We start from the raw sequence: 144179 nt of genomic DNA on the forward strand, positions 1-144179 counted from the left end.
TCAAGCAGGGCTAGAACCTGGAGGCAGGAAGTGCTGCAGAGGCCATGGAGGGGATCTGCTTACTGACTTGCTTCACATGGCTTGCTCAGCCTGTTTTGTTATAAAACTCAGGACTACCAGTCTAAGAGTGACCACACCTACAGTGGGCTGAGTCCTTCCGCATTGATCACTAGCTTAGAAAATATCTTACAGCTGGATCTCATGGAGGCTTTTCCTCAACTGAGGCTCCTTTCTCTCTAATAACTCCAGCTTGTGTCAAGTTGACACACAAAACCTGCCAGCAGAGTGAAAGTACGTTCTCAAGAGTAATGCCAATAGAATCTCACTGTACTGTCTTTTGTGTTTTATATAAAAGGAAAACTAATTTTCTATCTGAATAGAAAGAAATTTAGTGATTTATTAAGTGAGATATATATATGCATATATATATATATATATGCACATACCTAGGTATACACCTATAATTTCATAACAATCCACCTTCCATGGCAGCTTTCTCTGACCTTGCCTTCCCTCCCAGTATATATTTTTAAATTTCTGTATATGCACAGTATTCAGAGTGGGTGTGTTCTGAAGGAGTTTACTCATGGTTATTGCCATGGTTAGAATCAGAATTATAGCCAGATAAAGAAGTGCTCATGACAACCTAACCCCAGAAAAGATCAGGAAGGGTGAGCAGCATTGATTTGCCCTAGCAATCTTTCCAAATTCCTTGCAAGTCTTTGTGAAAAACATTGACCTGAACAGTTTCCATCATTTCAGGGGGAATTGAAAGGTACAATGAATAAATTCACCTGTGTAGCTAGAGAAGCATTGTTGTGTCACAAGAAAATATTTATTTATTTATTTTGTCTTCAAGTTGACCCTAGACCATTATTCCAGACAAACTACTCTCTTTGCTGGTTAGTTATGATCAGTACTAATTCTGGCAATCGTCTGATAGTTCACTGGGATTATGACCACTGTACATGGTCACTTAATTCTAGGTGTCAATTGCTGATGATTTTTCCATTCTTTTATTCAATAAATTCAAAGGAGGTGAAGATTTCTAGATGCATTAATTATTTGTCAACAATATAGGTATTATTTACCCTAGAAGCATCTTCAGGTATAAGTATATTTTATACACTAATATAGTCTCCTGAAAAATGTTTTACTATTTCTTCAATCACAGATAATCAGCCTGAAGACAGCTCTTCATTAGGGTAGGACTTTGAAGTGTTTAAGAATGAATGTTGTTATAATTTGAACCATGGATAAGAAGCTATTATTATTGAATGTTCTATTCTTGACTATATTCCATGTGATTCACTTAATGCACTTTGTGTCTTAGTATATCATGTCATAAGCATTTATAGTGTTGTAAATAAGTATCTTACTATTTTAGTAACTTTCACCCAAAGAGTTGGTAAATTCCATGATCCCATAGTGTACAAGTGACCAGCTCATGAACTGTGTATTTTCTTGCTCTTTTAACTACATTGAGATAATCCCATATAGAAAGTCAGTTTTTCTTATGTGCCTACTCTAGGTTAGAGTTTTCCTGAGAAAACTATCTATAGCTCAATAGCTTTTCTTAACCTTTTGGAAGTTGCTGCTAGTCAGTACATTGAAAACTGGAGGGAAAAACCTCACTTAACTGTGAGCATAGTGTCAAGAGCAGTCTTGAAATTATTTTATTGGAATTATTGTACTGTATGTGTACATGCAATATGTTATATTTATCATATTCAGCATCTATTTGAAGAGCATTATTAATTTGTTGTCAGTTTTCTTCTCTCTTTAAACTTCCCAAGTAAAGGAAGGTTTTCCTTTTTATCAAGTTGTTGATTCCCCATGACACCAGACTTCATAAAATTTTTATGTACATTTTACTTCATTTCAAGTTTCTTTACATTTTTTAGCCACATATTGCTTCTTGTTTTTATTAGAGAATCTCAGATTCTAAAAATTTAGAGTTTTCAAGGAACCTTGAAAACTAATGAAAATACCCTGAGCACAGCAACCTAGATTCAGTAAATGGTTGTTCTGATGGAGTGCCTGAAGCTAAAAGGCTCTGTGGAGGCGGAAATGTTAATGGCCCAATTTGGATGCACATGTTCCTTAACTAGAAGACCAGGTGTCTTCCTTACTGACCAGTATTTCATTGAGTGCTTCCATGGGAGAATAGGGGAGTTAGTGCAAGTGGAAGAGAACAGGAATGACATTAAAAAGTGAGCTCAATGGCAGAAGATTAGAATGGCTTTAACAGGGGAAGGGCAATATTGAAAGGAACAACATGATGGCCAGTTGGACTAAGAGTTTGGCCTTACAATTCAAAACAATGAAGTTATTTATAAGTACACTGGATATTGAAAATCATCTATAACTGGATGTTAAAATATGGCTGAAAGTAATTTGTCAAACATGTTGCCTTTTGTGCTCTATTGTAAGGAATGACAAATTCCAGGTTTCTATTGAGATTTACTTGAATCACAGTGAAGTCTGTATAGAAAACAGAAATGTATCATGGAGGGTAGGCTAAAAGGAACAGCATGAAATATATCTGTGACTCGGGGCAGTTGCTTCATTTTCTGTGTATCGTTTCCCAAGTCATATAATGTCCTTTTCAAATGCAAGTGTGTAACATCTTCATAGAAAGCAGTAACATGCATTGGCTTGGGGTGGGTACTGCTGATTCTCCTTTTACCTTATTTGCCTGAAGCAGGGAACTAGCTGCTACTCAGTTTCTTTGAGCCCATGTTTTCAGGAATCTGCAACTTCCTGGGATGAATATGTAAAGGCTGGATATCATGACTGAAGACTGCAGAAGAGGGAACAAGGAGTTGTATCCTATAGAAGGAAGACATCTAGAGAATGTAGAGGGAAACAGAGGCAAAAGTACAAGGGATCTGCTTTTCCAGAAATCTCTGACATCAACTGGGCACATGTGAAAGAAGGTTTTTAAGTGAATGATGGTGGATGAATAAGCCTGAGCCAATTAGGAAGAATAACTGAGTTATTTACTTTGTAATGACTAAACCTCCCTAAGAAAAGCATTCCTAAAAGTAATGTACACATTTATAAGTTTACTTATAAATTTAATATTCAAGCATTTAAAACTTTTCATGACTTCATTAGCTGTTTTGAATGAATGTATGTGATGGTTTCCTTTCATTTTTTTTTCCATTCTGAAGAATTAAGGCTACCATTTGGTGTTTTGTAAATACAGAGTTAGGATAGAGACACTGTACCCTTTTGCCTTGTCTGCCTTTATGTTGAAAGTTTATGTGAGCAAGTGATTTGGGTAATGTGAGTGCAATCATCAGGAAAGACAATTTCCAAAAGAAAAGATTTTCAGCTTCCACCAATTTGTTGATTGACACTATTTGATGTGGAACTATGTGTCAGTCCTTATTAGCAAGTGCAGCAAGTGCAGAGATTGGCAGAACTGGGAGCAGAAAGTTAACAACTGGAAGAATTGTGTAAACCAAATGTTTAATAACAATATAAAGAAACACCATTCGCTATCCAACTAAACTTTCAGAATGTTTTATAGACCACTACTCACCTGTTGTGTTGTGTGTTTTTGCTTGAAAGAAATCACTTCAAATCTGAGTCGCTGATCTCTGTGTGTTCAAGAATTGAGAACAAAGCTAATTTTAAAACTCAGGTAATCAGAGCCTTTCTTGTATTACCAAGGATAAGTAAATGCCTGAAACATTCCAGACATAGAATGAATGTTCTGGTGCTTACTGTGCTCTAATGACAACCTCTCCACACTGTTCTTAATACTTATTGAATTTTACATACTTTATGTAAACATAAAAGATTAACTTACTGCTTTTAACTATTTTCTCTACCTCTAAAATGTTCACAAAAGCATTTATGTTTGCACATCCTTTTTTTCCTAAACACAATATTTTACATTTTCTCCACATGACATAGTCTGTGTTCCCTTGCCAAACCAAGCATCTTATTTTAATACTAAATTGATTTCCTCAATAGAATTCTTTTTAGAAAATCAAGTATGAACAATTATCACGTAAATATGTACTTTTTAAACCTATTTCAGTCTTGCTGAGGAATGTAAGTTTCATATCATGAGCTTAGTTACTTGTTGAATTCTGCAGGTAAGAATTTTTCTAATTATGCTTTCAAGGTTGATTTTTTAACATATGTGACCATATGAGGAGAACAGATAAGTTGATCTCAAGAGCATGCAAAAGATTTTCTATGAAAATATATTAATTTGGGGGGTGGGAATATTTGAGATAGGTTTTATCTGTGTAACAGTCCTAGCTGTTCAGGAATTCACTATGTAAACCAGGTTAGTTTCAAATTCACAAAGCTCTGCCTGCTTCTGTTTTGGCACGGCTGAGATTAAAGGCATGTGATACCACGCCCAACTGAAAATATAGTGATTTTTAATTACTGTATTATTTTTAAATTTAGCTAAATTCGAAATAGGAAATTCTGTTGTGTTCTCATTAAGAGGTCTCATTATTCTTATTAATTTTAGCAAGACATTCCTGAAGATACTCTGAAAAATGGTGCAGATGACTTACCAATAGCTTCCAGACAATACAAAAGTATAAAAGCACAAGAAGGTAATGCACACATTTAACTCTTAAGATCATGGTAGCAACATCTAAGTCATGCATAGAAGATGTCATGTAGCAGCAAAAGTGCTGGACTTATGATTTGACAACCTATCTGCATCTACTTTTGCTATTTTCCCTGAGCCTTAGATTTAGTGTTTTATAAGTGGGGGGCTGGGCATCTTATGGTCACTTCTTGCAGTTTTACTAATTAGAGATATTTGTGATACCTCTGTCTGCTGCATAAAGCAACTTCTTTGATGAGAAATAAGAGCTTTATTTACTTTTGGATATAACTGTGGCTATAAAAATCATATTTCAAACACAGTAACTATACTGATACAAGGAAATGATAGCAGTGGATTACCCCTAAGATCTATGATTTCTCCAGTCGTGGGTAGTTGACTAGATTTACAATATCAGGCACTAATTGCTCATTGAGTGGGCCTTAAGACCAATGATACAGCTGTTAGTTACTCCAAAAATAAAAGTACCACTAACACACCATTGGGGATCTCTTGGGTACCTTTTTCTGCTGGTGGAACTATTGATTGCTTATCACTTTGCATAGCACTATGAGAGCAGGTTTTCAAGGCAGTTCCAGCTAAATTCCTGCAAATCCTGTGTCTGTAAGGTGTGGCATCTTAAGCAACAGATTTTTTTTCTTAATTTATATATTGATTTCAGTTCCCTCTCCTCTCTCCCTCCCATGCCCCCCAACCACCCTCCTATCCTATTTGTCCCCCCACTCCACAGAGAGGGTGGTGCCTTTCAGAAGGGGTCAACAAAATCTGTCAAGTCATTTGGAGTAGGGACTAGGCCCTCCCTCCTGCCTATAGGTCAAGGGAGTATCCCTTCATGGGGAATGTGTTCCCAAAGTCCTTTTGAACACCAGGAATACATCCTGGTTCCACTGTCAGAGGTCCCTTAGACTGCCCAGGCCTTCTAACCGAGACCCATGTTCATGGGGTCTAAGTTGGCAACAGGTTCTTACAACTAAAAACATTTTGCTAATTTCAATGAAGAAAATCAATTATTTCCAAATTCTTGTCCAGTGTCCTGTGTGTGTGTGTGTGTGTGTGTGTGTGTGTGTGTGTGTGTGTGTGTGTGTGTGTGTGTATGTGTGCACGCGCGCGCATGCTTGCAAGCACAAAATAGATGTGTTCTATCCTATGACACCTTAAACTGTGGATTTTAGAAAGCTTGGTCATTTATATGAGGTTTATTAATTTATAGATTAATTTGTCAGATAGGAATATTTCTTGAACCTGGCAACATGTAGTGTCTAAACAAGTGATGTACTGGTATTTCTATAATTAGGACATTTATATAAGGATCTATAAGTATTCATCTACAGTGTATATTTAATTGAAATATTTAAATAAGATTTTTTTCTAAATTCAAATTCTAATTTATTTCAATCTATTGTCATAGAATATTATTTAGCTAACTATTGTTATTTTTTTAATAAACTACATGGATTTATCAGAAGAAATAGAATTAGAATCAATACCGGATTTAATGCTGGAAAATGAAAATGTTTATAAAAAGAATGAAGGCTGTCAAAAATTGGTATGTAACCATTCAAATTAAAATTTCTTACATAATATTGTTTGGCTTAATATTACTACAGACCAAAATAAACTACATTCCATGCTATATATAGTCAGTACACAATAGTTTAACATTAAAATGGAATCCTTTTACCTATTATTAAACACACTGTGTTCTTAGAATCCAGTGACACAGCCAATTTTCCTTTGTTCAGTAAATTGTGTGATTATTATCTGTGCTTTATGTTAACCTCTTTTTTATAGCTGGAGAGGCTTGAGGATCTCCATTTGGAATAGTAGGTGATATAAAATTAATGATTTCAGAGTTGGAGTCATTTCATAAAGGTGATTCTTCCTTCAGAAACTAAATTTGTGATGTAATGATTACACTCAGTTATACCAAGTAGCAATTTTTTTTCTTAATGGTCATTTCAAGGTCTTCGTTTGAGGAGATATGGTCATATAATCAACTGCCCCTTAAAAGAATGTTTGCTCCCACAATGGATATCTAATTGTAAAAGAACAACTGAAAATACTTTGCTCATTACAGTGAAGAAAATCACTTATTTTCCAACACTGGTCCAGTCTCTTTAATGAATATCTATATTAGGAATTGAGTTAATGTAGAGAATTCACATAGATTCAAGACACTACAGATTTCCCTTTTCCATGACCTTTTCAGAGATACAACATACAATAACATACTGCAGTATGAGGATGTTAATTTTGAATTTACATAAATCTTTACAGTGAATATCTACTATAGGATGAAAAATTAAGCCCTGAATCTTCCAGATGGAATCCTATGCTATAGTGATAGGACAGAAAACAAGTAAAAAGCAACTCTTTTGGATCAGATAAGTGCATTTTGGTGTAAAGAAACCATGGTATTGGGGAGCATGATTTAGGGAAGATTGTAGTTAGTACAAGATAAGCGTGAGAATGGCATTTTGTCATCTGGGATCTAAGAGTAAAGGCCAAGATGTCTTAGAAAAATGAGTGTGTGTTCACTCAGTGAATGTCAATTAGGATGGCATTACTGAACATACAGAATAATGGACAATATCTTCTCTTAACTTTTAAAGTTCTTGAATAATGAGAAAACAAGATTTGGTTATTCTTATTAACATGTAGAATAATATGTTGAAATGGTGTATTTGGGGAAGATTTCAGAGAAACATTGCTTAATACACCTATTGAGTATTCCAATATTATTGTTTAAGGATGATATAGAAGGACATTTTGGTCTTTATCATTTTGTTCCAACTTTTTTTCTATCTATAAGAATTAAAATAATGTCAGTTCTGTTGGCTCATTTTTACTGAAATTAAGCAGCATCTGCCTTGTTCCCTTCACACTCAAGATGACATAATATAAATACATTTAACATGATGCATATCTTCAATTATGCATAACCACACAGTGTCGTTGTTACAAAACTTCATGTTTAAACTCATAGTAAAGGAATGGCCCTACTAAGAATGTGAATATTGATTTAATAAACATCTTCCAACTTTACTTGGAAGTACAAATTTGTTTTATGTTTTATGGATTGTAATACAGAAATAATTGCCTTTATTGATATATACACATCAGGTATTACTCAGTCTATAAATGTGTTTCCTCTGTTCTATATTTCTTATACATAATGGCTGACATGAGATATGAAAGAAGAACTTAAACTTGAATGTATATATAATATCTCCCATTCAAATATCATGGTCTTCAATATATACTGCATATATTCTCAAGTACAATTTTCTTAAAGTCAGAAATCAAGGTATATTCCTAGAAAGAAAATAAGAGCTTTCTGATACACATTACTAATACCCCTTGACAGAGTGTCTTTGACCCTAATCCACTGCAGGAAACCACCAGAAAAGCTGCCCATTCATCCAATATAAGAAATGATACAGACAAAAATCAAGGTAAGAGTCATCATGAAGAGATCTTATGTAAGACAAATGCTGGTATATTATACTATCCAAAGAAATCATTGAATAATTTTATAGTAAGATAAAAGACAACCAAAACTGTGATAAGACCCATATATATGTTACTAAACTTGAATAATGTGTAAAATTTAGATAGTCACAGAAGGATCAATGGGTTCTCTTATATCTGAGGTATTTAGGAGTTTCCTTGGGGCCTCTTTGGCCATTCACTCAGATAGGTGTAACTGAATGTTTTGCATGCTGGCAAAAGATGTCTAGTTGGAGCATATCTTCCCTGTTATTTGAAGACTTCATTTGTATTTATTTCATATGCATATATATTTTAGGAAGCTTCTACACTAGTAGGTTTCTATAAGGTTTTTCAAATGGCCTTCATTGAATTCCCCCCCCCGCATATTCCCATTCTAACTCCCCCTTCCATTGCTCTTCTCATTTAATATTTCTACTGTCTCTCTATAACTATATATTCTATTTCCCTTTACTTGAATGATCCCCTCCAGCACTCCCTAAATGCAGAACCTCTGTGGTTACATGGATTTTAGCATCCATGTTGAAGGTTTAAAAGCTAACATCCACATATAAGGAAAGCCATATAATGTCTAATGGGTCTGGATTGCCTCACTCAGGATGATTTATTCTAGCTCCATACACTTACTTGTAAATTTCATAATTTTTTTTAACAGAAGCAAAATACTCCATTGTGAAATGTACTACATTTTCATTATCTATTCATTAAAGGACATCTAGTCTGTTTCCAATTTATGGCTATTGTAACCAGAGCAACAATGAACATGAATGGACAGATATATCTGTAACAAGACATAGATCCCTTTAGGTATATGCCAGAGATATGTATGGACTGAGTTGAGGTAGATCAATTCCCAGATTCCTGTGAAGACACCACACTGATTTCCACAGTGGCTGTACACATTTGCATTCTCATCAGTAATGAGTAAGTGTTTCATTTTTACAACATCATCACAACCAAGAACTGTCATTCATTTTGTTTATCTTAGCCATTCTGACTGGAATAATATGACATCTCAAGCTAGCTTTTATTTGCATTTCCCTGATGAATGAGAATATTGAACATTTTTAAGTGTTTCTCAGCCATTTGTGTTTCATCATTTGAAAATTCTCCCTTTATTTCTGAACACAATTTTTAGTTAGATTATTTGTTTTCTGGGAGTCCAGTTTTTTTTAACTTCTTTATATATTTTAAATACTAACTGTATGTTAGCTGTTTAAATGCTAAAGTTCCCTTTCCATTCTGTATTCTGATGCTTTGCCCAACTGATGGTGCTTTTTGCCATACAGAGCTTTCAGTTTCATGAGGTTCCCGTTTATTAAATGTGGATCTTAGTGCCTGTGCTACCAGTGTCCTCTTCAGGAAGTCTTTTCCTGTACCAGTCAAGCCTATTTCTCACATTCTTTTCTTCACATTCAGGGAATCTGGTCTTATGTTTAGGTTCTTGACCCCTTTGGAGTTTAGTTTTGTTAAGTGTAATAAATACAGGTGTTCTTCTTCTTGCAGCATCAAGTTTGGTCAGCACCATTTATGGAATGTATTGTCCTTTATCCAGTGTGTATTTCTGGCTTCTTTATTAAAAATCAAGTGACAATAGGTGTGTGGTCTTAACGTTTAGGTCTTCAATTTGGCTTCATTGATCAACATGTCTATTCTTATACTAATACTATGCTGTTTTTATTCCTAAAGCTCTGTAATAAAACATGAAATCTGGGATGGTGGTGCCTCCAGCCTTTTTTGTCATTTAAGATTGTGTTAGCTATTCTGTTTTTTTTTTTTTTTTTGTGTTTCTATATGAAGCTGAAAGTTTCAATTTCCATGACAAATTATGTTGGAATTTTGATGGAGATTACATTGACTCTGTACACTGCTTTGGTATATCTCAGTATATTTCTTCCAGCTGCTTTCCTAACCAGAAAAATAACAGCCGTTAATTTTGAAAGAAGGGAATAAGAACTCATTGTCATCCACAGCCTTCATAAAGGTGGTTTTGGAGATGTCATTGTGCATGGGATTGATTGTTATATATCCTTTCCCTTTTAGTGTGGGCCTACAAATGTCCACACCCAGAGGTAATTTCAATTTAATATTTATATTTAATAATTACATATTAGTGGAAGTCCAAAATACTGATTAATTACCTCATTTAAAATTCCATTCAGCTGAGAGATGATCCTCATTCAACCTCCAAACCCGAGTCTGAACTACAGCAATCTCAATCAGGTAAATTTCCTAAGTCGCTTTCTTCTGATCAAAACATTTTAATACATTTCAAATGTTCATAGTCTTCTTAAGGCCAATTACTTCTTGTTGATAGTGATGGTAGGGTTTTAAGTAAGCAATATCGTTTCAGTAATGGCATACATGCTTCAAATATATTCACAAAAAATGCAAAGTAATTATAAATGAAAACTGGGCTTCACTGTTTAATACTCAGGTTTCATTGCCTTAACTTTTCCATTGTGCAATCCTTTTGTAACTAGTAGTTACTTACAGAAGACAATTATGAGACTAATGAGACTTCCCCAAAGTTTGAACATGATTTCTGAATACCTGAATGTCTGAATGTACACCTATATTCACAGCTGCCTGAAAGGCCAAGGCAAAGACATAGTTGAGCCCAGAGATTCTGTTCTAGCCTAGACAAATAGCAATATACCACATCTTCAAAAAATAAAACAATGTTTGTGTTATTCTAGGACTTCATGTGTAGTGCATTGTATGTTATTTACAAGAAAAATGAATGGTATTTATAAAGCATGTATATAATCTGTTTTAACATAATAGTTTATACTATAAGGCAAATCAGTGATTTGAAAATATCATTACTCACTTACACACTTATCTCATTAGCCTTTATAGTTTTTCATTTCCCTGTACTCTATTGTCTGAAACTCAATCTATCTATGGACTGTGACTCTTTCATAGGGGTAACCAAAGACCATTGGAAAATACAGGTATTTACATTATGATTCATAACATTAGCAAAATTACAGTTATGAAGTAGCAACAAAAATAATTTTATAGTGGAGGTAGGGTCACCAAACATGAGGAATTTAAGCATCACAGCATTAGGAAGGTTGAGAACCACTAGTTTGGAGCATAAATATGTTATCCTGTTCACAGATTAATATGTAGTAAACTAATAATAATTTTGGTGAAGTAATCAATGAGTTATTTAAAAGTTACTATGGCAAGGCAGAGACTAGCTCACAGGATGAATGTGTTCTCCTGAAGTATTTCCAAACATGGACACTGTAAGCATATATGTCTTTTATGAATTTCCAAACAAATCTTATGAAGGCATGCTTGTCTTAAAACAGGACAATATGTAGTATCTGTACATGTAAAGTATTAATTTTTCTACAATTACAAGTTTTTCTAAGGATATGAATATACAGCTATACAATGTGGTTAATTGAAATAATGTTTTTTAAAAATAACATCTAACTTTAAATTATTCTTTTTATAGAGCATTGTTTTATCTAATTGTTGTTCATATTTTTTACATAAAAGATACATATTTTTCAGAAGAGCTAGAAGAAAAAATATCCAAATCCAAACTGGAAAATGAGAGAAGTTTTGATAAGAGTGCGGAAAATCAAGAATTTGTATGTAAAAATTTTAATTTAAACTTCTCATTTAATATTGTTTGCTTTAATGATATTGTCATAGAGCAACATGCTACATTTTAAACTACCTGATACAGTCAATAGATTAATAATTTAATATTAAAATGAAGATATTTAATTTATTATTAACAGAATATCCTTAGAATCCTGTTACATAGCTAAATTTTTTCCTGTAATATATCTTAAGTAAATATCTGCTTCATTTTTAATATATTCACTCACACGGCTAAAGATAAGGTCAAATGTGAGTATCATGATTGATCATTTAAAGTAAGGAATGGGTTCTTTGTATATTCTAGCTGCACTCTGTTGTATGTACAACAGGCAAGGACATTTTACCATCTGTAAAGCTGCCTCATCAATCAAATGATGATGTCCTTTGCTGCACAGACTTTTAGTTTTATATGGTCCCATTTATTACATGTTGGCCTTGGTGTTTGTGCTACCAATGTCCTATTTAGAAAGTCTTTTGCTGTGCCAATGAGTTAAAGATTATTCTGACTTTCTCCTCCATCAGATTTGAGGCGTCAAGGCTGTATGTTGAGATAGATACCTGGTCCATTTAAGGTTGAATTTTGTGTAAGGTGAGAGACAGGGATCTAGTGTCAGTCATTTACCTATTTTTGTCCAGTGTGACTAGCACCATTTGTTTTTTACAGTGTGAATTGTGGGCCTCTTTTACAAAAATCAAGTGGCTGTAAGACTGTGGGCTTATATGTAGGTCTTCAATTTTCTTCCACAGATCAACGTGTTAGTTGGGGAACACTGCCATGCTGTTTTCATTACTATAGCTGTGCAGTATAGCTTGAAACCTGGAATGCTGGTGGCTCCAGCAGTTTTTCTTTTTTGTTCTTTTTGTTTTTATGGTTCAATATTGTTTTGACTATACTTGGTCTTTAGTGTTTTCATGTAGTTTCATTTGAAAAGTTGTAATTCTCACTGAATTACACTGAAAAAAAAAAAGTAAGGTTAAAAGTTCATATTTTAACTCAGGTCACAGAATGGTTTCAAGATCTTAATTTGAGGACAGAATGGGATCATATACTCCAATTAATTGCCTATTTAGAGAATGTTCACTTCTGGAATGGAGGATTTATCATTAATGTATAACCAAAATATGCTCATTTCCATGAGGATTATTGCCTAGCATTATCCACTGTCCTTAATGAATTCAGTTTTTTAGGAATCAAGTAATGAAAAGAGTTCACGTAGATGCAGAACACATTATGTTTCCATTTTACACAATCTTCTGAGAAATAACATACAGTAATATACTCACTGCAGTCTCAGGACATTGAAAAGACATTTTAAAATGTTTGAGACTATATAAATTTCCTTTAGTGAATATCTACTATATGCTGAAATATCAAGACTTGATTATTACATGTGAGGGCATATTGCTACAGTGATAATACATAAATCAAGGAAGAAGAAAAGGTTTCAAGTTGGATGATGCATTTCCATGAAAAGAAACTGTAAGGTGTTAGTATGGAGAAATTTAAGGAGGATTGTAGCTCACACTGGGTAGGAGTGAGAATGATATTTTATGATCAGTGATCTTCCTGAGTGTGAGGCTTAAGATACTGACCTGAGCATTTTCTGATTCAGTGAATGTCAGGTAAGGTGTCACTACTGAACAGAGGTAACAATGGTAACAATGAAAAGCAAACATTTTATAATTGTACTTTCCATAAAAATTTAATTTTTGGAAACTTATTTTATTCGTGAGAACTCTATCTGCTTCATTCTCCATAACTTGCCTTTAAAACTTTAAGATTATAATGTCATGGAGATTATAATTTGAACATTTCTCCCTTCCTTTCCTTCATCCATAACCTCCCATATACTCCTGCCTGCTCTCCTTAAAAATTCACAGGCTCTTTCATTAATTGCTACTGCATGAGAGAGAACACATTTATCCTTCTGGGTCTTGGATATCTCATTCAATATTATCTTTTCTGGTTCCATCCACTTACATGAACTTGGAAGCAGGATGGGGGAAGCTTCTTCTTAGGCACCAGTCTAACTATTCATGCTAGAAAATGAAAGTGTTGTCTTCTGCAATAAGTGTTTACCACAAGGTTATGGAGGGCAACCAATAGCCTTCATGTTAGCCTGTGGACAGGGATTCAAAACCACTCAGTAAAAAAACTTGCAAACTGAAAACAGACACACATCAAAATAACAATCCACGATGATCAATTTGTTTTTATCGTAGAGATGCAGAGATGGTTCAAAATACACAAGTCAATAAATCACATAAACCACATAAATGGACTTAGAGACAAAAATTACAGGATCTTCTCAATAAATGCAAATAAGGCCTTTGCCAACATCCAACATACCTTCATGATAACAGTCCCAGAAAGAGTAGGACAGGAAGGAACATACCTCAACACAATAAAAACTATATATGAGAAATTCACCACCCACATCATTCTAAATAGAGGAATACCGAAGCAATCCCACTGAAGTCGTGAGTGAAACAGGGCTCACTCCTTTTCAATGTTCTGTTCAAAGTATTAGCTGCAGCAATTAAAAAAAAAAAGATAAGAGAACTAACTGGCTTTGGAGTCTAGAGACCTGGGTTCTCCTCTGCTCCATTACAGAATAATAGGATCAAGAGCGAACCCATTGACTTGTCAGCAGTCTACTTTCAGGGAAAAACTGTGAAATAGCTTCCTTACATACTTCCATTACTGATACTATTGCTGAAGGGCAATTACAGTGAATGCTGTGGATTGGTGTGCTTATATTTCCCCCATTTCCCTGCCAAAGTGTACTCTGTGGTTATGGCACTGGTACCAACTGAGAATCTGTTAGGAGAAGCCAAGTGTGTGAGACCTTACTTCAGATTAGCTGCATCAAAATCCTTGTGACTCTCCAGGGCACCTTCAGCCTAGGCTAACTGTTAACCACTGTCGTGGAATAATAAGGATCAGGGGAAACAGATAGGCTGGATAGATGTTTATTCAGGGGGAAATAACTTACAACAGAGACAGATGAATGCCAGCAGGTCCTAGTCCCAAGGATATTTTCTTTAAATCTTACTAAATGTTAATGGACTAAATATTGTTAACTATAATTCTTATTTGATAACTGTTTTGTTATATATTTTACTATGTTATAGTTAAAACCCTTTTTATTTTAGACAGAAAAGAGGGGATGATGGGAGATGTCATTCTGTAAATATGTTTCTCTTATTGGTTAACGAATAATGCACTGTTAGTAAATAGGAAGGCAAGGTAGGCAGGACTAGGAGACAAGGAGGATTCTGAGAGATATGGTAGGAGATTCAAGATGTAGATACTAGAGAGAAGAAGGTCCAGACTCTCTCTTCAGTAAGATAAGACCACATGGAAACACTTAGATTAGTAGAAATGGGTTAATGTTTAAGACAGAGCTAGCCAATAAGAAACACTAGTAACAGGTCAACAGCTTTACATCTAAAAAGAAAAAAAAAAGAAGAGAAAAAGAAGAAAATTAGAGGGAGACAAATAGGAAAATAGGGATCAATATTGTTTAAAGAAATTTTCCTGATTATATGGTAGGCATTTATTTGTTTTATAAAGGTCCTCCAAAGACAGACTTTGATGGTCCCTCATGGAAGGCCTCATCCCCTGGGGGGCAGAAGGAGGATGGAATGGAGGTTTGATGGGAGGGAGAGGTAATTGGGTTTGGTATGTAAAATAAGATTGGTTCTAATTTAAATTAAAAAATGGGAAACACTATTTTTAAAAAGTCCTCCAAATTCATTTGTGAATAAAAATTAGTATTAAGCATTCTTAATCTAAAAGCAATTACCTTTGTTTATATTGCACATAAGGTCCTACTCTATAAACATTTTACCTTTCTTCTGTATTCCTCTTACATAATGAGGTGCTATGAGAAATGAGAGATTTAAACTTCAGCGTATATATTAGATATTTCATTTGACTATTTCTACAATATATACTTCATAGACTTTAAAGTACAATTTTTGCAAAATTAGGAATGAATTCAGGCATATTCTTAGAACTCACATAAGACCTTTCTAAAACATGTTACCAATACTTATTTGACAGAGTGTGTGTGACGCTAACAGACTGCAGAAAGTTCACATTGAAGCCTCCCATTCATCCAATACCAAAAATGATGCAAAAAAAAATGTAATACAGCACCTGGAGAAAAGTAAGTCCCACATTTTTTAAGATATCCGTTAAATAGAGTGGTTGTGTAGAACAGAACCCTATCTGTTATAAGTAGAGAAAACATTACCAACTAAATATATAGTAAACAAAAGGACACATAGAATGGTAATAATGCACATGTGTTATCAAATCTGAGCAACAGTAAAATTTAAAAAGTCAAGGAAGAAATCCTACCTCCCCTACTTCTCAGGTGTCCATATACAGTTTGCATTATCTTCAGGAATATATGAGATAAATATGAATATTTTAAGGTCAGGATTGGTTTTTGTTTTTACATTTATTCTTTGTGGATTTAACATCATGCATTCTGATCCCACCATTTATCTTCCTGTCCCTTACATCTGCCCTTATAACCTCCCCCTAAACAAAAAAAAAAAAAAATTTAACAGAAAAAAAAACAAAACCAAAAGCCAAACAACAAAAAAAAAAGAAAAAAAGAAAGAAAGAAAGAAAGGAAGGAAGAAAGAAAGAAAGAAAGAAAGAAAGAAAGAAAGAAAAAAGAAAGAAAAGAATCTTGTGGAAACTGTAGTGTGGCCTATTGAGACATACACTTTACACTTTAGTTCATTCATCTTTACTTGCAAGTGTTCTTAGCTTATGGCCTCTTGCCACACCAGTGATAATGGGCTTTCACTGGGGTTTCTCCCTCTGATACATCCTGTTGTGCCTTATGGAGGTCCTGCTGTTTTGAATCTGTAGGTGTGTCCCCATCACAAGTCCCAACAGTTCATAAATGGGTTGGATGTTGAGTTGTCTAACTCATAGCTCTGATTCTGGGCCTGGGTGGTAGCTGGGTTGATCAGCCCCAACTTTCCCTCATCAGTAGTAACCAGATGAGTTCTCTAGCACTGCCCTGACTAGCACACCCAATGTAGCCTACAGCAAGGAGCAGGGTCAGCTCTCCTGCTCTCGGGTCCAGAGCTCCAGGTCCCACTCATACCGCCAGTGCCAACTCTACAGTTTTGCCCAGACAAGGTGCAAGGCCCTCTCTCCTGATTGCTGTTGGGAGCATATGAGGTAGTGGTGGGGGTCTATCAGCTCTCCTGCTCTCACGCACTCAGTGCTAACTCACCTGAGACCCTGAAAACAGGGTCAATTCTAGTATGCTATCCTGGTGGGATATAGGACCAGCACTTCTGTGTGCTGTAGCTGGTATTGGGCATGTTAGTTCTCTCACTCCCTATAACCCGGAACAAGCTCTTGACTGCAACAGATAACAAGGGGCGAGAGGGCGAAGAGCATCTTTCACCTAACCTATTACCACATAGGAGATGAGGGGGTTGCTCTCACACCATCAGGGGTAGCTCATTTGTATCCCCAACAACAGGGTCAAAGGCCACTTTCTTATGCACTGCAGTCACTGAGGGTCAGGGCTAGCTGTCCCACTTTTGTGACCTCAGAGCCAGCTCTCTCACCTGCTATGGTGGTAATGGGGGCAACTTTCCCTCACCCATGCCACCACATGGCAGATAATACAAGGCAGGGTAGGACAGGGTCAGCTCTCCAGAATAGGATCAATTTGAATTAGCTTATTTTTTGTTTTATCACAAAAGTGGTATCAGAGTAAATTAGCATGTAGTTTTTGTAAATGAGAATCTTTAGGCTGTTGCTTGTCTGACCTGTGTGCTGTAATGTACTTAACAGTTCAGTGCTATTGGGCAGTCATGGATTCAGGTCTGTAGCTATAAATGCTACAATGTAACATTCATAAGTGTTTTCTTTTGTCCTTATCTTTTGCAATTATCATGTTTTAAGGACCTTTCCTAAACTCCTCTAAAGCAACTCTTGCAGGCTCTAAACACAAAGTTCTCAGAGCCATCCAACTTACATACTTGGATTTCTTTATTTGTAAATGCTCACAGTTTTGTTTTAATTTTGTTACTCTTTCTTATTGTTGATAGTGTTTTTGTCTAGGGAATTTTTTTTTAGTTACATGACACATCACCAAGGACCTAATGAGCTCTTTCACCATAGGAAAATATGCCATAGAAAAAAGACACTGTAATTCAAACAACATAAAGGAGTGTATATGGGTCATTCACATCTAACATCAAAGGAGAATGAGAGTCCAGTTCACCACAGCTTCAGATTTGTACATCTACTAATTGTTTTATTCACATTCTATATTGGATACTGGGCTGTGATCATTTTACATATTCAGTATTTCAGAAAATTCCCGTAATTCAGACAAGGAACACCTTCACACTCTATTCTTCCCCTTCTGTAAACCATTCCCCTAACTTAATCATTGTGCCACATTCAGGCTTCAACCACGCAGAGAAAGATCCCCTTTCACTGCAATTGTAAACATGAAGGTCCAAGTATGTAGAAATTACACATTAGACTTACATAACCTGAGACCTTCCCAACAGTGCTATCCTAAACCAACCACAGGGGAAACAATACCACATTTACCATTCACATGCTGATATATACAGAACACTCTGCCATATAGTATGTGACACAGTGTCATAGTTTACATGTGTATAGTTTACAAGATATTTCAGAAAATGAGAATAGATGTTTTCTCATCCCAATTTTTATTCATTATAATAATGAAAAGCTTTTGTCTAAAGACTCATTGAAGTTAATTTAGTGAACTATGTGTGCTTGTCAACAGTAACTGTCATGGAAGACCAAAGGCAGACATCAGAAGAGCAGAAACAGCACAGTGGTAGAAAAATTAAGGGGTCATTTGTAAGTAAATATTTAAATTTAAACTACACATTTTGTCCTGTTTCCACAATAATGTTCCATAGGCAAAATAAGGTTAAATTTAATATAAATTTTAGAATTAATACAACAAAAGTAAATGCTCTTAAAATATTTGTATTTATTCTTTGAAAACTTCATACACCACTGACTCCCTCCAAATCATCCTGGTACCCATCAACCTTCTTCTTCTTCTGAGCTTAATGTCATTTTAAAAATTATTATTAATAGCCACTGAGTCCAATTACGACTGAGCATCTGTGAATGCATGTGAAGACACCTACTAGGACTCAAGCAACCTGCCAGCAGTCACAAGCCCACAGACTAGTCTCCTCCTTCCACAACCATCAGTTGTCAACTGCTCTCAGCTCCTGCTGGGGCCTTGGGAGATGCCTTCCTTGTTCCTACTGGAATCTTGACTGTCTTAATCTTGTGCAAGTCTAGTTTAAGACACACAGCTGCTTTGAGTTGATGTGTGCATCAGTTATGTTCTGCCCCCCCCAAAAAAAAGAGTATTGCAATGTACTTCTCTCCAGATTTGGACTCTTATATTTTTTTTCTGACCATTCTTCCTCATTGTTTCATGAGCTTTCAGTGCTAGGAGGTTAATACAAATGACCCATCCACAGAAGAACCCTCACAGTAGCTTATTACTATCATGTTAGTTAGGTGTCTCTGCGTTAAATATGACCCTTTGTGAAAAGAATCCACTGACTAACACTGAGAGCATAACAAACCTATGGATATAAACCTAATAATACCACCAATAGAGTCTTCTCTGGCTTTCCCACACATAAGCTTTTGACAAGGTTTATAGCACTCTGAGGAGCAGGTTTCACATCCAATCACATTAACCACCATGCAACCATTGTGGACAGTTTGCCTAGCCAGTCATTGTTGTTATATGAAAGGCCCAGGTCTGAATAAATCCATTGGTATAGTTCACCACCCATGGCCTGAACCACACCTTCTATTGCCATGAAAGCCAGAGTTTTCTTGTCACTTAGGAACTGATTTCTGAATGTTCTGTAATGGTGTCAAGCAAGGAGGTCTTTCCATTTAGTTATGAAAAACAACAAGAATCTGTAGCAATAGCCTATGTTCTTTTGGGTGGCACAGAGGCCTCCTTAACCAATAACTCATAAGGAAGATTTTTCTCTCTGGTTCTTGGAGGTTCACCAAAAACCTCATGACAACTGAGGGAAGTCAATACATTCCAGGTACCTCTAAACAAACTCTTTTTAGTACATATTTTAAAGTAGTTTGCAAACTAGTATCTTCTACAAGGCTTCATACAGCCTCGGTTTATGTCCAGTTATACCTTGCTCCCTGCTCTCACTAATTCTCTTACCTTGCCACTTAAACCTTTAGCCTAGTGTACCCATCCAGCGCTCTTCTTGTCACCTGTGTTCTACTACCTGCTCTAATTATATTTTTACTTAATTTTCATGATCATAGGTTTATGTATACCTTTCTCTTAACCCTTTGTTTTTATTAAGCATCTCTCCCTCGTCTGCCCACCAACCCTCCATGATTTGAAATCAACACCCACAATTTCCCTCCTCTGATTTGATTTTATCTATATTTTGTTATCTTCCTGTCAATGGATCTATCCACAATAGACCATACCTAATTATGTGGCTTCTTCATGCCATCCAAGTTTAACATACAAGAGTCTAGATGCACACATGAGGACAACTTATGAAATTTGGTTTTCTGATCCCGGCTGGCCTCAGTGAGTAAAACTTTTTCCAGTTCCATTCATTTACTTGGAATTTCTATTATTTCATTTTTTTGTAGCTGAGTAATATTCTGTTTCATGGATTCACCATATTTTCTCATCCATTCATCTGCAGATGAATATCTAGGTTGATTCTATATCCTGCAGCTTGTGAACGGGATTATTTCCTTGATATCTTTTTATTCAGATATTCACTATTAATTTTGGTGTTAGTTTTGTAGGCTGATAATCTGCTAAAGTAGTTATCAGTTGTAAGATATTTGTGTGTATAGAGTCTTCACAACTTTTGCAGATGATAAAAATCCTACCATCTGTAAGTTGAGAACTTTTGAGTTCTTTTACTGTTTGTCTTATATTGCCCTAGCTAGGACTTTAGCTCGTTATTAAATATATATGGAGAGAATGAACAATCTTTATCTCGTTTCTCATTTTAGTGGGGATATTTTGATTCTTTTCCCTTCTATTTACCAAAATGTAGGTGGTAGACTTGTTCTATATAACTTGTATAATTTTGATGTATTCTCTATCCATACCTAGCTCTCCACAACTTTCATCATTAAGGTCCAGATGTTCAAATTTTGCTAGTGGTCTTTCCTGCACATATTAAGATGATCATGTAATTTCTTTCAATCTACTTATATGATAGGTTTACATACATTGATCTCTCCCTGCATTCTGGGATGAAGCAGATTTGGTCACCATGAGTAATTGTTTTGATGTGATCTTAAATTCACTTTGCCAGTATCTTTTTTATAAGTTTTGTGTATATGGATTTTTTTTTTGTCTTCATGTATTTTTGTGTACCTCATGTGTGCCTCGTATACTCAAGAGACCAAAAGACAGCATCAGATTCCCTGGAAATGGAGTTACAGACAGTTGTGAGCTGTTATGTAGATACTGGGAATTGAACCTGAGTCCGCTGAAAGAGTATTCATAGCTCAGAAATGCTGAGCCATCTCTCCAGCCTGTAACATGATAAATAAAAGACCCAGAGATAGATATTGGGGTTCTAGGTTCAAGCTGAATGTCAGAGAAGCAAAGCAGCCAAGCCAGTAGATCTTACCTCTACCCATCTGAAATGGCAATCCTGTTCCCACGAATCCTCAAAGTCAAAAACCTATCAGATCCTGTCTTCTTCTCCTCACATTCCTTTCTCTGTCCAGACATATCACTCCTGTCTCCACCTCCCAAGTGCTGGGATTAAAGGTATGTGATCCCAAGTGTTGAGATCACCTTTGTGTGAGCTGTTTCTTTTAGAACTGGATCAATTTTGTGTCCTCAGTGTGGCCTTGAACTAACTCTGTCTACTTCTTAATCATTGAGTCCTGGAATTAAAGGTTTGTACCACCAGCTCCTAGCTCTATGGCTACTGGGATTAAAAGTGTATGCCTGATTTGTATGGCTTACTAGTATGACTGCTTTGTTATTTTGATCTCCAGTGGCTTTAATAAACCATTAACAATGTATCACCACACTAGCCCATTGGTCAGTATCTCATTTAGAAGTTTACATCTATGTTAATCACGGAAATTGGTCTGAGGTCTTCTCTTTGTATGGTATCTTTATCTAGTTTGGCTATCAAGGTACATTGGCTTCATAAAAGGAATTTAGGAGATGTCTGTTCTTTTTCTATTTCATGAAATAATCTTAGTAACAAAGGTGTTAATTCCTCTTTAAGGTTCTGTAGAATTCTGCATCTAATCCATCTGGTCCTGGGCATTTTTAGTTGGAAAATATTTTGTTACTTCTTCAGTCTTGGTAGTGTTTATATATATATACTTATATCATCTCTTGACTTAATTTTGTTATATACTACAAATCTAGAAATGCATCCATTTCTTTTAGATTTTTCAATTACATGGAATGGAATTTTTAAAGAATATGTTTGTAATTTTTGAATTTCATTGTAATTCATTTTAATGCCTCCTTTTTCATTTCTCATTTGACCAATTTGTGTCTTTCATGTGGATAAGGACTTTTTAAAATTGTATTTATCTTTACAAAAAATCAATTTTTGTATTATTTTTTAAGAATTTTTGAATTTCTGTTTATTAGTTTTAGTCCTGATTTTGATTATCTTAGTTGGAATTTCTTGAATATAGTTACAGTCAGTCATTCTTTTGAATTCTTTGTCCTGAAGTTCATACATGTCATTCGCTATAGAGGTCTCTATTACATGATCAGTAATTTTTGGAGAAAATATTTTAACTTGTTAGTCAGATTTTTTCTTCCTCCTTTTCTTTTCTTCAAGTCACCTTTTATGTTCCAATAGAGACATTTAAAATATCAGGAAGAACTAAATCTTGGTAGGGCTGAGATATGATATTTCCTCTTTGTCACAGATCCTAAGGGCCACAAACTTTCTCCCTGTCCTTCTTCTGAGAGTCAGCCTCTGTCTAAGCCTAGAGCAGGGTCCCTGTGTCAATACAGGTGGTGCCTGGCAGATGAAACCTAGCCACCTGGAGGAATGGTCCCAAGCAGTATAAACAGGTCTATACTGACCAGGTGGAGGTTGCCAAGTGTCATTGGTGGCACTAATCTCCAGAAAGCAGGTACCTTACTTTGTGCAAGAGATCTTGCTGCCTAGGATCCTGGAGGAAAATCCCTGAGCCCCGTGTTGGTGTAGGAGGCCATCCAGGCCAGGCCCCAAGACAAGGTTCACAGAGTTCCTATGTGGCCACAAGAAGAAGTCAGGATCATTCATGTGGTCCTAGAGTTTCTGGGACAAGAGCAGCAGGCCTAGGCCTAGAAGCTAACATCCCTCAGTGAAGGAGTCCTAGTGGGCTGGGCTCTAGAGGTTTAAATACTTAATTCTGGTATTATTGTAATTTATTCTAAATTTGAAATTATACTTAAAATATGCAATAACTCCTACTTTTCAGTGAGATGGAATGGTTCAAATCTTTCATAATATTGAATTTTTATTTTATAAACTCCTTATTTTACCCAATGTCTTTCAGATTGATGCTGTAAGAGCATGTTTTTGTTCATGTTGTACCAAAAAAGCATAGCTCTTCCCCCGACACAAGAAATAGAAGAGAAAACATAGAGAAAAGAAGGTAAGAATTGTATTTTATTTTAAAAGGCATTAGAAATGATGCCTATCTAAAACTTATACTCAGGATTTTAGCTCAGGAATATTAGTATTTTAATATGCCATGAGAGATAAAGAGAGTTAACTATCAATGTAATATTTATCTCACTAATAAACAACGGGCTAAAGCAAGACTAACAGATGGATGGATAGATAGATAGATAGATAGATAGATAGATAGATAGATAGATAGATAGATAGATATAGATGTGTGTATGTATGTTTTGGATCACAACACAACAATTCAGTAATATAGGAAACTAAGCAGGAGAAAAACATGGGATGAAAAATATGAGATGTTTCAAACACAGGAAATATATGGAGGAAAATGGGATGGTGTATATTTTGAAAGGTCAGAGAATAGATTCTGCAGAAAAGGAATAGGAGGGTGTTGTAAATTTAATGAGAATATAAACGAGTTTCTAGTACAAAACTTTCATAAGGAGAAAGCTATTCCTAAACTCCCTCCATGTTTTTCTCACTGTTGTTAAGTATTAGAGTTAGGATCTAGTTTAGATTTTAAGGCTAGGTTCACCATTATGATTAGGCTTCAGAATCTATACTTAGATTGGGTTCAGGGTTAGAGTTGGGTATTAGGATTAAGGTTCACAGCTATTTCCATGGTGCATATAGGCCTGTCCTGAGCACTATGGGAATATATAATAAACAGAATGTTCATGATGGATGCGAGATGGACCTCACAAAAGCATCTTTATTAAACTTACTGCATTTTATCTATAACTGCAATTTATATATTCTCTAAGTAGCCCTTTAAACCATAATGCATATTGTTTTATAAAGCATAAGAGAGCACTGTGAATTTTAAACGGATTATTCTCATCCTAGAACTAGGACAAACCAGCCACGATTGCCTTACAGTTCCATCCACAACAGGACACCTAAAGAAGAAATCTGTCTCCTCCCCACTAATTGGTTCAAGAAAAACCATGTGTTTCTTTTGTGTTTTATTATATTATAATATATAATATCTTCAATGTTAATTCCACATGCTTGTGTTTTGTTGTTATATTATTAGTTATCTTCAGTGATTATTTTATATTTATCTTCCGTCCCTTGATGTGAACATTGTTTATATATATATATATATATATATATATATATGTTTATTTGATTTATAATATATACTGTTTTAGAAGGCATCATTTTGGGTGTCTGAAGTTAATAAATATATTTAAATTATCCATTCAAAGTTGTGTTTTCTTGAATTCTGTAGTTCCCTTTTGCTCTTCTAGTTACTAATGCAGTCATACAGTACTTAATGAGGATTACTGGTGGTTCAGTCAGACCTTTTTTTTTTCTCTTATTTTACATATCAATCCCAGTTCTCTCTCCCCCCTCCCTTCCTCACTCACTCCCACCCTATCATGTCCCCCTACCCTCCTCTCTTATTGCCCCCCTCCCCGCCACTCCACATGTACTGAGATGCCTTCTAGGAGGGGTCACCTAAATCTGTCAAGTCATTTGGAGTAGGGAATAGACCCTCCCTCCTGCCTCTAGGTTAAGGGAATATCCCTCCATGGGGAATGTGCTCCCAAAGTCCTTTTGTGCACCAGGGATACATCCTGGTTCCACTGTCTGAGGTCCCTTAGACTGCCCAGGCCTTCTGAGACCCATGTTCAGGGAGTCACAGTCAGACCTTTTTTATGTAAATAAACACTGCTTTAGTTAAACCACTGCATCTGAACATGTTTCTACATGATCATTTACAATTTTGTATAAATATATACACAGTAATTTTATTTCAAGAACACTGCAGTAAATGAAAAATTGTATGTGATATGTCAATATTTTATTTAAAAACTGTTTAAGCCTCAGAATTAAACCCAATGATAATTTCTTTTGAACAATATTTGAACAGTAGAATTCTTTCTCCTTGATGGCAAGGATAAGAGAAAATGAGGAAATTTACTATGAAATTTGTTCTTTTTTCTGATACTGTATTAATTAAGTCATATGACAAACACCATTTGACCAAGAATGGTTTGAGCACATCATTTTAGGGAGTTTAAATCCATCTGAATGAGGAAGGCATGGTGTAGTGTAAAACTGTAGATGATGGCCAGACTGTGAGATGGTAGGTGTTCATATTACCACAAACCTGTAAGCTATGAAGTTCTGAAACTGAGGATTGGGAATAATTGTCAAATGGGGGTCTCTAGTGATCAACCATCTAGGGTGTTTTGCCACTAGTTGGGGAACAAGCAGTTACTGTGTGCTCCTGTGAAAAAACACTTCACAAATAAATGAGAGCATTCCATACATAAGGTGCAGGGATCTCCCGTAAAGGAAACTACATTTAGTCCAACTTGGAGTATCCCCATGTGATTAACAATTTCCACACTGTCCAAAAGTCCAAAGTTGCAAATCTCTTCAGAGAGTCAAGACTTTATCCTTTGCAAAATCAAAATGAATGTCCCGTCATTTTTTTTTCTTTTTTTTTAATCTTATTTTTTATTTTACATGTCGATCCCAGTTCCCTCTCCCTCCATATTACCCTCTCTGCCCCCTCACATGCACCATGAACACACTCCCCTCCTATCCCCCCACCCCAATTCCACATGTAGAGCAATGCCAACCAGTTGGGGTCATGTAGGTCTGACAGGTCATGTGAAGTAGGGACTAGGGTTTCTCTCCTGTCTCTAGATTAAGGCAGTTATCCCTTCATGGGGGGGGGAGGGGTGTTCGCAAAGTCCTTTTGTGCTCAGGGGATACATCCTGGCTCCTCTGTCTGAGGTCCCTTAGACTGCTCAGTCCTTCTGGCTGAGACCCATATTCAGGGGGGCCTGAGTCAGTCCCATGCTGGCTTCCCAACTATTAGTCTGGGGGGCCTGTTAGCTCCTCCTTGTTCAGGTAAGCTGTCTCTATGTGTTTCTGTAGCCTGGTCTTGTCCTCTCCATCTGCATCTGGATTCTAATTCGACTCAGTGTTTATGTATGGGTGTTTGCTCCTGTTTCCAACAGGCATTAGTTGAGAGCTCCATGGATAAGTTAGTTGTTGATCTCATTCTCCGGGAAGGGCATTTATGGTAGCCTTTCCACAGATGCTCAAATTGTTAGTTGGCAGCAGTCTTGTAGTTCTCTAGACCTTTCCTTGTGTTCAATTTTATTGTCAAACCAATATTGGCTCCCTCTTTTATGTTCTCTCTCTCTCTCCCTCTCTCTCTTTCCTGTCTTGTATTCCTAACCAGGCTAAATCTTCCTGGTCGAACATGTTTTCCTTTCCTCCCCCTTGTTTTCTCCTACTTCTCTCTCCATTCGCTGCCCCCGCCCACTACACCTGAGCTTTGGGGGACATGTCCCTTCCCAGTTCTGTGAGGGACTTTATATGAATCTCTTAGAATACACCTTGTATCCTAGTTCCTCTGGTGGTGTGAATTATAGGCTGGTGATCCTTTGCTCTAGGTCTAAAATCCATATATGAGTGAGTACATACTATGTTCCTCTTTTTGTGACTGGGTTACCTCATTCAGGATGGTTTCTTCAAGTGCCATCCACTTGCCTACGAATTTCAAGATACCATTATTTTTTTTCTGCAGAGTAGTATTCCATTGTGTAGATGTGCCACATCTTCATTAACCATTCTTCAATTGAGGGGCATCTAGGTTGCTTCCAGGTTCTTGCTATTACAAATAGTGCTGCTTTGAACATAGTTGAACAGATGTCTTTGTTGCATGGATGTGAATCCTTTGGGTATATGCCTAAGAGGGGGATTGCCAGGTCCTGTGAAAAACTAATTCCCATTTTCCTGAGAAACCGCCATACTGATCTCCAAAATGGCTATATGAGTTTGCACTCCTACCAGCAGTGGAGGAGTGTTCCCTTTTCTCCACATCCTCTCCAACATGAGTCATCATTGGTGTTTCTAATTTTAGCCATTCTGGCAGGAGTAAGATGGTATCTCAAAGTTGTGTTGATTTGCATTTCCCTGATAGCTAGGGATGTGGCGCATTTTCTTAAGTGTCGTTCAGCCTTTTTGATTTCTTCTATTGAGATTTCTTTCTTCAGTTCTCTACCCCATTTTTTAATAGGGTTATTTGGTGTTGTGTTGACTAGTTTATTAAGTTCTTTGTATATTTTGGAGATCAGCCCTTTGTCGGATATAGGATTGGTAAAAATCTTTTCCCAGTCTGTTGGCTGCCGTTTGGTCTTTTGTATCCTTTGCCTTACAGAAGCTTCTCAGTTTCAGGAGGTACTATTTATTAATTGTTTCTCTCAGTGTCTGTGCCCCTGGAGCTATGTTCAGGAAGCAGTCTCCTATACCAATATGTTCAAGGGTACCTCCTACTTTCTCTTCTAAGAGGTTCAATGACTTTTATGCATGGTGACAGACATGGGGCAATCTACAGTCTTCTACACACCCTCATCCAATTATGCCAGCACCATTTGTTAAAGATGCTGTCCTTACCCCAATGTATAATTTTAGCTGTTTTGTCAAAAATCAGGTGTTCATAGGTATGCGGGTTTATATCAGGATTTTCAATTTGATTCCATTGTTCTACCTGTCTATTTTTATGCCAATACCAGGCTGTTTTCAGAACTATAGCTTTGTAGTAGAGCTTAAGGTCAGGAATGGTGATGCCTCCAGAAGTTCTTTTATTGTATAGGGTTGTTTTGGCTATCCTGGGTCTTTTGTTTTCCATATAAAGTTGATTATTATCCTTTCAAGGTCAGTGAAGAATTGTGGTGGGATTTTAATGGGGATTGCATTGAATTTGTAGATTGCTTTTGGAAAGATTGCCATTTTTACTATGTTTATCCTACCTATCCAAGAGTATGGGAGAGCTTTCCATTTTCTTGTATCTTCTTTAATTTCTTTCTTTAAAGCCACAAAGTTCTTATTATATAGATCTTTTACGTGTTTGGTAAGCTTTACACCAAGATACGTTATGTTGCTTGTGGCTATTGTAAAGGGTAATTTTTCTCTGGTTTCTTTCTTTGTCTCTTTGTCATCTGAAAAAAGTCAGGCTACTGATTTTTTTTAGTTTATCTTGTATCCTGCTAGTTTGCTGAAGGTGTTTATCAGATGTAGGAGTTCCCTGGTAGAGATTATTGGGTCACTTATGTAAACTATCATATCATCTGCAAATACAGACAGTTTGACTTCTTCCTTTCCAATTTGGATCCCCTTGATCTCCTATTGTTGTCTTAGAGCATTAGCTAGAACTTCTAGGATGATATTGAAGAGATATGGAGAGAGAGGGCAGCCTTGTCTTGTTCCTGATTTTAGAGGAATTGGCTTAAGTTTCTCTCCATTCAGTTTGATGTTGGCAGTTGGTTTCCTGTATATTGCTCTTATTATGTTTAGGTATGTTCCTGTTATCCCTGACCTCTTCAAGACCTTTATCATGAAAGGGTGTTGAATTTTGTCGAAGGCTTTTTTTTGCATGTAGGCAGATAATCACATGGTTTTTCTTTTTCTGTTTGTTTACATGGTGGATCACATTGATAGATTTTCCTATGTTAAACCATCCCTGTATTACAGGGATGAAGCCTACTTCGTCATGGTAGATGATTTCTCTGATGTATTCTTGAATTCGGTTGGCCAGTATTTTAGCATTGATGTTCATCAGGGATATTGGTCTGTAGTTTTCTTTCTTAGTTGTGTCTTTGTGAGGCTTGGGTACCAAGGTTATTGTGGCCTCATATAGATTTGCAATGAACCTTCTGTTTCTATCTTGTGGAACAGTTTGAGGAGTAGTGGTATTAGTTCTTCCTTGAATGTCTGGTAGAATTCTGCATTGAATCCATCTGGCCCTGGACTTTTTTTGGTTGGAAGGCTTTCGATGACTGCTTCTATTTCATTGTGGGTTATAAGTCGATTTAAGTTGTTTGTTCTTGATTTAATTTTGTTAAGTGATAGTTATCCAGAAACTTGTCCATTTCCTTTGAATTTTCAATTTTTGTGGAATACAGATTTTAAAAGTATGACCTGAAAATTGTCTGGATTTCCTCTGTGTCCATTGTTATGTTCCCCTTTTCATTTCTGATTTTGTTAATTTGCATGTTCTCTCTCTGCTTTTTCATTAATTTAGGTAAAGGTTTGTCTATCGTGTTGATTTTCTCAAAAAACCAACTCTTCGTTACATTGATTTTTTTGTATTGTTTTCCTGGTTTCTATTTTGTTGATTTCAGCCCTCAAGTTCATTATTTCCTGGCGTCTACCTCTACAGGGTGAGTTCCCTTCTCTCTGTTCTAAGGCTTTCAGTTGCACTGTTCTCTTATGTGACTATCCTCTGTTTTCTTCATATGGGCACTTAGTGCAATGAACTTCTCTCGTAGCACTGCTTTCAAGGTGTCCCATAAGTTCGGGTATGTTGTGTCCTCATTCTCGTTGAATATTAGAAAGTCTTTAATTTCTTTCTTTATTTCTTCTTTGACCCAGGAGTGGTGCAATTGCACATTGTTCAGTGTCCATGAGTTTGCAGGTTTTCTGCTATTTGTGTTGTTGTTGAATTCCAATTTTGAAGCATGGTGGTCTGATATACAGGGGACTATTCCTATTCTCTTGTATCTGTTGAGGTTTGTTATGTCACCTAGTATGTGGTCGATTTTAGAGAAGGTTCCATGTGGAGCAGAGAAGAAGGTATATTCTTTTGTCTTTGGATGGAATGTTCTATAGATGTCTGTTAACCCCAGTTGAGATATAACTTCTTTTAATTCTTTTGTTTCTTTGTTGAGTTTCTGATTTGTGGTCCTGTCTAGTGTTGAGAGTGGTGTATTGAAGTCTCCCACTATAAGGGTGTGAGGTTTTATATTGGCTTTGAGTTTTAGTAGTGTTTCCTTTACGAATGTGGGTGACTTTGTATTAGGGACATAGATGTTCAGAACTGAGACTTTGTGTTGATGGATTTCTCCTGCGATTAATATGAAATGACCATCTTCATTTCTTTTGATTAATTTTGGTTTGAAGTCTAAATTGTTAGATATTAGGATAGCTATGCCTGCTTGCTTATTTCCATTTGATTGGAAAATCTTTTCCCAACCCTTTACCCTGAGGTAATGTCTATCTTTGAAGCTTAGATGTGTTTCTCGTATGCAGCAGAAGGATGGATTCTGTCTTCGTATCCATTCTGTTAGCCTGTGTCTTTTTATAGGTGAGTTAAGTCCATTAATGTTGAGGGTGAGTAAGGACCCAAATTGATTCTTGATGATTGTTTGATTTAGGTTTGTTGTTGGCAGTGGTATTGTGAATATACTAGTTCTTTACCTTGGTTTCTGGTGTAGTTGGATTATCTGTTGCCTACATTTTTGTGGGCATAGTTACCTTCCTTGGGTTGGAGTTTTCCTTCCAATACTTTCTGTAGTGCTGGATTTGTAGATACGTATTGGAAAAATCTGGTTTTGTCATTAAATATCTTGTTTTCTCCATCTATAGTGATACAGAGTTTTGCTGGATATAGTAGCCTAGGCTGGCATCCGTGTTCTCTTAATACTTTTAGAACATCTAACAAGAACCTCTGTTTCCATGGAGAAGTCAGGTATAATTTTGATTGCCTTTATATGTTACCTGTCCTTTTCCCTTCGCTGCTCTTAATATTCTTTCTTTATTCTGTATGCTAAGTGTTTTGAATATTATATGTTGAGGGGCCTTTTTTCTTTGGTCCAGCCTATTTGGGGTTCGGTATGCTTCTTGTACTTTCATGGACATGTCCTTCTTCAGATTTGTAAAGTTTTCCTCGATGATTTTATTGAATATGTTTTCGGCACCTTTTGAGCTGGGCTTCCTCACCTTCCTCTATGCCTATTAATCTTAGGTTTGGCCTTTTCATGGTGTCCCACATTTCCTGGATGTTTTGTGTTAAGGATTTGTTGGATTTATGATTTTCTTTGGTCGATGAATCTATTTCCTCTAGTTTATCTTCTGTGCCTGAGATTCTCTCTTCCATCTCTTGAATTCTGTTGGTTATGCTTGTGTCTGTAGTTGCCGATTTTTTGCCCAGTTTTTCTATTTCCAGCATTTCTTCGGTTTGTGTTGCCTTTATTTTCTCTATTTCAGTTTTCAAGTCTTGAACCGTTTCCTTCACCTGCTTAATTGTTTTTTCTTGGCTTTCTGTACTTTCCTTAAGGAATTTGTTCATTTCTTCCACTTTTTTGTTTGTTTTTTCCTCCATTTCTTTAAGGGATTTTCTCACATCTTCTTTGAGGGCCTCTATCATTTTTATGACGGTAATTTTTAAGTCGTTCCCTTCTGCTTCCTCTGCTTTGTTGTTGTGTTCCATTCTAGTTGGTGTAGATTCCCTAGATTCTGGTGGTGTCATGTTTGTCTTTCTGTTGTTAGGTGTTCTCTTGTATTGCCGTCTTCCCATAGCTTCTTCCAGTAGCTGTTGGTGGGGTCTCCCCCCTCTCTATGGTACTTCCCCGGTGTGCTTATGTGGGTCTGAGATTCAATATCTGTAGCTCTGTGTGGTCCAAGCTCTCTAGGAGGTTTCTCTGCAGACAGGGACCCAGGGATGGGGTCAAGGATGAGGATCCAGTAGAAGATGCCAGCAGCTACTCACAGTGGTCCTGCAGAGATAGGCGGATCTCTGGGAGGGGTCCGGGACTCCAGCAGAGGACTGGAGGTGTGGTCAGAGACCAAGTAGGTGGAAATTATGGGTGGTCCCGAGTGGATAGTTAGGTCTGCTTTGTTCAGAGTTGCTCCGAGAAGTCTCTGAAGTAGGGTGGACTGTTGGCTCCACCCTCTGTCCCAGTGATCAACCAAAGCGACAGGACTGTGGGTAGGGTATGGCACAGGGTAGGGAGGGCAGGCTCGCGGTGGGGATGGGTGGGGGTATATCAGAGCTCCAAGGGTGCTCTCGATGAGGACAGGAGACAGGAGCAGCAGCACATTCTTTTTTTTTTTTTTTTTTAATTTATTATTTTACATGTCGATCCCAGTTCCCTCTTCCTCTTTCCCTCCCTCTCTCCTTTCCTCCCTCCCTCCCACTCTTCCTCCTTCCCTCCCTCCCTCACTTTTACCCTCTCTGCCCTCTCACATGCACCCTAACCACCCTCCCCTCCCATCCCCTCACCCGAATTCCATATGTAGGGGAATGACATCCAGTTGGGGTCATAGCAGGTATAACACAGATACGTGTGAAAGAGAAAGAACAAGAAGCTCTATGGGCCTCCCGCAATAAATCCAATTGTTCCTATGATTTATAGATTTAGTTTATAGATTTAGTTTATAGATTTAGTTTTAAAACGCCAATTTGTACTAGATAATCGAGTGTGTTTTGGGTGGCTAAGGCTTCAGCCACTTTACCTGATAGTTTATCCACAGTGCTTGCAGTATTTACAGATTAGGGGAAGGTTATCCTTGATACTGTTGCTGCAATGGCAGAGGCAGCAATGGTAATAACCATCTCAGCCATGAACCTGAAATCTCCTTTCCTCTATGCTGCACAAGTTGGTCATCATAGAAGAGGGCTCTGGCATAGGTACCACTCTGGGTATGAGGACCACGACAGCTGCTGTTTCATATGTCCAGCAGCTAACCAGTTGGCAGACCTGCTGAGAACAATTGAGACTTCCTCCAAAATTAGTAGAATTAGTTACAACGAAAAAGAAGGGAGCCAGAACACAAATGCCTGAAATGAAGGTGAAATTCTTATCCTCCTGTAACTTCAGCTCCATAGGATCCATTGCCCACTTCTCACCTTGTTGTGCCTACCAGGAATCCTCTCAACCTCCAAGGAAGAGATTCCCAACTGCAAAAGCAAAAGGTTTTTTTTTTATTGCTAAGAACCAAACCAGCTGAGACCTCACTCTATCGGAAGAGTAAGGTACCTACATATAATTGTGAAGAGTTTTTAAAAGGGAAAAGGGAAAGGGAGGCTTGAGACCATTAGTCTCAGCTCACAAGGTTTCCAAAATTACAGAGATTTTACAGAGTACAGGGTTTCTTTACAAGGTCAGCAGGTTCAGTGGCCTTGCTCTCAAGATAATGGAGCAGAGAGGATGCTGGTGGTGGGCTCTGGCTTTCTTCTTTATCTTCTAAGAACAGCATGTGGGCTCTGGACTCTGCAAGCAGGGCTCTTTCTTGATCTCTCTAGTTTTCCCTTCTTGCCATAAGCCCTAATTTTATACCTTCTAGTTATTAACTTTTCCATCACAACCTCTGTGAGCACCCTCATGCATGTGCAAATAAGAACACATGGACATACACATGTACATATAATTGAAAATGAAGATAGATCTTTAAAAAGGGTAATCTTGTTTGTTGGGCTTGTATTTATCCTTGGGTGTTGATGCTTTTAGAACTACTTTGAATGTCTATTCCCTGTGAGGATGCACCCCACTGTGAATGTCCACTCTGGGTGAGTGAGGATGTACCCTGTTCTAAGAGCTGTCCCTCTTTTTAAATCATAAAAAAAAAACCACTTCAGTAAATTTATTTTAAAAATATAGTTTATTGAGATCTGTGCACATGCCATGTGTTTTAGCCATATTCACCCCTCCACTTACTCCAAATCCTCCCCCATCTACCAGCTACCTCCCCACACAACTTCAGTACTCTTTTTTAAATAACTCATTGAATTCAATCTGTGCTACCAATATTTATGGGTGTGAGGCCATTCACTGCCTACCAGTGGCCACACCCTTAAGGAAAACTGACTCTTCCTCTCCTAGCAGGCACCAACTGTCAATACCAGTGGTTGCTCTCTAGGTTAAGGTTTAAATACCTAGTAAAGATTTCTTTGTGTAAATTTAATGCCTGAATAAAATTATGATGTGGATGAGCAGCTGTCACCAGAGTAGTGAAGCATTCCTGTAGATCTATGTGCTACTTGGATGGAGTCATCCTAAAATTTTTTGGAGGTGGCACATCTGGTGATATATAGATTAGTTTTTAGGCTAAATTTGTTCTGTTTAATATATTATTCAAAAAGTAGATTTAATATTTGCTGTTTGTTTTTTATTTTTTGAGACAGGGTTTCCTCTGTGTAGCTTTGGATCCTGTCCTAGAACTTGCTGTGTAGACCTGGCTTACCTCAGACTCACAGAGATCTTCCTGCCTCTGCTTCCTGAGTGCTGTAACATTTGTTTTATATCACAGTTTCCTTTACATGTATGTGTCTAGAGGCAGGTGGATCTCACTGGGTTCCAGGCCAGCCTCATCTACAAATCAAGTTCCATGACAGCCAGTAAAGTCCCACAGAGAAACCCTGGTTAAAAACAAAAACAAAGACAAACAAACAAAACAGGAGGACCCACTCCACTGTGAGCAGCAGCACCACATGTGGTCCTGGGTTGTATAAACAAAGTAGATGAGCAAGCCTGGGGGACTGGGTTGGGGGGGGGCTGGGGACTGGGGCAAGGGGGCATCTTCAGTTTCTGCCTCCAGGTTCCTGCCTTCAGCTCCTGCCTTGGCTTCCTTCCTTTCGATGATGAGCCAAATAAACCAACCTTTTCCTCCCCAAATAGTTTTTGATCACTGTGTTTATGTTCTTCACTACAAGAGACATGAAATAGAACTTGGAATTTGGTAACTAAATAACTGGCTTTGTAGAGGAAGCTAGTACGATTGGTATATTGATGGCAATGTAATTAGTTCCAAGTGTTCATTAATGTGAAATCTGGGGATAATCCATGTGCTTTAGTTCTGAAGCACCTTCCCTAAGCTTGTCTTGCCATAATCTGACTCACTTCATATAGTGACATCTGAGGATGGTGCTGGGCAATATGCTGTGTGCCATGTAGTTAAGCTACATTCCTGAGTTACTACTAAATGCTTGGGCTTGCTGATTTCACCATGGCTGCCATTTATTATTGTATAGAAATGGAAACCTATTATTTTTCCCTTCATTGGCTGCACCTTGACCTACAAGGTTTATTTTACACTTGTGCTTACTCTTCTGCCTTGTTATATTTGCTAAAAACAATGGTATATAAGCTGAATTAACAAGTAATAGTGAGTTATACAGGGCTTGCCAATTACAGAGTAAATTCAGAACAAATAATGTCATCAATAACATCACTGACAGTTTTAAAAACTGGCTTGGTCTTTTGAGATTAGGTTATACTCTATACCCAATGCTAGCATTGAACTTATGTAGTCTAGGCTTGCCTCAAACTCATGGAAATTTTCCTGCTTCAGCCTCCTGAATACTGAGTTATCAAGTATGATTCACCATACCCAGCATAATATAACAAATACCTACAAGTCAGAGTAGAAGGAAAAATGATGCTATTTTCATTATTCAGTAGATGGAAATATGCCAGCAAGTCTTATTTCAACAAAATCAAGGATTCTGGGGGGGGGGGGAAATTGAGAATACTGCTGGAGTCCTAACAGGGCAAAGGCTTCTTTAGTGAGGACAGGCAGGAGCCCACTTTCTTGTAACCTGCTATGCAGTTGTGACACACTATTCTAGCACACAGATTCAACTCTTTCCATCCTTTCTCACAGCCAGCATCTTCAGAACAAGGCACAGAAAAGCGAAGTTTACTCCCTCGCCACTATCCTTTAATCCCAGAAACTCTAGGTTCTTTTCGTGTGTTTCATAATATGGTTTGCAGATAACGTTTATTGTCAAGTGTTTTAAGCTTTATAAGAATAGATAAACCTGCTGTATTGTTACATTTGTGGTCATAAGTGATCACTACTTGTCTATGAATCTTCCAAAGGTCCTTGAAAAGTAAGACTTTCTACACAGAAAACTTCAACTATTTCTTTACTTTAGCAGCCATAAATAGCTGTTATTTATGCATCAACAAATACGTATTAGCACAATCCAAGTCAGTGACCCTTTTGATACCTCAGATTTCATATTCCAAAACAATCCCTGGGCTGCTCATTTTCTATTGCACATGAACAAAATCTCTCCATTTCTAGAATATCAGCAATATTAAAGGTACATATCTACAGTTCCATAATGACATTGCAGTATCAGGGCTATTCAGGATGTCAGTCATTAGCACAAGAAACTGCTTAATTACTCACCTCTCCTTTAATATGTTCCAATGTATTTTATTCGTATTTTATTTACTTTGGGTCTTTTGTTGTTGTTATTGTTTGTTTTTGTTTTTGTTTTTTCGAGACAGGGTTCTCTGTGGCTTTGAAACCTGTCCTGGAACTTGCTTTGTAGACCAGGCTGGCATCGAACTCACAGAGATCTGCCTGCCTCTGCCTCCAGAGCATTGAGATTAAAAGTGTGTGCCACCACTGCCCCCACTCATTTGGTTTTTATGTTTTATTTTCTGTGAAAATCTATACTGTCACCCCCTCTCCTCTTCCACTCTGGAAAGACCACTGCTCCTTGTTTGCTAGCAGGGAGAACCACAAGCTCTCTGTTGCCTTTTTTTTTTTTTTTTTTTTTTTTTTTTTGGACATGTGGCATAAGTGTGCTAGGCTTCCATGATCTCAGCAACCTATACGACTCCTCTTCGTTGCTTAGGGTACTAAGTAGCAAAGCTCGAGGCAGTGCCTTGTGTCCTGAGGTCTTTGTTGCAATTTTGTGAGCATGAGAGATCCTGATCAGTCAAGTGTCACGCGCCGTGCCCTGTGGTCGTTTTTTGCTTCCCTGGGCGCAAAGGATCAGGGTGGGTCAGGCGCGCGCCCTGTGGTCGGTTGTTACCACCTTTCCCTTTCAGCACAAATGTCTGTTTGTACTGGAGCAGTGCTGTTGTCTGGAGAGTTTGCTGGCTTCTTCCAAAGAGGTCTAGGAGACTCGGAATTTACAACTTTCCCAGGCAAATAGATTCTCACCTTACAGCCTGCCTCCCCAAAGCCAAGCCACCCAGTAAGCCAACTTCCAACAACCTCAGCAGGTATAGCTAGCTCTAAGAGGGGAGCAGGTGGGAGGTGCTGTCTTCCTGAAATATAAAGTTGCCCATTAAGCACTTTGGCTAGAGCAACCTTGCTGATTAGTCCTGATGCACAACTGCCACCAGAGTTGGTTTCTCCGGCTGCCAATCAAATGCAATTCATTGTTTCACAAAATGGCCCCTGCTGACCCCTCCACACTTTTGTGCCGGTTTAAAATGAGTAAATCAATCTGTAGAGGTAAAATCACTAACTGTCTGTTATAATGGTGGGAAGTAACGAGCTGTATTTCTTGGGACTTCATGGATGCATTTGTTAGGGCCTGTTTCTGATCACCAAGTAAGTGTCATGACCTCTTTCTTACACACTCACATTTGCCCCATGGGCTATTGCCATGAAAGAAGTTTTTGTATCTGTCTGAAGCATGTTTCATCTTTAGGACCCTTTCTTGTTTCTCAAAGGTGTTCAGCAGTTGGATCTGCCAGCCAGACACTGTTTTCTCTTGGTTCATTTCCATCACATTGTATGTGTTTCCTGAGGCTGGTGTAACAAGGTAGGCTTGACTTTGTGGCTTGAAATGGAAGTTTGTCACCCCCAGTTCTGGGGCTAGACATTCAAAATCTCAATATCAAAGTGATTTCAGGGCAGGGTCTTCCTGGAGACTCTTCGGGAGCCTGAACATGCCCTGCCCTGTGGCACTTGTTTGCAATCATCACTGTCCTCTGTAGGTCTTACTCTCTGCATGCTGTCCAGATGAAGCCCATTACTAATTTTTTTTATTATTCTGTGTTCTAGTTGCTAAGATAGTTCATTATGTTCACTGATGTTGATATTTCACATGCATTTGTAAACAAGATACAATGAACTTTTACTGTAGTTTCTGGTGAATTAAAGAAATATTATCAAACTCTTAAAAATATGTTGAATAACCCTCTTACTACTAGACAGTGGGTCTCCAAACCTGAGTCGCGTTGTGCCTACCAGGTTTCCTCAACCTCTAAAGAAGTGACTCCCAACTGCAAAAGCAAAAGTTTTTCATTGCAAAGAACCAAACCTGTTTTTATAATTGCAAGAGTTTTTAAAAGGGAAAAGAGAAATGGAGGATTGAGACTGCTAGTCTCAGCTTACAAGGTTTCCAAAGTTACAAAGATTTTACAGAGTACAAAGTTTCTTTACTGTGGCTGTGTGCTTCTGTTTCAATCAGCTACTAGATGAGGGCTCTATGATGGTGGATAAGTTAGTCATCAATCAAATTATCAGAGAAGGACATTTATGGTAGCCTTTCCACGGTTGCTCAAATTGTTAGTTGGGGTCAGTCTTGCAGGTCTCTGGACATTTCTCTAGGTTAAGTTTTCTCTTCAAACCTATAATGGCTCTCTCTTTTATTGTCTCTCTCTCTCTCTCTCATCTATTCCTCCCTTGACTCAATCTTCCTAGTCCCACGTGCTTTCCTCTTTTTCCCTTCTCTTTCTCCTAACCCCCTCTCCACTCGCTGTCCCCCAACTCCCAATATGCTAAGGATATCTTGTTCCTTTCCCCTTCTGTGAGGGACCTTGTATGAATCTCTCAGAATCCTCCAGGTATCCTAGTTTCTCTGGCGGTATGAATTATAGGCTGGTGATCCCTTTGCTCTAGGTCTAAATTCCATATATGAGTAAGTACATACCATGTTCCTCTTTTTGTAACTGGGTTACCTCATTCAGGATAGTTTCTTCAAGTCCATCCATTTGCCTGCGAATTTTAAGATTGCATTGTTTTTTTTGTTTTTTTTGTTTTTTTTTTTCCACAGAGTAGTATTCCGTTGTGTAAATGTGCCACATCTTCAGTTGAGGGGCATCTAGGTTGCTTCCAGGTTCTTTCTATTACAAATAATTCTACTACAAACATCGTTGAACAGATGTCTTTGTTGCATGGATGTGGATAATTTGGGTAGATGCCTTAGATTGGGATTGCCGTGTCCCGTGGTAGATTGATTCCCATTTTCCTGAGGAACTGCCATACTGATCTCCAAAATGGCTGTACAAGTTTGCACTCCCACCAGGAGTGGAGGAGTGTTCCTCTTTTTCCACATCCTCTCCAGCATAGTTTGTCATTGGTGCTTCTAATTTTAGCCATTCTGGTAGGAGTAAGATGGTATCTCAAAGTTATTTTGATATGCATTTCCCTGATAGCTAAGGATGTTGAGCACTTTCTTAAGTGTCTTTCAGCCTTTTTGATTTCCTTTATTGAGAGTTCTCTATTCAGTTCTGTACCCCATTTTTAATAGGGTTATTTGGTGTTTTGTTGACTAGTTTCTTGAGTTCTTTGTATATTTTGGAGATCAGCCCTCTGTCAGATGTAGGATTGGTGAAGATCTTTTCCCAGTCTGTGGGCTGCCATTTGATCTTGTCCACTGTATCCTTTGCCTTACAGAAGCTTCTCAGTTTCAGGAGGTCCCATTTATTAATTGTTGATCTCAGTGTCTGTGCTCCTGGTGTTATGTTCAGGAAGTAGTCTCCTGTACCAATTTGTTCAAGGCAGACACCCACAGCTAAACACTGAGACAAACTGAAATCAAAATGAGGAGAGGGAGGACAAGACCAGGCTACAGGAACCCACAGAGACAGCTGACTGAACAAGGGGGAGCTCATGGACCCTCCCCAAACTGATAGCTGGGAATCCAGCATTGGATCAACTCAGACCCCCTGAACATGGGTCTCAGTTAGAAGGCATGGGAAGTCTAAGGGACCTCTGACAGTGGAACCAGGTTGTGTCCCTGGTGCACAAAAGGACTTTGGGAGCACGTTCCCCATGACCTTAACCTAGAGGCAGGAGGGAAGGCCTAGTCCTTACTCCAAATGACTTGACAGATTTAGATGACCCCTCCTGGAAGGCATCACCCTACATGTGGAATGTGGGTGGGGGGAATGGGATGGGTGGGTGTTCAGGAGGGTATGGAAGGGTGGAAGAGACAGAGGAAGGAAGGAATGGAGGGAGAGAGAGAGGGAGGCAAGAAAGGGAACTGGGATTGATATGTAAAATAAGAAAAATAAATAAATAAATTTTTATTTTAAAGTTTCTTTACAAGGCAGGGAGGATGCTGGTGGTGGGCTTCAGCTTTCTCCTTTATCTCCTAGGCTCTGGTCCCATACTCTGCAGTCAGAGAGTTAGCTTCTCTCTAGTTTTCCCTTCTTGCCATAAGCCCTAATTTGTACCTCTTAGTTATTAATTTTCCAACACAGTTGTATTTATTATGTTCTAGCCAGTGTACCCTTCTCTCTCTTTACTTAATACATATACATATAATTTGTACATATATACATATTTTACCTCTATTTTTTTATTTTTAATTAGTATTAGTTCTTTGAGTATTTTATGCAATGCATTCTGATCATACTCAACCCTTAATTTCTCCCAGATACATCATCTCCCCTTCCCTAACCCCCTAACTTGTATCCTCTTTTTAAACATCCATCAAATCCAGTTTGTGCTGCCCTTATACCAGGTATTTTTACTTTCAAAACAGGTGTTAATGTTTTTATCCTTAATAATATTGATGGGCATTTTACATATCCCAGAGTATTGTAAATGTTAGGAGCCTTGTGTTGGCTTTGGTGTTGGGGCTGTTGCTGCTGCTGCTCTTCCTCCCCTTCTTCCTCTCTTCCTCCTTCTCTTTTTCTTTACTGTTTCACCTACAAAACCCAGTGTGGCCTCCAACTCATGGTCCTCCCCCTGCAGCCTCCCAAATACAAGAATCACATGTATTTGCCATTACAAATACGTTACTATTAAACTGGTTCTCATTCTCAGTCAATTGTTAGAACTTTATTTGATCGTTACATCTGAAATGGTGACTATATATTAAGGGTTGGCGTGTGGTATAGAAAGCAGCCAGAAGAGCAAAAATATCTGATGTTTTTAAACTATACTTTTACCTTCAATATAAAGTGAAATAGCACATATAGACAAGGACAACATCAAGGCCAAAAAATTTAAGGAGAAATGAAGGCACTCTCATGGGAAAACATTACATTTTAATATTTCTACAAAAAATGAATAATTAGACAACACCAAATTGAATGTCTTTCAAAGAAACACAGCTGCTATTAAAGGCTTAAAGTTACTAGACAGCATCCATATCTGTCAGGATAAACTGGACTAAACATTTGTGTCATGGCCACTTGTCAAGGTTTTTCCATGCAGGTAGAGTAGGAAAACAGTCTAGCGCAATGGTTCTCAACAAGTGGGTCACATCCCTCTTAGGGGTTGAATCACCTTTTCACAGGGGTCACATGTGAGATATCCTGTATATCAGATATTTACATTATTATTCATACCAGTAGCAGAGTTACAGCTATGAAGTGGCAACGAAAATAATTTATAGTTGTGGGCTCACCACAACATGAGAAACTGTATCAAAGGGTCACAGCATTAGGAAAATTGAGGACCATTAGAGCACACTCTAAGGGAAAATGAAGTTCAACACTGAATACTATATGCTTATAAATCTTGAAAGAAATTTGAGAGAAATCCCAACAAGACTTGTGAGGTTCCCAGATTGGTGTTAAATGACTAGGAAAAAAAGAACCAGAAGCCAACAATTCTAATTGTAGAGCTGGCACTGTCCACCCAGCATTCTTTACAGCTCCCAGGCAAAACTTACCTTGTCACCTGGGATTTTATTGCCAAAGCTGGGTGTGCCTGAAGGTGATGGGATAATCTGATTACTTACATACATTACTTTCCATATCACTCTGCCATAATTCTATTTGTACATTTAGCAGTTGAACACAGCTTAGGATATTGCCGACAGGAACTTCACTCTTCTGAAGTCCCTCTACAGTTGTAGGCAATCAGAGTATACATCTAAGGTAGCATTGGCTTTGAGGTGTTTACTTCAGAAGTCAACTCTGCCATATAGATGCTGACTGTAATAGAGCCCAGCTTCCCATTTACCTTCTCTATCTGTTTTTTATTTGCTCCAGTCCTTCCTTTATTTTGTTTGGGCATTTCCTGCAGTGGGCCTTTCTGATTAGATTTTGTTGCTCTAATTCTTCTCTTGAGGGCATCCAGATCCTCCTTGAGAGCCAAATACATCCACATCAAACCAACAAGGCACACAATACAGGCCTTGCCTCCAGGATGATGAAAGCTCGAAGGGGATAACAGATCTGGCAGCAGCATCGTAAGTAGTCTTCCCTGATAAAGGAATGGTTTCTAATTGCAAGAAATCACCTTGCTCCTTGGAGTTGTACTGGAGCCTAAATCCAGAGGCTCAATATTAAATAAGGACTTCTGCTTGAGCCTTTCTTGGGCTTCTCCAGCAGTTCTTCAGGCAAGCTGGCTTCAGGTAGCTCTTTAGAGTTTCCTTTGTTCCTGTTCGTGGTGAGTAGAGATGCCAGGTTCATACCTCGAACCCAATTAGTTTGCGAACTTGAAGTTGCCTTCCAGCAGGGAAAATCCTGAACTGCATCCCTCTGATCACTCCCGTTCAGGAGTGAGACTGGCTAGATCTCTGAGAGCTGGTAAATAGAGCCAGGGAAAAAAGACTTCAGTGAGTGGGGAAGTCACATAGAAATGGTCAAGGAGCTGGTAATCCAAATGTATAAGGAGGAGAAGATCAACTGTTATCCACTAAGGACAAAGAGCTAAGGCAAGAATGAACGTTTCAGCCTTGTCTTTTTGAGAGTGCTGAAAGGACTGAGAAAAGACACAGTTTGGACTGTAGACACAGTACTTCCGGTGGAGGGCTGAGTGAGAAAGAAACTTCCTTTTGAAGGGGAGAAGAGGAGGAGCAGAACAGGCAGTGGGAACTTCCCATTCCCTGGTTTTAGAGGTGGCAGGAAAGGGCTCCAGCTACTACAACCTCACACAGCATGAGTGCCCAGAAAATGCCGAGGCAGGGAAGCAGGTTGGGACTGGAGCTGTTGGCATTTATACAGTTCAAGGTATCTCTTTAGTTCTTCATTTTTCTGCTTTTTCTCTGTATCGCTCCACTTTCTTGTTTTCTGCTTCTCTCTATAATAGCATCTCAGTCTGATTACCCGCCAGACTAAACTGTTCTGCAGATGTGTGGTCAATCACACTGTCCGTTTTTGTCCATGCATTGTCTTTTGGATCTTTTAAAACACTGCTTACCTCTGTTTGTAGTCTTCCTGTGTTTTATACATTTTTTTTTTTTTTTAGTCTCTCTAACATGATCTTCATACATGATGTACTTTTCTGACTGTGGTCAGATGATTGTGTTTTTCTTGTGTCAGAATGTCTTGTCTTATTCGCTGATAATGCATTCAGAGGGAAATAGCTATTTTTTCTAATAGCTACTAAGAAAGTGTCAAAAGTCTTAACATCCAGTCTGTGTATCTCTCAGGAAATTTAAGGGGAAAAATTTCATGTGGATCCATGTATCTACATATGTGCTTCTCACTCAATGCTAAATTTTTCTCATGGTCTATTTTCTCCCGGAATTCTTATGTTGAGATCCTGATCCTCTGAGGTGATAGTTTCAGGAGTTAGTAGCTTTGGAAGGTGATGAGGTCATCATGGCAATGTCTTCATAGATGGTACTAGGGACCATGTAAATGAGGCCTGGGAAAGCACCTGCCTGGTCAACTATAAGAGAAGACAGAAGTATTAATGGTTTGTTGTTCAGGGTTTGTCTGACACCAAATCTGCTGATGACATGATGCTTTATTTCCCAGCCTTCATAACTGTGACAAACACTTTGTAGTTTCCAAGTCAGTTAGTTTATGGTATTTTATTATAGCAATTCAGACAAAGACTTGGGACAGCTATAACCACAAACTAAGCTACAGTTGAAATCAACTTGTTTTTAAGAGAAGATTCTCATGGCTTATTAAGCTGCTGGTACCAATCCTTCATATGCCTCAACTTGTAGGGACATCCTTGTAACCCTTCTGATATATGCCTCTCTTGCTACATGGCTTTCTTACTCTGAGACCAGTCACTGGGTTTAGTGACCTCAGCCAGTTCGCATCATCTAAACTTCATATCTGAAAAGACCCTATTTTCAAATGATGCCACATTTATAATTTGCAGGGGTTAAAACTTCAGGGTATCTTCTGGATGACAGGTCAACCCACACTAGCCTATATGAGATAAGTGTCAGACCATAAAGCCAAGTTATTACATCTTAATTTTGCCACTGTATCCAGAGTTGCCACAATCTGGCACATTTCCACATTCTTGGGTAGAAGCTGTTGTTCTGAGTCATAAACAGGTTTCAGAGAAGAAAGAGATACAGGAATGAAAGTGTGGTCAGTCTAATCAGTATTTCCTTACAGGTATAGCTTTGGGAATAGTGATCAATACTAAGACATTAATTATAGGGAAAATAAGAACAGAATTGTAGTTCCTCTGATAACATTGTCTCATGGTTGCCTCTGCTGCCTTCTCTCTTCCTAAGGCCTCCCATATACAAATCAGACATGGGGTCACTTCAAAACTTTTCAAGACTTGTGGTCAGGATAGTTTGTAATCACAAGTTAATCTTTACATTGACCATCTGTGGGGAAATTGATAATCCTTTTGCAGTTTCAAATCTGAAATATTTTCACTTATTTCATCCTTTACTCATACAAAATGCTGTAATTTTAAAGACAAATAAATGATAGTACTTGGAACAAATAATATAGAAAAGAAACAAGATATGCAGAAAAAATTCCAACTATAAATTATAACACTTCCTAGCTGAGTTGTCCTGTGCCCAGCTTCTCTGAGATCAGTTTAATCACATGCACAATGGGAGTGATGGTGTGTGTAAAGGGTGCATTTTAGCTTAATAATGGGTCTTTCACTGTTAGGTTGCCATACTTGAGTTTAAAAATGTTCATTGTTTTATTTAACTTGTCATTAAAGATAGCCAAATATATAATGCTCCTCCCTGAAGAGATTTGATATATGTTTCAGTTATTTTTGCATTTATATGACAAATTACCTGCCATGAGTACTCACTAAATGGAAGGACCTACTTAGCTCACAGATTGAGAAGATTCAGCTCATAGTCACTTGGCTATATGCTTCTGAGTCTGTGAAAAACAAATCTTTATGATGAGAAACACGTGGAGGATGAAACTAGTCACACAGGTGACAGGAAGCAGAAAACCGGAAATTGGGGACTAGGTGTAAACCTTCAAAGTCAGCATCACTTATCAATATCCTTCAGCTAGGCCACACCTCCTAAAGTTTCAGCCACCTCAGAAAATAGTAACATCATTCGGGAAACAAATACCCAATACCTGAGCCTGTACAGAGCTGTTCATACTCACACCATAACAATGTTATCTTAGCAACCTGCTATAGTACCCTAATGATAAGACATGAGTTTCATTAGGATAATTTAATTTTCTTGGTTAATTAAATGAAAGGTGTGGGATTTTTTTTTAATCTCTTAATTTTTTTCCCCCCACAGGAAGGTACTGAATTTTTCACATGTAATTTGAAAGCTAAGTCAGCCACAAAAATGAAGCGGGCAAAGCCTCTATCAACTGTTAGTAAGAAATTGACAAGTGTTCCAGAATTACCTTATAAAAAGGGACTACTTAATTCATCACCTAAGCCGAAAGAAAAACGTAATGCCAAACCACAGAATGATAAAATCGAACCAATGGTCCTAAGGTCCCCACCCACAGGTGAATCAATTGTGCGATATGCCTTGCCAATACCATCGAGTAAGACAAAGGAGTTGATATCAGAAGGTGAAATGGTCAAGAAGATTGCTAAACACCTCAAAATGGTAAGATATATGTTGTGTCTCCTATTGTGTTAATACCCAAGGTAGTCATTAGCTGGGAGATTTGTTGTTATGCTGCAAGAAAATCAGCTGTAGATATATTATGGACTCCATATATCCTTCTAACTTGTACCATTGATAAGATTTATTACATCCAGCCAGTGGAGGGAGATTAGAAGGAAAACAGGCCCAGGGCTATGAGTGTCCTCTGACTGAAGTCATATGAGGTATGCTTCATTCATATGAACATGATGACTCAAATAGAATAGGTATCAGAAGATTTCATTAAAAACTCAATGCCCAGATGGGTAAGAACCTAAAATGTTCTCTGTCAAGCATGTATTAGAATTCCAGAATACAAAAGAAAGCAGTTGAGCATAAAGCACAGTCTGGAATAAGACCATTCTTTTAACTTCTTGAAAGCAAAATTCCTAACTGCCAGGCTAAGACTATCTTTGCAAGCAGAGCTTTGTGGGTATATGCACCTGCAGCTGCAATAACTCTTGTCTGCACTTGTCTGCATTTAGTGTTTCTCCAAGTTTCTTTTTACATAATGATTGACAGTAAGATGCTAAATAGGATTTTAAGTGAGAATAAGGAAGGAGGACACCAATATAAAAATTATAGATCATCATACTTCTAAGATACCTGGTCAGTTTGTTATCTTTTAGAGTTTACTGCTTTCTGCTCTTTATATTTCTTTTTTTTTCCTTTATGCAATATTCAGAGGGAAATCAGACTTTAAGGAAAATTCTGCTTTCTTAAGTTATTCAGGGGCACATCGTTTATCTTTTAGCTACTTGTCCACATAGAAAAGACAGAGTTTTGGGGTGTCCCCATGGCAAGAAAGCAGGATTCTGTACCATTGAGAAGGTGTCTTCTAAATGACACGTGATGAGCCAAAGGGTAGAAAGTTGACCTTCCTGCTACTGACAATAAAGTGATATCTAAAGGATCATGGTGTGATTGTGTTAGCATTTTGACTATGACAGTTCAACTTGACTACTTGACTTGCATTTCTCTAAGGTTGTTACTGCTTTGGAAGATACATATGGCACTGTGGATGAAGATGGAGAAAGAAGAGCAAAGGAACCTAGAGAGGAAGGCTTAACTTTGTCTGTATGTGTACATAATGCTAATGAAATAAAATAAATACTGGAAGGGGTTAGCCCTTGCCTTTGTAATCCACACACCAAATTGACTCCTATACATACAAATTCCTCTTGTGACACTTGACAGAAGTATACTAATAATTTATTCATTATTACTAAGTGTAATAATAATTTCCAGGCTATGCCAAGTCATGTCTTTAACTTATCTGTAGGCTACTTCTTGCCTCTGTGGTGAATTTTAAATATGAGCTTTGCTAGACTTGGCTGTAAGAAAGCATTCTTGCACCAGCAGAATGGGTCATTGGGTAAAGGTGCCTGCCACCAAGGTGACAAACTTGAGTTCAATCCTTGAAATCTGCATGGTGGAGGGAGAGGGCCAACCCTTTCGAGTCATACTCTGGTCTCCATGGGTGTACTTTTGCAGGCAGTCCTGAGCACCCCATCAACCTTCGTGCACACATAGATAAACAATAAAATGTAATTTTAAAATACTCTCTTTTCTAACCTTTAAAGTTAAAAAAACAAAACAAAAAAAACATAGAAGGTTTTTGAGATCTAGTACATATCTTTGTTGTACATACTGTTGTAATGCAGCTATTAACATAGCAGCATGGTTCTCATTCAGTGGGTTTTTTTTTTTTACTTTATTTTGGTTTCATTTCTTGCTTGTTTTAACTTTTTAAGGCATCTTTTAATTTTACGTAAGTGTATGTGTGCCTGTCTATGTAGGCAGAGTCTTTCTGCCTCTGTGTTTCTGCAGTCACTCCCAAATAACCACAGGGAAACTTATTAACTGTAAATGCTTGACCAATAGCTCAGGCTTGTTACTAGCTAACTCTTACATCTTAAGTTAACCCATTTATATTAACCTACATTTTGCCACATGGCTTCACTCTCTTTCATCTTGTACCTCTTGTTTCCTCTCCATGCCCAGCTGGCAACTCCTTTGACTCCGCCCTTCTTCTCCCCAGTGTCCTTAGTCTGGCCCTCTTGCCTAACTTTATCCTGTCCAGCTTCTTTATTAAACCAATGCACAGTGACATATATTCACACAGTATAAAGGAATATTCCACATGTCTGTATGTGTAAATGTCTGGTGGTGCCTGCAGAGTCCAGAAAAGGGATATTGGAGCTAAAGTTACGGGAGGTTGTGAGCTACCCATTGTGGTTTCTGGAAACTGAATTCTACTAGTCTTTTGCAAAAGTACCAGGCACTCTGAACAGCTGAGCCATCTTGCCAGCCCTGTTTTACATATGATTGCACTTGAATTTTTAAACTTTTATATATTTGCTGTTGTTTTGTATTGGTTGTGTTGTAGATGTATCGATTGCGAATGAGCACCCCATGGTCAGTTGTTCTTTTCATTCTGGACAATTGTGGGTTTCTGTGATGTTCTCCCATCAGCTACAAAAAGAAGCATCTTTGATGGGGGCAGGGTGAGAGCTTTACCTCTGTGTATGTAAGGATATGTACTAGAATGCAGTTAAAAATTATGGTGGTTTAGGTAATTCTCCTCTGGGGCCAATGGCATCACCAGCCATAGGTAGTTGTCTGGGTTTATAGTGCTTGGCATAAATTCTGTTCAACTTATAAAGCCTTAAGTCCAAGTATATGGCTTTGGGTCACCCCAGGGTATAAGTGCCACTCTTGCACCTTTCAGGGTATCTGATCCTTATGGTCATTGTTGTAAGACTAGAAATTTTAACTACCATCATCTCCAGCAGTAGTAGTAGCCATATGTTGTTATTTCAAGCACAAATGAAGTTCTGTTGGTATAAAAGAATCAATGTGCAATATTCAGCAAGAAATAATATACATGTAGTAGTCAGTTTCTCCTACATCCATTGTCATATTCTTGATAATTTCCTTATCTGTGTAGAACTGCCCATGTAATACAGCATTTCACTTCACTGAATTTGATTACTCCACTAATAGTCTTCTATTTCACATCAAATGTTGATAACAAGGTGTCAATTCTTTAGTTTATTTCACTGACCATGACCTCTGGCTACCACCTTCTTTGTTTCCCTGTAGTCTGTTTAATATTATTAGAGAAGTTCTTCAGTTTCCCTGGGACCTGAAGGTCATTGGTCCTGCCAATTTTGTGTCCCAAGTTATCCTTTCTCAACTAGCTTAAGTTACATAATATACAAGTTGTTATTGTCACTCCTCAGCATATCTGCTAGACTATTTTCTTCTTCTGTCTGGTATACTGATCTTATTTGGGCAAACTTTGTCAAATTGGTCTCTATTTTGTGGCAATTGAGTATAGTGATGTGGTGGAATAAACTGTCTTTACATTTGTAACTGTTAACTTTTTTCTATTTTCCTACTCTCCTGGATGACTCTCTCAGTGTTTTCTTTATTTGGTTTTGTTTGCAGGGTTGCTTTTTTTTTTTTTTTTTTTTTTTTTTCTGCTTTGTTTTGCTGGTGATGTTTGGTATTAGGATTGACCTCATGGCCTAAAGTATGACTGAAAAGCACTCTACCTCTTCTTTAAGTTTTTGAGGGCTGGCAAGATGGTCAGTGAGTAAAAGTGCTTGCCACCAAACCTGCTGACCTGAGATCAATCCTCGGAACTCACTGAAGAAACAATTCGTTCTCAGATCTCTACGTGTGTAATATGACCTGTGTGCATACAGGCACATACTCACATACACAGATGTACCTTAAAATTTTGAAATAAGGCTTCATTAAATTCCTTTGAATACTCTCTATATTCCAAGTTAACCTGAAACTTGTAATCTACTACCTCAGCTTTGCAAGTGCTGGAATAATATGACTGTCTTATCAATTTTGTTCCTATGAAGTGTGGTAGAAGTGTATTGTTCAGTGGATATCTTCTGCAAGACTCTCTACTGGAAATAAGTGTTCAAGATTGATTTAACATGGGTTGGTTTTCTGACATACAAATATCTATCAAAAGATATTTAATTATTACATTGTAATGATGATTGGCTACTAACAGATTACACTAAAAGACTACAGATTTTGGCACAGATATTTACAGTCAATAGTTGTAGTTTACATTCTATTCTATTTTTGTGGTGCTGGGGCTAGAACCCATGCCTTGGGTTTGTGGGACAAGTGCCCTACAACTGATCCGCATCCACAGTCCTACATTAACTGTCTAACATGTATAATTATATATACAGTAGCTTTTTTCTTTACACTCTCTAAAAACAGGAGTATAAAGTTGGGCTGCCTGAGGGCCCACTATGCTCAGATGTTAAAATATCAGTAGATTCTGGTGCAACCACTACGCCAACAGAAAACAACATACTGTGTGTCATCATTTCCTAGGATGTGCTTTCTTCCATATTACATTTCTAGGAGGGGTTTCTTGGATAACATTTGAAACATACTTTCTTGCCACCTATGTTTGAAGGGACAGAAGTTGCACAAAATTAAAATACTTTCAAAACACAGTTAAATATATTTAGAAGTGGATACACAGTGGATTCTAAAGTTGAAAGTAACTGTCTTGTGTTTCTTTTTGCAAGGATGGCGATGATATGAATTCATTTTTGCTGTGCTGCTCACAATTTGCTGCTCAGCTGGAGGAAGCAGTTAAGGAAGAACGCAACGTATGTATTCCGAGTCAGGTGCTCGGTGTAAACTATGAGAGCTTGATTGGTTGTAGAATTGTGATGTGATAGGCACTCAACAGTATTGGTCTAGAATCAGCCCTTTGGGGAATTCAAAGGTCTTTTATATTTTTTGATTCTCAATGTAGGCATTTAATATCTGTGGATTTTGCTTTTAATATGGTATCAATACAGTCATATATAATTACAAATGTGATCTCTGTGTTTTGTTTCCATTTTAAACACAAGCTTATTATCAAGATCATGTACTAATATTCCAATTAATGTTAATTTAAAATCAAAGACAGGTTAAGAGAGAGAGAGAGAGACAGAGACCATTGTATTTCCCCAGGATGAAAATAATACTATGAAAAAAATATTATTAGCACAGCTTTGCTTGATTTTCCTTATATATTGTTATTATTTCTTATAATTATTATACTTCAAATATGAAAAAATGTGTGGCTAGAAAGACATCTCAGTGGTTAAGAGCACTTACTCTTACAAATGAACCATATTTGGTTCTCAGTACTATATAGTGGCTCACAACCATGAGTAACTCTAGTTCCAGGAGACTCAAAACCCCTTTCGGGCCCCTGAATGTAATTTATATGTACAAACATGCAGACAAAACATCCACAGAAAATAAAAATATTTTTTAAATTTTGAATGAAATCACGTTTTTCTCATTTGCCAATATACTTTGAGTTTAAAAATACACTATTGTCATTATTATATTTTTGGGCAGGTTAAAGCTGATTATTTTATAAAGTTTTCTTTTGTTGCCAGAAAAACAGACAGTATATTTATAGGTGAGGATCAACATTTATTTTCTTTTCTATATACACTATATAGGTAATAAAATAAAATATCATTTATTTTCTATTCCTTAACATATTATATGTAAATATGTTCAACTTGATTTGTGATCTTTAACTAACATTATTTGTCTTTACCCTATCCCTGTCACCTCTTTCCTCCTCTCTCAGTCTGTTTCATAATTCCTTATGACTATTTTATCTGGGTGGCTAATTCTTCTATTTTGTGCTTCTGCTGTGCATGTTACTTTATCTGATACAAATGTTCTACTACTTTTTGATTATAATATTTTCTAATTAAATATTTCCCCTTTTAAATGTTTCTAGAATTTTTTTAAATTGTGAAACTGTTGGCTAGTTACTAGTATTTGTTGCCTAGCTTTGTCTTAAATATTAACCAATTTCTATCAATCTAAGTGTTTCCATGTAGTCTTATCTTGCCGGAGAGAGGCTCCGAACCTCTTATTCCTCTTGGTCCTAAATTGCAACTCCTCTCTATTACTTCTCCCAGAATTCTCCTTGTCTCCTAGTCCCTCCATCTTTCCTTCCTATTTGCCAACAGTGCTTTATTCATTAACCAATAAGAGAAGCATATTTACAGAGTGACATCTCCCATCATCTCCTCTTTTCTGTCTAAAATAAAAAGGTTTTTAACTTTAATACAGTAAAATATATAGCAAAACAGTTATCAAATGAGAACTATAGTTAACAATATTTAGTCCATTAACATTTGGCAAGATTTAAAGAAACTATTCCATCATCTATCCTATCTTTGTGAGTCTAAAGTCTTATATGTAACTTATCTTTAATCCTAAATAAGGAAAACTGTAACCATAACTGTCTTCAACTCCATCAAAGACCACAGAAGGATAGTATATAAACTCTAGAAATGACAGAGTCAACTTGCCTGCTCAGTCACCTGAAGTTCTTCTGTAATGTTCCATCTTCAGCCTGTAGGCAATAATGTGTCTGGCAGACAACTCAGCAAAGCAGGAAACTTTAAACTGTCCACCTATTATCGGTAGTTTGTCAGTCACTTTTCTTTGTGTCCTATAGACTGTCTGGCAGACTCTTCCATGAAGCAGGAACCCTGTAGCACTCTCCATCTTGTTTTAGCAGTTACTTTCCTGTGGATCCTGCATGTCTACTTTATAAAGCATATAGTTAAACAGTCTAGACAAGAGAAGTATCTTGCCAAAATGGCTAGTTTTTCCATACTAGAAGCAAACTCCATAACGAGTTTCTTCAATGTCCATCTTCCTTTCTAACACAGGTAGTGTTGCCAAGAGCAGTTATGTCTCACTGTCAAGAAAAAAACTAAACCATTTTAAATGGCATATTCTGTAGGTCTGTATATCTAGAAAACCTTATTAACTTAACTATAAGTTTTGACTATTATAGGTAAGTATCTATAATCTGTACTAAATTATACATTACATTTTTAAATGAGCTATATAAACAATATCTAAACAAGAGGAGAAATATACATATCACAAAATTAACCTTAAATTTGTATCAATAAATGAAAATCCAATCCAAAACAAAGTATTTATTTCTATACCATAAACCCAATTTACCTTTAAAAAGAGATGGTTGTGATCATTAACCAACCCCATTTAAATGAAAACAAACATCTATAGACAATATTTGGGAATTTGGGCATCCTGCTTTCCAAACTGTTTCCTTCTGGTTGGGGATGTTGTAATATCATGGGAATCCTAAGAAGACACAGAAATCTTGACTGTAGTTTGCAGGGCTGCCTTGTCCCAGCTGTTTTGAATGTTGGATCACCTGGGACCCTGTTTCAGGGAGTCTTGCTTAATCAAACCATGTTAGTCTGGAAGGAATCCACAGCTTTTCATTTTCTGCGGAGACAAAAATAGAAATTCTTTTCCCCAGTAACCTGTCCTTAGACTTAAATTTTGAAGTCAAAGCATTTTGAAAATATACAAATTGTATTAACTCAGAAGCATTGATAATCAAGTGTGATTTAGCAGTTGTTCCTTCCTTAGCAATTAAGCAATTCAAAGACATCAAAATAGCATACAATATCCAGACTCTCTGTGCTTTCCATCTTCACCTTCACATGGCTTTTTTGTTAGTGTATTTTTTCTTTTTTTTTTTTTTTTTTTTTTTTTTGGTTTTTTTTTTTTTAATCTTAGTCTGTCTTTACTGTAAATCTTTATCTATTTCTGGCCACAAGTCTTTTATCAACTAAACAAAACATTGCTTTCCAATATGGCAGTACATTTACTGCCAGCAGTGAGAGCTGTGCTCACTGCCTTGGTCTATGCTGCCAGTTTGGGGATGTGCCACTGCCAGCTGTCATACACACCATTTAGTAGGAAGCAGGACCTCTTAAAAGAGCCACCCAGTTTTTTGCCATTCATGCCAAGACAGGGAACCTCCCTTAAAGGAACCGTTCAACGGCAGCCTACAGACTGGGAAAAGATTTTCAACAATCCTATATCTAACAAAGGGCTGATCTCCAAAATATACAAAGAACTCAAGAAACTAGTCAACAAAACACCAAATAACCCTATTAAAAAATGGGGTACAGAACTGAAGAAAGAATTCTCAATAGAGGAATCCAAAAAGGCTGAAAGACACTTAAGAAAGTGCTCAACATCCTTAGCTATCAGGGAAATGCAAATCAAAACAACTTTGAGATACCATCTTACTCCTGCCAGAATGGCTAAAATTAGAAACACCAATGACAACTTATGCTGGAGAGGATGTGGAGAAAAGGGAACACTCCTCCACTGCTGGTGGGAGTGCAAACTCATACAGCCATTTTGGAGATGCATGGTGGTTCCTCAGGAAAATGGGAATTAGTTTACCACAGGACCTGGCTGGCAATCTCCCTCTTAGGCATATACCCAAATGATCCACATCCATGCAACAAAGACATGTACTCAACTATGTTCCCAGTAGCATTATTTGTAATTGCAAGAACCTGGAAGCAACCTAGATGCCCCTCAACTGAAGAATGGAATACTACTCTACAGAAAAAAAATAATGGAATCTTGAAATTCACAAGCAAGCGGATGGCACGTGAAGTAACCATCCTATATGAGGTAACCCAGTCACAAAAAGAGGAACATGGTATGTACTCGCTCCTATATGGATTTTAGACCTAGAGCAAAGGATCACCAATCTATAATTCACACCACCAGAGGGACTAGGATACAAGGTGTATTCTAAGAGATTCATATAAAGTCCCTCACAGAAGGAGGAAGGGACAAGTCCCCCAGAGCACATGGGAAGTGGGGGGGCAGTTAGTGGAGAGAGAAGTAGGAGAAAGAGAAGGGGAGGAGAGGAAAGCACCTGCAACTAGGAAGATTGAGTCAGGGTAGGAAGAGAAGACAGAAGAGAGGGAGATAGAGAGAGAAAGAGAGAGAGACGGAGAGAGAGAGAGAATGAACATAAAAGAGGGGGAGCCATTATTGGTTTGAAGAGAAAACTGAACCTAAAGAAAGGTCTGGAGACCTACAAGACTAGAATCCAGATGCAGAGGGAGAGGACAAGACCAGGTTGCAGAAACACGTAGAGACAGCTGACCTGAGCAAGGAGGAGCTAACGTGCCCTCAGACTGATAGCTGAGAATCCAGCATGGGACTGACTCAGGCCCCCCTGAATATGGGTCTCAGCTAGAAGGACTGAGCAGTCTAAGGGACCTCAGACAGTGTAACCAGGATGTATTCCTTGTGCATAAAAGGACCTTGCAGACACATCCCCCATGGAGGGATAACTGCCTTAACCTAGAGGCAGAAGGGAAGGCCTAGTCCCTACTTCAAATGACTTGACATATTTACATGACCCCACCTGGATGGCATTGCCCTACATGTGGAATTGGGGTGGGGGGATAGGAGGAGAGGGTGGTCAGGATGCATGTGAGGGGGCAAAGAGGGTAAAAGGGAGGGAGGGGAACTGGGATTGACATGTAAAATAAATAATAAATAAAATTAAATTTAAAAAGGAGCCGTTCAAGTCTGTTTGTCTCTAGCAAAATAGAGCCTGCCCGAGAAAAATGCTGCTACCAAGAGGCCTTGATTGTCTCTGTTATTTTGTTTGTAAAATTCCTTTTTAAGCTTTTGTCAGATTTTAAGTGGAAGTTCTTAGTACCCACTTTGTAGGTGCCATTTTGTTATGAGCAGTTTCCTGCCTGCCTGGTCCCACAGCCATGTCTGCCCCAAAATTATACACAGAGACTCTATTAGTTATAAAGCTGTAGGCCAATGGCTGGAGCTTCTTATTGGCTAGCTCTGTCTTAAATATTAACCCATAATCACTAGTATAAATATTTCTACATGGTCTTATCTTGCCAAAGAAAGGGTCCAGACATCTTCTTTCATGTCCTACATCTTGACTCCTTCTAGCATTATTGTTGTATTCATTTACAATTTAACAGAAAAATACCTCAGGACTTTTTTCAATGTTTTCAGTAATCCTAGCAATATTTATTTTACTAGATGAAGATGGACCTAGACATGTAGAATGGCAGAGAACGCAGAGGGTAAAGAGGTGGCTCCCTTGGTACAGTGCCTGCCTGATGCACAGGCATGAGGATCTGAGATAGAACCCCAACATCCACATAAAAGCTGGTTGATGCACATCTGTAACCCTTTTACTTGGATGAGGGATAGAGATGGGTGGATCCATGGACATGAGAAAAGGACAAGAAAAAGACTTATTAGCAAAGCATTTGGATCATGTATAGCTGATAAGAGACTATCATGATTGTTATAACTCTGGATCAATAAGTGAATTATAGGTCACTATGACATAAAAAGGTATTTCAAAGAAGAAAAAAAAACACAAATAGCTCAAAATACATTGTACCCCTTTAGTAGTTTGTAGAAGCCAATGAATGTATAAATGACACCACATTACTAGACAAAAATGAAATGTTGATTGGCTTAGAGTCAACGTTTTTATAAAATCTTTCCATTGGTTGCACATTTTCTTCTGGTGGTGCCCTGTATCTCTATAGTGCTGCAGGCATTCTTGTTGAAAAACCCCAGTGTTTACATACACCGGGCTTATCAAGATCATGACTTTCAGAAGGTCATATCTGAAAAGCTGCTCTAGATGAAAATTGCCCCTATAGACTATGTTTGAATACTTGGTTCCCAGTTAGTGGAACCCTTTGGGGAAGATTATGATGTGTGACCGTGTTGGAGAAAGTGTGTCATGGGGTAAGCTTTGCTCCTGGCTTTCTTGCTGCCATGCCTTTGTTCTACCCTAACAGATTCTAACCCTAGGAAACCGTAAGCCCAATTAAAGGCTGTCTTTTATAAATTGTCATGGCATTTTGTCACAGCAACTTATTTACTGTCTTTTTTCATTTTTTTTTTTCCTTTTTTATTTAAGTTTGAAACAAGGATGATTTGCATGTCAATCCCAGTTCCCTCACCCTCCCATCCTCCCCTATCACTGCAACCAAACCCCAGACCATCCCCTTTCTGCTCCCCAGGGAGGATGAGACCTTCCATAGGGCGTCTTCAAAGTCTGTCATATCATTTAGGCAAGGTCCTAGGCCCTCCCCCATGTGTCTAGGCTAAGAGAGTATCCCTCTATGTGGGATAGGCTCCCAAAGTCCATTTGTATACTAGGGATAAATGCTGATCCATTACTAGAGTCCCCATAGACTGCCCAGTCCTCCCAACTAACAATCACATTCAGAGGGTCTGGGTCGGTCCTATGCTGGTTTCCTAGCTATCAGACTGGGGTACATGAACTCCCCATTGTTCAGGTCAGCTGTTTCCGTGAGTTTCTCCAGACTGGTCTTGACTCCTTTGCTCATCACTCCTCCCTCTCTGTAACTGGACTCCAGAAGTTCAGGTCAGTGATTAGCTGTGAATCTCTCCTTTTGCTTCCATCAGCTACTGGATTTAAAGTAGTCATCAATCTCATTATAGGGTAAGGGCATTTAAGGTAGATTTCCACTATTGCTTAGACTGTTAGTTGGGTTCATTCTTGTAGATCTCTGGGCATTTCCCTTGTGCCAGATTTTTCCTTAAATCTATAATGGCTCCCTCTATTATGGCATCTCTTTTCTTGTTTTCATCTTTTCTTTCCCTGTCTCAATCTTCCTGTTCCCTCATGCCCATTTCTCTTCTCCCCTTCTCTTTCTACTAACTCCACCTCCCCTCCCTCTATGCTCTTTCCCCTTCCCCTTCTCCAGGGACCATGTATGTCTCACTTTGGGTACTCCCTGTTTCCTACCTTTTCTGGTGCTGTGAATTGTAGGTTGGTCATCCTTTGCTCTGTGTCTAAAATCCATATATGAGTACATACCATGTTTGTCTTTTTGTGACTAGGTTACCTCAGTCAGATTGGTTTCTTCTAGTTCCATCCATTTTCCTGCAAATTTCAGGATTCCACTGTGTTTTTCTGCTGAATAGTACTCCATTGTGTTAATGTACTACATTTTTCTTTAGTTGAGGGGCAGCTAGGTTGCTTGCAGGTTCTGGCTATTACAAATAATGCTACTATAAACATAGTTGAACAGATGTCCTTGTTGTACAAATGTGCATATTTTGTTTATATTCCTGAGAGTGGAATTAGTGAATCTTGAAGTAGACTGATTCCCATTTTTCTGAGGAATTGCATACTGATTTCCAAAGTGGCTGTACCGAATTTGCACTCCCAGCAGCAATGGAGGAGTGTGCCCCTTTCTCCACATCCTCCCCAGCATAAACTGTCTGCTTGTGTTTTTGATTTTAGCCATTCTGACAGGAGTAAGATGATATCTCAGAGTTGTTTCAGTTTGCATTTCCCTGATGGCTAACGATGTTGAGCGCTTTCTTAAGTGTCTTTCAGCACTTTTAGATTCCTCCATTGAAAATTCTCTATTTACTTCTGTACCCCACTTTTTAATTAGATTATTTGGTGTTTTGGTAACTAGCTTCTTGAGTTCTTTGTCTTTGTATATTTTTGGAAATCAGCCCTCTGTCAGATGTGGGGTTGGTAAATAATCTTTTTCCCATTCTGTGGGTGGCTGTTTTGTCTTGTTGACTATGTCCTTTGCCTTACAGAAGCTTCCCAGTTTCAGGGGGTCCCATTTATTAATTATGGATCTCAGTGTGTGTGCCACTGGTGTTATGTTCAGGAAGCAGTTCATTCAAGGGTACTTCCCACTTTCTCTTCCAAGGGGTTCAGTGTGACTGGGTTTATGTTGAGGTCTTTGATCCATTTGGGCTTAAGTTTTGTGCATGGTAATAGATATGGATTTATCTGCAGTCTTCTACACACATGCATCCAGTTATGCCAGCACCATTTGTTAAAGATGCATCCATTTTTCCATTGTATAAATTTAGCTTCTTTATCAAAAATCAGTTGTTCATAGGTGTGTGGCTTAATATCAGAGTCTTCAATTCAGTTCCATTGGTCTGTCTATTTTTGTGCCAATACCAAGCTGTTTTCAGAACTAAAGCACTATAATAGAGTTTGAAGTCAGGGATGGTGATGTCCTTGGAAGTTCCTTTATTGTACAGTGTTGTTTTGGCTATGCTAGGTCTTTTGTTTTTCCATATAAAGTTGAGGATTGTTCTTTCAAGGTCTGGAAGAATTGTGCTGGCATTTTGATGGGGATTGCATTGAATCTGTAGATTGCTTTTGGCATGATTGCCATTTTTACTATGTTGATCCTACCTATCCAAGAGCTTGGGAGTTCTTTCCGTTTTCTGGTATCTTCTTTAATTTCTTTCTTTAAAGACTCAAAGTTCTTGTTATATAGGTCTTTCACTTATTTAGTAATCCTGGAGCCAGCTAAGCTGAGATCAAACACTAGTTCAGCTACAGGATTTGGGACTTGGCCCAGTATGACTGGATTCCTTCCTTTTGGAATAGTAATGTATATTCTGAACTACTGTATGTAAAAAGTATGTAATTTGCATCTTGAATTTTACGGTTCAGTGATTACCTCAAGTCTGACAACAGATTCTGAATGTTGGGACTTCTAAACATTGTTGAGACTGAAAAATGAGAGAGACTTTTGAAATTTGATTAAGTGCATTTTGCCATGGAGTAGAATGTTTGAATGAGAGTAGCCCATATAGGTCGTACTTGAAAAATGGATTCCCAGTTGGTGGAACTGCTTGGAAGTTATGGCCTTGTTGGAGGGAGTGGGTCAAAGAGAGGTTTGAAACTTCAAAAGCTCAGGCCATTCCAAGTGTGTTCTCTCTGCCTTCTGCTTTTAGATCAAGAAGGGAGCTCCAGACTATCGCCGATGCAGTGCCTCTGTTCCACTGTGATGGACTCTAACCCTAAATTCTACCAAACAGTTTCTTTTCTAACTTGTCTTCACGATTATCTTTTGTCACAGCAGTTCAAAATTAAGACAAACATGCAACCCTCTGTTCAGGAAGCATTTTATACAGTTTCTGTACACTCCCTCTCCATTAACCACAAGTTAGACCTAAAAAAAAAAAAAAAAAAAAAAAAAAAACAGTCACCTAAAGTCACCAGTTGGCTTCTGGCCCCACCAAATATCTGATTCAGTAGCCTAGGGTAGACAGGAAGAAGTCAAAGTAGCCTTATTGCAGATGATACGATTCTATATTTTAAAGATCCTAAAAACTCCACCTTTAAAAAAAAGAAATCTCTACTCACTAATATATTCAGTAAAATGAGAGAACACAAAATTGAGACACAAAAACAAGAAGTCTTCCAGTATATTAATGACAAGCATATGTAGAAAGAAAGCAGGAAGGCAATACTCACAATCAGCTCCAAAAATAAACTGTCTTGGAACAAATCATAAAGTTTTATACCAACAGAACAAAAACAAAAGTTATTAATCAAGCATTTTTTCGAATACTTTCCTAGGAACATCAGGTAGGCAGGTTTTGTCACAGTGGGGAAATCTCTGCCGTGGGCCTCAGATGCTAGCTCATACATTATTAGTCATTCAGTTGATGAAACTTGTAGAAATTATCTGTACATTGGAAACTGATTGGTCCAATAGTCACAAGAATATCAGGTCATACGTAAAGGTCAACAATAAATGGTTATTTGGAGGCTAAGCTAGCCCAATGTAATTTCCCTCTGAAATTGAACATCTCCACCATCATTTGGGTTAAAATAAGTTAATCACCCCTTGTAAAACATATAACACAGGTGTGGCTCTCTTCTGGAACCTTCATTTCAAACTCACAAAAATATTAGATGTGAATAATTGACTCCAAAATGCTATGGAGGAAAAAAAAAGGCTATTTTTAATTCTAGAGGTTGTTGTGTATACAAAATGAACTAAACACCTTAACTAAAAAATAATTCTAGCATTGGAACTACAGATTTGTAGTTATTTTAGCAATATAAATCATAGTAATTTTAGCAGATATATGATCCAAAATTTTAAGAGTTGCATGATATTTGTTTTATCTTTAAATACACTAACAAAAACTTTGTTTTCCAGATTTTGGAGTCTCTTTTCAAGGTATGTGTTTCAATTCATAACAGCTTAGACTAGAGAGAAAAGTGAACATTAAGCAAAAATGATGTAGATTTTGAAGGTGCATCATTCCACAGCTGCTGCTAGATATTTTTAAGTTTCTATTTGTAATTGTATGTTGCACTAGCCCTATTCTGAACCACGCGTGCTGTGTGTGAGTCAGGAATGGTGCTGGGCAGATTCATAGACATGTGTACTAACACTCTTTTTTTATTCCTTTCTTATGAAGTGGTTTCAGCAACAAGTCAACCAAATGGAGGAGGTAAAAATCTAAAACTTCTTAACTGTTGGGTACATTAGTAAGTATTGGGCCATCTGAAAATCTGCTTGAAGTAGGGATAAGTCAAATGATTCAATAACCATTGATTGTCAAGTAATATTTTGAATTAGGTTGAAAGATAATTAATGGGTAGTAAAAATGTTTATCAGTAATTTGCATATGAGTTTCCTGCATGAGTCCAGAGGAGAACAGGACTTAACTAGATTATTGTTTCTCCTAAAGAACAATGAAAATTTCACTCACTTTCTTTTTTTGATTTATATAAAAGTAATGGTAATTTATCAACTTAAATTTCTCCTCTGCTTAAAAAAATTATGCATAGCAGGAACAGACATAAAACTATATTGACTTTTAGAAAATGTATTCTGTTCTTTGATGGCATCCTTTTCATTTTAGGTTTTTAAATATTTTCAATACCCCAGTGAGAACAACTGGCCTGTGACTTCAAGGACTTTGGGGAGAGATTTTGTGTCTTCCTCTAGCATGAAGGAATTCTTTCCTAGGTGGCTTCAGGGATTGTTCAGAAGTACTTTGCACTCATTTGGCTATGCCTATCACTCTCTCTAGTTAAACATGCTTTAAGGCAAAAGAGGCTTGCTACTTGGGATGAAAATTAAAGGGTAAAGCAGAAACTGTAATCATCAATTAGAAACTTCTCTTCATTTTTCTTCCCTCTGGCTTGAGACTTCCAAAGGCATCTAAATGTTTCCCCACACAAAATGAAAGCACATTAATATCTGGGAATTTAGTAATAGAGGGCCATGACTTTATCATTGTCTTTCTATAATGTATTACAGTAGAGTATTCTTAGGGAAAAAAATAAGGTTAAACAATTGATTTAGAATTGTTCTCGTCAATATTTTTGAGTTGCATTTGTTGTTTTGGGGCTTTCTTTAATTTTTTATATAGCAAAATAGTAAATATCAGCTTTGGCATGTAACTATCCTGGCTGAACTATTGCACTACAAACAGTGAGGTGCCCTTCATTGCATTTGTAACTATTATACCAGTGTTTGGATATGACTATCTATGAGGTTAAATTAAAGTTATTTAGATTGATAAAGGAACTAGTGAAATTAAATGAGATCAAATGACTCTTTAATAACTGGTAAATTTTGTTATTTTAGATAAGTAAAGACCAAAGCATTTTTGAAAAAGATCTTCTATCAGATGGTAAATCAGTCAATTTAAACATTACACAAATAACAAATCTGGTACATAAATTTGAAGAACTGAAAACCCGCCTGAGAGAACAAAGGGGATCCCTGCTGTTGAAACCCATGTAAGTGAAATATAAGGGTTAATTTAATTAAAATTAGTAATGTAAGCTAACTCAGTGTTTCTGCTTCACAAAGAATTTCTAAATGATATATGAATGTTTAGTTACTTTTTCTGATTTGAAGTTTTAATAATCTGAGATGGTGTAATTCAGCATAGTGGACATTAGCCACATATGGCTTTTCAAATTCAATTTAGTAAAATAAATTGGCTTCTGGGGCATATAAAAAAAATTTTAAGTACTCAATAGTCGTATATAGCTAGTATTTCAAACTTCTGTTGGATAGTACTCTCTTTAAAACATCTTGATTGTAAACATGTTTCTTAATTTAAATATATTTTAGTTGAAATAGAATTATATCATATTCCCCCCCCCCTTTCCTCCCTCCAGCCCTTCCCAGGTACCCTCCCATTCCCCCTCAAATTAATAGCCCCTTTTTCTTTATTATTATTACACAATACATACATATATGTACTATATTTATGCACAAATGCATAATAACAACTTACTGAGTTTGTTTTTATTGTTTGTGTATTTTGGTTTCAAGACTGACCATTTTGCACTGGATAGCCAATAAAGAAAGCTCATCTCTGAGGCAGGCTAATTCTTTTCCTAGCAGTCAATAATTGCCTGTAATTCTTTGTCTAGGGGTGGGACCTTCCACTTTAGCCATTGTCTCATTTAAGCAGCCGTTTCTAGGAGAGACTGTTTCGCAGCAGACTTCCTGGCTCTTACAATCTTTCTATTCCCTTTTCTGAGATGTTCTCTGAAAAATAGATGCAGGTGCCATGATGTAGATATATCCATGATCTGTTGACCTATATGCATTCTGTCCACTCATGGACTTCAGTGACAGCCTCCACTTGCTCTAAAGAAAGGCTTCTTTGATGAGAAGTGCAGGTACACTTATCTGTGAATGAGAGGATAAGGTTTAGAATGTAGTCAGATATTACACAGGTTTAGCAAATTGGTGTTGGTAGATTCTTTCTTAAGGTCCATTGCCTCACTGGCAGTGTTCCCAGTACTAGACATGATGTCCTTCCTGTTGAGTGGGCCTCAGGTCAGGTTAGACAGCTGCTGGTTGCCAACAATGTGTGAATACCACTATTGTACCTTTATGGATATCTTGTCATAGTAGGATTGTTTAATTGCTTCCCATGCTTGGAAGCTTTCAGAGTATCTTCTGGTACTATGAAAGCCAGGCTGCAGGAAGGAAGCTTCCAGGTCAGATACAGCTCAAATCATCTGAGTCCTGTGTCCAAACTATGTGATGTCTTCAGAAATAGGGTTCTACCCTCAACTCCAGAAGCAGCCAAGGTCTGTAGATAGTCTACATTGTTTTAGGAGACACTCAATATACCCTGACCAACCATTCAGTAGGTGGTTGCTTACTCCTGACACTGGAATCTCTGTTAGTTTTGGATTTTGTAGGGATCATTGTCACCCAACTGGCATAACTTCCTGCTTAGGTAGATTGGTAGATAAGAAGATGGATGAGTGGATGGATGGATGGATGGATGGATGGATAGACACACAGACAGATGACAGGTAGACAGATGATACATGGATAAATAGATGATAGATAGGTAGATGACTGATAGAAGATGGACAGATAGATGATAGGTAGATGATATATAGATATATTGATAGATGATAGATATAAACTTATATATGTATTTGTGTATAATATTAGGTAAATATAAAGCAATAGGATTTCTTGAGGCTTTATCCAGACTTATTTGTCCCTCCTCCTCTGTCTTTCACCTTCTGTATTGACACTCCTCCCTTCCTCTCTAGTTGAACTCCCTCCATTTCTTTTCACTTCCCATTTCATACCACCTATATCCTGCTATTCCTTCTCACGGCCCTTCCCCATGCCTATCATCTCTTTATACTTTCTTAGTTTTAGTCATTACTCCATGTTGTATGCTCACATCTGAGGATTTGGAGCTGGAAACCACAGGTGAGAGAGAACATTGTGTTTCTGGGTCTTTCATGTCTGAATATGTTCAAGTGAGTCCTAGTAGCAAATTCGGTGTTTATTTTAAAAAATTATAAAAACTTCCTTAGAATTGGACTTTCAACCACCAGTTTCCATCAAGTATGTATAAAGCACTTTTATATTGTTAAAAGAAAAACTACTCATAGTTGTAAGAAAGTAAAAGTCAGTTTGTGATCTCTGCATATGCTTGCCATGAATTGTTATTACGTCAGCACTGTAAAAAGGTTTCTGTGCATTTTTGAGCTATTTGTTGTCAGGAATATTTTTGAATATATATTAGAATTTATGAATGTCTTCTACACACTAGGGATTTTCTTTTTACTATTTCCTGGGAGCCTCATAACCACTTTATGAGAAAGGTGTTGGTGTATATAAGTTTTAACAGATAAAGCACCGAGACAGAGAGATTGAGAAGCACAGCAGCTGGCTCCAGGCCACATAGTTACAGGTTTGCAGAGGGGTATCTCACTCCCAGGTATGTGCCCTTAGCACTACACCAAGTTGAAAATGTATTAGCAAAAGGAGATCTCTAGTTTCTACAGATTGTTTTTTTATTATTACTATTGTGGGTTTTTTTTTTTTTTTTTGGTTCTAAATGTTACTGGTGTATTTAATTATATCCTGAAGTACACAATTCACAGAATTTGGTCTTTGTAATATACAATGGCTTTACTATTCATTTATCTTAGTAACTATGAATGAAGGATAAATGACTAACTCTGATATCACCAACTTCATATTTGTAGTCTATAAAATATAGTTCCTTGGGCATGTAACTTAACTCTTAATGTGTATGACGATATGTTTTATCTATTGGCACACTTAACAGGGATAGAGATACTCTGTCAGAATCAATGAAAAGTTATGAAGCTATAGAGAAGCAAATTGAAGGTAATATTTTATAAATGCTTAAGCTTTATATAGTTTCCTAACTATATTAGCACTTTGAGACTTAAATTTAATTTTTATAATTAAAAAATTATGCAATGGCAAACAAGACACTATGGAGTTTTGATATTTTAATCCAAGTTTTATTATAGTATGGATTTTGAAAGCATAAAAGCTTAATGCCAAGTTGAAGAGATGGCTCAGCAATTTAGAGCCCTGGCTGCTCTTGCAGAGGACCCAAGTGTGATTCCCACACCCATATGGCAGCTTACACCTCTCTGTAGTGCTGGTTCCAGGGGATCTGATTCCCTCTTATGGTATCTGCTGCCATTGCACACATATGGTGCAGATACATATATGCAGGCAAAACACTCAAACATATAAAGTAAAAATAAATACTCTTAAAAGAGGAATGCTATTATGATTTGTCTGTTGTTCCCATGAAGTTGTTTTGTCTCCCTCTTGGGCAAATCATTGAAATTAAAAATGTAGACTATGAACCTGATTAGTGTATAGGATTGCTATATAAAATGTATAATGGCAGATACTTGTGTCTATTTCAGAATTCATAAAATCCCACTCAGAGTATGAATCTCAAGTTGTGTCTGAAACTGAACCAGGTAAGTTGCCATTCATTTAAACACCTTCACATTAATGCCTCTTAAAGGTTCTACAACTTCCCAAATTACCACCACCCACTGGGGACCAAGTATTCATGTACATGGGCCTGTGGGGGACATTCTCCTTCACACCACCACAGTAAGAACTTCTCTGTTCTTGCTGCTTTTGAGATTTTGTCTGGTTTTTGTTGTGGTTGTTATTGTTCACTTGTTTTTAAGACAGGGTCTCATGTATCCCAGGTTGGCCTCAAACAACAGCTTAGTATCCTTGAAGCTCTTTCTGTTGTCTGTGTACTAGTTTGCAGGAGTGTGCTCAGATCTCCACACTCAGTCCTGTCACACTCACCCCACATACACATCATGCACAACCACACAGCGGTAACACAAATGTTAAATTATATGTGATTTGGTATCTTATCAATTTTAGAATATTTGTAGTCTTTATCAATTCACATGTTTCTTTCATTTCCTCCTTTGTCACTGCTTATCCCTATAAGGCATATATCACACTTTAAAAAAAAAAAAAGAACTTGTCTCATGGATTTTGAATACAAAATTGCATTTTTAAACTCATTTGCTTCTCTAGGGAGTTTCCAATGACAGTTGCATGCTCACTGACTTTTTTTAAGCAAGGTGCTTTAATGGTTTGCAAAATACCTGTAAGAATTATCTAACAGAGGCAGGTGGATCACTGTGAGTTTGACTGCCAACCTGGTCTACAAGAGCTAGTTCCAGGACAGCCTCCAAAGCCACAGAGAAATTCTGTCTCACAAAATATATATATATATATATATATATGTGTGTGTGTGTGTGTGTGTGTGTAGGTTGTTTCCAAAGGATTCCAAGTGCGTAATCCTATTTTTTTTGTCCTGAAAGTAGCCATAGGGAAGGCATATTTATTAGTCAACAATAGAATATTACCTGGTTATTATGAAGATCAAAACAGCACACACAGATTAGAATACATGGTGACTGGCACAATGCAAATTCTCCTAAAAGAATAAAGTGATTATTCTACTTATTTATTTTTATTGACTGCCTTGTCAGTCACAAGGCATGCTTTATTACAGTGTTGTAGAACATTAGCATTTCTTTTTACTTACTTGTTAAAGTTTATGCTCATATTGTTTAAAATTCCTGCCTGATAATGTAAAAATGCTTGCTGTGTCTGAATCCTGTGCTCACAATTACTTATCTCTTCAGACTGTGTTTTTGCCTCTGAGTATGCCTTGTATTATAACTATTTCCTGTTGGAAGCCAGAGATGACGTATAGGATAAAATAAAATAAGGTAGTTGTGGTTGAAAGTATCATGTCACCTCCTTATGCTCATTTAGTTTCCCCTTCTCCGTCACTGAGTTGTATGATCATATAACTTCAGCCATTATAATACCTTTATGTTTTTTGTAATAGAAACTCCTTATTCAGTGACTGATCGGATGAATGTGATGATTAAAATATTTGAAAATCAGACAAATATGTTAGAAAGGTAAGCTTTGAAAGTAATTATTTCTTATTTTCTACTTATAAAACTGAGTTCATAGAATAGAAACATTGGGACCATAGATAAGAAATAAAGCCCTCATCAAAAACTGACCTTTTCAGGAGGGAGGGCCTAGTCCCTACTCCAAATGACTTGACAGATTTTGTTGACCCCTCCTGGAAGGTATCACCCTCCCTGTGGAGTTGTGGGGGAGAGGAATGGGAGGGTGGTCGGGGGCATGGGTTAGGGAGGGAGGGAGGCAAAGAGGAAGGAGGGAAGGAGAGGAAACTGGGATCAATATGTAAAATAAGAAAAGTAAATAAGTAAATAAAAGCTTACCTCTTAATGGATGTATGTATCTATGTATACATGTATGTATGTGTGTGCATTTATGTATGTATATGCCACTGCATCATGCTGGTCATTGATGTGGTTATTGGACATCATAGCTGGGTGGGACTGTTGGTTGATTCTCTCCTTAGGAAGCACATGATGCCTTTGGTACCATGAAAACCAGTCTTCAGGGAGAGGCCATCCAAGTCAGTTCCATCTCAGAGGTCTCTGAGTCTTGTCTCTGAAGTGCACGGTATCCTCAGCATTAGGAGCTTAACTTTACCTCTGAGGTACAACCAAAGGCAGCAGCAATAGGAAATAGGCTTGGGAAGTCATTTAACCATGACCAACAACTCAAAAGAAGAATTCTCACATCTGCTATTGGGGTTTTGTTAGGTGGTCTTAGGCTCTTGGAGGGAGCACCATAAGCCCAGATGAGAAAACTTTATGGAAACTATATATGTAAACGTGCACTATAGGTTTTTAAGGTAGATAGTTAATGGTATGTTTCCTTGTGGCTTTTTCAGCCATTGGCGCTATTTTATATGTCTGCCTTTATTTGCTATATTCACCTCCCTCCCCCTTCCATAAGGAACCTGATCTTACTACTTTTCCCTTATCAAGTCAATTTGCCCTTTACCATCCTCCCACATTCTTCCTTCCCTCTTCCTCCCTAAGGAGCTATGTCTTCCCATTTCTGTTATCAGATCTCTTGTATCCTACCATTCCCCTTTTCCCTCCTCCCACCTTCTCCTCTAAAAACCATTTGTCAGTTGTAGGACATGTAGTTTTTTTCCCTATTTCCTAGCAATTGTAAATAGAGAAGCAATGAATATGGCTGAGCAAGTGTCTGTGAAGTATGATATAGAGTCAGTCCTTTGCGTGTATGTCAAGGAGTGGGCCATATGGTACATCTTTGTTTAGCGTTTGGAGAATTTCTTAGATTTCTCCACACTGGATTCCATAGGGGCTGCACTAGTTTGCAATGCTACCCCACAGTGGATGAGGGTCACCCCGCCAACCCCCTGGCATCCCCTCCAGCATTTGTTGTCTGTTGTTGTATTGATGTTTGCCATTCTGATTCAGGTAAAATGAAATATCAAAGTTCTTTTTTATTTGCATTTCCTTAATAGCTAGGGATTATGGGCATTTTTTTGAGAACTTTCTGGCCATTTTAATAATTATGGCTTTGTATTTTTTGTCATATGCTGTATTCTTTCCTCTCTTCGGCCCAAACTAATGCTTCCTGTATTTTCCCTCATCAATGACTATATTTTGAAGGCAGTTCTTTTCTTTTTTATAGTGTCCAACATTTCCTGTGTGTTGTTTGTTTAATTTTTCATGTACTTTTGTTTGGCCTAGATCCTCTATTTTATCTTTGAGACCTGACATTCTGTCTTCTACCTGATTCATTCTATTTATCCAACTTTCCTTTAAGTTTTCTAGTTGGGCTGTTGGGTTTTTCAGTTTTGTCTCCATGTCAGCTGGTGTCCTCTTGGGTGTTCCTATATTCTATTCTGTTCTGAAGCCTTAGACTGTCGCCATCATGTCCATCAGAATGTTTGTGTTTCCGTGGGCATCATTTGGGAATTTATTCTCCATAACATGTTTCTCTTTGCTTTCACTGAACTGTTTCCTTGTGTCTTCTTGAACACCTTTAATTCTTTGAAGAGGTTTATGATTATTCTTTTAATGTCTGTGTCCTTGGATTCATCTAGTGCAGTGGCTCTCAACCTTCCTAATGCTTTGACTCTAATACAGTTCTTTATGTTGTGGTGACCCCAACCATAAATTATTTTCCTTGCTATTTCATAACAGTAATTTTGCTTCTGCTATGAATCATAATGTAAGTATCTGTGTTTTCCCATGGTCTCGGGCAACCCCTGTGAAAGGGTCATTTGATCCTTAAAGGGGTTGTGACTTACATATTAAGAACCACTGGTCTAGGGTATTTGTTGTGAAGGCCACCCAAAGGGTCCTGGGTGTGGATGCAGGTAGGGAGGGTACTGGCAGGATTCCAGATGTTGGAGGTTGTGAACCTAGACAGGGGAGGCTGTTAGAAATCTTTAAGAAGAAAAAGTAAATGTGTTCTATAACTAAAAATATGTGTGTATTTATTATACTATGGTTACTTTTGGTCTGTTTTTTCAGAGCTTTAAATGATCAGAGTATAATTGAGACTGTAAGTATAATGCTCTTAATTTGATATTCTACTTTGTCCTTGATTTTTTTTAAACCTTCAATTGTATTGAGTTTTATTTTATGTACATTTGCATATGCCTGAGGACAGGTATGCCCCCACTTGTATGCAAATGCCACAGAAGAGGGCATTGGATCCCCTGGACCTGGAGTTAGAAGCAGTCATGAGCTGGCAAATGTGGGTCCTAGAAACCAAACCCTGGTCCTCTGTAAGAGCAGCAAGTGCTTAAGTGTTAAACCATCTCTCCAGCTCCTCAAATAAGGTTTTTGACATTGACAGTTTTACTCAGAATGTGAAAAAGCAAGAACAATGCCAAGTCTTGTCACAATGTGATCTCAATAACAAAAGGAAAATACATATAACAAAGAAAAGCATCTGAAGGAGAGACAGATCCTGGTGGAAGGAAGCTATTCCTGACAGGGCCATAACACTGTAGAATGAAGGGGCCCGAGAGGCTAAAACCCTCATGCTTCTCCACATATAGGTATAGAAAGAAAGCAAAAGACTCAATCTATAGAGCTTCTAATTGTGGGTACCACTTACTGTAGGCAAAACTCCAAAAGAATCTTATATCTGTAATACAGGAAATCATAGATTAATCAACCTCTCTCAGTCTCCCAGGTCTGTCCCTGCAGTATTTAACTGCCCATGTGGTAGAGAACTCTGTCTGCTTATCTTCCCAAGCAATGGCAGTCTGTAAAAGGCCAACTGGCTTCATACCTATGTCAAAAAAGATTGCCAAACCTTGCAGGATTCTCTCTCTCTCTCTCTCTCTCTCTCTGTCTCTCTCTCTCTCTCTGTCTCTCTCTCTCTCTCTCTCTCTCTCTCTCTCTCTCTCTCTCTCTCTCTCTCTCTCTCTCTCTCTCTCTCTGGTCTATTTGAAATCCTGTTTGGTGAGAGAAAGAAAAGCCTTAACTAAGTAATAGAAGTCCTAGAGTTGTTGTAGAGGAATTTGATAAATTTCCTGTTCCTCGGGGCTCCATCACTGTTCTCTGTACACTGGGCATCCATGATAAGTAATCTTGATTGTCTACTTACCAGATCTAGAGTCACTTAGGTGAAAAACCTCTCGGCATATCTGTGAGAGAGTTTCTAGATTGGGCAAATTGACATAGGAAGGCTCATGCTGAGTATGGGTACCAGCTTCCCATACGCTGGGGTCCCCGACCAAATGAAAATGAAGAAGTGAGCTGAGCACTAGCATTCGCATCTCTGCTCCTGATGTGAACATGTGACCAATCTCCCCATGCTCCTGAAGCCATAACTCTCTTAGTAAAGGCAAAGTTCTATTATAAAGCTTTTTCAGATAATTATTGAAGAAGTGGCCTTTACACATAGTACATTCGTTAAAATTTTAGCAGTACAAATATACTTAAATCCCTAAATGCAAGCTCCATAAGCCAAGCTTTCACTCATTAATATTTACTGTTCATATCAAAAGGGTGTGTCTGGACTTTTCCTCTACATGTTCATACTCAGAGGGCTGTAAAATGAACTGAGTAACCTGATATATTTCAAAAGATTTTTTTCATCAAGCAAAATAACAAAACTCTGTGTGTGTGTGTGTGTGTGTGTGTGTGTGTGTGTGTGTGAAGCAAAAGAACAAAACTGTGTGTGTATGTGAGTATGTGTGTGTGTGTGTATGTGTGTTATGTTCATGGGCAGGTTTGCACGTGTGTGTATAAGCCTGTGGAGGTCTACATTAAGTGTCCCCCTCTGTTACTTTCTGCCTTGTTTGTTGTCCTTGATTTTTAAAGAGACTCCACAAATTACCCTTTTCTATTGTTGTAATTAGAGGTTAGCACTCACTCAGCTCATCCAGCTTATCTGGGCTCATGAACTAGAAAGTGTTGCATGTTCCTTTCACTTTCTAGACATTATGGTCACTCATACTAAACTGGAAGTTCCTGCGAATCTAGCTGTATCAGTCTCAATGGCGGCTTAGCATTAATGCTAGTGACTCATTCTTTTCCTGCTTTAGTGAAGTTAGCCTTACATTAGTAACTAAGCATTGAAACAAACCTTATCAAGATTCCTCGTTTTAATTAGAATTACTTCATTTGTCTTTAGAAATATAAACAGATGGAAACTGATTTTCAACTATTATTATTGGAGAAAACCCTACTAGAAAATGAAATACAGAAGATGAAAAGTCCAGAGGTTAGTACATACAAGTGATAAAAATGCCTTCTAGTACCTGATAAGGTCTGGTATCATACAGATAGGAATCAAAGTGACATTTACTTGTTTTATGACATGTTTTAATTATTGTCAAAGACTTATTTTCAATTTAAGGTCCCAAGAGCAGGCAAAATGTGTCAGAGACAAGCCCCAATCCCACAAAAACTCCAAGCTAAACAATGTGTGTGTGTGTGTGTGTGTGTGTGTGTGTGTGTGTGTGTGTGTGTGTGTGTGTATGCATGCAGAGGACCTAATGCAGACTCATAGACTCATGAAGACAGGCTCCAAGATTGTCACTACAGTCTCTGTGATCCCCTATAAGCCATGGTTAGTTCCTGTGGGCTGTGTTCTCATAGTGTCCTTGACCCCTCCGGCTCCTACAGTCCTTCCTCCCTGAGTTCTGCATAATGCTTGACTGTGAGTCTCTGCATCTTCTCCTGTCAACTGCTGGATGAAGCCTCTGTGATGACAGTTTGGCCAGGCACTGATCTGGGAGTATAGCAGAATATCATTAGGATTTTTTTTTTTTTTTTGCTTCTACTCTAGGAATCTGGGCCATCCTTCCTGCTTCTCGTTCCCAACCATCCAGGCAGTGTCTGGCATGGACTCCCAAATTAGACCAGTCACTGGTTGGCCATACGCACTAGCTCTTAGCCACCATGTCCCCCAGCACATCTTACAGGCAGGACAGGTTGTGGTTCAAAGGTTTTGCGACTGCATTGATATCCCAGTCCCACCACTGGAAGCCTTGCTCGTTACAGAAGATGGCTGGTTCAGGCTCCATATCCTCCATTACTAGGAACCCTCACTAGCGTCGCCTTACAGGATCCAGGAAATTTCCTCTGTACTAGGCTTTCACATTGGTCCTTAAGTGTCCCCCTTCCTATTCTAGTCTCTCACCATACTCTCTCCCTCAGTCCCTCCCTTCCCCATTTGATCCCTCCTTTTCCAATCCCCGCTCACCCCCAGTCTACCCACAAAATCTATTCTATATCCACTTCCCAGGAAGATATATGTGTTGCCACTAGAGCCTTCCTCCTTACTTAGCCTCGCGTATGTAAATTATAGAATGATTATCCTTTATTTAGCAGCTAAATTCACTTATGAGTGTGAGTATAAAAGGGAATTTTTATTAACCAGTTAAATCATTGCTTGTATAGCTGAAAGCAAACACTCTCCTTTTGGATTTTTAGAAATCTTTTTCTTACACTGTATAGCAGGCTAGCCAAGAGTTCACATTAATCCATCTGCCTTAGTCTCCCAAGTGCTAGGAAATCAGGCATGGACCATTGTACCATGGAGTACTCTTGAACCCACTTTTGTTGGTAACTTTATATTTTTTAATACTGGAGGAGAAAGTAGAAATTATTTTCCATCAGTTCCCTCTCATTACTTAATATTTATTGATCTACAATATGTATGAGTTTTCATAGGAAACATCTCCAAATGCACACTAGGTTGCTTGGGAATATAATAGTTCTCATTAAAATTCATTACCATCCTTCCATATGTCTGTGTTTTTTATTGTTGATGTTCTCGTTGAAAAAGACCTTAAATCTCTGATCCTACTACCTTCACCTCCCAAGTGTTGGGCTTACAGATCAGCACCACTGTATCTAACCCACCCCACCCCAGTCCAGCCCCCCTCCCTTAAGATTAAAGTTTCACGGTGTAGCCCTGGCTGGCCTCGAACTCACAGAGATCTGCTTTCCTCTGACCCTTGAGTACTGGGATTAAAGGTGTGCACCACCACCTGGCTGTAACTTTTTATTTCTGAGGAATTATTTCACCTATGTTTATCTTATGTTTACCACGATAGTACATTTGTATACACTGGAATTTTTTTAATATAAAATAATCATATACTGACTTTGTTTTCACTACTTTCTATAATTTTAATAATTATCAAAAATTCTTTCTCTACATTCATATGTAAAATTATCTGGTCCTTCAGAAAAAATCAAGAATATTTTGCCTAGGCTTGCAGATGTATACCTGCAGTTCTACCATTTGAGTAGCTGAGGCAGGAGGATCATGAGCTCATGTATAATCTAGAATGCTTAAATCCTCTTTAAGAAATGCTTTAATGCTTGTGTTCAGATATGTTATAATGATGGTTTTAAGACACAATTTTTTACCAAGCGCATTACACAATTTAGTGTAATTTGAATTTCACTTCGGTGTGTGTACCATTTTACTGGAATAAACAGTAGGAATAGGTGAAGGCAACTCAATGATTCTCAACCTACAAAGTCACACATAAGCCATGTCTGGTGTTCCAATTTCCTTTGCAGTCTCAGGTAAACCTGTTTCACTTCAGATTCAACCTCTAAACATGGGCTTTCAGGTCTCCTTCAGGACAAGGGGCTGTATCTTCTCAATAAACGTGTGTATTCTGAGTTATTCACCTTGGTTTTTAAATGTATCATTGGTGGTATATTTGCATGATGTCATCCTAACACATTTCTCCACGACCCGCTAGCTCTGCTGCAAGTAGCACATAATGAGGAGTCTTCTTAGGCCACACCATAGCATAACTGGAAAACTGTGAGAGGAAATTAATTACTTCAGTATACGAAATTACACAAAGGATAGCAAGATCAGTAGTGAGTATAGTGATTACTGCACAAGCATGAGAAGCTGAATATGACCCAGCACCCACGTTAGAAAAAAAAAACAGAAAGAAAGAAAGAAAGAAAGAAAGAAAGAAAGAAAGAAAGAAAGAAAGGAAAAAAAACTGAGCTCAGTGGTGCACCTGTAACCCCAACATTGGGGCATATAGTTGGCCAGATTCCAGGAGCTTGCTGGCCAGCCAGTCTAGCTGAAATGGTGAACTCAATGTTAAATGAAAGACTGTGTCTCAAAAACTAAGATAGAGAGCAATAGAGGAAGACCTCTGACTTCTACAGAGACATGTATGTGCAACTTCAGCCACTCCATCTCTTTTTAAGTATAAATAGAGACAGCATAGGTATATCACTAGTTCTGCTTTTTCAGATAATTTCCCCTGAAGTAGTGGAGTGACTTTCAGAGTGAAAAGGAATTCCCCATAGCGTATACTGCCATGCATCTCTTATAACTTACGTTGTTCTTACTTTGATGTGTTCAAAACTATACAGAAAGCAAAGCCTACAAGCAAAGAAGATCGAACCAAGAAGCCCACAAAACCAGAAAAGAAAAAAGATAAAGACTCAGAAAGGTAAGGCATGAAGTTATGTGATCTTTTCCTTCCTTGGTAACTCATACTTTAATTTTCACAATTTAAGATTGAAAAATAAAAAAGTACCTTATTCATAGATTTTTTTTTAAATAATAAAATTGGCAAGAACATAGTTTTATAATCAGACCAGGATATGGCTGGGAAAAGCCAAGAAAGAAAGAACAAGAAACTGCTAGAAGCTTAGAGGTTGTGTGTGTGAACCTGAAGAGTTAAGCATGGGGACAACAGATTGAGATTTTTAAACAAATGTCACAAGGAAAGCTTTGCACTGAGTCTGCCTCGTGCTCCAGGCTCTCAGACTCCTTAAATCAGTTGTCCAGAATTTGTTCTCTTTAACTGCAGGTTTTAGGTTATGCTCAGTTTTATTTAAAAAAAAAAAAAAAGCAAACAAATAATTACCTATTTTTATGAATGGATTATTGTAAAGTGATTATTACTAAGTGAATTGATAAGTGAATATAAGTATTATAAATTGGTGATTATAATTCAAATTTGCTTGGCATTTCTTATTTACAATAAAGTTTTTGAATGAGCCTATGAATTCACTGTTTATAGAGAGCTTTTTGTTTCCAGAAAGAAATGCATTAGACCAAAAACAAAACAAAACAAAACAAAATTGTCCTTTGATGAAGAATAGTAGTCAGGAAAGAAAAATACTCGATACTTTTTCAAAATCTCAGACATTTCACCTTTTAATCATCCCCTTGAAAAGTTGGCTGGAAAAGTCATTCATTTGTTTACCAGTTAAGCCATATGGCTTGAATGACTATTTTAATGTGTGAGGCCCCAGGAGGCAGCTCAGCAGGTAAAGCACTTGCTGCTTAAGCCTGACAACCTGACTTTGACCCTGGCATCCCACATAAAAAGCCTGACGCAGCATGGCTCATGTGGCTCATGGCTATAGTCCCAACACCATCCTGGGGAGATGGGACATAGGAACAGGTCATGTATGCAGTGCAATGGAGGAAACAAGAGACCCTGCCTCAAACACAAGGTGAAAGTCAAGAAATGGCTTTTTAGAAATAAAAGAGGCTCTCACTTTCAAAAAAAAAAAAAAAAAAGATTGTCCTCCAACCTCCAAGTATATACTTTGAAAGGAGCCTGAGCGTCCTCCCTGCCCCTCCCTCTCTCCCCCCCTCTGTCTCCTCTCTCTCTCTATCTTTCTCTCTCTTTCTCTCTCTCTCTTTTTGTGTGTTAAAGGCATGTATTTTTTGTAAGACTAAATGGTCTAAAGTCCTAGGGAAAGCAAAGCAATGTAGTGATGTGTTTTCATAAATCATGATAGACTTTTTAATGTTTTTAATTGCAGGAAGTTGTCTCCAGCCAGAGAAGTTGAACTGCTTCAAATCCAAGTAAGATACATGCTCTCTGAGTCTATATAGTTCTGTTAATATTTATACAAAATAACCTTCTACCTGTCACTTCTGATTTGCCTCTGAAGAGCTTCATTTCCATGGCTCACCTGACCTGTTGGAGGTCTGACCTCCTCTGAGGTGGCTGAGTCACTTCAAAAGCCTGACTGTTTCCGGCCTCTTTGTCATGTGTTTCTTTAGTTTCTAGGTCATGCTGAGATCCTGGATTGGTGGTTAGAGGTTTGTTTGCTCTTGGTCTCCACTGTTACTTGGTTTTGTTTTAGTTGAAATTGTTTCCTGTCTGATTTTCAGTAAGAAGAAAAATATAGATTTCAAACTTTTTCTTAAAATAATTGTTTTAGTGAAAGAGATTTGTAGGCTTTTGTTTTACACTTTAAAGATTCTTTTTTATTTCTATTTGACTTTCCTGTGTGTTGTTTGAGGGCTTTCTTCTTCTCCTCCTCCTCCTCCTCCTCCTCCTCTTCTTCTTCTCCTTCTTCTTCTTTTCTTCTTCTTCTCTGTTTTATTGTTTCCAACAGTTTGGTCTTGTCACATGGGTACATGTCTGTTCTTAACACACTGAGTTGGCATATGCTTAGCATTTTTGAGTATGCAACTTTTGCCAAGGTTTCAAACATGTTCTGCTTCTTTCTGTTCCTGAAAAAAAAAAACATACAGTTGAGTGGTAGAAATCCAACATCACTCTATGTGCCCCTCATATGCTTGTACAAGGTTCATCTCTGTAGTTCCATATTTCACATTGATATGCCTAAATGTTTTCACCTTTTCATTGTCCTATCCAACTTGCCATTCTGTCCACACATTCAGTTTTTAAACCATGATTAATTGTTGATACTACAGTTGTTGGCATTTGCCCATTTATTATAGTTTTTGTGTTTGACAAAATCTCTGCCAATTCATTCATAGACATATTGGGCACTGTCATAATGGCTGCTTTTAAAGTGTTTTATGGTGATCCTAAAGTTGGGACAGTCTTGGGATCTCTTTCTTGGTTTCTTTTGCCTTAATAATAAGTCCACTTTTCCAGATTATGCACATTGTTTTGTGTGTCTTGTGAGTAATGTGTTGAAACTCTTGAGATCTGCCGTGTCCAAAAGGCCTAGTATTTTTTTTTTTTTTTTTTTTTTTTAACTATTGTATAATGAACATGGTTGGGTGAGTATAGAAATTATATACCTGTCTAGCCACTCTTTTTATTCTTTGTATTTTTCCAGGTCTTTGAGAGTGTATAGTTCAGAGGTCAGAGAGAGGCTTGGACAGATTTGATACAAAATTATTAAGCCCTTGCCTTTGGTTTTCTCCTTCCTGTGGCTTCCACTGAGCCTTTCATGGTTGGGATTGTCCCAAACTTTGTCCTGTTTGTAAGTTATAAATATGACAGTGGTTTTCTGTAAGCTCTTGAGTACCTAATACTACTCAAGTAGGTCTTGCTCCCAAACTGAAGGCCTTGAGAACAGGAATCCTACCCAGGCCTCCTTTTCCTACAGGGATCACTTACTCTGGTTGGCTCTCTTCAGCACATAGTATACAGTGGTTGGATGATTGTCCTCGAGGGGCTTGATGTGACACATGAAAGGCACACATAGGGCTTTAGATACGGTTCTCAAACCATCATCCATTGTAGGTTTTCTGAATGTGTAACTTACCAATTTCTGCTAATCCTGGACCTTATGTTGAAACTGGAGATTCTTCTAGCAACATTTCAAACATTTCCATTTAAATATCTCAGACCTGAAGAAAGTGAGAAATGAAATGCTTCATTATAGTAGTTGTAATCAACAAGATTCATGGTAATCATGTGTGTGAGAAATCAACAAGAGGCTGTAGCATCAGGTGATATCTACCACTGCGTAGGAGAACTTTGGAGTTAGTGTTCAGCTCACCATACTGTTGGTCCGTGGATTCGAGACATGTAATAACCACAGAAAGTAAATATGAAAAGTACCAGAGTGAATGTTACTCTCTTTCGACTCCGTAGAAAGAAGCAGAATCACTGAAGATGGAGAAGAAAGCTCTTCAGGAACAACTGAAATGGGCTTTGCAGGTAAGTGGCACACCTCTAAATGACAGCAAGCAAAGAGGATGACTAGTGGGGGATTTCTAAACTTTGATCTTATAAACTGAGTGTGTGATCATATACAGACACACTCAGATTATATACAGACACTAGACCTGCATATACACGTATATGCACAGTACATTGCTGCATACAACCATTTATGAATATGAATGCATTAAATAGGACATAATGTTGATTTTCATCGAAAGCAGCAATCCAGAAAGAAAATAAGCAAGCAGTATCCTTCAAACTGCCGGTACACAATTTACTTGAACGTAAAATACTAACAACTCAGAGAAGAAGGGGCTTCAGCATCTTCAAAGTGCTTATTGGTCTTGTTGAGTACTGGAGCTTGGTTCCTAGCCCATGTCCAAAGGCCCACAACAGCATTTAACCCCAGTGCCAGAGGATCTGATGCCCTTTACTGGAGTCCATGGGAAATTGCACAAAAATGTGCACATTCCACACTCAGATGCCTATACACATGGATAAGGAAGGAAGAGAGGGATAGAAGGAGGAAGAGAGGGAGGGAGAGAGGGAGGAAGGGTGTTAGGGAGTAAGGAAGAGAGTGAGGGAGGGAGGGAGAGAATAAGGGAGCGAAGGGAGTGACTCTTGTTGTTCCAATTAAAGTTAATAAGATGATTTAGGACACCACTTAATAAAAGTACACAGAGAGTTCTTTTTGAAGGGTCATAGATGAAGAGTGAAGAAACATAAATTTTCCAGTTTGATGGTTTTATATTACCAGTATTTCTTTTTTTTTTTTTTTTAATGTTCTCTCTCTATCTCTCTCTCTTTCTGTCTTCTATTCCTACCCTGACTCAATCTTCCTAGTTGCATGTGCTTTCCTCTCCTCCCCTTCTCTTTCTCCTACTTCTCTCTTCATTCACTGCCCCACACTTCCCATGTGCTCTGGGGGACTTGTCCCTTCCCCCTTCTGTGAGGGACTTTATATGAATCTCTTAGAATACACCTTGTATCCTAGTTCCTCTGGTGGTGGGAATTATACGTTGGTGATCTTTAGCTCTAGGTCTAAAATCCATATAGGAGCGAGTAAATACCATGTTCCTCTTTTTGTGACTGGGTTACCACATTCAGGATGGTTTCTTCAAGTGCCATCCACTTGTCTGAAAATTTCATGATTCCATTATTTTTTTCTGCAGAGTAGTATTCCATTGTGTAGATGTACCACATCTTCTTTACCCATTCTTCAGTTGAGGGGCATCTAGGTTGCTTCCAGGTTCTTGCTATTACAAATAGTGCTGCTATGAACATAGTTGAGCACATGTCTTTGTTGCATGGATATGGATCATTTGGGTATATGCCTAAGAGGGGGATTGCCAGGTCCTGTGGTAAACTAATTCCCATTTTCCTGAGGAACCACCATGCATCTCCAAAATGGCTGTACGAGTTTGCACTCCCACTAGCAGTGGAGGAGTGTTCAGTTGTCATTGGTGTTTCTAATTTTAGCCAACTTTGAGCTGGGCTTCCTCACCTTTCTCTATGCCTAATATTTTTAGGTTTGGCCTTTTCACGGTGTCCCACATTTCCTGGATGTTTTGTGTTAAGGATTTGTTGGATTTACGATTTTCTTTGGTCGATGAATCTATTTCCTCTAGTTTATCTTCTGCGCCTGAGATTCTCTCTTCCATCTCTTGAATTCTGTTGGTTATGCTTGGGTCTATAGTTCCAGATCATTTGCCCAGTTTTTCTATTCCCAGCATTCCTTCGGTTTGTGTTGTCTTTATTTTCTCTATTTCAGTTTTCAGTTCTTGAACCGTTTCCTTTACCTGCTTAATTGTTTTTTCTTGGCTTTCTGTACTTTCTTTATTTTCCTTAAGAAATTTGTTCATTTCTTCCACTTTTTTGTTTGTTTTTCCTCCATTTCTTTAAGGGACTTTCTCACTCTTCTTTGAGGGCCTCTCTCATTTTTATGACAGTAATTTTTAAGTAATTCCCTTCTACTTCATCTGCTTTGTTGTGTTCCGTTCTAGTTGGTGTAAATTCTCTAGATTCTGGTGGTGTCATGCTTGTCTTTCTGTTGTTAGGTGTTTTCTTGTATTGTCGTCTTCACATAGCTTCTTCCAGCAGGTGTTAGTGGGGTCTCTCCCTCTCTCTATGGTACTTCCCCATTCAGCTTAGGTGGGTCAGAGGTTCCATGTCTGCAGCTCTGTGTGGTCCAAGCTTTCTAGGAGGTCTCTCCACAATCAGGGGCCCGGGGATGGGGGTCAGAGATCAGGCTCCAATAGAAGATTGGCGATGGGGGTCAAAGATCCCAAAGGCTGGGACTCAGGATGTTCCTTAGGCCTATAGGCAGATCTAGCCTGGGCCTGCCACTCTCCAGCTGAAGCCTCTTTTGCAGAGTCCCTGTGGGGGGGGGGGAGGGTTTCAAGGATTCTGCAGGCAGGAACTCAAAGTGGTCCCACAGAGATAGGTGGCTCTCTGGGAGGGGCCCAGAACTCCAGTAGAGGACTGGTGGGGGTGGGGGGATCAGAGACCAGGCAGGTGGAAATTAGGGGTGGTCCTGAGTGGATAGGCAGGTCTCGTGTGTTCAGAGCCGCTCCCGGAAGTTCCCCGAAGGTGTCTGGATTTTTGGCTCCACCCTATGTCCCAGTGCTCAACCAGAGCTGTGGGATAGTGGGCCAGGTAGGGCACAGCGTAGGGGGAGGGCAGGCTCTCAGTGGGGGGTAGGTGGGGGTGTATCAGATCTCCAAGAGAGCTCTCAATAGGGACAGGACACATGGGCAGGGGGATCCGGGGCCAACTCAGGGAATTACTGGGGAAGGGTATAGGGGAGAGTCCACTGAATTGGTCCCAGACTCACCTCTAGCCAAGGCCTGGCGATAGGGGACAAAGGCAGGGCTAATATTCAGGATGTTTCTGCACTGATAGGCAGATCTAGCTGGGACCTGGCACTCTCCAGCTCAGGCCTCTTTAGCAGATGGGGGTCAAGGATCCTGCTGGCCATATTACCAGTATTTCAATGTATCATTTTTCTCAAATTGATACATAGGCATAAAGAATTCTGCTCATGTGTGCAAATGTAGGTATTGTTGAGCAAAAGAAAACTGCTGTCAAGATGTAAAGGGTTAGGGTCAGGCAAAAGAACAGTTGAGTTGATCCACATCCAACATGATTGTGTACTGTAAGGTTATGGAGATGACAGTGCTTCCACTTCTGGTTCTGAATGTAAAGCAGGAATACATTCAAATTAATATGATAATATAGTATTTAGTGATTTTTAGTACTAACAGTTCTTATGGAAGGATAAAGTAGTCACATGGAGAAAACATTTCGGGGGGAAAATAGGCTAAATACAGTACTGATTGTTTTAAAGTACCAGAGTTACAAGTGACCATTAATGATAATTGAGTAATATATGGTTGGCTGGCCACAAGAGTGTCCAGTGTGGGCTGCACATATCCCAAGGTAGCACTGAAAGTGATGACAACATCCTGTCATTGTCTGTTTTAGTTTGCTTTCTGTTGCTGTGATAAAACACTCAACAAAAGCAACCTGGGGTGGAAAGGATTTGCTTGGCTTACATGTCCTGATCATGGAGGGAAGTCAGGGCAGGAGCTCAAGCAGAGGCAGAGGCAAGAGCCATGGAGGGAAGCTGCTTACTGTCTTGCTTGCTGTTTTTGCTCAGCTGGCTTCCTGGGACCACCTACCTAAGGGTGGCCCGACTCAAAGAAAAAAAACTGAGTCCTTCTATATTAATCATTCATCCAGAAAATGTCCCACAGGAATTCCCACAGGCCAATCTGATGGAGACAGTTCCTCAGCTAAAGTTTCCTCTCCCCAGGTGACTCTAGTTATGTCAAAACGACAGAAACTAAATGTCACACTGCCAAAAAGGCAGACATCCTGGCAGAGCCAGCCTTTCTAAGCATTATTACCCAAAAGGAACATGTTCATGAATTTGAGCTTACTAAAGTAAGAACTTTTAAATTTTTATTTACCTACTTTATGTGTTTGGGTGTTTGTGTGTATATCTGTGTGCCATGTGCATGCAGTACCCTCAGAGGCCTGAAGAGGGTGCCAGATCCCCTGGAGCTGGAGTCAATCAGGTGTGAGCCACCATGTGAGTGCTAGAAATTAAACCTAAGGCCTCTGGAGGGGCATCCAGTGCTGTTACCTGTCTAGACATCTCTCCAGCCTCCCCTAAATTTATAACCTGAATTTATGGTTAGAGTTGTCCTAAATCTTGTTCTCTGGTTTGTAAGTTATAAGGGCCTAGGTTTTCTAGGTATTAGTTGCTCTCATGCTTCACCCCAACTGTAAGCCATGAAAAAATGAGATCATTCCCAGATAAACATACAGTGTAGGTAGGACCAAGAATTTTATATAAAGATATTTCATAAACCTCCCTGAAATATACAAGAAACACAAATAGGCAAATTGTGATTCAGAGACAAACATGCTCGATAAAACACAGAAATATAAATCTCTATCTTGTTATTTATTGAATCTCACTTTAACAATAGGTACTAATTACCTACAATTTTGTTAAAACTTAAGGAACAGAAACACCATATATTTGTGGATGTATGCCAAAATAAATAATATTTCCCATATTCCTATCATATCAGCATGAAATGTTACATGCAGTGAAAGTCTTGGAAAAAATGTAGCCATTTCATTTATTAAGTTCACTTTTTTGTTTGTTTGTTTGTTTGTTTTGTTTTGTTTTTTTATTTTCGAGACAGGGTTTCTCTGTGTTGCTTTGGAGCCTGTCCTGGAACTAGCTCTGTAGACCAGGCTGGCCTTGAACTCACAGAGATCCACCTGCCTCTGCCTCCTGAGTGCTGCACTTCTAAATGTTTATTCTAAAGAAAATATTGTACAGAAAATTTCAACTAAGATATAATGAATCATGAATTTTAATAGAAAAAGGTTTGAAATGACCAAAACACTCACTGGTAAAATATTTGCAAATTAAATAATGTCAGGTTACTAAATATATTCTGTTACCTATTCTTGTGAATCTAAAGTTTGTTGTAAAAATATGACATTTTAATGTAAATACTATATTATATGTATATAGCATAATATAGTATACATAAAACCAAAATGTACATCCATAAACATACCAGAGAATTTTTTTTAATTTGATGAGGGTTTGTGTGTGTGTGTGTGTGTGTGTGTGTGTGTGTGTGTGTGTGTGTGTGTGAATTTCCTTTTTCTTTTCCTTTGTGGAGCAAATTCTGACCCTTAGTGTTGTAAGTACTCCCTTTCTGGGGTGCCGTTGCTCATCATGACCTTGAAAATCGAAACTTTGGAAAATGCCTGGGCTTTGTTTTAAATATGGAAGGCCTTTATTATTATTTTTTTTCCCCAGCCTGCCAATAGCTTTCATTAATTCTATTGTAAAGCTGTTGAGCTATAGCAGACCATTTAATTTAGCTTCCTCAGATCAGTTAGAGAAAATGTTGGTGTCGATGTAAATTCCGGGAAGATGCACTTTGGTGGGGACGTGCGGCTGAAGCCTGACATACTGCCTTCTCCAACAGGAAGCTGAAAGAAATAAGAATCAGCTGAATTACGTGCTACATCAGGAGATGGAGATGTATAAAGAAGACAGGAGTAAAACTAAAATGGAACCAGTTTTAAGTACAACGGGTGAAGACTCCAAACATTCCCCAACTGAGGAGAAAGACACACAGCCAGGTGAACCAACACAGGACTATGACCAGGTGAGGGAGGAACTGGCCTAAGCAGTCAGTATATAATCAATCGGCAGTAAATTTATCTTCACAGCCCTTCTTACTTTATTTGCAGAAATTGCTTTTTATTTATTTGTACTCTTTACGGTTATTCTTTTAGATATATGGATTCCTTGTCATCCTAAATACCAGCTATAAGTTAACAGTTTGTGGTGGTGATTTAAGCGTTTGTTTGAGAACAGGAAGGAAATAGTTTCAGAGGCTAAAGATATCCTGCGGATAAGACTCGCTATAAATGCAGAAATCGCAGAGGAGAAATCTCAAGGCTATTTTATTTTGTTTCTGTTGCACCGTGGACTCAGAAGCTCCCTTCCCCCACCCAACCCCGCAACCGGAAATGCTTTCTTGACCTCTGTTCTGGCCTTGTTGGGTCTGACCCTTTCCTGGGCCTCTTTGATCAGCCCACAGTATTGGTTGCACACTCTTATGGTTCGTGATGATGCTTGCTCACGTATGTATGCTGACAGATCTCCCACTGTAGCCACACAGGGTGTCTCCAAATCCATGAAAATTGCTATGTCTTCTGTCACGTGTGCTCCTCTTGCTTGTTTCTCCCCTGTTTTCTAAAATGTTTATGTTTACAAAAAGAGGTGAAGAATGAAAAGCACCAATTCAGTTAGTTATCTTTTGCTGCATAATAAATTCCCACTGGACTTCCTGGCCCAGACAGCACACATGAGTATCGGTCATTTGTGGGCCAAGATCCAGGTGTGCCTTAGCTGGTCTACACATAGAGCAGGATGAACTTGTTAGAGCCTCAGGCTTGTGTAGGCTGTGGTCTTAAGAATCAGTGCCTTGGCTAAGAAAGATAAAGGTGAGGCTGCATCATATACACTCTAGTTTTATTTAGAAATCATGTCAAAGTTCATACATCAAAACGTTAACTGCTTTTTCTCTCTATGGTGAGATTTTGTGAATTTTGTCATATTTTTCTAGTTAAAAAGCCTTGAGTTTTCGTGTCAAAAGAAATAAATCGATTTTCTATATTTTCTCTTTGATGTTATGGTATTAATTGCCCTGTTCATGGTATGCCTTTCTAATATTATATATCTTCAACTAGATTTTTTTATTTATTTTTTTTTCTTGTACGCTTAGAGCCTATAACACCAACAACTTAGAGAAATGCATGGGAATTAAAAATTGCCCTCAGAGGTGGAATTTTTATAACATTTAATTTTAACTCCTAAAGCTGTTCAACTATTGTTTTCACTAAATGAGATTAACTCTCCTAGTCAACAAACCAAAGCTGAGAGAGAGATAATGTATGAACATATGGACACACTCCTGAAGATTGTGGTAGTGTCAGGGAAAAGGCATCCTTAAAACACTTTCTTCACAACCTGAAGCTAGAGAAACAACTCAGGAGCAAAGTCAGGGAGAGATGAGATGTACAGAGCCGTGTTGACCCTGGAAATGACATGCCCTCAACCTTCCTGTATCCCCTGCAGCTGAAAAGCTTCATTGTCTGCATCCATGTGACAGAAAAACACCTGTCACTGTTCAAAGGAATTCATCTGTTAATAAAAACACACTTGTTAGGCCACAGGTTTCACTTTGATCAGATACCTCAATAAATATTCCAGTAGGCATTCTCAATGTACATTTAAAATATATAAATACTAAAAACACCATCAGGTTAGTGTATGAGCGTAATAAACCATAGGACATTCCATCTAAAATAATAAAGTAACATACATTTAAAGTAATTTTATCTACTAAAAATATTATTTAAAAAAAACCAGGGCTAGCTCCTCCATAATCTCTTCTTATGCCAAAATATAATTACTCAGCCTTTGTGACATATTTGTCTTATATGATTGTCATTTTAAGAAACCTGCTTTGATGCATGGTGATGTGTGCCTTTAATCCCATCACTTGGGCGACCAAGGCAGGCAAATCTCTATGAATTCAAGACCACCCTGGTTTAGATATTGAGCTCCAGGATGACTAAGGCTACATAGTTAAACTGTATCTCAACAACAAAGGGGAAGGGAGTAGGAAAAGTATTTTAAGTATTTTTTCTAAGTGATTCATTGTAAACATGGCCTATACATATTTGTTATACATAATTTTAATTTTATGTTTATTACAGATGACACCTGAAAAAAGTGAAAGGTTAGTCCATAATTTTATCAATTTATAGACATAAGTGAGTCTTTGTTTATATCATCAGTTGCTCTTGGGCTATTACTTAGGACAACTATATTTATTTTGTGTGTGTGTGTGTGTGTGTGTGTGTGTGTGTGTGTGTGTGTGTGTGTGTTTTTTTGTTTTTGTTTTTGTTTTTTCCGAGACAACAGGGTTTCTCTGTATTGCTTTGGATCCTCTCCTGGAACTAGCTCTGTAGAGCAGGCTGGCCTTGAACTCACAAAGATCCGTCTGCCTCTGCCTCCCGAGTGCTGGGATTAAAGGCGTGCACCACCAAGGCCCAGTTTAGACAACTAACTTTAAATATAAAATGTTTGAAATATTGGATGTCAAAAACTGGAGATTAGATGCAATCAAAAACTCAAAATTTTACAATCACTTTAAGTTAAGGGCCATATTTAAAGCATAGTTAGATTTTTTTTAGAGTAATGAACTGATTCTTACTTTGAATTTAGATATCAAAATACACGACCTAGATCTATGAGCAACTCAATACAACTCTGTCTTTCATTGTCCCAGCCATTCACGTTTTGGTGTGTAAGGGAACATGAAACTAGTTGAGTTGCTTGATTCACCCAAATAAATGGTGGAGTTTTCCTTCTTGAGTCTCTTTGATTAGAATAGTGTGATTATTAACAAGTCTGCTTAGTCAGAGCACAGTATTCCTAAGGCAGGGTACTTGCGGGGCAATGAATTCTGCCAGGGGAGTTAGGGTCTTTCTGAGTCAAAATGAGCTGTCAATGTCTATTTATTTACTCCTTAACTATACAAGCCTTCTGTGTGAAGTTTTTACTTTGATTACCTTGCAGAAAATAGAAGAAAGTGCCTGACAATGTGTATTTCTATGCTTTATTACCATCTTTAGGTTTTCTAGATCACAGATCCAGGTCAATTAGCAACCGGGCCCCATTTTTAATGTTTGTGTGTGTGTGTGTGTGTGTGTGTGTATATATATATATATATATATATACACACATACATATATATGTATGTATATACATATGTATGTATATATACATATATATGTATATATACATATATATATATACATATCTTTAAAGTGTGTACTTTTTCTATTTCAGAAAACATTAGACGTTGCTTTCCCTCTATCCTTGCTATCTTACTATGGGAAGGGCTTCTAATTTGTCCCTGTACATTTTAAAATGTTTGGTCACCATTATAGACATTGCGAGATCATAAGAAAAAGTATTGGTAATTAAACCCCCCATGGAAGTTTAACCATCTTAAATGCTGTGTGGAAAGAGAAACAAAGCAGGGTGCTGTCATGCTCATGCTGGGATTATGGTGGGTATGGCATAGTTCTGTGGTTTCTCTAAAGAAACATGATGGAGTGCAGCCTTTGGAAATTCTGGACTGTCTGCATCTGCCACCTGCAAAGGTAGTGGTAAGTCTTGGTTCAACTTGTTTTAATATTGAACATTGAGTTGCCATTAATGAACCCAGTAGACTACCTTGGTAGTCTAATCTCAGAAGGGGTGGCCTTTACAGGGCAATATGATAAAAGATGCTTCCATGTGTACAGATTGTGAGGCCTTCATGAGCTTGTGTAGAATCTGCATGTGGTGCTCAAGGAAAAGCCCAGTGAAAACTTAAGGCAATACGGGGAAATACTACATTTTTTGCTTGGTATATTTTGTAGACTTACCCGTTAACAGCCATATTTTAAGTAATGCTAAATATGTTTACAATTCAAACTGTTAAGCACATGGCACACAGTATTATTCACCAACCTTCATTTTGGGTTACTCCTTAGATCCAAATAGAATTTGTGAAATACTTTGGAAGCCCCCCGACCTTCCGAGAATGGATGGGAGCGAAAGGAGATCCCACCTCTGCAGACATATGGCATTGCTTACAATAAAGAACATTCTTCTGCAATTGGCATCATTAGCAGTTTATTTTGGCTTAGGGAATGAGTTAGTGACAAACATTCAAGCAAATTTTAATAGCTTATTGTCTCACACATATGCACTTTTTAGCTTTTATAAAATGTTTCACATTGAAGTTGGCACCTTCCAGACATGAAAGTGTAAACTATTCCTCAGTGTTTTGTTTTTAAAAGTTATACATCCTTCATCATTCTAAGTATTTTCATGGAAACTTTTGCTCCCAAATACTACAGAGGCTTATTATAAATCACAAAATAACAAACCCTAAAAAGTATTAACCCATGCTGGCTCTCTTCCATAAACTATTAGCTGCTAAGTTTACTTCATTCATTTATCATTCACACAACACATGTTTTTGTCACTCTCAAACACCAAGCATCCTTTAGTTATGGAACCTATGCACAGAGAAGATGGATAAGGACCCTTTCCTTATGCCCACATTTGAGCAGGAGAGAGGTCTTGAAACAAAGCAAATATGATAACTCCAGAATAGAATAGAGAGTGAAAATAATGAAAGAAAATCCCCATCTGTATTTTCTCATCACTAAGACCAAACACAAGAAGCAAGCCAAGGGAAGAAGAGCTTACCGCTCTGAGCCCACAGTGTCACAGTGGGGACTGGTATGGTGGCTGGGCTTGCACACTCAACTTCACTGACCCACTTCCTTCAGTCAGTCCTCATATCTCAAAGACTCCACAAACCTCCCAGACCAGCCACCAGCTGGGCCCAACCACCCAAAACATAGGAGGCTGTTTCCCTTATGAAATAAGCCTCCCAACATGTTTTTTCCTAATTTTATCAGGATATACTTCCACAAGTGAAAGCTTACTTTATCATTATGAACCCCAGAGGAGACTTCCTAATTCCTTTACATGGCCCTTGTCAGGGGTCTGTGAACTAATGATTTTGACATAAGAGAAGTTTTCTAGAGGAAACCTAGTAAGAAACAGCAGGGATAAAAATATCCTCAAGGAAGAGACAATTATATGGAAAAAATGCTCATAAACTGAACATAGCTGGATTCATCATTGAAAGTGTTCAGAGAGGGACTCCCGTTCACATCCCCTCTTCACATATCATTACCAAACGATAGGGGAATTGGAAGAGAACAGGGAATACCTAACCAACCACATACATAGAAGAACTTTCTGGTCAAGGCAATGGCCTTTTAATAAAAAATGCACGTGAAGGGGAAGCAGTGCACACATGATTCCCACTGAGCATTCTTGAGGAACCCAGTCATTAAGGGTGAAGTAAGAGTGCCACCTAGAGATGAAGAGCTGCCTATGCTGTGTCTTCGCATTGTACTTGAGATTCATTAACATAAGTCTCTTCATCACCTCTGGCTGTGACCTAGTCTTGAACAAGCTGGTTTCTAAGTATTAACCAATAGAAGAGAAGATATCAATCGGCAGGTTTGCCAGATGGGGTAGTTGAGAATGGAAAGCCAACATCATGAGAACTGCATAGACTAGATCCCATATCCTTAGCTAGCCACAGAGAGCTACTTTGGATGTCTGTACCCTATACGGAATAGAAACATATTTGCTGTCTCCCTTGACATATACTTTGGCCATTCCCCAGAGTCATACATGTGCACACCTGACAAATATATCGGTTAATGCCCCATAGAGATATAAGCCAGACACTCCATTTTCTGGATTGATTTAATTAATTTAGGAGAGCCTCCCATGGTGGTCACTTACAGAATGTCCTGATGCAAGGATATGTTCTTCTTTTAAATGAATAATATGTTGTAGTCACTTTGCAGTATGGTTGAAGCAAGAGGAAAAGATAAATGAAACATTGTTCCTATTGAAATGATTACCCCTCACACCCAAACCCCAGTCACTTTGGAGTTCAGCCATAGGGAAGGATCTTACATCAGTCGTTTAACAGTCTGTAACTTGGGAATTGGCAATCAACTTGTGAATATTCTTTTGAATCAAATCTTCTGCTCCAGTGTTTTCAAGTAACCTTTCCACTTCTGTGGCCATTTCATTACCTCGGTATATTCTGTCCTACATCTCTGTGGCTATATAATTTTTGTTTCCATTTTGGTCAAGTTATGTGTCCTTTGTGGCACTTTTGGAGTCATCTACAGCACAATCACCGAGATACAGGTCATAGTAACCCAGTGGTAATTTGTCTGGTGTAAGACTTCATATGGTTCATTTCCCATCTTGAGAGTGGCATAAAACTTCTACTTTCATAAACAATAATAGCCAAATGAGTCCTATACCACAGTCTTTGAAAAACTTATGCAAAGTAGTAGTCAAACACAAGCCGTGTACTAGGCCCTCATATCTGTACAGTGTAATGCTTATGCTAGGGGCAGCCGATGGACAATGGGAAGTACTGGAGGGGAAGGAGCCTGTCCACATAGTAATTTATATGTTCATAGAAAAAAATAAGGTAATTTTAGAACTTTTAAAGTTTCTGATAAGAGAGACAGAAAGACTTGTTGGGAAAGAGGCACATGGAAGGCATTCATAATGCAATACTATAGGTATTCACAGCACAGAAGACCTTGTATTGGCCAAGCTATAAAATGGGGGAAAGAGGCCACTGGGGAGAAATACTGTTCATCATTTCCACCAAAGAATGGTTTTCCTACTGTTAGAATAGTTGGGACTTGTCTTACATAATTTCCTTATAGATTAAATTCAGTTTTTAATTATGTCAATAATTAAAATGTTAGAACTAGGTACACAGTCAACATTATTTCTTTGTGAATTATTATACACAGGCTTTTTATTTAGTCAAATTAATGCAAGTATTTTTAAACTATGGCTTTTACAGTCTTATAATAATGTGGACTAGTAAACCTTCTGAGTTTCTCTTCAATTGAAAGACCTACAACATGCTACTCTGAAGATTTGACTAATGACAGTTGTGATTTTTAAACTATGCAGTATTTGTGATAGGACTAGGGAAATATTTCAGTTAGTAAGGTGCTTATCTTGCAAGTGTGGAAACCTGAATTTGGAACACAAAGGCCACATAAACAGAAGCAGGACATGGTTGTATACACTTGTAACCTTAGCACTGGAGAGGCAAAATAAACTTGTTCTCTCTGGCCAGCTAGCCTAGCTTAATAGATGAGCTCTGTACCCACAAAGACCTTGTTTCAAAGGAGGAAGGAATTATTTCTCGGTATGTCAACCGTAATTGTCCTCTGGCCTCCATGCATATGTCCACATGTGCATATATGTACCTGCACACACACATATGTCCAACACACATGATGCTTATAACTGTTGAGTTTTGTATTTCCAATATTGAAAGTTTCTAAAAATTTCATTTTTAGAATATCTTAGGTTATATTATATATTTTGAAGCTTAGAGATTTTCTTCTACTTCTTGTACCATAATAGATAATATCAAATTCTCTCATCTATATTTGCATTGATAATTCAAAATCCAGTGCATACAATAACCCTTATGAGAGTTTTGTTTCCCCTAAAGAGGAAAATTATGGCTGGAGTGTCATGCTAGAATGAAAGTGGTGCTAAGCAAAGTTATCCTGAAAAGGATCTTGAGAATAAGAAAATAGGGCAGTTTTCTCTATTTCCTGGAATGCTCATGGAGTAAGAGCTTTTGTCTATGGTATGTCTATGATGACAAGCATACAGCTAGTAACTCAGTGTGAAGATGCTGCAATGCCCCAGCATGGGGGATTAGCACAGGTATCGGCCAGAAAGTGGTCCTTACATACTCCATAAGCTATAGAGGATGCTGTCTCTGTGCTGAATGAGCACTGTTAAAGCCTGCATTTTGGTTTATTCTACTGTACTGTTTCATGTTTCAGTACAATGATGGCTACAAAAGAGCCTCAATCTGAGGTAGGTGGTGAATGACACAAATTGATAAAACTTACAGATTGCACCAGAGAAGAGGGCCAATGCACGTCGTTTTCATTATTATTTTTATTATTGTTGTCCTTATGAGTATATAATACTTTCTCCACCTCCTCCTTCCTGGCTCACAGTAAGGCTTGGAAAACATGGCCGTATCCACATCTCAAAGGTACTGACGTCAGCTGCCATCTACCACTGATTGTAGCCATTTCATATTTTTCTCTACTGTGTTGTATCCAGCAGTCTTTTATGAGTACAGGAGATGAGAAGTGGGTAAAGCCAGAATGTGAGAAAATGCTTATAAATAGGCTTCACATCATATTTGAGGGCATGCTTTTGAGGTTGCTACATCCTTTCTCTGTTGTTATACTTGGCGATTTACCTACTTGCATATCAAAATCTCTACAAATACCGTATTCTCTTCTTCCAGCTGTATGGAAACCTTGATGGTAGTGAGCGAGGGTACAAGGAAGTTTCTAAATGAACATGGTTCACAGGGTACAGGTGAACCATTCTCATGCTTCAACAGCCTGGAGTCAGTAGTCCTCTAGTATGTGTCTTTAAAATCACCTCTAGAAGAATATGTGTCTTATGACTAGTCATCTTAAATACTAGGCAAAACCAGTAAATCATGTTTGAGGGTAAGATTTTATCCTTGTCAACTTGGAAGAGGAAGCCCTGATTCTCTGTAATTAGAACCTGTTTTATAACAGCACCACAGAAATCTGTCTGCAGAAATATCTCACCCACCTCATTGAACTACTTTAGAGATCTTGCAACAAGTGGTATAGGATTATTTCAACCAAAGTATTGTTGGATTAAGATAAGCTATCAGAATCTTGAACTGGGTAAGATGGCTTAAAGGCAAGTAATTAGTACATCCCTAATAACAAGGAAGGCTTTGTTGGGTTTTGTAGAAAATGTAGGTACTTATACTATTTAAATCATGACCTGATGTTGAATATTGCTAAATGCATAAACTGGGACTATGCAGACAGAAAGTGCTCTGTAGCCTTTCTAGGTCTAGAAACCAAGGAGCCACACTCATGCCTTGTGGTGGGGGAAAAAAGCCAATTCTGTGCCTTGAAAGAAAACCTACTGCAAAGAAAACTAACTCTGAACTTAGGATTATTTTGGTTTTAAAAGAAAAAAAATCTTTAACGTCAAAATGTCTCTGGTGAAGTTTTTATTACATTCTGAAATGAAATTTCGAGGTTATTTTTGTCAAATACATATGAGTAAACAGCAGCTTCCAGATTATTACATTTGGTTTGGCTAGACAAGGCTACCTGTTCTACACCCTGTTGTGGTCATCAATGACCACTGCAATGTTTTAAATGCACTTTTGTGTCTCCTCTTTAAGTTCCTCACTATGCCTTACCGTCATCAGCTTGTGTGATATCAATTTTGTGTAAGAATTACATTTGATAAGTTGGTGCATTATAATTGCTTGCCTAATATCCTTGTCAATTACATGATTCTTTATTTACAAATCCAGTACTCTCCATCTAATCTAACACTAGACATTTTGTGATTCTAAAGCTTGGAGAAGAAACGATCTAGCTCTGCTGTTTTAGACCCTTCAGCTTTAGAGGGTTACTATGGTGTCTCAGATGTTTCAGCATCCCCACCAGAGGTCTCTAAGTCATTTGCAGAAGTGCCATTAATTGAAGAGCACCAAGAAACCTCACCTCAGCCAAAAGAAACAGAGATGTGGTCCCTGGTGTCATTTCCTGATCTCACTGAAGAAATGGAAAAGGTGTGTTACAGTATAACTTGAAAATTGTTTATTTTAGAATGTAGATTCTTTTAGTGTTTTGAGTAGTTGCTGATTAATCTTCATCAATACTTCCTTATTGCAAGAGAATAACAAGTTTGCTATTTAATACTACTGGTTCATGTTTAGTATGTTGGAAGTGATATTTGCAAAATCTAAGTAAAAATTTTAATGTAGAAGACATTCTAATTGGTATTGACAGAGAGTTGCTTGACTTAATGATGAATTAAATGTATAATTCATGGGATAAGCGAAATTTTCAGTTTTTATTCAAGATTTATCAATGATGCTTACAGTATAAAAAGGTTTCACTATGAAACCATAATCACTTTGAGTGATGTTGTATACACTTAAAACCTGGGAAACTCTAAGATCCACTTTAGTTAGAAAAATGCTTAGTTATGGCATTTTTAGGGTCAAAAATGCTGGAAGAGAGGTTAAACAGTCCAGGCACACATGAAATATCTTCACAGAATGTTTATGTCATGGATGTTACTAAAGCAGGCTTATGGAAGGAAATCTGCAAACCATTAGGTTTTGTCCAAAGAATTAAGGACACTAAAATATGATTTTAAGGAAGGACTGTAACATTGGTTTGACTGCCCACCAGTTTCAGTAGCCTCAGTGTTCCCAACTGGAGCTCAGATCTTCATACTGTTCACAACTTTTTACCTAATAAATTCAGGGAGTAATGAAAAATAAAATGTGGTTGTAATGAAAGTGCAGATTGGGACAAAATGGTAGCTTTCTAATAAAAGTAAATTCAACAGAGCTCTGATATACATCATTTGTAATTATTTACTATAATTTTTGTCATTAAGGCTGAAGCATCACGACAAATCTTCTCTCATAAAGAAGCAGAAAACTTTGAAGGTAAAAAGATTTTCTGTTGTGTAACCTGAAATGTGTCAAGTCATTTGGAGTAGGGTCTAAGCCCTACCCCCTGCACTCAGACTCCATTTCAACTAAGACTTCTGCACAAGGAAATGGCAGCTTTGCCTCAACCTAGAATAGATTTAGCATCATAAGCTCTTAGTGTATCAGAATCCATCTGGACATACCTACCAGAAGAGAAGACTGCTTCTGGTATTGAAAAAATGATATTTTGCTAGGTTCTTTGAGGATTTGGCATATAATAAGCATAAAAACAAAGCTAGAGCTATTCTTTATGCATACCTGTCTTTAATACCCAACTTACATTGCATTGTGTTGGCCTGAACTTTCCAAATAAAGTTGAGATTTAAGGTGTGTGTGGGGGTGGGGGCAATCACCGCTGTGCTTCTCAGTGGAAGTGCCTCTGCATCTCCCTCATGGCATGGGGTACTCAGACAGGGAGTGCTCATGGTGAGGACTCCATGTAGGTTATGATTTTAAACAAGAGCTGATTTGAACTGACTTAAATATATAATTCAGGGCCATTTAGTACACTCAGAGTGTTGTGTGACCATCATGATATCTATGATCTTTCATGCCTACAAAGTTCTCATTTCCCTCCCCTGCCCACGTCTGCTAATCTCTGGTCTCCTTTCTTTCTACACACCTGCTGGTCATTTTGGGATTTCCGGAGTAGTGTCAACCAAATCCTATGTTTTTTTGTGTGTTTGTTTGTTTGTTTGTTTGTTTTTATCCAGTTGTTTTGTCCTTTCTATTTCTTTTTATACTATAAATATTAACTATATGAGATGGTTAGTCTGCCTATACTTTCTTCTATTTTGAGGGGATATTGTTCCAGTTTTTGGATAATGTTCTTAAGTTCATAAAAGGTTTCAATTTTGTGAAGTTCAGTTTGTCTGTATTTCTTTTGTTTATACTTTTTGTTGTCCTCACTGTTATTTCTTAGCTAAATCTAAGGTATAAATATCTATGCTTATGTTCTCTTTTTTAAAGACTTACGTTTTGGTGTGTGTGCGTGCACACACGCACATGCATGTGCACTTATGTATGGGATGATGGGTATTCCTGTGGTGGCTGGAATGCAGTGGCACATCTCCTGGCACTTGGGTTACAGGCAGTTGGGAGCTGCATTTTGTCACCACTGGGGGCTGAACTCTGCTCCTCTGCAAGAGCAGGTAATAAGGTGTGGGGTTCAACTCTTTCTTATGTTATGTAGAAGACAATTTGTCCCAGGATTAACTTTTAATTAAAGAAAAATTAATTCTTTTGAGAGAAGTAAAGCTCTATAGTAACAAGTCTAACCACAGATCTGTGCAGTAGAAGACAAGTTAGAAGATTGTGCATCAGGAGGAGTGGAAGTAACAGACCTTAATAATGGGCAGAAAACGAGATGATGTCTATCTGCCCCGATGACACCAGCTTTCCAGTTCCAACATTCTATCTGTTACAAAAGACCTCCACCATCCCCTAAAAAGCTGAAGTTGTAAAAACGTGCAAGACAATCACAGGGGCATGTTCATGTGTCCCAAAGCCCAGTGAAAGACAGTGTTGTCAGAGATTCCCCCAGGACTAGCCTTGCTGACGCACTGATGAAAATTAACATGTTCGACTGATTTTCTAGAACTTAACTAGTTTACGAAGGATGTGTTCATTCTCCACTGAATTGTCTTGATATTGTGGTATAAAAGAATGAACTTGAGTCTATGTGTTGGTGTACATATCTATATTTCTGCCAATGCCATATTATGTTCATTGTGTGGTTGAGGCTTGGATTTTGAAATGGGAATTTTAACATTGTTTTTGGTTTTGTTTTGTTTGTCTGTCTCTCATAATCCCATACAAATTTCAAATTCAGCTTTTATTTATTATTGTAAAAAGGCTACAGATTTTTGTCATGTTTAGAAGTCAGTATTTCTCAGCTGGCTTCGTAGTCTTCTGGCACAAGACTTTCTTCCCCTGTTCTGAGAAGTTTCCTAAGCCTTGGGTGGACAGGTACAATAGCATCTTTTTATCTTATAGATAACAGACTTATAGCTGCCTGAACATACTTAAGACCAACTTGTCAAAATGCAGACTGATAGACTCTGGAAAGCCCAGCACCTGTGTTAGTTGCATTTAAAATGAGAGAAACTTTACTGTCATCTTCTTTTACATTTGACATTGATAGCACATAGTAAATAGGTTCTTCTGTTTAGTATACTGAATGATTGTTTTTTATGCAGTTTCTTATGAAATACCAAGTGAAAAGCCTACACCAGATGATAAAGATTTGCTGTCAGATGTCCCAGCACTGATAATGAAGCAACTCGCTAAGCAAGGGAGACGCAAACGTGAGCACGGTCGCAGAGAACATTAGCTAGATTATGCTAATAAGCTAAACATAACTGCAAGACATTTTTACTTCAATTATTTATATGATGATATATTTTATAGCATTATTATGATAATTTTTAAGTTTCATTCTCAACAATTTCATATACATGAATAGATTAGGTAGGTAGATGATAGATAGACAGACAGACATATAGGTAGAATCCTGATTATTACTCCCTCCACATCTCTTCTTTCTCATCTCCCTTCCATCCCTATCACAAATACTTTCATCCTACCATTCCATTTCACATATTCATGACTTAGAAGTGTTTCATCTAAGTATGCATACTTTAAGATACCTAGAGAGCTAAAATGCAAGTTCTGACACCTTTTGGCTGTCATTTGTACAGTCAGTGACCTCTCTGCAGTTTGCTCTCCACACACAGGAAAACTCCTCACACATCTCCCACATCACTGCCACAGTCTTTTTTGTTGTATAGTTGATGAGTTTAGCTTTGCACTCCTCTTTGTGTCTTCAGGTAGCATTGCATATGTGGGATGGATTTTGCCTTCCCAGAACTCTTATCATAACTTTGTTTCTCTTTAGCACTTTTTATCACTGCAAAAATGCCTGAATACTTTACTTCACTTTCAAGAACACACTCTGAAATTGGGAATTCTGAAGCCACCAAATATGAGAACACGAGTAAGTAATTACTAAAATATTGTAAAGAAGCTGTTTTCAACTGAATTCAGGACAGCTCTGTTCCTTGTTTCACAGTTATATTGACAGTTAAGTTAGCTTTTTTATTTTGTAATGAATTTATTCATGGTTACTGTTCTTTATTGATGATTTACCTGTGATTACTGTGTCAGCTGTTAATTTTTCTACTGATGCCAATGTACAGAAACGTACTTTAGTCCTAATAAAAGACACCATCTTATCACTTCTGTAGTTATATGTTTGTTAGACTTAAAAACTAGTATTTCTTCTGTTTGTGAAAGTTCTACTGCTTTTCAATTTGATTTTTTGCCATACCTCATTTTCCATCTTAGCAGTATAATCTTCACATTTATGGCCTTGTCGCATACATTTTATGGTGCATAAAATAATGGTATATTTTTGCAAATACAATTGGATGTCTTTTAGTTAGTACTCATAATCACATTAAATTTAACTGCTCCTTATTTTGAAGTTTAAGTATATCATATTCTTTGTATCTTGACTTTTTAATATCTGGTTCTATTACTGGCTTTAATGGTGTATAGTTTTATAGCCGCATTTTTCCCCTTAGGAATATAATGACAAATATTTTAAGCTTTTAATTTTTGATAGTCTCATTTTAATACTCTAAGAAAACTAGAGAATATATTATCTACCCACATACCTGAAAAGTAACAATGTTTATAGCTCAGGTAGATCATCTCCTTTATTAGTTTATTGTCACCAAGTATGAGGTTTCTCGTGTCTGAAGAAATGAGACAAACTTACATTGAATAATGAATATATGTTATGAACTTAGTACTTACATAGCAGCTATGGCTTCAATTCTGAGTTTTAAGAGCCTTTTTCCTTGTATACCCAAGTGTGGGGGAAGAGTACATAAAAATACTGAGTCTGATGCCAAGAGTGTCTAGGAAAGTTACAGTGAATATAATTATATTATTCATTTTGAGCAGGATGAGCACACATCCTATTGCTCTTTCAGGAATTTCCATTATCTCTTCTATTACTGGTATCTATCACATACAAATCTCCATCTTTCTGGAGAACTCACCTTTTTCTCTTTTTACTATTGATAGACCCATGTTACATTTATTCTTTTGAGAGGTGATTACTGAACCTAAGGCCTCAGCTTTAACAGGCAGTCTCCTACTTCCAGTCTGATCTGTTCATCAGTACATTCATGGTGTGCCATTTTTACATACTTTCTTTGGATGTTTAAACACAGTAAAGCCACCATTGCTTGCCCCATCAAATGTGAACACAAACACATACACATGCATGAACACACAGTGTTAAACTTTTAAAAGAGGGAACACACAAAGAAATATAAATCTGTTCATCTCTATATGAAGTAACAAATTGCCCCTGTATTCACTTGGCAAAATCACCATTGTAATTTCCATGCTTTCTTTGGTTTATTCAAAAGTACACATACAACACTACATGACTACAATTTTAATATTATTGCTATTGGAAAGCCAAACTTACTAATATGTACTCTTTATTTTTGTTATATCATTATCACACAGTAGTTTTACTCATGCATTGATCTCCGTCAAACTTTCCTCTATATTTGTCCCCTAGCACTGGTTCCTCCCCAGCCCATAGAAATCCCTCTCCTACTTTCAAGTCATTTCTTTCTTAGTTTCCACCCATGAGATAACAGGTAGATTTGTTACACTTGTCTTCTGTGCTTGGCTGATTCCCACCAACAGTGCACAAGGATTCTTTTCCTTCAGTTCCTTGGCAGTCTCCGTTTTAGCATAGCCATTCTGACTTGGTTGAGATTGTCTCTCATTATAATCTGAATTTCCCCAATAGCTAACATTGCAAAGTTTTTTCATGTATTGACTATTTGCATTTCTTTTAAGGTATGTCCATAGTGGCCATTTTTAATTGTAATCCTTAATTTCCAGTGTTAGGACCGTTTACATTTTTTACATGTCTTGGCTTTTAGCTGACAGCTGTCAGGGATTTTCTCCCTCTGTGTAGGCTGCCTGTTCACTCAGTAATTGTTCTCTTTCCCATAAGGTTAGTGAGTTTGGTGGGATCCCACTCATCAGCTTTGTTTTGCTTACTGGGATCTTGAAATCTTACTGAGAAAATCATTGCTTCTACCAGTATCATGAAGCTGTTTCCTGTTTTTCTCAAGCATTCTCTTTCAAGTATCAAGTTCAAGTTTTTGATTCATTTTTTTGTTGATTTTTGTCCGGGGTGAAAGATGAGTCAAGTTTCATCTTCTGCATGTATATATCCAGTTTTTCCATCCCCCTTATTACATGCTGGCTTTTTGCCAGTGTGGGCTTTTGCCACCTTTGTGGACTATCACTTAGCTATGGACATGAGTTTTATTCTGAGACCCCCTACTCATTCCACTGGTCTGTGAATCTTTTGTGGCTCTTTTAATGTTAGTTCAATGTTATTTTGTCATGGGTCTGAAGTATTGTTTTTAACATTTTATTAATCTTTGAGAATTCTGCACATGTATTTTGAACATATCCACCCTATCATCTCCTCCCCTCCCACCTACTTTACCTTAACCAAGGTCCTGATACCTTTTTTATGAATATGTTTTACTGCATTTATTACTGCTATTGTTGTTGCTTATGGCTTTTCTTATTTCCCCACTACCTTTCCTGTCCCCCATTCCATAGGATTCTTCCCCTCTTTCATGTCATGTGTCTTTTGCCCACAAGTCATCCCTGAATCTTTCTCATAGCCCAATGATCTTTGCTCTTGGTCTCCTTTCTAGACATTTAGATTTTACACCTGTTTGTATATGTGCTTACACTCTTTTGAATTTATTTCCTTTTAACTCTAATATTTACATTGCTTTCCTTTTTTCTCTTATAATATGGGTTTTCTTTGTTCTTCATTTTCTGAGAATTTAGGTTGTTTATTAGAAGCCAGGGATATTTTGTGATTTGCTTGTGGTCTGTCCCTGTCTTTTTCCCAATACAGTGGTCACTTATTGGGACCAGTTTCCCCTCCCCCTCGCTAGACCCATTTATTTGTCTTCATTTCTACTTTGTTTCACATCATCTTTTCTTTTTATATTATACTTGATGATTTTATTTAATTTCTGGAATATTTGAAAAATTAACCTGTTTTTAGAAGTAACTATAGAAAGTCATATTTTCCTAAAAGAATATCCTGACTATGTTTTTTTCCCCTGTTGTTGTGGGTAACCAGCTGCATTGATTTCAATACCTTTTCTGTATTTTCTTTTATAAAGATGAGTCTGTACTTCTTTTCCCTACCCCCCCACTTCTTTCTTATTATGGAGGTGGTTTATAAGTGATCCTTTTCATCCTTTTCATTCTTTTTCCCCACTTAACATTATCTCCAAGTAATTCCTATACATTGTTTTACAGAGATGCTTAGTATTCAATATTGTGTATGTTCTAGTTGTTTAACCTATTCATCATCACTGATCTTTGACTATGCTGTAATTGCTACACTAATCACATAATGTATGCATTGCCACTGTTCTATTATTTATGTGCATTGGCATAAAAGCACAATCAGAACAGCATAACTAGAAATTAAGACAGAAAGTTAATATATGTTTATGAATTAAGGGCAGAAATTGGATGATATCTATTAGATTTCTTTAATGTTTTCTCACATTATAGTAATCCAGTAAATTGGGGAAAGCTGTGTATACACATTTTATAAATTTGAAATGTATGCATCTGTCCTATTTGCTGCACTAAATATATTTCTATGCAGATGAATATGAAGAGCAAGATAAAAAAATTGGCAAAGAAGACTCAAAAACAGATATAAAATTGAAGGGGCAAAAAGGTTCTAAGACTGGGAAACTATATAGTAAGTATGAGAATTGTCTGTGATATTATGTCATCTTGAGTTAAATCCATCACAACATTTTTCTTTGTCAAGGAAAATGTGACATCTATCTTATGGAAATTTTAACTTTGTCTTAAAATACCTTAAGATAACTTTAAGATAACTAGACAACAGTCACATAGAGTTTGTACCCTTTGCCTGCTATTTCTGATTCTGTAGTTATTTCACTGATAAGACTCCTATTGACCAAGGCCCTGAAACAGGCCAGTAATCCACATTGTTAAGTGTGTGTCCTACCTTCCAGCTCTCAACTATAGATTATATATCTTAAAAAGCTACAGCAAGTGCCTCTTCCCTGTGCTAATAACCATCTGCCACAATCTCAAATAATCAGACAGACACAAATAACAGAGCTTTCATTTGGTGTAGGGACTGGAATCATGTTGTCCCTCACTACGCCAACTTTGGAGCATCATTTGACTTACCTCTGGGCCTTGTGTTCCCTGGTAGAGAGCCAATCAGTGTGTTACCTTAAAACTTAACTGTGCGTGGATACATTATGTCCAGAAGGGCTTTGCATGCATTGTCAAGTATAAGCACCAATTACCACTTATTACATTGTGTTCATTACCAGTCAATCACTGCCTCTTGGCAGTAGCGTCTATTGACTATTTCATAATTTTCTAGTTAATAGCCACATTGTATCATGTGCAATGACTTGACTTTATGAGGTGCTTTGTGCCTTTTCTGGGGGTGACATAAAATAGAGTGACCCCCTGTTCCATTTTGTAGTTAACCATGTGTACTGCTTTCTGATATTCTTATATTTCATTTGGTAAAGATAACTATGAGTGATTTTTCTTTTTTTTTATCTTCGCTGTTTACCTGGAGGAGGGTACAAGCCTATTCCTCCAGATATAGTCTCCCAATACAGAGAACTTTTTCAATCCATTTTCAGCTCTATGAATGGTTGTTTTATCATAAAGTACATTGACTGTAGCAATACTATATTCTAGCCTTAAAACAGTGTATCATATGCTTATTCAAACTCATTTTTTCATGATTGAACATTTATACTTTAATTTTTAATTACAGACAATGAAATAATGAATAAGCCTTCATATGTGTTTTCATTATTTTGCCTTTGAAACCTATGTGATCTGTAATATCTAAGCAACTTAAGAGAAGTAGAGGGGCTGGAGAGATGACTCTACAGTTAAAAATGCTTGTAGCTCTTCCAAAGGACCTAAAATCATTTCCTAACCCCCATATCTAGTGGCTCACAACTACTTGTAAATTGAGCTCCTGGGTATCCAGTGCTGTCTTTTAGCATTGAAAGCACTGGGACACACCAATACACATAAAAAAAAAACTATGTCCAAAAGTAAAAACAGTAAATACTAACTACATTATCCACATAAAATATAAAATGACAAAGCTTAGCAGATATTCATCAAAACTCTCCACCATTGTGTTGTCAGGTCTACCACTATGGTCATTTATTTATAACTCTATGAAAATAGCAAAGAATAACACTGTGAATTTGTTTGAAAGATGGCTTTAAAATGATTTATTTTCTGCTTAGTGCAATAACTATTTCTCTCTGTATATAGCTCATAAGGAGGAATCAGACAAAGCGGTCTATGAAGAATCGACAAAAGCCAAAGTTTCAGCGAAGAAATATGATGCTGCTAAAGGGAAAGGACTTGCTCGTGAGCATAAAAACTACCAGTTACTTTACATTTTATTTTTAGAATGGGACCAGCTAAGAATGCTCCTCCTGCCTCAGCTTCCAGGGTGCTGAAATCACATATGTGCACTATAATGCCACTATAGACTAAAATTATCTTCATCACATCCAAAAATATGGAGTTTAGTTCAAGAATCTGTATTTTGACATTTGTGTTACGGGAATGTTCCATTTGGCAATAACTGCCAGACGAAAGAAAGCAGGTTATGCATTGGTTTTATTTAGTAGTTCTAGATGTAGTAATTTCAAAGGCATGCTTACGTTCTGTGTAGCAATGTGTGTTCCCTTTCACCAGCTCCAAGAAGTTAGAGGTCTAAAAGCCAGTTCATCCCGCTAACCTGTGCAGTGAATTTACTCCATACGTTTCCACTGTTGAGCAGAATTGTTTCTTGAATTGTAAGTTAAGTGTAGTTTAGAGGGGCTGATGAGGACTGTGACCAGTGGCCATGGTGACCTCTCAGATGACCTCCAAGGCAATCTGTAGGTTCAGACTTACTCAGAAATTTGAGATCTGTGTGGTAAATTCATAAACTACTTCTGGTGCCATCCAACTGATATGAATGAGAGGATTCCCAGCAGAAGTGACACACTACTTCTTTTGTACTTGTTGGCGTCAAGACAGACCAAAGTTTGGGAGTTAGCCACGCCAGAATGAGACTGCATGCTCCTTCCAACTTTCTCAAAGAATTTCACTTAAATATTTGGTCCATGAATCCTGTCTGTATTAATGGACCAGTCACATTGTAAAGTTAGCAGAATGTGGATTCCTTGTAGCTACTACCCTCCCCTAGTCCTGACATTGGGTTATCACAGTCTCCTAGCAGAAGCAGCCACTATTGCACACTGAGTTAACAAGACTCCTTCCTCTAGGCAGAAGAAACTATTCTTTATCTCTGCAGATCAATGGTGACTAAACTGGAGAGACTTGCATTCTTTATTTTAAAAAAAAAAAAGAAGAAGAAGAAGTGATAAAAATTTGAACTTTGGGATTTAAAACTTAAGTACTTTTAGAGACCAAGTCTCATCTACCTCAGGCTGGTCTTCAACTGGCTGTGCAGTCAGAAATGACCTTGAATCCCCCAGAATCCACCTTCTGAGTACTAGGATTATAGGCACGTGTCACCACCTAGTTTCAAACATTCTTTGTTATGCAATGAACTAAATGTACCTGTTTTATGCAGCTCCTGATGCAGACATTGATGGAACACTCAGCCCCGACAGTCAAAGCTCATTATCAAGAGCAGACATTCACACAAAGAAACAGAAAATTCACAAAAGAGAAAGATCCACTGGTGAGTACAAATATTCCCAGTAGTTTTCTTCTCCTTTAGGTTCTCTGGGTGGCCTTTCATGAAGATGCATATAAGCATACATTCATGGAAAACTTTTCCATCTGCTCAAATGCTAATTCCCTAACTAAAGAAAGAATTAATATTAGAACTATGTAGCTCATGCTGGCCTTCAAGTTGATTCCCCATCCTCATCCTCCCAAGTAAAAATTCTGTCTCTATTTAACAGCTGCAAAATGTACTAGCCCTTGAGTCCCAATTGCTTGAGTCCTATAAGTCCCCCAAATAGTGTCCCTTTCAGAGTTATGTGTGTCTCTTTGGACTTTTGTGTTAGCACAAAAGTATATTCCCATAGTCTAATTTGACCAAAATTTTTATTTCTTGGTTGCCTTGAAAGCAGAACATGAGAACATCATCTCACCACCTAGCTACCCTGCAAAACACACGCGCACCCACGCATGCAAGCACACACAATGCCTAGAGGTTGTGGTGTCTCAGACCTGGGGAGTGTTGGCCTTCTGCCATAGGCTCCAATCGCAAATGCAGACGCTATTGAGATGAGCAAGCTAAATATAAGTGAGGCACCAGAGAGCCAAGGAGTCACCTAGGAAGCCTTGTTAGGACATTCAGGAATCCTCGTGTTCATGGCCCCTGAAATGAAAGGAGACTCTCTGGTAACCTCGCAGGTGGATCTCAAGAAACATGCCTATAGGATGAAGTGAATATAGATATCTGAGTAACACCATCCACCACTCGACCTCTTTTATATTGGGTTCCTCTACAGCAGTGGCTCTCAACGTGTTGGTCACGACCCCTTTGGCAAACCTCTATCTCAAAAAACAAACAAAACAAAAAAACACCTATATGACAATTCATAACAGTAGCAAAATTGCAGTTATGAAGTAGCAACAAAACTAATTTTACTGTGTGTGGGGGTCACCACAACGCGAGGAACTGTATTAAAGAGTCACAGTATTAAGAAGGTTGAAAACCACTGCATGAAGGCCTGAGGCTGAATGCAAGTGAGGGCTTGAAGTGACACAGACCACATTGTCAAGTAACTAGGACCAGATATTCTTGTGGAACCCTTACCTATATCATTCAGGAATGGTGTCCACTTACCACTGTTAGGTTCCTGTGTCCTCTGATCAAACAGTGCTGTCTTGATGGTAACTGCTTTTCCAGTGTGTGTCTGTTAAGACCTCTATGTTACTATACATCAATTGCTATAGCCTTGCAGAGGGTTTGTTTCAGCTACGTAAGCACTGGCAAGATGCTTTGTGAATAAAGGCAGTTGCTACACAAGTCTGACGACCTAAGTTTGATCACAAATTCCATGTAAATGGAAATGCCACAAAGTTGTCTGACCTCGATATGCATATATACATACACAGTAACAATAATTGATAGTTTACCTAGGTAACTAGTGAATGTGGCAGGAATAACACTAGAAATCTGATTCTGAATATAGATCTTGACTTTTTTGTCTTCTCTCTACCATGAACTGGGAGAAACATATAGTGTCTCTGCAAAGGATAGGCCTATTTTTTCCCAATACATAGCCAGCATGTGAAACCAAATGGTACCCAGTGAGGAAATAAGGAGTCTCAGATGTTCCTCCCCTCTTTGGGCAATGTAGCTGACAAGGCTTTAAAGAAAGTTGTATAGTGACAGGGCCACACTGTGCCACTCCTCTACTGAGGTAAACAAAGTTCCCAACCCCATATCTTTATTGTGGAGGCAAATAGTTCAAGTCCCAAAGTCTTTGAATGGCTAAGTAATGTGATCCTCAGGACAAAAGGATAAGTCTTTGAAACTCACTGAATCATAGGCATTATTACAACTGGTAACTACCAAGCCCAGTGTGCAAAGCCCTTATCAACCTTAGGACCATAAGCTGTAGACAAAAACTGACTGCTACTCCACCCCTTTCTTAGAGACTCCAGGTTAGAGCTCTTGTTTGGTACATGAACAGAATATCTGAAGTAAATAGGGACTATTGCCCCAGTCAAAGTTGAAAATCTAGAAAATGTGATACATAGCCATCAGGAGCATCCTGTGGGGCTGCCAGCACATTTTGAGGCTAGTGGTGTAGCTAACAGGGAATTGAGTGGGATGGTGGGACCCTGTCTTGCAATTGAAGCACCCTCCCTTCTGAGAGGATCCTACAATCACCTCTGTCCAAACACTGTTTCTTCTATAAAAGCTTTGTGCATCTGCCACTACTTTTTCTTGGGATGTCATACACTATTTATTTCTTCTAACCTGAAGGTATGGTTGTCATAGGTTCTCTGTGGTATCACAGAGAACACTGTGGCACAAGACCCAGGAGTGGAGGGATGTAGGTAAGTCAGCCAGACTACAGGCAAAGGTAGAGCTTTTGAACCTATGTCCAGCAAGGTCTTGTGGGATTTGAAAGTCACATGGGATTCACACACAAGAGCATGGGCAGCTGGCCAGAAGCTGTTCCCTCTAGGAAGTGTCTGTGCCTAGTGAAGGCCACAAGGTAGCAAGCACCATGAAGTACCAGGTAACTTGTCTGGGACCTGTGCTCATGTGAACACAGAAGAGTTAGACCCTGATGCACAGGACTCTCTTAGTGTTCCCAGGGGACAGAGCAAGAGGGCATCCATGGCAGAAGCGTGCGAATCACACACTGCGGCTTAGGATGGCTATTCTATGGTTAGAAACTTTGACAAAGGCTGGTGTCAGTTTTTCGGTTGGTCTTTTAAAACGACAAACCAATCTCAAGGTAACAATTGACCATGACTTGCTGTATTATTAAACCCTGGTTATATTCCATTTTGTCCCCCAAAAGAGCTCTTGACAAGAGACAGACACATTAGTGCAGAAAGCAGCAGAAGGGTATGGGTACATGGTGGGTGCGTCAGCCCTCAGTGAACTAAGGTTTTATAGCTTCAGGAGCCAAAACAGCTAGAATCCCAAGGAACCCCACCCCCATAATCAATTTGAAATTGCTTAGCACATGCCTCTGGAATAACAATATAGCCTAAAAGACTTTAGGTTACTTCATAACTGCCAACCCCAGTCCACAGTGCAGGTCTATGTCCAATATTATATCCTTGAGTTATTGCTTTTGTTCTTTTTTCTTTAATACCTCAGTTTCATTTATTCTGTCTCATATATTTATTGATTGAATTTATGTCTCCCAAATATATAGAACCTGCACTTGCCCCCAAAGTGAAAATTCAAAGGCATATATATGTGTGTGTGTGTGTGTGTGTGTGTGTTGTGTGTGTGTGTATATATATATATGTATATATACATATATACATATATATATATATATATATGAGTTTCATTTCTTCCCCAGTCCTGGCCTCTCATTTTGTAGGTAACCAACACCCTCCTCCTCTCTGTCCTGGGCTGGTTTTGAAAAGACATCCGCCTCACTAGGAAGGTGGTGCTGGCCTAGATGCCTATCACATAGGAAGCAGGAGCAGGAAGACCGTTTGAGGCTATCCTGGGCAACTCTGGCCCTGTCTCAAAGGAAAAGGAAAAAGAATGCTGGGATAGGATCTTAGCTGTTCAGTGCTTGCCTCACAGAACTAGGGCTTCAAGGTTAATCCCAGTACCACAAATGTAAACAAATAGCTATTGCTCCTTCTCCATTTCCTAGCTATTCCTCTTCCTAAATGCAAAGCAAGTGTGCAGATTTTCTTCATGCCAGGGTTTTTTTTTCTTTTTCCTGAGCATGAACATGTGCATTTTCATTTCTGTTTCTATGACTACACTTTAGCCTAAAGGGTAGGTAGTGCAAGGAAGTTAGATACCAACAGAGAGTAGATACCTAGCAATGTAAATTGATTCAACACACAATTACTAAATACAGTTTCACAATTTTCTTGTTACATTGGATCCTGTGGTAATTGACCTACAGCTATCAAAAAGAGAGAAAATTGTACTACACATTTGTTGTAACTTTGAAATATGTAGAAATAAAAAATGCATTTCTTCATTCAGTTTCTCATGAAACACCAGACAAAAGTTTTGAACATCAAGACTTGGCGCTAAATTTTGAAATCCAGGCAAAGAAACTAAAAATTTTCAGACTGGAAAATGGTAAGTATAAAAGTTATAGTTAACTTAAAATTTAAAGCACTAACCTCATCAAATCCTTTTCTTTGGTTCATAAATATACACATTAGCATATAATTTTTAGAAATTTTGTATCTTGGCCTAAAGTGTGAATCATCAAAATTATTAGAAAACCAAATTGTTCTGGATTTGTTTGACATTTCTGGTCTTAAGGTTGCTTCCTAGCAGACTTATTGTCTCAGTGTTCACCAAGACTCAGCAATGGTTCAGCAGTTGCTCTTGGGTATTTATTTTCTGCAATAACAGGAAACTGTAGATCCAAAATCCAGAGGATGCTGTTCCTGCTGTCAGGATAGATTCCTGCTGTCAGTCAAAGAGTTTGCTGAGACAGAAAGTAAAACTCCATCAGAGGCTCAGGAGAAGGGCTGCCCCAGTTGCCTATTAGAGGGTGTGCTGGCTAGTTTTATGTCAACTTAACATAAGCTAGAGTTATCTGAAAGGAAGAAACCTCAACTGAGAACATGTGTCTATGAGTTCAGGCTATAAGGAATTTTCTTAGTTAAAGATTGATGGGGGGAGGGCCAAGCCACTGGGCTGATGGTCCTGGGTTTATAGAAGAAAGTAGGGAGCAAGCCAGTTAGCAATATCCCTCCATAGCCTCTGTATCAGTTACCAACTCTAGGTTCCTGCTCTGTTTGAGTTCCTGTCCCGACTATAGTGTGGAAGTATAAGCCACATAAATTCTTTCCTCCCCAACTTGCTTCTTGTCATGGTGTTTCATCATAGAAATAGTAACCCTAACTAAGACAGAAGGCCTCCAGAGCTGCCTGTCTGTCAGCCAGATGGGTGAGCCCTCAAGTAGCTGATGGAGGCTGTGAAAGTGCTCAGAAACCAAATAGTCCCAGTGGCTGTCATTTGCTAGAAAGGCAAGCTCATAACACTTGGAAGCTGCCTTCTTTGCTGTGAAATTGCCTATTCATTCCTAGTTTTCCCCCCAAATTTCACATGAGTGTTAGGTCTCACTCTCTGTTCTGCATTAGTGGTCCAGCTGTGTTTTAACTAGGCTCTAATCCTCCCTGGCATTGCCTTTGTCTAGCCCCAGAGAAGGATGTATTCAGGACGATGGTAATCTGCTGTTTCTCAAGAGTGCTGCTTTTCTTGAGCCATCCCCTTTGGGAAAATGTATCCTGGTCATATGTGTGGACAGGAATGCTGACAAAGGTTCTTGTAAGGACATTCACTTCATACCGGCTGCCCTCAGCTTGAGTAGTAACCACTGTTGATAGCACAGTGTGAGGCAATGCCAGGGCCAGCAGCAACTCTGTAAGGTCAATTCATCAACAGGCAATTTTTTATCAAGCTTCCAAACCAGCTGGTAAACACAACCTCTTAAAGCAGCAGTGAGGGCAGGCATTGCTTATCCTGGAGACAGGTGATACTGTTTCTGAGCTGTGAAAGGGCAGAGGCTGACATGATTATAACTGTAGCAGTTCTCAGGGGGCCCAGGTGAAAGCAATTAGAACAATTCAATACTGGCCACTGTGACAGTGGCCAGTAAATGGCTTGCAGACACCCACTCAGCAAAACCCAGATACTATCATGTTTCTCTCTCATTCACATGTAGGTGGCTCAGTTGCCTGCAAATCATCACCCAAAAGACCTGAATGAAAGTTATGTTTTTGCACCTCAAACTTTAGCTCTGATCCAGGGTCACCATTCCCCTCATCAGGTCAGAAGAATGCTGGCCATCTTTTAGTCTTGTTTTTATTTGCTGTTTATCAGGCTTAAGACAAGAGTTTGGGTAAAATTTGACAGGGTTCACAGATTTGTTTCAGCATTCACCAGAAGAAACTGCACTTATATTAGTCAGGGGCACATCTTCTAGGAAGACTCTAGGGGGCGTCTTTGAGCACAGAGAAGACATGCTATTAAGCAAGCAGTCATCCACACCATTTTATCTACCATGTATCCTATGTATATTTACAGCCATATATACTTTTCATTAGATATCTACTAAACATACCAGTCCCTCAATCAATTTCCTGTGCTGGAAAACATGGATGGTCTTAAATATTTTCAGTGACAAAAAAAATGCCTGGTAAATATGTGTTTTCATCAGTTGGTCTATGACTAAAGTACAAGGAACCCAAGAAAATCATAGGCAAATATAAAACATCAGATGCTTAGAAAAATGAAACTATAATGAACATTACTGCTGTTATAGCAATTTTCAGTATGCCTTAGCTAGCAGCATGGTAAAATGGTAACACATTACTGTGCTTGTATCAATTTGGAATCTGAATGATTTAGAAATCCTTTTTTTTTTCCTAATAAGTGATGAAATTTCTATCTTAATATAGTTCACAGTGAAGTATTAGATAAAAGTATTCGACTGGAAGACCAAAATGTACAGTCAAGCTCCCAGATCCAGTTAAAGAAGCAACAATCGTTGGGAGGGGAAATATTTACTAGTAAGTATAATGATTATAACCCATCTTGTATTATTTTAAATTAAATTCATTAGAACTTTTGTTTGATTCACAAATGTATCTTGAGTACATATCTTATAGAAAAAAATCTATATTTTAACCATAAAATTTGAGCACTCTCAGGCTAATTCAAAATCAAAGGCATAGTCAGGGTCTTGACTACAGTTTCTTATAACAAGACTATGGTTTCACAAGCAACAATCAAATCACTATTTCATAAACACTGAGTGTTTTCAGTGGACTCCAGCACTTCTGGCTTGCCCCAAGGCAAATTTTCTACCACAGGCTCCAGTCAGCAGATGGATAGGTCCCATGTCACTGAAAAGGCAAATGCAAGTCGCAGGGTTCCAGGAAGGGCCAACAGTATCATGTTGTTTGTAGCCTACTCAGAGTTAAGGGGTCTATGTAGTAGGTAGGGAGACGGGTGCTACCTGAGCTGTCTGGCTGGAGTATGGGTGCAGTAATAGCTGTGCAGCCCCAGCAATTGCTCTGGTGATTTTGTCCTGAGAGGGAGAGAGGGTCCACTACACACAGTCATTGTTTCTAAAATGAGATGCCAGGAAGCTTACACATCACACTCAAGACTTGCACACACCATGAATTCCTGGTACCTTTCAGAAAATTATGGTCCCAGTCACATGCCACATGTGGAAGACAACATGTGATTCTTTTGGGTCTGTGCTGTTATCTAAGCCTATTCAGATGATTCTGTCAATACAGTAATAGGGAGCCAGTGCTTCCCCAGACATGGGTTTTTCCAGGTTATAACCTGTGCAGTAGTTACAACATCAGGGTCCCCCATGGAAAGGCTCTCGTAATGTGTTGAGTGCCGCCTTCACAAAGCTAACAAATCCTGACCATCTGTATCAGAAAAGGTACAAGTATGACTGGGTATCAGTTGGTGATTGCTCAACTTCATCCTATACTTATCACTGTCACTGTAACCCTAGTCCCAGTAGTGACACTGGGGCCTTTTGGGTACTCATCAATCAGCATCTGGGAACCAACATCTTGAACTTGTGCTGAATGTACCTGCTCAGTGGATAAACAGCTCAGGGCTTTTATTTTTTCAGCAATGATGAAAAATAATGCCTGCTTCCTTCCTTGGACAGTGAAGATGTTTTTCAAAATGTAACGGTAGACTGGGTGCTGGATATGGGGGACCCTTTCTTATGGGTAGTTCTACCAGAGCCTGTATGCAGTAGTAAAGGTTGTGAACAGTGGGAATTTTTAGTGGCAGGAAGGGTATTTACCAATAGTGGAGAATGGAAAGGCTCATTTCTCTTTGCCTTAGAGCAAACCCAGAAAGAATTACCTGATTTTTTCTCTCATTCTCACAGTGGGAACTGCGCAGTCACAGTAAATAGTTTACTGTTAAGCCCCAGTCATGCTCAATTATGAAAAGTAAAAAGCTAGATGAAAGTTAGTTAGGCTCTGTACTAAGGAACCACTTATTCTAACTATTCTTCATCGGGGAGGTAAAATTTATAAGTCTTTGAATCTGCTAAAGACTAGAGAAATTACAGTTCCAATTCCATCAAATATGGAAATGGACAATTTCTGACACATACACAAACACACACACGGTTTACTGTCTGACCTTGATATTTAATGGAGAGGGCATCCATCTACTACATTCACACAGGTTGTTTAGTAGCACCAACATTTCTTGCCTAAGGCCATTCACACAGAGAGCCCAGAACCAATAAAGCATTCAGTAGTGCAGGGCCTGCAATATCCAGCAGATGATCAAATACTATGTTTAGGTCGCTCTGCTGGTTATGTTTGCCATCTAAGCAGTCACTATTCCATGCCCCCAGATTGATCAACTATAGATTTGAGTTGTCATAGACTGATTGACATGACCCCAGAATAAGTTTGGTTGAGACTGACAAGGAACTAGTAAAGCAATTAAACAACAAAATCTTGTCTGTGCAACAGTCTTGCCTTTTGATGTTTTTTGCTCCCTCCTTGTGTAGCAAAGAGAACACCCAAACTTCTATTATTATTCTGCCCCAGCACAGAAGCTAAGATACTGAGCAGTTGCTAAGGGGAGGTAACTGAGAATCTCTGCACACCATTGGCAATTATGGGACACACTGTTGTGGGGGCGGGGTGACCCACTAAGCCCCTGGTATTTCTCTGTGATAACTATGAAGTGTGCATGTTGCCAAGACATTTCAGCATCCCTTGCCAAATGTGGGTGCAACATGACCAACAATCTCAAGCACCTGCTGCCTTGACTTCCCTACCAAAATGGACTATACCCTTGAGCTCTGAGCCAGAACAAGCCTTTATCCCTGAAGCTGCCTTTACATCAACAGGAAAAAGGAAACAAGGTATCAGCCTATTCTCCAGTGTTCAGGCTGCACTCACTCCCTAGTTAATTTTTTTTTTTGATTTGTCCTTTAAGAATTCTCATTCATTATGTATTATTTGCTTTTAGTGAAAATGTACACATTAGATCTACCTTTTGAAAAACACAAAATTCATTTTCATTCTTTTTTTTATTTTATATAACCAAGTCCATTTAAATGAAAGCAAACATTTATAGACAATATTTGGGAATTTGGGCGTCGTTCTTTCCAAACTACTTCCTGCTGTTCAGGGGCACTGTCATGGGGGATTCTAAGAAAACACAGAAATCCTGACTGTAGTCTCCAAGGTTGCTTTGTTCAGCTGTTTTGAATGTAGGATGACCTTGTACTCTGTTTCAGGCGGTCTGGCGTGATCAAACCACATTAGTCTGGAAGGAATCCACAGCTTTTCATTTTCTGTGGAAACAAAAATAGAAATCCTTTTACCCAGAAACTTCTCCTTGAACTTAAATTTTGGAGTCAAAGCATTTTTTTTTATTTAATTTATTATTTTACATGTTGATCCCAGTTTCCTCTCGTCCCTCCCTCCCTTTTACCCTCTCTGCCCTCTCACATGCACCCTAACCACCCTCCCCTCCCATCCCCCGACCCCAATTCCACATGTAGGGGAATGCCATCCAGTTGGGGTCATGTAGATCTGACAGGTCATGTGAAGTAGGGACTGGGGCTTCTCTCCTGTCTCTAGATTAAGGCAGTTATCCCTCCATGGGGGATGTGTTCGCAAAGTCCTTTTGTGCACCAGGGATACATCCTGGCTCCACTGTCTGAGGTCCCTTAGACTGCTCAGTCCTTCTGGCTGAGACCCATATTCAGGGGGCCCTGAGTCAGTCCCATGCTGGCTTCCCAGCTATCAGTCTAGTGGCCGTTAGCTCCTCCTTGTTCAGGTAAGCTGTCTATATGTGTTTCTGCCGCCTGGTCTTGTCCTCTCCATCTGCTTCTGGGTTCTACTTTGACTCAGTGTTTATGTATGGGTGTTTGCTCCTGTTTCTAACAGGCTCCATGGATAAGTTAGTTGTTGATCTCACTCTCCGGGAAGGGCATTTATGGTAGCCTTTCCACGGATGCTCAAATTGTTAGTTGGCGGCAGTCTTGTAGTTCTCTAGACCTTTTTTGTGTTCAATTTTATCTTCAAACCAATATTGGCTCCCTCTTTTATGTTCTCTCTCTGTGTGTCTCTCTCTCTCTCTCTCTCTCTCTCTCTCTCTTTCTCTCTCTCTCTCTCTCCGGTCTTCTATTCCTAACCAGGCTCAATCTTCCTGGTCGCACATGTTTTCCTTTCCTCCCACTCATTTTCTCCTACTTCTCTCTCCATTCGTTGCCCCCCCACACTTCCCCTGAGCTCTGGGGGACTTGTCCCTTCCCGGTTCTGTGAGGGACTTTATATGAATCTCTTAGAGTACACCTTGTATCCTAGTTCCTCTGGTGGTGTGAATTATAGGCTGGAGATCCTTTGATCTAGGTCTAAAATCCATATATGAGCGAGGACATGCCATGTTCCTCTTTTTGTGACTGGGTTACCTCATTCAGGATGGTTTCTTCAAGTGCCATCCACTTGCCTGCGAATTTCAAGATACCATTATTTTTTTTTCTGCAGAGTAGTATTCCATTGTGTAGATGTGCCACATCTTCATTAACCATTCTTCAATTGAGGGGCATCTAGGTTGCTTCCAGGTTCTTGCTATTACAAATAGTGCTGCTATGAACATAGTTGAACAGATGTCTTTGTTGCATGGATGTGAATCCTTTGGCTATATGCCTAAGAGGGGGATTGCCGGGTCCTGTGGTAAACTAATTCCCATTTTCCTGAGGAACCGCCATACTGATCTCCAAAATGGCTGCATGAGTTTGCACTCCCACCAGCAGTGGAGGAGTGTTCCACTTTCTCCACATCCTCTCCAACATGAGTCATCATTGGTGTTTCTAATTTTAGCCATTCTGACAGGACTGAGATGGTATCTCAAGTTGTTTTGATTTGCATTTCCCTTATAGCTAAGGATGTGGAGCATTTTCTTAAGTGTCTTTCAGCCTTTTTGATTTCCTCTATTGAGAATTCTTTCTTCAGTTCTGTACCCCATTTTTTAATAGGGTTATTTGGTGTTTTGTTGACTAGTTTCTTGAGTTCTTTGTATATTTTGGAGATCAGCCCTTTGTCTGATGTAGGATTGGTGAAAATCTTTTCCCAGTCTGTGAGCTGCCATTTGGTCTTGTCAACTGTGTCCTTTGCCTTACAGAAGCTTCTAAGTTTGAAGAGGTCCCATTTATTAATTGTTGATGTCAGTGTCTGTGCCCCTGGAATTATGTTCAGGAAGTGGTCTCCTATACCAATTTGTTCAAGGGTACCTCCTACTTTCTCTTCTAAGAAGATTGATGTTGAGGTCTTTGATCCATTTGGACTTGAGTTTTGTGCATGGCGACAGACATGAGACTATCTGCAGTCTTCTACACACCCTCATCCAATTGTGCCAGCACCATTTGTTGAAGATGCTGTCCTCACTCCATTGTATAATTTTAGCTGTTTTGTTGAAAATCAGGTGTTCATAGGTGTCTGGGTTAATATCAGGATTTTCAATTTGATTCCATTGGTCTACCTGTCTATTTTTATACCAATACCAGGCTGTTTTCAGAACTATAGCTCTGTAGTAGAGCTTAAAGTCAGGAATGGTGATGCCTCCTGAAGTTCTTTTATTGTATAGGGTTGTTTTGGCTATCCTGGGTCTTTTGTTTTTCCATATAAAGTTGATTATTATCCTTTCAAGGTCAGTGAATAATTATGGTGGGATTTTAATGGGGATTGCATTGAATCTGTAGATTGCTTTTGGCAAGATTGCCATTTTTACTATATTTATCCTACCTATCCAAGAGCATGGGAGAGCTTTCCATTTTCTGGTATCTTCTTTAATTTATTTTTTTAGAGCCACAAAGTTCTTGTCATATTGGTCTTTTTACCTGTTTGGTAAGCATTACACCAAGATACTTTATGTTGCTTGTGGCTATTGTAAAGGGTGATGTTTCTCTGATTTCTTTTTTCTGTCTCTTTGTCGTCTGAAAAAAGTAGGGCTACTGATTTTTTGAGTTTATCTTGTGTCCTGCTAGTTTGCTGAAGGTGTTTATCAGCTGTAGAAGTTCCCTGGTAGAGATTATTGGGTCACTCATGTAAACTATCATATCATCTGCAAATACAGACAGTTTGACTTCTTCCTTTCCAATTTGGATACCCTTTATCTCCTTTTGTTGTCTTATAGCATTAGCTAGAACTTCTAGTATGATATTGAAGAGATATAGAGAGGGCAGCCTTGTCTTGTTCCTGATTTTAGAGGAAGTTTCTCTCCATTCAGTTTGATATTGGCAGCTGGTTTGCTGTATATTGCTCTTATTATGTTTAGGTATGTTCCTGTTATCCCTGACCTCTCCAAGACCTTTATCATGAAAGGGTGTTGAATTTTTTGAAGGCTTTTTCAGCATCTAGGGAGATAATCACATGGTTTTTCTTTTTCAGTTTGTTTATATGGTGGATCATGTTGATAGATTTTCATATGTTAAACCATCACTTCATTCCAGAGATGAAGCCTACTTGGTCATGATGGATGACTTCTCTGATGTATTCTTGAATTCAGTTTGCCAGTATTTTATTGAGTATTTTTGCATCCATGTTCATCAGGGATATTGGTCTGTAGTTTTCTTTCTTAGTTGTGTCTTTGTGAGGCTTGGGTACCAAAGTTATTGTGGCCTCATAGAAAGAGTTTGGCAATGAACCATCTGTTTCTATTTTGTGGAACAGTTTGAGGAGTAGTGGTATTAGTTCTTCCTTGAATGTGTGGTAGAATTCTGCACTGAATCCATCTGGCCCTGGACTTTTTTTGGTTGGAAGGCTTTCGATGACTGCTTCAATTTCATTGCGGGTTATAGGTCTATTTAAGTTGTTTGTCTGTTCTTAATTTAATTTGGATAAGTGATAGTTATCCAGAAATTTGTCCATTTCCTTTGAATTTTCAATTTTTGTGGAATACAGATTTTCAAAGTATGACCTGAAAATTGTCTGGATTTCTTCTGTGTCCATTGTTATGTTCCCCTTTTCATATCTGATTTTGTTAATTTGCATGTTCTCTCTCTGCTTTTTCGTTAATTTAGGTAAAGGTTTGTCTATCTTGTTGATTTTCTCAAAAAAAAAAAAAAAAAAAACAACTCTTCGTTACATTCATTTTTTTGTATTGTTTTCCTGGTTTCTATTTTGTTGATTTCAGCCATCAAATTGATGATTTCCTGGCGTCTACCTCTACGGGGTGAGTTCCCTTCTCTCTGTTCTAAGGCTTTCAGTTGTGCTATTAATTCTCTTATGTGACTATCTTCTGTTTTCTTCATATGGGCACTTAGTGCAATGACCTTCCCTCGTAGCACTGCTTTCAAGGTGTCCCATGAGTTCAGGTATGTTGTATCCTCATTCTCATTGAATATTAGAAAGTCCTTAATTTCTTTCTTTATTTCTTCTTTGACCCAGGAGTGGTGCAATTGCACATTGTTCAGTGTCCATGAGTTTGCAGGTTTTCTGCTATTTGTGTTGTTGTTGAATTCCAATTTTGAAGCATGGTGGTCCGATAAGATACAGGGGACTATTCCTATTCTCTTGTATCTGTTGAGATTTGTTATGCTACCTAGTGTGTGGTCGATTTTAGAGAAGGTTCCATGTGGAGCAGAGAAGAAGGTATATTCTTTTATCTTTCGATGGAATGTTCTATACATGTCTGTTAACCCCAGTTGAGACATAACTTCTGTTAATTCTTTTGTTTCTTTGTTGAGTTTCTGATTTGTGGTCCTGTCTATTGTTGAGAGTGGTGTATTGAAGTCTCCCATTATAAGTGTGTGAAGTTTTATATGAGCTTTGAGTTTTAGTAGTGTTTCTTTTACAAATGTGGGTGACTTTGTATTAGGGGCATAGATGTTCAGAACTGAGACTTTGTGTTGATGGATTTCTCCTGGGATGAATATGAAATGACCGTCTTCATCTCTTTTGACTAATTTTGGTTTGAAGTCTAGCTTGTTAGATATTAGGATAGCTACGCCTGCATGCTTCCTATTTCCATTTGATTGGAAAATCTTTTCCCAACCCTTTACCCTGAGGTAATGTCTATCCTTGAAGCTTAGATGTGTTTCTTGTATGCAGCAGAAGGATGGATTCTGTCTTCTTATCCATTCTGTTAGCCTATGTCTTTTATAGGTGAGTTAAGACCATTAATGTTGAGGGTGAGTAAGGACCATTGATTGTTGATGCTTGTTTGATTTAGGTTTGTTTTTGGCAGTGGTATTGTGAATATATTAGTTCTGCTTTACCCTTGGTTTCTGGTGTAGTTGGATTATCTGTTGCCTACATTTTTGTGGACATAGTTACCTTCCTTGGGTTGGAGTTTTCCTTCCAATACTTTCTGTAGGGCTGGATTTGTAGATACGTATTGGAAAAATCTGGTTTTGTCATTAAATATCTTGTTTGCTCCATCTATAGTGATACAGAGTTTTGCTGGATATAGTAGCCTAGGCTGGCATCCGTGTTCTCTTAATACTTTTAGTACATCTATCCAGGACCTTCTGGCCTTGAAGGTTTCCATGGAGAAGTCAGGTGTAATTTTGATAGGTCTGCCTTTATATGTTACCTGTCCTTTTTCCTTCGCTACTCTTAATATTCTTTCTTTATTCTGTATGCTAGGTGTTTTGATTATTATATGTCGAGGGGTCTTTTTTCTTTGGTCCAGCCTATTTGGTGTTCGGTATGCTTCTTGTACTTTCATGAGCATGTCCTTCTTCAGATTTGGAAAGTTTTCCTGGATGATTTTATTGAATATGTTTTCGGCACCTTTGAGCTGGACTTCCTCACCTTCGTCTATGCCTATTTTTCTTAGGTTTGGCCTTTTCGTGGTGTCCCACATTTCCTGGATGTTTTGTGTTAAGGATTTGTTGGATTTATGATTTTCTTTGGTCGATGAATCTATTTCTTCTAGTTTATCTTCTGCACCTGAGATTCTCTCTTCCATCTCTTGAATTCTGTTGGTTATGCTTGTGTCTGTAGTTCCTGATTTTTTGCCCAGTTTTTCTATTTCCAGCATTCCTTTGGTTCGTGTTGCCTTTATTTTCTCTATTTCAGTTTTCAAGTCACCTGCTTAATTGTTTTTTCTTGGCTTTCTGTACTTTCCTTAAGGAATTTGTTCATTTCTTCCACTTTTTTGTTTGTTTTTTCCTCCATTTCTTTAAGGGATTTTTCTCACATCTTCTTTGTGGGACTCTATCATTTTTATGATGGTAATTTTTAAGTCGTTCCCTTCTGCTTCCTCTGCTTTGTTGTTGTGTTCCATTCTAGTTGGTGTAGATTCCCTAGATTCTGGTGGTGTCATGCTTGTCTTTCTGTTGTTAGGTGTTTTCTTGTATTGCCGTCTTCCCATAGCTTCTTCCAGGAGGTGTTGGTGGGGTCTCCTTTTCTCTCTATGGTACTTTCCTGGTGGGCTTATGTGAGTTAGAGATTCAATATCTGTAGCTCTGGGTGGTCCAAGCTCTGTAGGAGGTCTCTCCGTAGACAGGGACCCAGGGATGGGGTCAGGGCTGAGGATCCAGTAGAAGATGCCACTAGCCAATGGCTCTAGCCAATGGCTGGCAGAAGAAGACAAAGGCTGAGCTGAAACTTGGAAAGGTTTTACAGGATAGTCAGATCTCACTGGTAACTGGGACTCTCCAGGTGAGGCCTCTTTTTTTAGCTGAGGCCCGGATTTGGGGGTCAAGGATCTTGCCCTCAGGAACTCAGCATGGACCCATAGAGATAGGCGGATCTCTGGGAGGGGCCTGGGACTCCAGCAGAAGACTGGAGGTTGGGTCAGAGACCAAGCAGGTGGAAATTACGGGTGGTCCCGCGTGGATAGGCAGGTCTCCTTTGTTCAGATTTGCTCTGTGGAGTCTCTGAAGTAGGGTGGACTGTTGGCTCCACCCTCTGTCCCAGTGCTCAACCAGAGCAGCAGGACAGTGGGCAGGGTCAGGCACAGGGTGGGGGGGGGCAGGCTCGCGGTGGGGATGGGTGGAGGTGTATCAGAGCTCCAAGGGTGCTCTCAATGGGGACAGGACACAGGAGCAGCAGGATCAGGGGCCAACCCAGGGAGTTGGGGGGGGGGGAAGAGGTTGTAGGGGAGAGAAAGCCCCGATTGGGCCCAGACTCACCTCTGGCCAATAGCTGGCAGAAGAGGACAAGGGCTGAGCTGAAACTTGGGAAGGTTTTGCAGGATAGTCTGATCTCACTGGAAACTGGAACTCTCCAGCTGAGGCCTCTTTCTTTAGCAGAGGCCTGGATTTGGGGCCACTCCCTAGTTATTGTGTGGGGGTTTTCTTCACTTCTGCAGTTAGTTTGTAGTTTACTACTTACTCCTCCTTATTGAATTAATTTTATTTTTTAAAAGAAGTATGCACAGTCACCCAGGAGTCCTAAGAGGACTGTCCTTCCTCCCACAGTCCTTACGTCCCCACTGCTCTTTCAGGTAACCACCTACAGTGTTCTCTGCTTGTCTTTAGGCCCAAAGATTATCACACTAGATACCATATTTGTAGGATTTTTCTCCCTTTTATTTATTCTCTCTCATACAACACATCCTGACCACAGCCTCTTCTCCCTCTGCTCCTCCTAGTCCCCCCACAACTACCTCCCCTCACCCCCATATCCACTGATCTTCCACCTCCCCTAAAAAAGAGCAGTCCTCCCAGGAATATCAATCAAACAAGGCATAACAAGAAGCAATTAAGACCAGGCACAAACCTTTATATGGACGTTGGACAAGGCAGCCCAGCAGGAGGAAAAGGGTCCCAAGAGCAGGCAAAGAGTCAGAGACATACCCCACTCCCACTGTCATGAGTCCCACAAAACCATCAACCACAATATATATGCACAAAGCCTAACAAAACATGCAGGCTCCATGATTGCCCTTCAATCTCTGTGAACTCTATGAGCCCTGCTTAGTTGATTTTGTGAGCCATGTTCTCATAGTATCCTCTACTCCTCTGTCTCCTACAATTCTTTATCCCCATTTTCTGCAGGGTTCCCCAACTTCTACCTAATATTTGGCTGTGGATCTGTGCATCTGCTTTCATTAGCTTCTGGAGAAAGCCTCTCTGATGACTATTGGGTTAGGCACCCATCTATGAGTATAGCAAAATATTAAGAGTCACCTCATTGACTTTTTTGTTTGGTTCCTGGCTATTCAGGCAGTGTTGGGCAGTGGCTTCTTCCTGTGACTTGGGCCTTATGTTAGACCAGTATTGACTGGCTACTCCCATAATCTCTGAGCCTTAATTTTGGTTTTTGTTGTTGCTTTTTTTTTTTAACTTAACATTCTTTTAATAAATTTTCCCAAGTCCATTATATAAATGCTTTCTGTTGTTCTTTCATAGCTATCCTCAGCACCCTGTACCATTTTGTATGCAGCAGTTTCTATACTGCACCAGTTACTAGCACATGTGTTGGTTTACTTAGCCACTCTCCTGTACTTGGTTTATATGATTTTGGACATTTTACAGTTGCAAATAATGCTGTAGTGGTAACCTTGTGAACATTCATTTTCTTTGGTTTGTCTAGGAATAATTAGTAACCTAAGGCATGAGTAGCCAGTGAGATTAGGAGACAGAATATAACACAGTCAGTACCACTGAATATTTATGAAGTAATTTTGAAATTTCTACAATATCCATTGATAAAACTCCCCTCCTACTCATGCCAGATACAATATGATAACTTATGACTTTGTGAAAATAAAAGGAATTGATCTTATATGCTTGTCATCTTATTAGAAATTTGAACCCTGTTATTTCATAGATGTTTTTCCTTTATAATGAAGAGACCAAATGCATCTCTTTATGTAGTTCATTTTGCAGTACCAGATGAAAGCTATGCACGTTTGCATCAAGAGTCCTCATCAGAAGCCCAGGCACTACTCGAGAGAACAGCAACTTCTGAAGATGCGAGACTCAGTAAGTAGGATAAGCATAAATAATTAGCTTGACATCAAAACCAATAGGAGATCACTTCTCTGTGTTCTGGATTCTATGTGATCATGTTTCGTGGACAAGTCATGCTTTGATCTGAGTGCAGATTCTGTAAAACAAGATATGGTAGTCAAAAATGAATAAAACAGGCAAAATGGGAAGAGAAAACTAACAGTTATAAGTGGTTTCTGGGAGCTATTTTCTGAGGCAGGAGCTGCTAAGAAAGACTGTCATATACTCGTGGGTGGGGTGCTTAGCTTTCCTTAACTCCCAGTAGGTGAAAAGTTTGAGTGTTCAGAAATTCCCTGACACGTGTTTTCTTTCTCTTTAGCAGTTCCTTTAGAATACCAGAAAAAAGATGCATCTGTAGACAATCTATTCCTTGAGAAGAAACTTATTATAACCAGAAGCCAATCTCAGAACAAGAAATATGTCCCTCCTCGGGATGATAATGGAGAGAGTATGTACACTTATTTTATACTGTTTTTCATTAAACTCGAAAGATCTTCCTTTTGGATTTGTGAATAGGACTGCAACCTTATGTTTCTTTTTACTATTGCATGCACTCTACTTCTGAATCTTCTGATAATTAGATATCTCTTGTAATTAACTTGCCTGTGCTCAGTGCCCATTTTCTAGATGTCTCTTTCTTATTGTAGTATCAGGTTCTGCTCTGAACTTATGATGCTATTGTCTTTATGTATGTACAGATTTCAAAACTTCACATCAAGGTCAGAGCTTATTGTCCTACTAAAGGAACACTCGTCATTTTGATAGTTTTCTTCATTTCCCTTAATAACTGACTCATCTGCTATAATGTGACTCAGTACACCTTCTTCTGGTTAGTTTCCAAATGACTCTTTCATCTCTATGGCTTTAATTTTCTTCTGTTCTATGATTCCAATGTTTCTCTTAGAAGAAACTTGGTACTGTATGTGCTTTTGTGCGTATTCTGATACTAATGTTTTAATAAGCTTTTAAGGGCATATGTAATCAAATTCCTTTTCAAATTTTTTATATTTGTTTTTTATGTGTATGAGTGTTTTGCTTGCATGTATGCACACTCCATGGGCATGCCTGTGGAAGTCAGATGAAAGCATCAGATCCAACAGCAATGGAGTCACGGGTGGTTGTGAGCCACCATGTGGATGCTGGAACCTGAACATATGTCCTCTAGAAGAGCAACGAGTACTTTTAACCACTGAGAATCATCTCTTCAACCCGAAATTATAGATATTCTAAACTGTAATTACTCCCCTTTTCTTGGGTTTTCCTATTTTCCTATCTTTTACATTGTTTTCACTCCCTCCACTGTACTTTCTGTGATTATGTCTAATGTCATACTGGATGAGAAATTTTGAACTTTGGAGTTCAGTAAGACCTTTGGATTCAAAAAGAAAAGTAAATAGTAATTTAAAATATGAGTGTAATGATGTTTATAGTAATGGATAAAATAACCTATAATATTTGTGAACTAAAGCTACTTAAATAACAAAAATGTAGCAAAGTTGCTTTTATGTTAAGTAGTTAAGTGCTCATTCACAGTATATTTATATTTCTACTTGAAAATAATTGCTTGCATCATTCAAAAATGAGACAAGATTTCAGACCAGCCCCAGCACCATGTAAGGTCAGAGATCCTATGCTCAGACCCCAGCCAAAACCTAGGATTCCCACCTTACCATGCTTTACCTTGGACCGGCACCATGTAGGGTCAGAGAGTCATGCCTAGAGCCCCATCCCAAATTCAGGATCATGCTTTGTAGCCAACTACATCACACTCTGTCCCTTATGAAGTCAGAAACCTATTCTTAAGAGTTCAAGGTCAACTTTAAGATCTTCCTCCATAATCATACTGTAAGCTATCTGTGTAAGGCCAAAAAACACATGGCCAAAGTCCTTGCCTGATCCCTTGCTACTATGCACTACCTTAGACCAGCACAATGTGAGGTCTGTGCCATAGAACTATAGCAGAACAAGATTCAGACTCGCAGCTAGAGCAAGTCTCAGACACTGGAATATAAAAATTTCCCAAAGAGAGAACAGAGGGAGAGGAACTCCTATCAGAAAAGAACTCCTATCAGAGAGGAATTCTGAGTAGTTAAGACAACTTTCTAGGAGCTTGGAAAGGATTGTAAAGGACGGTAGGGACAACCCAGAAATCAGACAATCTACTCATAGATAGCGACTTGTATTGCAGTTAGTAACCTATTCTTAGGGGAATATGAGGTAGAACTCAGTAGCCTGAATCCAAGTCTAGTAAAGGAAAATAACACCTGACTCATACTACAACCTAGCCCCTAATGAATATTACAAATATTCTCACTAAAAGAATAAAGGTAACCGAAATGCTAAGCAAAAACAAACAATATGCTCAAGGAATGACTGACGATGTGACAAAGCAGCTAAATGAAATAAGGAAATCTGAATAAGATACAAAAATGGATTTAGAAATACTGAAGAAAAACCACTCAGAAATGCTAAAGATGAAAATTTCAATAAATTAAATAAAAAACTCAAGGGAAAACTCCAATAATGTAATGGAATATGTAATGGATGGAAGACAAAAGAATCTCAGAAGTTGAAGACAAGATGGAAGAATAGAAACATTTAGCTAAGTATACTTTTTTTTTTTTAACTTTATGAAGGAAATGTGTGATCTTTGGGAGACCATGAACTAATCAAGTCTACAAATGATGGACATATATGTAGATGGGAAAACTACATACCAAAGGCAAAGAAAGTACTTCCAATATAATTATAGAAGAAATTTTCCAAAAACTAGGAGACAAGGAGCCTATGGAATACCAAATAGGCAGGACCAGAAAAGAAATTCCAGTGTCCTGAAAGCTCTTCCTGAGAAACACCAAGCCACATGTAAAGGCAAGCCCGTTAAAATAGCTGCCAGATGGTTCGGTGGAAACCTTTAAAGCAAGAAGGGCATAGAATGATATACTTACAAGTTCTGAAGGATCACAGCTGTGAATCCAGATTGAGATACCCAGCAAAAGTATCTGTCATGATTGAGGCAGAAATAAAAAAACTTCCATGACAACATAAGCTAACGGAAGTTATGAACACCAACCCAGCCCTACAGCATATTCTAGAAGGAAACCTTTGGACTAAGGACAGTAACTAAAGATATCCAAGAGCCTACTGGGGAAAAACAAGCTGTCAAACAGTACTTATGCAACAGAGGATTGAGAAAAAAAACAAACAAAAAAATGATTAAAGGATCCACCCAACAAGAAGACATTACAATTCTATACATACACACACCAAATGGAGGTATACCGAAGTTCATAAAACACATGATGAGATATAAAGACATGGATTTCCCCCAAAATAAATACCCTGCTCTCATTGAGGGGTAGCTCACCTGTTGTGGGATTTCAACCAATGAGCTTTGGAGCAACAAGCTCTCGGGTGTGGCTTTGTCTGCCTACATGACAGCTTAAAAGCTGAGGGAGAGGGTTGCTCTGGCTTGCTATGGCCCTCTCTTGGGTCACCAGAGTAGAGCAGACAGCAGAGAGGCAGCTTGCAGTTGGTGCTTTTCATTCATGGGCAGAAAAGACTGGATGAAGGCAGCTGGATCAATGGCAGTGTCTAATTGGTACTGTATCAGTGAGTGTTTGTCCCTGTCCAATACCTAAATAAATTCCTGAAACACTTTAACAGATTCTCGTGGCCTCTCATAACACTCATTTTAGCACAAAATATCCGCATTAACTGACACCATAGGTCAAATGCACTTAACAGACATCTACAGAACAGTCCATCCAACCTCTGCAGAATGCACATTCTTCTCAGCAGCCTATGGCCCTTTCTCTAAAACAGGTCACATATTGAGACACAGAGCAAACCTTGAGAAATTTAGGAAAACAAAAAGAAATTCCTGTATTCTATGTGATCACAATGGAATAAAACTATAAATCAACAGCAAGTGTAGATGTATTTTATTGTTGTGTTGTTGTTGTTGTTGTTGTTTCTGCAGCACTTATTTCTGCCCTGATTTTATGTTATTTCTCCCCACTGATTTCTTTTGGAATTGTTGTTGTTGTTGTTGTTGTCACACACACACACACACACACACACACACACACACACACACAGAGGTATTTTGCCTCCATAGATGTATGTACACCATGTTCTTGCAGTGCCTGAGGCCAGAAGACAGCCTTGGAACTGAAGTTATAGAAGGTTGAGATCTACTCTGTGGATGCTAGGATTCAAACCTGGATCTTCTGGAATAGCAATCAGTGCTCTTAACTGCTAGGGCTATCATTCCACCACCACCCCTGATTATTTTTAATGTAGGCACTTAGAGCTATAAACTTCCCTCTTAGGACTATACTCATGTCTTTTGTTGTATTTTCATTTTAATTCCATTTAGGAAAAAAAATATTCCCTTCTTGATTTCTTCATTGACCCATTCATCACTCAATCATCAGTCATTTACTCCCCATGAGTTGGCTTATTTTCTGTAGTTTCTCTTGATCTTGGTTGCTAGCTTTATCCCATTGTGTTCCAATAGAATACAGGACATTACTTCAATTTTCCTGTATTGACTAGACTTGATTTGTGTCCTAATATGTGACCTATTTTAGAGGATGATCCTTGGAATGTTAGGAAGCAAACATACTGTATTCAAGTGGAATGTTTTGTAGACATCTACTAGGTCTTTCAGATCTATGATGTCATTTAATTCCATCCAGAATTTCTTGGTTCATTTTATTATTTGTTCACTTGGTCTAATGGTGAGTGTGGTATATAGAAGTTACCCACTGTAACCTCATTGGGATTTGTCAGTGACTTTGATTCTAGTAGTGTTTATTTTAGGAAATTGGATGAATCGGTATTTGGGCATATATATATATATATATATATATATATATATATATATGGGATTATAATTCCATTTTGCTAGATTGTTCCCTTCACTCCTGTGAAATGGCCCTCTTTTCTCTTCTGACTATATTTGGTTTGAAACCAATTTTTGTCAGATACTAAATAAGAACATCTGATTGTTCCCCATTTCAATTTGATTGAAACACCTTTTTCCATCCTTTCACCCTAAATTGGTGAATAATGGTGGTGAGCTATATTTCTTGGAAGTAACAAGAAGCAATATCTTGTTTTCTAGTGAAATCTACTATAATTCTTACCATTTTGTTGGTTTTGTTAGTGTTTAATGATCTCTTAGTCCCTTTTTGCTTGAAGAATATCTTGATGTTATTTATATTTTCCTGCTATAGCTTCTTAGATATACTTATCTTTGTCTTCAATCTGGTGCATTCCATCCAATATCTTCTGTAGGGCTGACCCCATGCTAACATTTGTTTAGCCTGCTTTTATCATGGAATTTTTTTTTTCTTTTTACTTCAGTTATGTTAGCTCTGCTGGATATATTAGTCTAGGTTGCCAGTTGTAATCTTTCAGCATTTAAAATACATCATTTCAAGCTGCTTTCATGTGAGCATCAGTTATTCTGATGGGTATCCCTTTGTATGTGACTTTGCCCTTCACTTTTGCAGATTTCAATATATTTTATTTATTGTGTATATTCATATATAACATGATAAATGTCTTTAATAGTCCTGCTTGTTTGGTGAACTGTGTGCCTCTTGTTTTGTATATATGAGTGGGGTTCTTTGTCCATAGATTTGGAGATTTTCTTCTATGACTTCATTAAAAATAGTATGTCTGCCAAATGGAATTATTTTACCTTTGTTTTGTGTAAAATTATCAATTTTGCCTTTCCATGTTGTTCCAACAGTTCTTGCATGGTCCATTCCTACATACAATTTTATTATCTTGACTGAATGACCAGTTCCTTTATTGTTTTAATACTTGGTGTCTTAAAACCTATTTGTACTGTACCACACCCATGTTAGCTCTATTTTATGTTATAATTTCTTACATATTCCTTCATAAACAGTTCATATAGAGGTTCCTATATTATCATAAACCACAGGAAAAGACCAGCACTTTCTTTGTCAGTTAGTTATGTCTAACATCTTAGCACTTGCTGGGTGCTACACACAGTTGCAGGGACACAAATAAATATAAAGTGGCATGGTTGCTGGATCATATGCTTAGAGTATTTTTGACTGTGCACCCTCAGACTGTCTTACAGTAGCTGTAGTATGTACTGTTCCCATCAGCTATGGTTGAATGTTCCTGTATCTCACATCTTTGCCCCCATTAGTGTTTGAGGTGCTTTATTAGGCTTCAGCCTTGGAACAGGTCTATGTTGACGACTATTAAGTATAGATTTAATTTGCAACTCTGTAGTAATATATATGTTGATCATCTGACTGTTGTCTTGTTTGCCACAGGTCTTGCTGAAGCATCTCTTCATGTCCCCATGTTGTGATGGGCCCTGTGTCAAAGCACTTTCTCTCTGCCTATGTCTTGTGCTTTCATTCTTTAACACTGTCTTTCACAGAACAGAAGCCTTTTATCTTAATGCAATGGATTTTTCCCCCCGATGGTTGTGATTCTTCTCTTTTCTCCTGTATTAATGTCATGGAACATATAGGTCTGCATTTTATATTTATGTTTGTGATCAATTTTGAATATATATACCAGGTATGTGTCTGGATGCAGCTTTTTACAGGTGGGTAGTTATCTGTCACTATTTATCAAAAAAAAAATTCCTTTGCTTCTTTGTCAAGGTTCATTGACCATGTTTGTGGGTTTGCGGGTTTGCTAGTTTCTTTGTAGTCTAATTGAGTCTTCAGCCTTCCAGTGGGCATGCTGGTTTCTGTCACTGAAGCTAGGTGTCTGAGATCATCAACTTATAAAGAGAAAAGAGTTGTTTTGTGTTAGTAAAGGTGTAATCTGTAATGAACAGGCTTGGTTGCTTGGGGTATGGTGAAGCAGCATGTCCTCAGTGAATAACTCAGACTCCAGGTCTTGTCTTTAATATCTGTGCCCAGGAAGGGCTCCTTGTGGGTCTTGACAGAATATGGAGGCTGTTGTCTGAATAGCTTCTAAGATCTGTTGGCAAACAAATTTTAACTCCCACTTTCTTGTTTTTTGAAATGCCTGCTCTTAATAGTCATCATGCTACAGTATCTGAATATCTCCTTGAAGAGGTAACATGTCCTCTCCACACAACCCAGTACAGAGGAGGAAGTATACTGAACACAGATGCATAGCTGTGGATCTCAGTAGCCTGTGTACAGCATGATTGTTCCAAGCTTTACTATCCAGAGGATCAGCCACCAGTTAATGGGACTATGTATTCATGAAAAAGCCTTTTCCTCCAGAACATTCTCAGCTTCCAGAAAGAAGTTTCTTTTCTGTAGAAGAGTATGTCAGTTGGTTGTTCAGTGCCAAATGCTCAGTCCTGAAAACATACATACAGCTAACATTGTATGGACTTCATAGGTTATCTGTACATATTACATATCTATATGTATATGCAAATACATATATACCTGCAGTAACAATTAGTGAAAAAAGAAGCCATGAATTTAAAGGAAAGCAAGGAGGTTTTGGAATTGGGGGGAAGGGATGAGAGAAACTTTGTAATTAAATTGCTATTGCAGAAATAAACAACATATAAAGAAAATCAGGGTGTGGAAGAGGGTGTTGGTACAGCAAGGCATGAGGAGGGGTGCTCTCACAGATCTTCTTGGCTACTCTGGTCTGTCAGGGTCATACATTTGGCCACAATTTCATGGGTTTCTGGGGGCTCCCTGAAGATGAGGTCATATTTATTCTTTTTGTCATCCAGCTGGACTCGAAACTTCACATCTTCCAGTTCTAGGACACTACAGCAATCTGTTTATGCTTGAATGTGGCAAGTTGTGTCACTCAATTTTCTAGTTTGCCACAGTGCATCTTCCAGCTTGGTCTGGATGATCTTTTTCTCTGAATCTTCCCGTTCTGGAATATCATCAAGGTTGCTGAAGTTCCTACACAGTGACCCTGGGATACTTCCTAAAACACTTTGTATACCACAGCTTCTTAATCTCATCAGAAGTTTCATCCAATTCCAACACGGTCCCTAATATCAGCCAGTGCCTCTCAGGAGGGAACATGGATCGGTGCTGAGGGTAAAGGCAGCATGTTATAGCACCAGTCTGCTAAGGGATAAGTGGTGGCTGTTGTGCAAGTCTGGCATCAGTTTTAAAAAGTAGGAAGAAGAAGTATGTTTCACCTGCAAGATGGACTCCAAGTTCCAAGTGGCCATTATGTAAAGTTTCAAGTGTACTTTGTTCCTGTCTTCAACCTTTGGGGTTGGTACTGAGAGTGAAATAGATGGCCCTCAAGTCTTTGTGATCTCATCCTCCAGACTCACCTTCCAGGGTTTTTTGTGGTGTGTTTACTAGCATCACACGTGTGAGCTTCTGAGAGCCCCACCAGAGTGTTTGCAGTTTCCTTGCCCAAATTACCAGTTCTTCCTCAGATATACATGTAGGTGCTGGCTTCCGGGAACAATGTGGGGAATCACCCTGAAATCCTGGAGGGCCTCAGCTTGCTCAACACTGGTTTGGATTCAGGGAGTTTTGGAATCCTGACTTACAAGCAGGACTTTCTGGCCATCCTCCCCTGATGCCTGCCATGGTAGAACCTCTCCTTGAGAGACTATGCCATCATCTAATCTCAGGAGGTCTTCTGAAGAATGCCCACACTTGGCCTGTGGTCATGGACTCACCTGGGGACTTACAGTACCTCCTGGAGGTGTTGTCCTTGCTGACATCCTCAAACAGATCAGCAATTCTTCCTTCAGATTAATCTGTGGAAGCAGCTCACACATCTTCCTGAGTGGAGCAGTTCCTGAACCTTCATGCTGCCCATGAGCAAACCTGTGTCTGCTGGCTGCTTAAAGTCAGACCAAAGCTTCAGTCTTGCTTTGTATAGGTGCTGGGAATTCACTGGATATAGTGCTTAGAGTTGGTACCCACCTCCAGCTCTTCCTGGATGCTCTGCACACTCAGCATTCTCCTTCCCTATTTAGGAAAGACAGCTCCAGGACAGCCTTTCAAACTACAAAAACACAGATGGTTCTAGGAAGAAAGGACAAACTCCTGCTGTACTTTGGTACTGCTGATGAACAAGCCCGGCCCTGCCCCGCCAATGACTGACAGCCTGTCCTGGCAGTGCTGGCAGTTCTGAAGGGTACATTATATATGCAGTGGGCCTGCTGCTTCTCCAAGGACTCCCCATTTCCAGGGAGACAGTGGTGTCACTGTAATTCTTTACAGAAGAGAGTGTAGACAAGCTGCATGGGTTGTCACTCCATTTGCACTAAAAGTATTTCTTTCAACTTAAGGATCTCCAGGCAACTCTAGACAGTGCTCCAGGCTGGGATCACATAGTGAGTGACTTCTGTACAAGTCCCCTGTTGCTGCAGGTCCACCCGTGAAAGTAGCAACAGCAGCACCCTTTCCTACTTTGATGACACGCCAACAGAACTCCACCCTAGGTGGCCACCCAAAGACTTGGAGGCACATATGTAAGGTAGTGAAAGCCAGGCCTGATGTTGCCCCCCACCCCCAGCCTCACCCAACAGACACAGCCTCTTTTGGTGTCTTCCTACATAAGTTAGCATTGCTAGTATGATGATGGAGAGGGGGAATGACAGGGATGCCCTCGTTCTATTCTAATCTTAAAGGAATTACTCCTGTTTTTTTCATTAGTAAGAAGTTTTCTGTTCTTGTATATGTTATTTATCAAATGAGGCTCTTTTGGTGGAAGCAGAAGGCACAGCTTCCCACTGTTCCCCTCAGCAGCCTAAGGGTCTGCTAGGCTTTTAGGAATCTTGATAAAGCAGTCCAAACCAGAATTAAGAGCTTCAGCACAGAAAAAAAATTTCAGACTAAAGCAGAGCTGGAGGTTAGTAAAGTTGTTTTCTTATGGACATGAGAATGAAAGCCAAGGAAGCCTTACTGAAAAGAAAGACACACCCCAGAGTCTGGCTGTGAGCTTCTCAGAATCAGGACCCCTTGTTTGTTACAACAGTCACATGTAAGGTTTGGGTGGAGTTTGGAAGTTACTATCCTCAAAGTGTTGCTGAGGTATTAAATGACATTGTCAGATGGCTCTTGAGGGGCCCCTGACAGGATGAAAATGGATAAAGTAAAAGTCTAGCTCATGAAAGGTAGGATATTCTTACTGCAAACAAAGTTAATAATTTTGCTCAAGATTATTGAGTGATGTCTGGTCAAATGAATGGGGTCTTACACAAGGCTAGGCACTCATGCCGTAAGCTGATCCACTGTTACGTTAACATAGAATGTCTGTGTTTGAAAGAATAATAGCTCTGTATGTCAGTTGTACTAGATCTTCTCAGATAGAGAGAGGCTTCATCTGGGCTCTGCTTCAGGGCTCCCTTGGCCCTTCCCATGCGTGCAGTCTCCCTGCCTTTCTACCCTACCTCATGTTAATGACAAGGCCTACTCTTTTTTTTTTTTTTTTGTTGGACATTGCTTAAGTGAAAGAAATTTATCTGGGCTTTGGTAAATTTTTTCAAACATTATTAGTTTCCATTTGCCATTTTTTTATTCAAGGAGTCGTAGTTTTTCTTTCTCATAATGTTCATCTGGTTTATGGTATGAGGTAACATGCTGTAAATTCATTTGATCAATGTGGGGAGCAGAGGAAATCCTGAGTAAATGAAGGTCTGAGTAAATGCATGCTAAGGACACCAGCACAGGCATGTCAAGGACTCCAGTGGCTCAGCCCCATGAGTGGCAAACCCTCACTGCACCCAGGATGAGAGCCAGAGGGATGGCAAAGCCTTCTGTGTGCAGATGTTAATAGTTTGTTCTGGAAACATTCATCACAGTTTTCTTCCCATCTCCATACATTACAGCCTGAAAATGATTCCACTACATAGATGTCCCTACCAAGATTAGCTAAACCTGACTCCTTGATTCAGCTGTGTGCCAGAGACCCACATCTGTTCAACTGTATATAATAAACATGCTGAGGTGCCAGGGTACTGCAGCTTCTCCACCTCTTGCTAGCTTTGCTGTATGTCTGCCCTACCTGTCCTTTCTTAATTCCCTTAATTCCACCACCCCAGTCAGGTCAAATCCTTGGAGCCATACTAAAGTGGAGCAAGGTGGCATCTCAACTAGGAATGGATCCTGACTACAAGGAACTCTCATTGTTCAGATGATGAAATGCTCCTACAAGAAACAGGCCAATGAGGGGAAAGGAAACAGCAAAAATGAGAATAAGGGAACAAATAAAAGCAGAGAAGGGAGTCTCTTTCAGTTCCTTGGGTGTAGCACACTGGGACAAGTAGACTCTAGAGACAGACAGTTGTATTAAAGTACAGAGACAGGCAGTTAGTTTTGTTACCAAGAAGAATCTGAAGTGCTCAGAGGTGGAGCTCTGGGTGGGCAGGAGGAGCTGCCTGAATAGCCAGCTGAGGGAGGGGGTGACCAAGCAGGTCCTGGGGCAGTTGATCCTTTACAGATGTCTGCAGGTGAGAAAGTGTGAGCATGGAGGTGACCATGAGCACATGGATGGAGGAGGCGATAGCCAAAGGGAAAAATCTTGGTGTCTTTAAATGCTACCTGTTTTTGTTGTTGCTGCTGATGCTGTTGTTGTTGTCTTTAAACAACCCGACTCAAATAACCAAGCAACTGTATTGCTGAGATGTCTGGTAACTGTCTCCATACAGGTAAGACTGGTCAAGGGAGAGCCTTGTAAGCCTATGCTTTTTCATGCAATAGTCTAGTCCCACAGCTTCCTTTAACCTGTTTCTACTAATGACCACTTCTCTTTTGGGGGCAGGGAGTAGGAACTTGTCTCTAACCACCTGGAGCTCCAGTGGGCTCTGATCAACTATAGTTCTACAATTTAGACAGGGTAATTGGGACCCACCTTGGGTGTTTGAACACACAGTGATGATAATGTGGATGAAGCCAGTATCTCTGATACATCCCAGAAAAGCAAAGGACGTAAGATCGGATTGTTTCTCTTGCAACTATTGTGAAAATGACCCCTGACGACCTTGGAGGCTTCAGGCCTTATGCGTGTTACACTACTTCTTTTGTGTTTGTTGGGTAGAGTGGCTGTTATGATCTTCTTTCTTATCCTTACAATCCGGTGGGGAGCACTGCTGAGAACTGCCCCTGGACTAAGCATGAAGATACATCTTGAACATCTAAGAATAAAAGAGGGAGTGGGGAACGTATGGAGCGAATGGACCCCTGAGGGAATGAAGTCCTAAGTGAATGTGTGCTGTAGACATTAGCTTAATCATATCAGGAATCCAACACCAGCCCATGGGCAATGGCAATATCTCCCCCAATCCAGAGTGAAGCTCAGGGGGGATGGCAAAGCCTTCCTTAGACATCAAAGGAAATATTGATATTGTGTGAAGAAAATGTTCAACATAGCTTTTGTTCCCCCAGATACATACAAGCCAAAGACAGCTCTCCTACAGAGAGCACCCCTATCAAAATTACTGTAACCTGCCTCTTTGATTCAACTGTATGCAACAACCCCATGTCACTGTTCAGCTGTATATAACAAACACACTGAGCTCCCAGGGTGCTCCAGCTTCTCCATGAGAGCCCAGGGCCCCCAATCATGACTTAGTTCTGTGTGTGTGAGTTTGTCTTTTCTTTCTAGCCAGATCACCATCATCCCTAGAGCCATGCTGGTTGAAGCAGATCAGAAATTGCACCTTATATAACTTTTGAAACTTGTTAGACACAGTCCAGAACTCAAAATGAGTAAGTGATATATGGAGGAGGATTGTTAAAATTATATGCTGTCTTGCTCAAGTGTTATAGCTGGGAAAGTCTGTTACGTCTAGTTGATAGATGGTGGTTTTTATTCACATAAGTGATAAATGAGGCTTTATATCACTACATCCCTGCTGACTTGGAAGGTGGTAAATTAGAGCCATTGTAATGGTATTTCACTGTTGTTTTAATTCATACTTACTGGCTGCATCAATGACTCAGTGGTTAAGAACTCTGGCTTCTCTTGCAGAGGACTTGGGCTCTGTTCCCAGCTTCCACACAGTGCTCACAACCTTCTTAATTCCAGTTCCAGGTCATCGGATGTCCTCTTCTGGCCTACACGGGTGCCAAACACACATGGTGCATAGACACACAAATAAGTTTTCAAATTTAATTTAAGTTTAATTCACACTTAAGTAGTACATATATATCATCAGGGAAAAATGAATGAAAACAGTAATTTATAAAAAAAAAAAAAACCCACTGTGACTCTTTATTCCACACAGATAAGACAATCTTCATTCACAATTATTTCTCCTTTCCTATGTGTACACTTCTTATTACCTTATGTTGGATTATCTGAACATCCTTTTTGGATGCTGAGAAGCAATGATATTTGAGACCATCCCTACCTTGCTCTTGAACTTAGTGAAAAAGCTTCTAATATCTCACTATTAAGTACAATAATAACTATAGGTTCCCATACTCGCTGTTTAGCAAATGGGGGAAATCCCCTTCTGTTCTGCTATTGCTGGTGGTATTTTTTTGTGAATGGTTGTTACACTTTAGCTAAGGCCTTTTTGATCTATGGTGATGATGTGACTTTTTTTCCTTAGTCTGTTACTAATGATAGATAACCAACATTCAGATACTGTGCTTCCTTGTAAGTCTATGTTAAATCCAAATGGTTTCCAGTTCTTTGTATGTGCTTTTGGAGTCAGTTTATTCATATTTCATTGAGAGTCTATGTTGCTGAGTGGTATTGTTGTGTATTTTTCTCTTATATTAGCATAGTGCTGTTCTCAGAGAAGTAGAAATGAGTCCATCTTAGTCTCTCTTCCAGGAAATGTGGTAGAAATTTGGTATACAGCTTGTCTTAAATGTTTGTTTGAATTAACTAAGGAATCCCTTTGACTCTGCTATTTTCTGTTATGAATAGTTACTAATTATATATTCAGTTTATTTAATAGACCTATTTTAACTATATTTTTCTTATGTGAAACTTGAGAGGTTTCAAAGCATTGGCCCATTTCATTTAGGCTACTAGTTTTAAGCATAGAGTTATTTACAGTTTATTGTTATTTGGGTCCATGGGATTTTTATCAGATTTTAACAGTTTATACTCTTCTTGTGCTAAGCCTACTTAAAGATTTAGGAATTTTATTTATCATCTCAAAGAACTTTGTTGATTTTTTTCTGCTAATTTTATTTTCAATTTTATAGATCCCTGCTCTAACTACTTTCTTCTTTAACTTTAGATTGCATTTGCTCACCCTTTGCTAGTTTCCTACAATAGAATCAAGTTATTGATTTGTGATCTTCTTTTCTAATATGTGCATTTGATGCTATAAATTTTCTTACAAACACTACTTTTGCTGCAACAGAGTTGACTCATGACTTACAAAGAAAGAAATGGAACCACTAACGTAAAAGTTAACGTTGAAGGAGTGGGCAGCAGTTTTGGAAGCTCCGTGATTGAAGGGGAATATACAGAATGGCTTGTTTCTAATGTGGATGAAATACCTTTGTATTAGAGAAAGATGCCATGAAGGACTCTGAATGCAGGAACTCACTGCCTGGCTTTGAGAATTAAGAGGACAGTCTGATTTTGTTGTTATGAGCTAATGCAGATTGATGACTTTACATTGAAACCTGCATTCATCATTTCAATAATCCCTGGATACCTCAGAACTGAACTAAATCTACTGTACTCTGTAAGTGCAGCAACACTGCCTGGATGGCAGCTCATGTCTTTATAAACTAACAGTTTGTTGAATGAGCCGATTGGGAGACATACTGCCCAGAAGAAAAGATTACTTTCAAGATACTGTTGTTAGGATCTGTTATGAATATTGTGATTAGAGGAATGTGCATGCATTCCTGAAAACATCAAAGGCTCAACATTCAAGTATTAAGAAATGCATTTCAGAGGCCCCTGATGCCCCCATCCCTGAATGATTCTTTTGGTGGACCTGCATAATGAAAATGGAAACCATTAGAAAGAGTTCACCAGTCTAGATGTCATCAAGAATATTCATGATTGACAGGAAGAGTTGAAACTGTTGATAGTAACAAGAACATGGAGAACCCCTTGGTGGCTTTGAGGCATTCAAAGAATTTGGGAGAGAAAGAACCTACAAATGCAGGAAGAGCAAGAGAAGTAGAACCAGAAGTGGAGCCTGCGGACACAGCTTCATGGCCACAGTCTTCTAGTTCAGTTTGCTTGATTGAGGAGCCATGGTTCAATCTGACTGAGTGAGGAGTCACTTTTTAGAAATGTTCAAAGAAAAGAATTTAACTCACAGTAGAATTTCTTACAAAATTAGACATCCCTTCCAGATGCTACCAACTACATTTTTGTGATATTCTAAGCTTTTTGCTGTCATATCATCACCATTCACAGCATCTTCACCATGAGTAGAGCTCCATCATCCCTCCACGTTCTCATTTATCTTCAACTCCATCTTGATACCTAGTGAGGTAACCCAAACGTTTATTCTCGTGATACCTTGGTGCTTTTATCATTATAAATGGCTAGTTTTCTGTTTATCATGACTATTGAGCAAGAAGAGTATTGTAAGATGACCCAGGGACTACCTCAGGGCCTCACTTAAGAACATCTCATTTCCCACAATCATTAAAGTTAATCCTTTGGCCAGCATAGAAACCCCTTTCTTTGCCTACTTCTTTAATGGCACAACAATCCCAGTGACAAAGGGACAACTTACCTTTTAGTGTATTGGAAACATACACTAAAACTAGTAGGAAAAAAGTATTTGTGTTACCAAGTTACATTTCATGGAGCATTTAGTATATTGACATCTGGTTTCAGGTGTATTTATATCATCACATCCTGCATTTTAGTCTCCCAGAACATTCTCTGTAGGATGCCACAGTAACCAAGGCATTTTCCATGCATTTCACAACACTACCAAAATTATGACTTGTGGATGGTGGAGCTTGTACTAGTTCAAGTGAATTTTGTAGGCATGAACTCATTATGACACTCCTGGTTTGTTTGTTTGTTTTGTTGTTGTAGTTTTGTTTTGTTTTGTTTTGTTTTCAGTCTTATTCCCAATACATTGGTCACCTGACTGATTCCACTAGCTTCTGTCCATGATCAATAGTTTAAATCATATATCTTCTCCAGGCTACATAGCATGGAACCTTGTGCTACCCTACACAAGTTTTACCCACAAGGATTTCTCTTTATTATTGTGTTTCATGACCTCCAGTTAATGTAACAGCAATATATTGCAAAATAAAGAGTTAACACGCAAATATACTTCAACATTAAGCAATCTAAGAAATAAATGGGCAAAAGACAGAAATGGGTTGAGAAAAGCAGAAGTGTTTGATGTAGTGGAGATGTACAATGATACAGAAAAGAAAGTATTTCAAAATATATTCTAGTGCTCATCTAGACTACAGCATTTCAACATCTAGGTTCTCCATTAAGACTGAGCACTATTGAAAACCCTTGACCTAAAACTCCTAAGTTTCCCCCCCCCTTGGGATTTTTTAATTTCATGAGAAGGATTCCAACTCATGACTTTATCAGCCATGCTAATATTTTTATAATTTTTAAAAGCATTGATGATGGTTATTTAGCTATACAATGTAATTTTGGAAATCACCACCTTAATAAAATGAAGGAAGAAATATGCCATTGTGTTGAATCATGGTTTGGGAGTATGACTCTCCTCAATGAATTTCACACATCTGCTTTGTAGGTCAGAACATCGAGCTAAGGTCTGATGAGAATTATATGTCAGTAGACCCAACATCAAAAGATCATCCTCAATTTAAGAAACTGAAAACTACCCACATAGAAAGCACCTGGTATGTATAATGACAGCAAATAGCCTTGAGTCCTATAACCATGCATATGAAAAGAACAAATTTGAAATGTGATCACAGACACTGGGCAGATGGCTCAGTGGATAAAGGTCTTGTCTCTCAAACATGAAGATCAGAGTCTAGATCCCCCAAATTCACAAAATCTAGCCTGGAATGGAAGCCCATCTTTAATCCTAGTGCTCAGGAGATGGAAACAAACAGGAACCCTAGGGCAAGGTAGCTAGATAAACTAGCCACTTTAGCAAGTTTGGGGTTCTGTGAAAGGCCGTGCCTCAGTAAATCAAATAGAAAGTGGCCAACTAAGACTTTTGACATCAACCTCTGGCCTCCACATTTGTTCACATGCTTGTGTGCACACACCTGTATCCACACACATGCAAACAAGCCTCTCCCACATACATGTGCAAACTCAACACACAAAATTAGTAGCTTTTCTAAATACGAATAATGAAGTTGATGAAAAAGAAGTCAGCAAAAAAAAATTCCATTCACAGTAGCTTAAAAAATACATAGGAAGAAGGTAGTGAAACAAAATATACTGTCATATACTGTAATGAAACCTATTACTTTGTATGCTAGTGTTTAAAAAAAAAAGAAAAGAAAAGCTACCAAGGAATAAACCTAACCAAGGAGATAAAAGACTGCTTGTGGGAATATAAACTAGTGTCACCACTATAGAAATCAGTATGGAGGTTCTAAAAAAAAACTAGAAAATTACAAATGGATCCACAATATGATCAAGCTACATCACTCCTGACTACACACTCAAATCTATATATCCATAGTACACAGGCACTTTCTCATCCATGTTGACTGTAGTACAGTTTACAACAGCCAAAGCATAGAAACAGTCCAGATGCCCATCAACATATTAATGAATGTAGAAACTGTGATATATGTAGTGGAATTAAAAAGAAAACCTGCAAAATGTCATTTGCAGTAAAATTAATAAAATTGGTGGTCGTCATGTACATAAAATAAACCAAATTCAGAAAGACAAATATTGCATATTTTCTCTCATATTCAGAATATATATCATCCAAAGAGAGAGGGGGAAAAAAGAAGGCAATAGGGAAAAACTAAGATAAAAGGCTGTATGTTTTCTCTTAATAAGACTCTATAATCACACACACTACTTTCTATGGTTAAATGAAACCCAGTGTGTACATCACAAGGTAATGGTTTCATTATGGTAAATAAGTACAATGTATTCTTATTTATCTCCCTTCTCCTACATATTTCTTAAGCTACTGTGAATATTCACTGTTTTTCTGACTTCTTCTCAGAACCTTCATTATTGGTATTTAGAAAAGCTGGTTGGTTTGTGTATTGATTTTGTATCCTAATTCTTTGCTGGTAGTCTTTAGTGTTCTTTTATGAAAAGGATCATGTGTTTCACAAATAGGGATAATTTAACTTAATCGTTTATTTGTGTCACTTTTATTTCTTTCTCTTGCTTAATGCTTTATCTAAAACTTCAGGCACGTTATTGACTACAAGTAGAGAGAGTAGACAACTCTTGTCTTGTTCCTCGTTCATAAGAACATGCTTTCAATATTTCTCTATTTATTATAATGTTGTCTATAGGTGTAGCATATATAACTTTTATCATTAAGGAAAGTTTAACTTTGCCAAAGGCCTTTTCTGCATCTACTGAGATGATTATATGATTACTGTCCCTATGTATGCGTGTGTTCTTTTATAATTTACATGAATTACAAACTATTCTTGTATGCCTGGATTAAAGCCCACTTAGTCACAGAGAATGATCTTTCTGATGTGTGGTTGAATTTGCTTTTCAAGCATTTTATTAAGACTCTTTGCATCCTCTTTATCATACCCTTCCTCTCAAGGCTCAAGGATCAATGCAGAAGAAGGGGCAGAAAGATTGTTAAGAGATAGAAGTGATTTTAAAGAAATGGCATTTTCCAGACACAGCAGAGCAGATGCACACAGAAACTCAGAGACAGTGACAACACGCACAAGACCTGCACAAAGTCAAGCCATACAGAATCCAAGCATGAAGGAAGGGAATCAGACACAAAGTTCCACCACTAGCCAAGAAACTATTCAAAAGTGTAAACTACTGGATAATGGAAAAACAGTTTTCTTCAATGGAATGACACTAGGTATGCCAACCAGGGCAGGCTTCATAGTCAAGAGCAGTTGCCCAACATAAATCAGACCCACGTTTGTTTTCTAATAGGATTTTTTTTCTTTCATAAGAAAGAGAAAGAACATGAAATTGGGTGAGTAAGGAGCGGGAAGATCTGAGAAAATTGGAAGGTGAAAAAGAATGTGATGAAAATACACTGTATGAAATTAGGAATTTAGCACTGAAACTGTCTTGTCTTGGGCTCTTCTTCAGTAGAATATTTTCTTTCCTCTGCCAGTCTTGCAGCTCATTATAGATCCGTTTGAAACACCTGGTATTAACTTTGTTAGTGCATATGTGTCAAGGAATTTATCCTTTACCTCTTTCTGTGTTCTACCTTCTTAAAATACATATTTTGAAAATGTTTCCTAATGGTCTCCTGGATCTCATTGGCATTTGTTTTGAGTTCCTACTTTTCTCCTTAATTTACCATTTTGTTTTCTATGTATTTTTTTCTGTTTTCTTTTTGTTAGTCTGCACAAAGATTTGCCAATATAGCTTACTTATTAAAAAAAAAACTTTTCTTTGCTTAAGTAACTTTTTGTGTTGTTCTTTAATATTCAATCTCATTCATTCATTTCTATACCGATGTTATTGTGTCTCTGTATTGCATTTGTATTTTACTTATTTTTCTATGATCTTAATGTGCATCGTTAGCTCATTTATTTCAACCTGGGTTTTGTTGATATGAGCATTTACAGTTGTTAATGTTATTCTTAGATCTGCTTTTACTATATTTCAAAGGGTCTGATATTTTTCTTGACATATGTATTTAATCCTGAGAATTTATATTTCCTCCATGATATTTTTAATGACTCACTATTCAAGAGTATATTGAACAATTTATATATGTTAATATAGTTTCTATCATTTATATTTCTATTCATTTATAATTTTATGCCTTATAACCTGATACAATAAAGAAATTATTTTGAGTATTTTTTCAGAAGGAGACCAGGGTAATGCTGGCTTCAAAGAATAAGTTTGTGTATATTTCTTCACTTTGTGACTTTTGAAATAACTGGAAGAACCTTTTGTATTAGTTCTCTTTTAAAGATATGGTAGAATTAATCCAATACTGGGTCATTTTTACCTGAAAGGCTTTATTCCTGCTTCAATTACATTGCCTGATGTGGAATCTTCGTTTAATTGGTATCTCATAGGTATATAGAAATGGATTTATTTCATCTAGAGTCCTAGGGTTTATTTTTAATATATGTTCTCAAATATTCCCTAATGTGTCTATGGATATTGTTTGAATCTGTTATAATGGCCTCTTTTCATCTCTAATTTTGGACTTCTAGCTCCTTTTTTATTAGTTTGACTAGGAGCTTATCAATATTGTGGGGGGTTTTTTGTTTGTTTGTTTTCTATTAAAAAACAGGTGTTTCATTGATTCTTTTAGTCTCAGTTTTATTAATTTCTGTCCTGATTTTTATTATGCCATCTGTGGCTTTGGGATTTTTGTTGTTGTTTGACCAAGACCTTGAAGTGCATTATTATTCATTTTGGATCTCTGATTTCCTAATGTGATAATTCATAGCTTTACATTTCCCTCTTGTAACTGGCTTTCCTGTATCCCAAAGGCCCCCATAAATTGTGCTTTCCTGTGTCCCAGAGTCTCCCATAAATTGTGCTTTCATTTTCATCTGATTCCAGGAATTTTTCAATTTCCTGACTGATTTCTTTAGTAATTCATTCACCATTCAACATGTCTTGTTAAGTCTTCCATTTATATGGTCTCAATGGTTTGCCTTGCTACTGAATTATAATCTGAAAAGATACAATAAAATATTTCTGTTCTTATGTGTAAGGCTCTTTGTGGTCTAGAACATGATCTAGTTTAGAGAAAGTGCCAAGAGATACTAAGAAAAATGTGTATTTTTTATCTATTTGGTCAGATGTTTTCTTAGGATATGTGTGAAATGGACATTTGACGTTGATTATAGGTGTAATTTAACACTGAAGTTTCCTTGTTGGTTTTTACTTTGTATTTCCTAGCAATAGATATAAGTTACCCAGTATTGCAATCTCTCTGTAATATTATATTCATTAGTGTGTTATTCTTTCCTATGAAATCGGAGTCCCCAGTGTTCAGTGCATATGCATTTATACTTATGTCTTTTTGATGTCTCAAATCTTTATTCATATATAATGGCCTACTTCATCTGTTCTAACTTTGATTTTCAAGTCTACATTATCTGATTTAAGTCTACAAC

General features: G+C 38.3%; 1 protein-coding gene across 1 annotated transcript; it reads left to right on the plus strand.

Annotated features, from left to right (window-relative positions):
- The first annotated feature begins 45713 nt into the window (after window positions 1–45713).
- Window positions 45714–97547, plus strand: Ccdc7 (coiled-coil domain containing 7). The gene is given in 19 exon segments (XM_051201783.1): window positions 45714–45986; window positions 47010–47102; window positions 50600–50683; window positions 60923–60943; window positions 61188–61220; window positions 62366–62520; window positions 65349–65410; window positions 65971–66027; window positions 67440–67515; window positions 69994–70024; window positions 72113–72202; window positions 75343–75427; window positions 78795–78860; window positions 82681–82811; window positions 84389–84571; window positions 86694–86716; window positions 94063–94279; window positions 95119–95170; window positions 97414–97547. Coding segments are annotated over 19 exon segments (1866 nt in total).
- The last annotated feature ends 46632 nt before the right edge of the window (window positions 97548–144179 follow it).

The sequence above is a fragment of the Phodopus roborovskii genome, unplaced genomic scaffold (assembly GCF_943737965.1).
Source record: "Phodopus roborovskii unplaced genomic scaffold, PHOROB, whole genome shotgun sequence".
Classification (NCBI taxonomy): domain Eukaryota; kingdom Metazoa; phylum Chordata; class Mammalia; order Rodentia; family Cricetidae; genus Phodopus; species Phodopus roborovskii.